We start from the raw sequence: 144179 nt of genomic DNA, 5'->3' as shown, positions 1-144179 counted from the left end.
CTGATTCCCGGGATGGCAGGACTGACATATGAGGAGAGACTGGAACAACTGGGCCTGTATTCACTGGAGTATAGAAGAATGAGAGGGGATCTCATAGAAACATATAAAATTCTGACAGGACTGGACAGGTTAAATGCAGGAAGAATGTTCCCGATGTTGGGGAAGTCCAGAACCACGGGTCACAGTCTAAGGATAAGGGGTAAGCCATTTAGGACCGAGATGAGGAGAAACTTCTTCACTCAGAGAGTTGTTAACCTGTGGAATTCTCTACTGCAGAGAGTTGTTGATGCCAGTTCGATAGATGTATTCAAAAGGGAGTTAGATATGGCCCTTACAGCTAAAGGGATCAAGGAGTATGGAGAGAAAGCAGGAAAGGGGTACTGAGGTGAATGATCAGCCATGATCTTATTGAATAGTGGTGCAGGCTCGAAGGGCCGAATGGCCTACTCCTGCACCTATTTTCTATGTTTCTATGTTTCTATATTTCTATCCACTCTATCTCGGCCCCTCATAATTTTATATACCTCAATAAGGTCTCCCCTCAGCCTCCTCTGTTCCAAGGAAAGCAAACCCAGACTATCCATTCTTTCCTCAAAGCTAAAATTCTGCAGGCCAGGCAACATCCTTGTAAACCTCCTTTGTACCCTCTCTAATGCAATCACATCTTTCCAGTAATACTCTAGCTCTGGCCTAACCAGTGTTTTATACAGTTCAAGCATAACCTCCTTGCTCTTGTATTCTATGCCTCGGCTGATAAAGGCAAGAATTCTGTATGCCTTCTACCTGGCCTGCCTTCTTCAGGGATCTGTGGACCTGCACTCCAAGGTCCCTTTGTTCCTCTACACTTCTCAGTGTCCTAGCATTTAATGTGTATTCCCTTGTCTTGTTAGCCTTCCCCAAATGCAATACCTCACACTTCTCCGGATTGAATTCCATTTGCCACCGTTCTGCCCGCCTGACCAGTTCATTGATATCTTCCTGCAGTCGAGAGTTTTCTTCTTCATTATCAATCACACAGCGGATTTTAGTTTAATCTGCAAACTTCTTAATCATACTCCCAACATTCAAGTCTAAATTGTTGATATGTACCACAAAAAGCAAGGGACCTAGTACTGAACCTTGCGGAACCCCACAGGAAACAGCCTTAAAGTCACAAAAACACCCATCAACCATTGCCTCTGAGCCAATTTTGGATCCAACTTGCCACTTTGTCTTGAATCCCGATGGACTTTTACTTTCGTGACCAGTCTGCCATGTGCAACCTTATCGAAAGCCTTGCTAAAATCCATAGACCCTACATCAGATGCACTACCCTCATCGACCCTGCTTGTTCCCGCCTCAAAAAATTCAATCAAATTAGTCAGACGCGGCTTTCCCTTAACAAGTCCACGCTGACGGTCCTTGATTAATTAGGTAATAGCAACCGACATTGGAGGCCCAGAGTAGCATGGGGGAGGGGTGGAGAGGCCTTGTGTGGTGTCTCCATTCACAGTGGGTAGGTGAGGCAGGAACTCTAGTGTAAAGACCCTTACCTCCTGGATCGAGCAGTCCTCACCTTGCATTAGCTGGTGGTTTTCACGAGGCCTGCAAAACCTGACCAGCTAAAGTTAAATTTAAGACAGAAGTTAAAGCAGAGACTTCCAGCCATATTATAATATTTAAATAGAGGGTTGGCTGCCCCCACCCCCCACCACGCCTCTGTTAAAAGCAGGTGGGTGGGTTGGAGGTGGGTTCTGGTCGGGAATTACATTTTTAACACTTTGGGCTAAAAATTCATTATAGCCCGATTTGAGGCAGTGACAATGAGAATGTGTAAAGAAGGGTTGCGAAGGTGGTAGATGGATAGAGAAGGTGGCAAAAGGATGGAGATAGGGAATCATGGGAAAATAGCTAAAGAAATGTCAAGATGCAGACAACTGCAGAATCAACAGAAAAAAAAGGGGTTGCCAAGAGTTGAAGTTGAGGTTAGACACGGGTCATGAGAAAGCCGCAAGGCAGCACAAAGAAAGAAAGCAATCCTAGATAGGAAGGGAAAAGTAATAGCTTCTACTGATAAGGAGGAAGCGAAACTAATTGGGTTCTTTACTGATAAGGGAAGACAGTGTAGCAAAGCTATAACTAACCTGACCTGACATCAACCCTAATTGGGAGACTTTCTTGCCTGCCATTGGACATACTCGGGGGAGAGGCCGAAAGGGATTGGATAGACCAAGTGCTAATCAAATGTGTTCTGTTTTGAAAATGTATATCTACTGTGCTTTTCGCGCTGAAAAGGGCTTGTCCAGGGGAAGGTAAACAGGCTCTGACTGAGAGTGTTCCTTTGTCTTGACAAGTCCCGGCCGGATAATCTTCAATAAAGGTCTTTTATAGAAAAGGCAAGAGGTGTTCGCGTGTCAGTGTATTCGCTGAAACAGATTGAGGGAAAAAGAATCCGTAGTCACATTTGGTGTCAGAAGTGGGATCTCAACGGACGGCTGCCGAAAGCTTGCGAATTAAGAGCCAGACTAGCCTTGGACGAGACGGGAGGAAAGTGGCCACTGGAGTGAGTATCCTTTAAAATACCACTTCAGTTTCCTTCAGTTCCAAAAGTCTGAGGAAAGTTTGGCCACTCGCTGGTTCTCAGGTAGCGTCTGAACGAGATCCAGGTCAATCTGGCGAATACCTTTTAACTTAGGAAATAAGTGTTCAAGTCAGGTACGACGTCGACTTTGTATATCACTTAGTCCGACTAGGCGCTGATTGGACTTAAATCGCGCGGCGACACGAACCATGCGGCGACGCGGAGGGATAGGGAAATAGACAATCGTGTGGCGACGTGAATAGGAGAACTGCGCGGCGACGCGGAGGGATAGGGAAATAGACAACCTCGCGGCAATGCGAATAGGAGAACCGCGCGGTGACACGGAGGGATAGGGAAATAGACAATCGCGGGACGACGCAAATAGGAAAACCGCGGGGCGATGCGGAAGAAAAGGGAAATTGTGTAGAACTAAATCGTGGGACAACATGAGAAATTGTGTAGAACTAAATCGCGGGGCGACGCAAGGAATTGTGTAAGGATAAAAGGAATTGTGTAAGGATAAAATATTTCTTTACTGCGGGGCAATGCGGGAATGGGCAATCATGGATCCAAAAATAGAGCTGGCCAAAGAAAAAAATTAATTAATAAGCTTTGTTGAATGAAGAGAGACTTTTGTGAATGTCTGTTTTTGAATGAGAGTACTTGTGTGATTTTTTGACTGCGGAATTAATTTTTATGTTTTCATGTTTTTTTTAAAAGCCTGTTTGGAGGAGTGGAGCAGCTGTTTGTTTATTTTAGCTCCACCCACTTCTCCAAACAGAGTGAAAGTTTTTTCAACCCTTTGTCGTGTTGTCCTGTATGTGGGAAGTTTTAAGACATTTTAAGTTAGAAACGCAGGTGTGAATTTATTCGGATGATAAGTTACGGAGCTAGGAAATGCACAAAGGATAGGTTTGTTGAGTAAAAGATAAAAAAATACATGGTCCCGGTGGTTAAAAAAAAAAGAATTTATTTGACACGCTCACTTACTTGTCGAAAGAAAACATGCAATGATAGATTACATTGATTTGAAAGACATAAATTTAGTCTCGGAATGAGATAAAGAATGCCTTTTAAAAAAAGCTTCTAGCTCAAAAAAAAAAGTTTTAAATAAAGATTGAAATTACAAAGTTTGAATTGGGATTTTGAGATATTCAGAGAAGGCACAGCAAAATACTGAGGTGGATTCAAAAAAAATTATTAAATTAAATCTGATCTCTTAAAGAAAAAAGGAGATACAAAACTAAAAGGTTTGGAAACAATCTAGAAATACCTTCAGGGATCAGGTCAAACTCCTGGGCGAGTGGCGAGCTATCTACGAAGGTATAAAAGGGACTTTTGAAAAATGTTAAAAACAGCAAGCTTTAGCAGTTTAGAAGAGACATTTTAATGACTTTGAAACTGGAGCATTTTGAGATAACGAAAAGCAGCCCTCAAAGCCTAAATGCTGGACTCCATTCTAGTTATGGAGAAAAGAAAAAGATAAAGACGCCACTTTGAAAGTAAACAAATGATTTTAAATGAACAAATTTATGGAGTCACGAGCCCTCCGTATAAAATACAAAACCTAATTTGAAGAAAGGAGATCTGAAAAAAAAGATGTAACGTACTAAATAAGTGCTGAAAAAAATGTGTTTGTGATGGAAAAAGACATAACTTACTAAATACTAGTTGATGTTTGCTGTGAAAAAGATATTGGTTTAATTAGGAAAAGGGAAAAAAAATTGGAAGAGGTAAAAGACACTCTACAGTGATAATGATTTTAAATTACGAGAAAATGTCACTGCAGTTTGAAAAGATTTCCAAAATGGACGTTGTTTATCAAGAAAAGTCCTGAACAGTCTAAACAAGCAGGAGGGTTTTGAAGATAACGAGGAAAAAAGATCTAAGCTATGCGAACTCAGCACAGAAAAAAAAACTGGGAATTAGAGAATCTTACTGAATTTTAAAATTCTTATAGAAAATGGAACTGGCACGGATGTTTAGATTTTGTGCCGAGAGAGAAATAAAACACAAGATTTGCCCAGTGAACGGGACCGTAAAATAAAACGAAATGTTAGAATGTACACAGCGTGTGTGAAAATTAGATTTCAGTAAACAAAATAGCTATTAAAAATGTGTGGGCGCGTTTTAAATCAATCAAAAAAAAAAATCTTTGGCAATTAGAAGTTAAGAAAACATTGGAGTTTACTCTAAAATGCCGTCTTCCCTGATGAGAAGACTTTTATTATGACGGCTTTACTAATGATTTCTGCTGTTTTAACGGATTCCTAATTTCTAAGCAAGTTTTGAAGGCACAAAGACTTAAAAAAAAAGAATTTTTCGGATGATTACGTGAAGTCACGTAATGACATCAGGCTTTCTTACAAACCTGTAAAGGAGTTAACCCTTTCCATTGACAGCTGTTTTATACTGGACATTATTAATTTGGATTTCTTAATAGAATAAAAAAAGACTCACCTAACAGAGGAAATGGTGCGATAGTCAGAATAAAAATAAAAACAGAACTAGCCTATGTAATAATACTCGCCTGATACAAATAAAAGAAAGATACTCAAACAAAACAAATTCAAGAGTTAAAAGCTAAGATAAATAAGCTGGAAGAGATTTTTTTTTAAAAACGGGGCCAGACGGATAGTGCAGTGCGCAGCCATAGCACCATCACCTATGGCAATAGAGCCAATGTACCCCACGGTGGGTAAGTGTAGTCTACAAACCCAACCTAACTTTACCTCCGATTTCACAGAGTGACCGCAACATGCATGGATAAAAGATGAGTAGACCAGAACTTAACACCTGGTGACGACCAGGCTATCTGTTTAAAATTTGCAGATAAAACACTCACCGAGATGGGACCGCAGCGGCTACTTCGACTCTGGAGACTCAGGATACTGGGGACCTTGAGGCCCACGCAGGCACTGGATAATACAGATGGACTACAAGAGATATAGCACACACAGGAAAAACACAACTACATGAACTATCTTTGTTTAATTTGACTGCCGAAATATGCAACCCAGCAGCCAAGGACTGGAGCAAGGACAGAACTTATTTTAGCGCATGGCTATGTATAGTGTATTAAGTAAGGTTGTAATGCAGCAGGCTGCCGAAGCCATGGGCGCCAGTAGATTCCGAGGACAGGAGCAAGTTCATAGGACCAAAAGGGGAAGGGCGCAGAAATCCAACTGGATGGAATTTCAGTTCTAGAAGCTCATGCCTGGGCGGACAAAGCTGCAAAACAAGCAGCCAAATCCACCCCGCAAGAACAAAAGGGTGGGAAGAGAACGGAGCAAAGGGGGGGGCTAGTAATAAAAGAATCTAAAGAAAGGATATAATTTGGGGTGCGTCAGCGACTACTTATCCTAAACCTAATGGATATCATTTTTCCTAGCTTCTGTGGGAATGAAACTATAAGTCTATACCAGAACCTGGCACAACAGATCCTCAAAGGCCCGGAACCCACTACCCTGAGATTTAATGTCAGAAATGGAACAGGGCAAGGTCGAAAAAAAAGGGGAATACTGGAAACACTAGGCACGGGTTATGCAGAAGGGGTTACGACGATGAATTCCATAGGCCTGTAGGCAATATACGACCGGGTTAACAACTTAATGGCGTAGTCTTGAGTGGTTTAGTGGGGAGGGACTTGGATAATCAAGCCCTACATGCGCGGTGGGGAGATGGCGCGGAAGGGGAACTGTTACTAGTGGCCCATACATTGCCGAAATGCCAAGACAATAAAATTGATCCACGCAGTGGGGAAAGATATAAGTAAATGATGACAGGCTGAGATAGTTTGCTCCGGGTATGGGGCCTGGATATTAAGTGAGGTACAACATAATTTGGAGCAACTCCAGAATGGAGACATACCAGATTGGATTCCATACTTAACAATTGGACTCGAGATAAAAAAAATGAATAACACATGCGAGGTACGAAGGAATAGTCACGCATGGGTGCCGAAATTCAGATGTATTACTGGGCGGGTGAATATGATCGGATTTGTGTTGTCCATACCATAGTATGATGTAACAAAGGGAGACCCCTTATATCAGATCGATAATATTGGTGAAGTGAGAAACCAAACTCAGTTACGTTACCATCAGCCTGCCAGACGGGTGATTAAAATTAACAATAGTACCAAAGGCATTGATATAACTGACTGCTATAAAATTAACCAAGTGGTTTTATGTCGAGTTACGCCATGAATGACGAATGATGATTGCAGATTCCACCAAACAAATGGATGCATGCTGAGTATCACTCCTCTCGAACACGATCTTGAGACCATCGCTGCCCCGCAAGGGAACGGAGAGTGATGCGTGAAGACGGGGGCAGCAAACTTAACCATTAAGACCAGGGGAGGAGTCACCCCCTGTGTCCTCATTACTCCTAACTTCTGCTTCAGACCCAAGGGAGAAATAGACATAGACGGATATCATATACATCCTGAGACAACGGAAATCAACGACGGAACAATCACGGATACCCTCCGAGAGGGGTACGAAGTGGCGGTATGGGAACCGCAAGGCAAACAGATACCGGAACTAAATGAGGAACAATTACGTTTGGTGCAAGGAATCCAGAATCAAAGACGACAGTATGTCCGGCTGATGGAAGAAATAGACAACTTACAGAGAGACACTAACGCAATGCTGGCTGATCAGTCCTGGTACTCAAAGCTGTGGGACATTGGACTTAATATTCAAATTCACCCATGGATAAGAATAATATCACATGTACTTGTAATAATACAGAGTCTGGTTCTGATGGTCATGATGAGATTAACATGTGCACGAATTAAACAGGCCAAACGATAAGTCAGGGCACGCAATATGATTAAGGCCATAAGGGATGAAAATTTAAGCAGTCCTACAGGAAGGACTTACCTTGTATAACTCTGTTGGAAGGTTTCAGCAGGTCCCGAAGCTTGAGAGATCGCCACCCAGGTGAACAAACCTATCTGGAACTTGCCTACAGGGAGATAGTTATTGGGAAATATGGCCAGCTTGGCGTATAGCCAAGGGCCAAAAGGGGGGAAATGTAAGAGAAAAATTTGGCATTAGGGGTACCAGTGAGACAAGGGTTAAAGTGCTGGTTCCTGCACTGGCCCATAAGGAGATAAAAGGCCTCTCTTCGGCCTTGTACCAAGGCTCCAGAAGTTATCAATTCAATAATATTCCGCCAGGATACGATGTGAGAACCTAAACAGACATTGATAAGACCTTGCGAAGAGGCTCGAGGTGGACTCACAGACAACAAGGAGGATCAGGAAAGAGAATGCGCACGGCTAAACGCGATACTCCTGGAATAAGCACCAGGGTTATCATGGAATGATAAAAGGGGGGAATGAGAATGTGTAAAGAAGGGTTGCAAAGGTGGTAGATGGATAGAAAAGGTGGCAAAAGGATGGAGATAGGGAATCATGGGAAAATAGCTAAAGAAATGTCAAGATGCAGACAACTGCAGAACCAACAGAAAAAAAAGGGGTTACCAAGAGTTGAAGTTGAGGTTAGACACGGGTCATGAGAAAGCCGCAAGACAGCACAAAGAAAGAAAGCAATCCTAGATAGGAAGGGAAAAGTAACAGCTTCTACTGATAAGGAGGAAAGGAAACTAATTGGGTTCTTTACTGATAAGGGAAGACAGTGTAGCAAAGCTATAACTAACCTGACCTGACACCAGCCCTAATTGGGAGACTTTCTTGTCTGCCATTGGACGTACTCGGGAGGTGAGGCAGAAAGGGATTGGATAGACCAAGTGCTAATCAAATGTGTTCTGTTTTGAAAATGTATATCTACTTGCTTTTCGCACTGAAAAGGGCTTGTCCAGGGGAAGGTAAACAGGCTCTGATTGAGAGTGTTCCTTTGTCTTGACAAGTCCCGGCCGGAGAATCTTCAATAAAGGTCTTTTACAGAAAAGGCAAGCAGGTGTTCGTGTCAGTGTATTCGCTGAAACAGATTGAGGGAAAAAGAATCCGTATTCACAACACCACCTAGTCGCTAACTTTAGTGCCGGGCGATGTTTGCCGCCTCCAACCAGGATATTCATTTTTAGTGCCTCAAGAGGGGATTGGAGCGTTCCACACCCCTCTTAGGGTGCTAACGGGGCGGCAGCGCAGGAGGGCTACTGAAGTTGAGGCGCTAGGATACTGGCATCCTAGTGCCTAAAGAGGTGGACCAGGCAAAAACTGCAGGGAAATGGAAGAAAGGTTAGCAATGGTTTTCTCGAGGTCAGAAAGGTAAATAACTGTAAATAAAATGCAATCTGAACACTTACCTGGTCAGTTCTTCAGATATCGTCCCAGGATCTTCTTTGCAGCGCCTACTCTCCCTATCAGGAGCAGCGCCGGGCGCTCCAGCAGGCGACGCAGTTAAGTTGGTGATTGCGGTGCTAAGAGGGCGTTGCACGCGTGTGACATCACCAAATGGGTGGCGCTAGAGTACACAGCGCTAAATGACCGCGCCACTGCTAAACCACCAATGAAGTTCGCGGCAGGCTGTCATAGCGCGGCACTCGGGCGGTAGGTGTTTAGCGGCCCGTTGGCGCCCCTCTCCGGCACTAACGGGTGCCACTAAGCCAACTAATTTTTAGCCCTTTAGTTTTCCACCCGACCCAAACACACTCGTTTTTTAATGTTAGAATTGCCCCCCAATGTGGTCCTCTGAAATTCCTCTCTGCAATTTTAGTGGCGGTTGTGACCTATTTATTATAATTAGGGAAACGTATCCACTAAAATGGTAAAGGAAGGAATATTGGGCAGACTTGTTGAGCATTCCTATGGTGTATTTCAGGCCTGAGTGTTGGCAGTCTAGTCAGTAATAGCAAAGGGGCATCCCAACCAAGAAAAATCCTATCATCATCCACAAGCATGTTTTCCAGCAGGAACCACTTACAGCAATGAGAAGAGGGATCCCCTCTCTAACTATTTTCACCTCCATAACCTAAAGCCTAATCCACCTCAATCAACACTCCAACTGTAATCAGCTAATTCTGCACAGACTGCAAATGAACCTTGGTTTGTCTGGCTCTGTTCGACAACGAGCTGTGCATTTGTCAATTGAGGGAGCGGTCTTTTTTAAAGATGTTAAGAAGAAAGAAAATCTATGGGGGTACGTTTTGTTCAAAGTGCTTTGCATTTTATAAGCAAGAATAGTGTAATAAGAATCTGATTAGATTTTTTTTCAAGAAAAGTGCTAATTTCTTACTTACTGGGTATTTTGCATCCAGGGCCAATTTGACAGAATGCCGTAGCTCTGGCGCTGCTCTCAGCCACTCTACCACTACAACTACAACCCTCTAGTTTCCAGTGAGACACTGGTGAGCAGAGGGATACTCCCAGTCAGTAGAAACTCAGCTGCTGAGCTGGGGAAAGATGCCCAGCCTCTCAAACCTCTAGACAAGCAAAAATATTGATGTTTGTTTAAAATTCTAATCAAATTCTGGTAAGGATATAATTTTTCTCTATTAAATGTAAGAATACTTTGCTTGACTTTTACTCCACTTCAGTCAACTGAATATTAATTGTCTTATTTAGGATTCCTTTCCACATATACACAACTTTTGAGGAAGGTGTGGGGGATTAATTCTCTTGCTTGAGGCTTGTTAAGCTCACATCCTTTTTAGGTTAACAGGGCCACGAAAAAAGCAAACCAAGCACTAGGGTTTATTTCTCGAGAGATTGAATTAAGTAGTAGAGAAGTTATGTTAAACTTGTATCGAACCTTGATTAGACCACACTTGAGAGCAGGAATGGATTAAGGGGGGGCAGATGGGGCAGTTGCCCGGGGCCCAAGCCTAGAGTGGGGCCCATACAGGGTCAGATTAAGGGTAAGGATAAACAGTATTGACATAAGTAACGTAGCAAGAGCAGAGCGAAGCCACGAGGGCTCAGGCACATGTTGTTCTCTACTTGATGTAAACAGACTCTAGATGCCCCTTTTCTAGAGGTGCATTCTACACACAAATCGGGGTGGGAGGGGGGAAGAAAGGATGCCTACTACGCAGGAGCAAAAGAGAAAAGAAGTAGCTAAACTGCTTAAACTAGATAATTTTTTCCAACTAAAAACTCAAGATCATGAAGATGTAGGCCAAGATAACGCTGTGCAGTCAATTTCAACAACGAAACCACCAGTGGCACTGGACCCGGAGTTGGCCAAGTTGGAGCTCCAAGTCCAAAAAGTTGAAGGAGATGAAAACCAACTGGCACATACTGAACTGAAAGAGGCGCAACTTACAAGTGACATTGGGCTGTGGGGAGACAATATCTCAGAAGACATGCAAAGCTATTGGATTGCAAAAGATAGTGAAGACTGCCAAAACTGTGATGAAGATTTCCAAAACTCCAGTGTGATTCATGCCAACGAAGGATGTCGCCGATACTGCTCGAAGTCCTTCCTCACACATGTGCACCTGCTGACAGGGGAAAGTATGGAGCGAATGCAGCTCTGTTATTCACCTTCAAATGGTAGCATATACTGCTTTACTTAAAGTCACAGCATGATCAAGCAGCCAAATTACTCATGGGTTTAACGACTGGAAGCATGGAGGTGAGAGGGTTTCATCTCACGAAAACAGCCACCAGCAGAGAGAAGCCATGGTTTTAATGTGCAATGGACAAGCAGGCACTGGTTGTGTGGATGGTCATATTGTTTTCCAGTTTGAAAATGAACAGCAGTACTGGCGTAAGGTGCTAGGACGGGCTGTTAACGAGGTCTTTCATTGCGAGGCAGAGATTAAATCGTTGGGTCTTCAAGTAATGATAATTATCTGGGTGTGTTAGAGGTTCTCGCAAACTACAATACATTTCTTGCTGAACACATCAAGCGGTTTGCCAACAAAGGTAAGGGTCTCCACCTCTTGTGAAGAATTGATTAGTCTGATGGGTGACAAAGTACTTGAGACAATTATCCAGGAATTGAAATCAGCGAAGTTCTATTCAATTTCTGTTGGTTCAACGGCAGATGTCACACACTCAGATCAGCTGACATTTGTCGTCCGCTATGTTCCACCGACTGGTCCTGAAGAAAGGTTCCTAAAGTTCTTGCCAATAATCGGTCATACTGGACAAGAAATAGCAGAAATAATACTGGCTTTTCTGGATGAGAACGGGATCGACATAAAAAATTGTCGTGGACAATCTTATGATAATGCTTCAAATATGAGTGGGAAATACATTGGTGTCCAAACTATCATCAAAGAGCAATGCCCATATGCGATGTTTACACCATGCGCAGCACACTCACTCAACCTTGTGGGGAAAAACAATGCCGAATGCAGCCCAGTGATCATCAGATTTTTTGATATTGTACAAAATTTGTACATTTTTCTCTCTGCCTCAACGTATCACTGGCAACTGCTTTGTGAAAAGCTAAAGCCTTTAGTGGTGTCTGCCATCAAACAGCTTTCTGCTACTCGATTGTCAGCAAGGTATGAAGCAGTGTCAGCCCTGCTCAAAGGTTACACTCCCATATGCAAAGTGTTGGAATCCCTGGCAACTGACGTGGAACAGAAAGTTGAATGCCAAAATGATCCTTGACAAACTGGGCGAACTGGATTCAGCTATTCTCATTGTTATTTGGAAAAAAAACTTGAAGTGCTTTCACCTGACCAATCTCTCGCTTCAACTGACCGGCTTGAATCTGAATGTCATGATGTCCTTACTCGAGGACCTTGTCAATTTTGTCAAGACCCAGCGGACAGAGTTTGAGGACTTCGAAGTCCTAGGGATTAAACTGTATGGCCACGAGTAAAATTCAGCTCAGAGGCACGTCTGGGTACTCAATCGCAGCTATGATGATGGAGATGCTGAAAACACTGTGTTGTCACCCAAGGAGAAACTCAAAACTGAAGTGTTCCTTGTCATCATTAATCAACTAATCATGACCTTGAAACACCACCTTGAAGCATACAAGGAAATCAACTCATGAGATCAAGCAAACCGCAGCAAATCTTGCCTGTTCCTATCCCAAAGATCTGGAACCTATGATTGAAGGTGAATTCATCCAGTTTTCTAGCTTTGTGGCATCCTCAATAGAGCTTCAAGCCTCATTTGTCTCAAACAAACTAAGTCAGCAGAGCTGAGAATGTACCAATTTCTCCATACACACGCCCTCACCCAAAACTTTTCTAACATTGAAATAGCTCTTCGGATATATCATATGAACATAAGAACATAAGAAATAGGAGCAGGAGTAGGCCCTAAGGCTCCTCGAGCCTGCTCCGCCATTCAATAAGATCATGGCTGCATCACCACTTATCCCCTTATCGTTTAAGAAACTGTCTATTTTTGTCTTAAATTTACTTAATGCCCCAGCTTCCACAGCTCTCTGAGGCAGCGAATTCCACAGATTCACAACCCCCTGAGAGAAGAAATTTCTCCTCATCTCAGTTCTAAATGGGCGGCCCCTTATTCTAAGATCATGCCCTCTAGTTCTAGTCTCCCACACCAGTGAAAACATCCTCTCTGCATCCACCTTGTCAAGCCCCCTCATAATCTTATACGTTTTGATAAGATCACTTCTCATTCTTCTGAATTCTAATGAGTAGAGGCCCAACCTACTCAACCTTTCCTCATAAGTCAACCCACTCATCCTCAGGATCAACCTAGTTGATCTTCTCTGAACTACCTCGAAAACAAGTATATTCTTTCGTAAAAATGGAAACCAAAACTGCATGCAGTATTCCAGGTGTGGCCTCACCAATACCCTGTACAGCTGTAACAAGACTTTCCTGCTTTTGTACTCCATCCCCTTTGCAATAAAGGCCAAGATTCCATTGGCCTTCCTGATCACTTGCTGTACCTGCATACTATCCTTTTGTGCTTCATGCACAAGTACCCCCAGGTCCCATTGTATTGCAGCACTTTGCAATCTTTCTCCATTTAAATAATAACTTGCTCTTTGATTTTTTTTTCTGCCAAAGTGCATGACATCACACTTTCCAACATTATACTCCATCTGCCAAATTCTTGCCCACTCACTTAGCCTGCCTACGCCCTCCTGCAGCCTCTTTATTTCCTCTTCACACATTACCCTTCCTCCCATCTTTGTATCGTCAGCAAACTTGGCTACATTACACTCAGTCACCTCTTCCAAGTCATTAATATAGATTGTAAATAGTTGGGGTCCCAGCACTGATCCCTGCGGCACCCCACTCGTTACTGATTGCCAACTAGAGAATGAACCATTTTCCTGACTCTCTGTTTTCTGTTTGTCAGCCAATCTTCTATCCATGCTAATTTATTACCCCGAGCCCCATGAAATTTTATCTTGTGCAGTAACCTTTTGTGTGGCACCTTGTCAAATGCCTTTCAGAAAGTCCAAATACACCATATCCACTGGTTCCCCTTTATCTACTCTGTTCGTTACATCCTTAAAGAATTCCAGCAAATCTGTCGATGATGGTATCAAATTGCAGTGGTGAGCGGTCCTTCTCGAAACTAAAATGCATCAAGGATGAGGTCAGGAACCAAATGGGACAATATTGACTTAATAGTCTTTCAATCATGAGCATCGAGAGTGGTGTACTGAGAGGACTTGACTTCTCGAAAATCCTTGACCAGTTTAACCAACAAAATTCTAAGAAAAGACTAATGTAATGTTATACTTGTAGTTGCCTCTGTGGAGAAAATGGAATGCAAATGACAAATGATGGTCTTCCAAAAAAAATTGCACTGTCTAGTTCTAAATTGTTGTCATTGTTGATTTAGTTTCAAAATGTAAGGATTTTTTAAAATTAAAGCGTTGTTGGTTATTGTTTATACAGGGTTTCATCAAAGTATTGGTTTGATTGTTTGGAAATACAATAAAATATTGAGTGAGTGTCGAGAGACTATCAATGATAACATAACCCGAGCTGTAGACGTGACCTGACCTGACCTTGAAATGATGCATACTTATTTTTGTATACTCAACGACAGCAAAGAATGACTAAGAAAGCAATAAAGAAAGAAAAGATAGATTACGAAGGTAAACTTGCGCAAAACATAAAAACGGATAGTAAAAGCTTTTACAGATATATAAAACGGAAAAGAGTGATTAAAGTAAATGTTGGTCCCTTAGAAGATGAGAAGGGGGATTTAATAATGGGAAATGTGGAAATGACTGAGACCTTAAACAATTATTTTGCTTCGGTCTTCACAGTGGAAGACACAGAAACCATGCCAGAAATTGCTGGTCACAGGAATGTGGGAAGGGAGGACCTTGAGACAATCACTATCACTAGGGGGGTAGTGCTGGACAGGCTAATGGGACTCAAGGTCGACACGTCCCCTGGTCATGATGAAATGCATCCCAGGGTATTAAAAGAGATGGCAGAAGTTATAGCAGATGCATTCGTTATAATCTACCAAAATTCTCTGGACTCTGGGGAGGTATTAGCGGATTGGAAAGCAGCTAATGTAACGCCTCTGTTTAAAAAAGGGGGCAGACAAAAGGCAGGTAACTATAGGCCGGTTAGTTTAACATCTGTAGTGGGGAAAATGCTTGAAACTATCATTAAGGAAGAAATAGTGGGACATCTAGATAGGAATAGTGCAATCAAGCAGACACAGCATGGATTCATGAAGGGGAAATCATGTTTAATTAATTTACTGGAATTCTTTGAGGATATAATGAGCATGGTGGATAGAGGTGTACCGATGGATGTGGTGTATTTAGATTTTCAAAAGGCATTCCATAAGGTGCCACAGAAAAGGTTACTGCAGAAGATAAAGGTATGCGGAGTCAGTGGAAATATATTAGCATGGATAGAGAATTGGCTGGCTAACAGAAAGCAGAGAGTCAGGATAAATGGTCCTTTTCGGGTTGGAAATCGGTGGTTAGTAGTGTGCCACAGGGATTGGTGCTGGGACCACAACTGTTTACAATATACATAGATGACCTGGAAGAGTGTAGTGTAACAAAATTTGCAGATGACACAAAGATTAGTGGGAAAGCGGGTTGTGTAGAGGACACAGAAAGGCTGCAAAGAGATTTAGATAGGTTAAGCGAATGGGCTAAGGTTTGGCAGATGGAATACAATGTCGGAAAGTGTGAGGTCATCCACCTTGGAAAAAAAAACAGTAAAAGGGAATATTATTTGAATGGGGAGAAATTACAACATGCTGCGGTGCAGAGGGACCTGGGGGTCCTTATTCATGAATCCCAAAAAGTTAGTTTGCAGGTGCAGCAGGTAATCAGGAAGGCGAATGGAATGTTGGCCTTCATTGCGAGAGGGATGGAGTACAAAAGCAGGGAGGTCCTTCTGCAACTGTACAGGGTATTGGTGAGGCCGCACCTGGAGTACTGCGTGCAGTTTTGGTCACCTTACTTAAGGAAGGATATACTAGCTTTGGAGTGGGTACAGAGACGATTCACTAGGCTGATTCCGGAGATGAGGGGGTTACCTTATGATGATAGATTGAGTAGACTGGGTCTTTACTCGGAGTTCAGAAGGATGAGGGGTGATCTTATAGAAACATTTAAAATAATGAATGGGATAGACAAGATAGAGACAGAGAGGCTGTTTCCACTGGTCGGGGAGACTAGAACAAGGGGGCACAGCCTCAAAATACGGGGGAGCCAATTTAAAACCGAGTTGAGAAGGAATTTCTTCTCCCAGAGGTTTGTGAATCTGTGGAATTCTCTGCCCAAGGAAGCAGTTGAGGCTAGCTCATTGAATGTATTCAAATCAGAGATAGATAGATTTTTAACCAATAAGGGAATTAAGGGTTATGGGGAGCGGGCGGGTAAGTGGAGCTGAGTCCACGGCCAGATCAGCCATGATCTTGTTGAATGGCGGAGCAGGCTCGAGGGGCTAGATGGCCTACTCCTGTTCCTAATTCTTATGTTCTTATGTTCTTATGTATAGTGCCCTGTTACTTAGCTCACTAATGTCATTTACTGCAGGATGTGAATGGGAGTCGGGGCCCCAAGGCCGTGATACTGCCCAGAGCCCGAGGCACCCTTAATCCATTCCTGCTTGAGTGCTGTGTACAATTCTGGTCGCCATATTATAAAAAGGATATAGAGACACTGGAGAGGGTGGAAAAAGATATCAAGGATGATACCAGAAATGTGAGGTTATACCTACCAGGAAAGGCTGAACAAGCTGGGTCCCTTTTCTCTTGAAGCGAATAGTATAGATGCATTTAGGTATTAGGTATTAGGTTGTCCATCATGTCAAGGGTGACCTACTTCCACACCAGAAAATGAATTCACAGGTGTTTCAATGAGCGACTTGACATTCCAGGTCCCGAAATGCATCTTGAAGGACGGAAAATGCCTGTGCGAGAATTATTTTAACGTAAAGTGGCCGTTGCACACCGGCCACCACACAACCTTGACAGAGCAAGGTCTTGGTCCAGTGGCAAAGGTTAAGCAAGACAACTGGAGACCAAGTTCTGCTGCACGGACCTAGTACACACACTGTCCTTGTCCTTGTCCTACTGTCCTTGGAATTCATTGGTTTCAGTGTGACTGCACCTTCCCTGTGCCCTGACCCCGCAGTTGTTATACGCGGCACCATTCCTAGAGTAAAGTAAAGCTCCCTCTACACTGTCCCATCAAACATGCACATTGAGAGCTCCCACCCGCTGCTGCCCAGATTGACGGCGTAAGCTGTCATTTTGCCGCCCTGCGGTACTGCCACCTCTTTTAGTGGAGTCTTTCAGGCAGCCATCAGCAGTCCTTTGGGTGGCAAATGGGCAGGCCCTGCAGCTCATGAAAACCGGGGCCTATGAGTTCATGAAGCTATCTGGTCATAAGTCAAGGAAATGATCCACGTTGTCCAGGGCCGCGCCGTGGATCTTGATGACTGGGGGGCAGTGCTGTGTGACGAGGTACGGCTGGTGGAGGACCTTTGTCTTACAGATGTTTAGCGTAAGGCCCATGCTTTCGTATGCCTTATTAAATAGGTCGACTATGTCCTGGAGTTCAGCCTCTGTATGTGCGCAGACGCAGGCGTCGTCCGCGTACTATAGCTCAATGACAGAGGTTGGGGTGGTCTTGGACCTGGCCTGGTGACGGTGAAGGTTGAACAGATTCCCACTGGTTCTGTGGTTTAGTTCCACTCCAGTGGAGTGCTTGTTGAGTGTAAGGTGGAGCATGGCAGTGAGGAAGATTGAGAAGAGGGTTGCAGCGATGATGCATCCCTGTTTGACCCCGGTCCGGATGCGGATTGGGTCTGTAATGTATCCATTGGTAAGGATCACGGCCTGCAGGTCATCGTGGAGCAGGCGGAAGATGATGACGAACTTTTGGGGGCATCCGAAACGGAGGAGGACGCTCCATAGACCCTCGCAGTTGCTGACAGGGCTGACAGTGAAAGGGGTGAGTGAGACGCCATTGCTAGAATACTGTGGCTACAATTGTATAAGAAAAAGCGGGACCAAACAACAGCAGTCCCATAAAGCTGGACAATGAATCAATGGAGCTGGAAGTGGATGATGTAGCTCAACCACGCTGAAATCTGCAGAGAGGCCAAGGAAGAATAATGCACATGGTCACAATCACAGAGAGCATAGTTCCTGACTTTGGTTCGGGCAATTGTGATCGGAGTGACAGAGACCTGATCGGAGGAATCCAAACATGGGAGTTGTGGGAGAGACGGGAGGCAACAGCACTTTGAGAGAAAAGGGAAGCTGAAGATGGGATGGTACTTAGTAAGGACAGAGAGGTGGAGGGTGTTTTTTTTTTATAGGATGGGGGGAGATGGGGTGATTGTTATATATGCAGACTAGATATACTCTCTGTGTAGTCACTGTGTAGTTGCATAAGATGGAGACTTGTTTACCTGATGTACTATCAATAAGGTTTACACTGTGTCTATACATGCTGGCACCGCTACAGAGTGCAACCGGTGGAGACCGGGGTTTCCTGCCCTGGTGGCAGGGGCTGTATATAAGGGGAGCCACCTTGCGGCTGCCTCACTCTGGATTTATGAATAAAGGATCAAGGTCATTACAGTTTGAGTACAACACGTTGCCTCATGGAGTCATTCATAGGTACATCACAGACATAATAACTGGCGATGAGAATACGGACTTTCACACGATTATGGCTACCTTTGGCACACTAAAAGACTTCTCAAAGGGTGATGATTGGGATGCCTTCACGGAAAGGCTCGAGCTATATTTCATGGCAAACAACCTGGCAGGGGAGATGGACGCATCGGCGGAGAAGCGCAAGGCTATACTGTTGACCAGTTGTGGGCTCAAGGTCTACCACCTTGTTAGGGACTTGCTGGCACCCACGAAGGCCAAGAATAAGACACATGAGTAGCTGACTGAATTAATTCGTGACCAACTAAAACCAAAAGAGAGCATCCTCATGGCCAGGCACAGATTCTACAGTCACCATAGACCTGAGGGCCAGGAGATTGCAAAATATGCTGCCGACCTCAGGAGACTTGCGGCACCGTGTGATTTTGGCACGCACCTCAATGAAGCATTATGAGACATCTTCGTTATGGGAATTGGCCACAAGGGCCTCCTGCACAAGCTATTATCTGGCGACACCACAGCCAACCTTCAGAAGGCCATCAGCATCAGTCAGGTGTTCATGACCTCGACCTGCAGCACCAAGCAAATTATTCATCCTGTGTACTCAAACCCGGAAAGTACTTTACACAGAATGGTGCCTTTCACAGGCAAGGCTGTAGAATGTGGCTCTGCCCAGGGCAGAGTGCACAGACCTCAGGGTTGCAGAACTCAGAGTCCGCCGAGGGGTGCTAATCGAGTAGCACCATGCTGGCGTTGCGGAGGAAACCATAGGGCTCACCAGTGTCGGTTTGCTGAGTATGTATGCAAAGCCTGTGACACCTCCAGCATATGTGTAAAAGAAACACGACTCACCATCTAGCAGAGGAGTCGGTAGATGACTTTGAATCCAGTGGAGAGTATGATGATTTGGCCAGAGAGGCAGCTCAGCCCCAAGAAGAAGTGTATGGCGTGTGTACCTGCACCACCGATTATCCTCCAGTGAAGATGGAAGTCAAGATAAATGACGTCCCAGTCTTCATGGAAGTGGACATGGGAGCGAACCAGTCAGTGATGAGCCAGGATGCCTTCGAGAGGCTATGGAATGAAAAACGACCCGAGCTGGTTCCAGTACAAGAAAAGTTGCGCACCTACACCAAGGAACTGATCCCAGTCCTTGATAGTGCAGATGTAAGTGTAATCCATAATGGCGTGGTGCACAAGTTACCTCTGTGGATTGTTGCAGGCGATGGTCCAACGCTACTCGGAAGGAGGTGGATGGGGAAGATCCAGTGGAACTGGGAAGACCTCTTCACTCCAGCAATCGATGTCCCCCGTGCTCAGAGGCAGAGCAAAACCTCACCTTCGCTTGGGCCAGGCACCAGAGATCAGACCAGCGCAGCACCTGAGGCACAGACCATCCATCATGACTGCGTGGCAATGATCCGACCGGAACGACCTAAAAATACCTTCCCGGCTCCAGTGACAGGGCTCCTGGGGAGGAAGATCGAATTCACAGGCACTCTTCCAGCTTTTGTGGCAGAATCGTAAGCGAGAAGGATCAAGGCAGTCGACCTCGAGGACAGAGGCAAGATGGCGTTCCTGCTGCAGTGAGGTGCAGCGTGGTGTGGCAAGGTTCTCTTAAAGGAGATTTTCAACCAACTGAACTTAAAAAGACATTGTATGCATGGCAATCAATGTAACGAATGAATTAAGAATATAAAGAACAAAATATTGTTGTGAGATGTCGGGAACAGAGTGTCCCCAAAAGTAGCAAGCGAGCGAATTCGGTAAGGTAAAGGCGCTGATCCTGATACCCTGCCCCAGGCCTTTCCCACGCTGCAGCCACCCAATGGCACTATTCGCCATGGACGTGGAAATGAAAACTGCGCCAATACACGCAGTCGGCCACTGTTGCCCACCATCTGGGTGGAGACGGTGAAGCTCCCAAACCCAGTCACTACCTCGGCCATGTCCGGGGGCAAAAGGACAGAACCAATGAGATACCCAAATGGGACCTGGAACAGCCATGTTCCCAACATCGTTAGAGAGCAGGCAGAAGAATCTGCAGCCCTCAAAGGAGGACATGGAGGCCACACACATCTGTGGCTCTGCCCACCACTAGGAAATGGCAAAGGACCTGAGTCCCGGCTAGGTGAGCGAAGCAAGCCCACCCCACTAGCAGGGGTTGCAGTGCTGCCATCAGATGATTAGGACCCCGTCCGGTTGCTCTGGAACTAGCATCCTCGCATACCTGTACTGCTATCTCAGTACTGACCATGACTGAACCATGAATGCAATCTACCCAATCCTGGCGCACGACCATAAAACATAACAAATATAAGTCACTGAATCAAGGTGTCATGATACAAACTGTAAAAAAAAAAAATGTTTTTCTTTCCTTTGTACTTGCACTGTGTCTGATCCTGTATGTTAATGTAACGGGCCAGCTGCATGATCTCGTTTTGGGGGAAAGGGGGCGGAAATGGGTGTATGTAGCCATGGACACACACATGGATCACACCCAGAACCCACTGGAACCTCCACTGCATTATCATAACCATCCAAACTGGTAACCACTACCCAACATTGTGGCAAAAGGACTTGGGGGTTAACAGGGAGCGAGCCAAGCCAAAGCACAGCCAAGGTGCAAGGGCTATTGGCACTTAAGTCTGGGGAGATCTAAGCCAGAGCACATAGTGCAAAGGTAATTGGCACAAAGGACTTGGGGGAGAGTGATGTTATATATGCAAACTATAGTTATACTCTCTGTGTAGTCACTGTATAATTGCATATGATGGAGACTTGTTTACCTAATGTACTATCAATAAGGTTTGTGTCATGTATTCAACTATCATTGTAACCCATGTATAAGCTGACCTAAGTTGTACACATTGAGAACACTGACCACAGGAGGCGAACTTGTGGGAGAAACTCCTAACCTGGACTTTCCGGTATAAAAGGGGAAGCTCCACCCACTGTCCCTCTCTTGAGGTCTTGGTAATAAAGGTAACTGGTCACAGAGTGATCTTCTCTCAATTATGGGCCTCGTGTGCATTTATACTGTACAGTAAGGACATATTATTGGCGATGAAAAACTGGGATTTAAACCATGCGAGAATGGCCACTAGCAGCATAGAAGAGAGGTACTGTGTTGGTGATGATTAGGACGACTTTATTGAGAGACTACAGCAAAGTTTTGTGACTAAGGAATGGTTGGGACAGGATTCGGCCGACAAGCGCAGGGCTCATCTGACGGTTTGTGGTTCCAGGACGTACTCCCTGATGAAGGACCTACTAGTGCCAGAGAAGCCAGCGGACAAGACGTTCGAAGACCTCAGTAAGTTGATCAGGGAACATCTTGAACTGGCGAGCAGCATGCACATGGCGAGACACCGGTTTTACAAGCACCGGCGGCGAGAAGGGCAAAGCGTTCCAGACTTCGCAGATCTCCGGCGACTGGCGAGCCTATGTAAGTTGCCAGATGCATGCAGAGTGGAGATGCTGCGAGAATTTTTTATTGAGGGCATCGGGCACGCTGGGGTTTTCAGGAAACTGATTGAGACCAAAGACTTGACCTTGGAAGTGACGGCTCTGATAGCCCAGACAATTATCTCAGGGGAGGAAAAGACCAGAATGATTTATGGCAAAAATCTTTGCTCAAATGCGGCAAACGACCAGGGAGTCAACATTGTTAATGCGGCACATAGTTCTCTAGGCAGACAAGGGCAATTAGACATGCCCCAGCATGCAGTTGAACCCAAAGGGAGAATTCAACAGAAAAAATGGCTAGCTGAACGGCGATTCATGCCATCGCAATGGACAATGCGGCCAGTAATGGGGCCATCAACACCTGTTAATGGTGCATTTAAGGACAGTTACAGAGACAGTCAGAGACGATCGACTGGTAATGGATCTTTTGTTTCCAACAATGGGGCTTCTAGCTCATGCTGGAGGTGTGGAGGCAAACAAGCAACCAGAGCTTGCAGGTATCAGCAATATACCTACAGAAACTGCAACATCAGCGGTCACTTGGCGCGTATGTGCAGGAAGCTTGCAGCCAGGTTGACATACAAGGAGGACGGGCCTGATGTAAGCCCTACGAGGCCAAATGAATATTGGGGGAAATCGCTGGAAGCTGAAGGTCAGCGAGTTCATGCAGAGCACATATACAGTTCATATACCAGGACGCCATTGATAATAATGAAAGTGCTCCTCAATGGCATCCCAGTATTAATGGAGCTGGACATGGGGGCCAGCCAGTCCCTGATGAGTATCAAACAGTTCGAAAGATTGTGGGTGTCCAAGGCCAGGAGGCCAAAATTATTGCCGATTGACGCACTGCTATGGACATATACAAAGGAGATCATTCCGGTGCTAGGCAGCGCCACGGTAGTCGTGACCCACAACGATTTGGAGAACAGGTTGCCATTCTGGATTGCACCGGGAGATGGTCCCGCACTACAGGGGAAGAGTTGGCTTGCTGTCATGAACTGGAAATGGGGCGATGTCAATGCAATTTCTTCTATGGAGCAAGTATCATGCTCACAGGTCCTGGACAAATTTGACTCATTATTTCAACCCGGCATCGGCACTTTCATGGGGACCAAAGTAGTGATTCACATAAACTCGGACGCCAGGCTAGTACACCACAAGTCCAGAGCGGTGCCGAACGTGATGCAGGAAAAGATAGAATGCGAATTGAACTGCCTGCTGAGGGAAGGCATCATCTCGCCAGTCGAATTCAGTGACTGGGCGAGCCCGATCGTGCCGGTGCTCAAGGTGGATGGGTCGGTCAGGATATGTGGCGATTACAAGGCCACCATCAATCGGGTGTCACTCCGAGACCAGTACCCGATACTGAGAGCGTAGGACCTCTTTGCAACGCTATCCGGTGGCAAACATTTTTCAAAATTGGACCTGACCTCAGCTTACATGACCCAGGAGCTTGCGAGTGAGTCGAAGAAGCTGACCACCATCACGACACACAAGGGGTTGTTTGAGTACAACAAATGTCCGTTCGGGATTCGTTCGGCCGCTGCGATCTTTCAGCGAAATATGGAAAGCCTCCTCAAGTCGATTCCAAGAACGGTGGTTTTTCCTCATCACGGGTCGCGATATTGAAGAACACCTCCACAACCTGGAGGAGGTTGCTAAGCAGACTGGACCGGGTAAGGCTGCAACTGAAAAAGGCGAAGTGCGTCTTCTTAGCTCCAGAGGTAGAATTCCTGGGGAGGAGTTTAGCAGCAGACGGCATCAGACCTACCGCGTCCAAAACGGAAGCGATCCAGAGAGCACCCAGACCTCGTAACACGACGGAGCTGCATTCGTTCCTGGAGCTCCTGAACTATTTTGTCAACTTAATTCCCAAATTGAGCACGCTGTTAGAGCCGCTACACGTGCTCCTACGCAAAGGTCCTGCGGGGACAGCCAGGAAAGGGCTTTTGATAGAGCACGCAATTTGTTGTGCTCCAACAAATTATTAACGTTATATGACGCGTGTAAGAAACTAGTTTTAACGTGTGATGCGTCGTCCTATGGGGTTGGGTGTGTGTTGCAGTATGTGAATGCCAATGGTCAGTTACAGCCGGTAGCTTATGCCTCCAGAAGTCTGTCCGGGGCAGAAAGGGGCTACGGGATGGTAGAAAAGGAAGTGCTAGCATGTGTATATGCAGCAAAAAAAATGCACCAGTACCCGATTGGCAGGAAATTTGAGCTGGAGACAGATCACAAACCCCTAACATCCCTTTTGGCCGACAACAAGGCCATAAATGCGAATGCATCGGCCCGCATACAGAGGTGGGCACTTACGTTAGCCGCCTATGACTACACAATTCGGCACAGACCGGGCACTGAAAACTTTGCCAATGCACTCAGCAGGCTACCACTAGCCACCACTGAGGGGGCAGCGGAGCATGATGCTGAGATTGTCATGGCTGTTGAAGCTTTCGAAAGCGAAGGCTCACCTGTGACAGCCTGTCAGATTAAAGTCTGGACAAATAAAGACCCGCTACTGTCTTTAGTTAAGAAATGTGTCCTGAATGGGGACAATACAGGGCATGCCCTGAGGAGTTTCATAGGCACAAGGATGAACTCTCGATTAAGGCCGATTGGGGAAACCAAGTAGTCATGCCCCAAAAGGGCAGAGAGGTGTTTATCAGAGAACTTCACAATGAGCACCCGGGCATTGTCATGATGAAGGCAATTGGCAGGTCATACGTTTGGTGGCCAAGGATAGATGCAGACCTGGAACTTTGTGTTCGCAGGTGCAACACGTATGCTCAGCTGGGCAACGCACCCAGGGAAGCCCTGCCAAGCCATGGTCATGCATCCATGTGGACTACGCAGGTCCTTTCATGGGAAAAATGTTTTTGGTTGTAGTAAACGCCTACTCCAAATGGATTGAGTGTGCCATTTTAAATTCAAGCACATCCTCTGCCATGTTCGACGGGCAATGTTCGCCGCCCATGGTCTACCGGACGTCTTGGTCAGTGACAATGGCCCGTGCTTCACAAGCACTGAATTCCAGAACTTCATGGCAGGCAATGGTATCAACCATGTCAGAACGGCACCGTTCAAGCCAGCCTCAAATGGCCAGGCGAAACGAGCAGTGCAGATAATCAAACAGGGGATGCTCAGAATCCAAAGGGGTTCCCTACAAAGCCGCTTATCATGCCTCCTGTTGGCCAATAGATCCCCACCACACTCGCTCACAAGGGTTCCACCCGCAGAGCTGCTAATGAAAAGGATGCTCAAAACCAGGTTATCCCTTATACACCCCACTATGAAAGAAATTGTTGAGAGGAGGCGTCAGTCACAATGTGACTACCATGACAGGAATGCGAGGGCGCGATGTATTGATGTCAATGACCCTGTTTTTGTCCTTAATTACGCTGCAGGGCCCAAATGGTTTGCAGGCACTGTGATTGCCAATGAGGGGAATAGGGTTTTGGTAGTTAAACTTACAATGGACAAATCTGCAGCAAACATGTGGATCAAACTAAAAGGAGGTTCAGCAACCCCATAGAAGAAGCAGAGGAAGAACATGACGTAAAGTTTAATCCACCACAGGTGACCGAACACCAGAATCAAGCGGAGGAGAGGCCAGTCACTGTGGGAAGTTCGGACAGGCCTGAGGCACCGCAAACAACAGACACTCAGGCCAGCGCCCAACAAACGGAGCCCCAACTCAGGCGCTCTTCAAGGGAGCATAAACCACCAGAGAGACTTAACCTGTGATCCCAATAAGACTTTGGGGGGGAGGTGATGTCACGTATTTAACTGTCATTGTAACCCATGTATAAGCTGACCTAAGTTGAGAACACTGACCACAGGGAGTGAACTTGTGGGAGACATTCCTAACCTGGACTTTCCAGTATAAAAGGGGAAGCTCCACCCACCGTCCCTTTCTTGATGTCTTGATAATAAAGGTAACTGTTCACAGAGTGATCTTCTCTCAAGTATGGGCCTCGTGTGCATTTATACTGTATCGCAAGGACATATTAGTTTGCACTGTGTATATACATGCTGGCACCACCAGAGGGTGCAACTGGTGGAGACCAGGGTTTCCTGCCCGAGTGGCAGGGGCTGTATAAAAGGGGAGCCACCATGCAGCTGTTTCACTCTGGAGTTATGAATAAAGGATCAAGGCCACTATAGTTTGAATGCAACGCATTGCCTTGTGGGGTCATTCATGGTGGTTTTGAAAGGGAGAGGCCAGTGCCTAAGGAATTGGAACTGTCTGCAATATTAGCTGGCATCTGTTTTTCAGTATCAGGCACCATAGGTGCCAGCAAGGTAAGTTGGGTGGTCAATAGTTTAGTGGGAATGGGATCAAGGGAGCAGAAGTAAACCTCACAGATGAGATGAGTTTCGAGAGGCTGGGGAGGAGGGCTCATGTGGATGACATTACAGAGAGAGACACTGTTGAGGACTTGAGTAGGAAGGTGTGAGAGTAGAAAGTCTGGCGTGGCAGGTGGGTAAGGGAGCACTTTATTGCTCACCTCCAAGCAAGATGCATTCATTCAAAGAGATCGATTTTTGTTTAAACCAAGAGAATACAACTTCACAGAGCTCCTATTCTTCAGACTGCAAAAGCATGCAATGTCTTGGGTTTCCTTCCCATACCAAAGCTTCCCTCCCCCCCCCAGGAAGTGCCTGCAGCAGCAGTAAGTGGTGGCTGAGGCTGGCGAGCGCAGAGTGGCTTCCCTCAGCTGTCAATCACGGCATGTTGCGGATGTTGGAACGCCACAGGCGTTCGAGTTCACCGGGCACCGTTCGAATTTGGAACGCTGGGTGAGTAACGGGCGAGCCCCGGCTTAACGATGCGCTGCCTTACTCTTAGCAACGCGCTTTTTTCAGCAAGCTTATGGGCTCCTGCATGTTTAAATTCATTTGGTGCAGATACAGAGGGAGAGAGTGCAAAAGTTGCACCGGCTCGAGGGGTGATGGCCCTGGAGATGAAGTGCTCCCCTACCCACCTCTCACGCCAGACCTTTCCCCCTCCCTACTCAAGTCCCCAACACTGTGTCTCTGTCATCCACACGAGCCCCCCTCCCCAGACTCTCGAAGCTCTTCTCACCTCTGAGGTTTACTTCTCCCTTGATCCCACTCCCATTAAACTATTCATCACCCAAGTTCCCGTGCTGGCACCTATTTTGCCTGATACTGGAAACAGTTCCCATTCCTCAGCACTGGATCACTCCATACTCTACTGCCCAAGTCACACAGCTCAAGGTGGCGAGGCAGCCTCTTGCTCTATAAACGCTGCAAAAGTCTCCAAATCTAAACTAATTTTTGGTGGGTGTTAACTTCTTAACGACTAGTTACAGAATAGGAACATAGAAAATAGGTGCAGGAGTAGGCCATTCTGCCCTTCGAGCCTGCACCACCATTCAATAAGATCATAGCTGATCATTCACCTCAGTACCCTTTTCCTGCTTTCTCTTTATATTTTTTGATCCCTTTTAGCCCTAAGGGCCATATCTAACTCCCTCTTGAATGTATCCAATGAACTGGCATCAACAACTCTCTGCGGTAGAGAATTCCACAGGTTAACAACTAACTCTCTGAGTGAAGAAATTATTCCTCATCTCAGTCCTAAATGGCTTACCCCTTATCCTTAGACTGTGTCCCCTGGTTTTGGACTTCCCCAACATTGGGAACATGAGCAGTATTTGTATCCCTAGATTTCTATCTCTAGATGACTCAGGGGAGGGTGGCATTACACTTACTTTAGAGGAGGTATGTAAGATGGCTGAGATGTTGTAGTCGACACAGCTGCGAGCTGCCAATCCAGTAAATTCAGTTTGTAAGCTCTGGAATAGAGTGGTAGGAAAATCTAGCTTTCCTGCTACCCGTATGGCCAAACCTCTGCTCCCACTGCTGCTTTGGCAGCTGCAAGAAATCTCATTACTTCTTGGTAACAGCCAAACAATCTGCTTCTTACTGGTTGATTTTTCAGATTATATCAATCACAGGAGCAGTTTCAGTGGCTGTTGGATAGCACTGACCAGAAGAGCATATTGCTGAAGCTGTCAATTCTAACAATTACCAATGCCATGGGCAGTCATCATACCCAAAGGAGAAAGCATTGTCCTATATTACATAGTAATGCTGTTACAATGTTGTTAAAGAGCAATCTTCACTCATCAGTTTCATCCTTACAATTCAGAAGTTGTAACTTTTTCAGAATCTGCCCTAACCAGAAGATTAATTATTACTGTGCCTACTACTTGCAGTAAACTGCTTACTGGATTTAACATAGTCTCATGCTGCATTCACTATGTCACTTTGGAGAGCTGGATATTAAACATAGATCAAGTTTTACAAACTACAGTAAAATAGTTATTTACAATTATATAGAAATATACAGCACAAATGTACAGTAAATATCATTATCATCATAGGCAGTCTCTCGGAATCAAGTCGTTGAGGGTAGGACAGGTTTGCCGCACACTCTTTCCGCTGCCTGCACTTGATTTCTGCATGCTCTCGGCGATGAGACTCGAGGTGCTCAGCGCCCTCCCGGATGCACTTCCTCCACTTAGGATGGTCTTTGGCCAGGATCTCCCAGGTGTCAGTGGGGATGTTGCACTTGATCAGGGAGGCTTTGAGGGTGTCCTTGTAACATTTCCTCTGTCCACCTTTGGCTCGTTTGCTGTGAAGGAGTTCCAAGTAGAGTGCTTGTTTTGGGAGTCTCGTGTCTGGCATGCGAACAATGTGGCCTGCCCAACGGAGCTGATCAAGTGTGGTCAGTGCTTCAATGCTGGATACAGCACAGAAAGAAAGACTTGCATTTATATAGTAGCTTTCACAACCACCGGCCATCTCAAAGCACTTTGCAGCCAATGAAGTACCTTTGGAGTGTAGTCACTGTTGTAATGTAGGAAACACGGCAGCCAATTTGTGCACAGCAAGCTCCCACAAACAGCAATGTGATAATGACCAGATAATCTGTTTTTTGTTATGTTGATTGAGGGATAAATATTGGCCAGGGGATAACTCCCCTGCTCTTATTTGAAATAATGCCAAGGGATCTTTACGTCTCATCCGAAAGACGGCAACTCCGACATTGCAGCGATTCCTCAGCACTGCACTGGAGTGTTGGCCTAGATTTGTTTGTGAGACCATTGGGCTCTTTGGTAAGTGCTAGTGGCCCACAGTTTGCGGTCAGCCGTGAAGCGAAGGCGTTCACCGCTGGCCCCGAAGTACGCTCCGCACAAGGATCGTGCAATTCCTGCGTTGAGAACTTCGGGTTGTCTGAATTTCAATTAAATTCAACGGAGGTTAGTGGGGCTCCCAGAGTGGAATTAAGGGATATGGGGATAGTGCAGGCAAGTGGGGTTGTGGTCGAAGATCAGCCATGATCTTATTGAATGGCGGAACAGGTTCGAGGGGCCGAATGGCCTACTCCTGCTCCTAATTCTTATATTCTTATGAACTGCTGTGACATCAACAGGCTGTATAAGCAACCAATCACACTGCAGAATTCTCACAGACAGCGAACAAGGAAGTGAGTAAGTTCCTTTGGCCCCAAGTTTCCACATGATTTGCTCCTGATTTTTAGGAGCAACTGGTGTAGAACGGAGTATCTTAGAAATCGGAATTCTCGTCATTTAGTTTGCTCCAGTTCTAGTCAGTTAGAACAGTTTCACTTTGGAACAGAATTTTTTTTTCAAAAGGGGGCGTGTCCGGCCACTTACGCCTGTTTTCAAAGTTTCGTCAGTGAAAACTTACTCCAAACTAACTTAGAATGGAGTAAGTGAAGATTTTTGTACGCTTGAAAAAACCTTGTCTACACTTTAGAAAATCAGGCGTAGGTTACAAATCAGGCGTAGGGAATGGTGGGGGGGGGGTGTTTAAAGGGAAGTTTACAAACATTAAACACTTCAGTTTTACAAATAAAGAGCCATCATCAATAATAAATGATAAATACATCAATAAATCAACCAATAAATCAATCAAAAAAATTAATAAGAAATAATTTTTTTTAAAAATCAATAAATAAAACATTTTCTACTTACCGACTGCAGCACCGGGAGCCCTCCAACAGCGTGCTGGGATGCCCCCCTCAGTGTGTCTCTGTCAGTGTCTCTATCTCTCTGTCTGTCTGTGTGTCTCTCATTCTCTGTCTGTCAGTGTCTGTGTTTCTGACAGCGAGGGGAGGGGGAGGGGGAGGGGGGGTTTAGAGGGAGAGAGGGGGGGGAGCAGAGGGAGAGAGGGGGGGGAGCAGAGGGAGAGAGGGGGGGGAGCAGAGGGAGGGAAAGGGGAGGAGGTGAGAAGGGGATAAAGGGGAGAAGGGAGATGGGGGAGGGGGAAGGAGATTGTGGGGGTGGGGAAAGGAGATTGGGGGGGGTGATGGGGGGGAAGGAGATGGGGGGAGAAGGAGATTGGGGGGAGGGAAAGGAGATTGGTGGGGGGGAGGGAAAGGAGATTGGGGGGGGAGTTGGGGGAAAGGAGAAGGGGGAGGGAGGCTGAACGAGCCGGGCCCAAGACTTCGGGCAGGGCCCGTCCCCAGCACCAGATTTACAGGTAGGTGGTGTTGGGTCGGGGGGGGTGGTGGGAGAGAGGTCGGTTCGGTTCGGGTCGGGGGGAGGGAGGAAGGGAGAGGGAGGTCAGGCCAGGGGGAGGGAGGTCAGGTCGGATCCAGTCCAGGGGCGGGGGGGGGGCATGGAGAGCGGGTGTCGGGTCCGGTCCGGGGGTGGGGGGGGGGGAGCGGGTGGGTGTTGGGTCGGGTCCAGGGGGGGCGGGGAGCGGGTGTCGGGTGTCGGGTCCGGTCCGTGGGCGGGGGGGGGGAGGGGGAGCGGGTGTCGGGTCCGGTCCGGGGGGGCGGGGGTGCGGGTGTTGGGTCCGGTCCGCAAACGGGAGTCGAGTCGGGTCGGGAGGAAGCAGGAGCTGGCCGTGGGAGGAGCCTTATTCACGCAGCCCCAGTGAGGCCATTCGGCCAGGGCTAGGGGCTGCGTGCTTCGGGCCCCTCCCACACAGATTCGGGCGCCTGGAGCTACTGCACTTGCGTGCCCACTGTAGCGCGCATGTGCAGAGGTCCCGGCACTGTTTTCGGTGCAGGGACCTGGCTCCGCCCCCTACAGCTCCTGCTGCGCTGCGTTGAGGGCCAGAGGACCTGCAGGGAGGTGGAGAATCTGGAGTTTTTTTTAGGCGCACTTTGTGGCCTGAAAAACGGGCGTCCAGGTCGGGACTGCGCCGTTCTAGGCGCGGCTCGAAACTTGGCCCCATTGATTCTAACTTTTTAAAGTAGTTAGAGAGCAATACAAAGATTGGGGCTCTCACATGGGGTAAAGGCAAACCTGAATTAAAGATGGTCAAACTTAAAATAAAATTAAAAAAAATGTTTTTAAAAAGTTGCTTAAAAGTTTTATTTTTTATTAAAATGGACAAATTTCACACTGCATAAAATTAAAATTAGTTTTTCAGGCCCATAATCTTTGTTTAGCAGTCAATATGCTGTCAAAGAGCCAGTTACACCTAACCCCTTAGGGTCTAACTTTTAATGGTGAATTTAACAGCATTATTACTGCGGAAGAACCGAAGTTTTCATCAGTTTCAATGATTTGGCTGATTACACAGATTGCCGGCTCTGTGGGCGAGGGGAGTTGGGAGCGGGGGCACATGTTGGAGCTGTCAATTACTGACCCCAACTTCAGGATTTCCGCCGGCACCATATCCCGAAGTTGCGCTCAGTCTCAAAGGCAGGATGACGGCAAACGCTGCCAGTTTACCGTCATGCTGAGCGCAAATTCCGGGCCAATACAATTAATCCCACTCCCCCGCTCTTTTCCCACAGTCCTTTATTTTTTTCCCCTTCAAGTTTCCCTTTTGTAAGTTACTATTGAATCTGGAAGGCAGTGCGTTCCAGATCACAACAATGTGTAAAAAAAACGCTTCCTCATATCGCCTTTGGTTCTTTACAAAATGCAGCAAGTAAACTGGTGGATACGGATGGCCCATAATTTGCCATTATTAGTGTGTGAGTAACCCAGCAATTTGTGGCTCAGAAGTGATACGCGGTGAGTTGAGAATCGCCACAAGTTGTTGGACGCCTTGCGAAAATGGGAGCTCGCCAGCCCAGAAAGGGAATAATTCAAACTGTGCAGTTTCATTCCGGCAGCTTGTCAATTGTTTCTAGAGGATTTTAACATTTAAAATTATTTATTTATTGCTTTTCCTTTCTGTCTCTTTTTTTCTCTCTCTCCCAATCCAATCTTCCTTTCCCTCACGTTTTTTCTCTTTCTGCATCTAATTTTCACTCGAATTCAACCTATTTCCTTCTCTGTTGGTCCCATTGTTCACCAGGGTCCTAGATGCCCTGTTCACCTAGTTATCAGCTGCACTTTCAGCACTTTGCAGCGCAAAACATTTTTGTGCTGAAGAGTGAGGAAAGAAATCTAACAAACGGTGCGAGATGCCCTGCAAATTCTGGGCCGCTATGTTTATAATCTTTGGTCTCCTGGGTGTGTATCAGAGATCGAAACGTGATCAAAGATTTGGAGACCCCCTACCCAGTAATCTTGTACATTGTAGATTTTGTCAGGCAAACCCAGGAGGAGATCCTCCAGTTTGCATGTTCTCTGCACCAGGTGACCAAATATGAACACAGATTTGAGGGATGTGGGTCATTTCCTGCAGGATATCACATGATGCATTTAACTGTGCTGTTGGATGACGAGAGGGGCCTTGGAGAAGTTACTGAGGCATACAAAGGTCCTCCACCAACCTGTCCACGTCGCTCAGCACTGCCCCCCAGTCATCAAAATCCATGGCACGGCCCTGGACAATGTGGACCATTTCCCATACCTCGGGAGCCTCTTATCAACAAGAGCAGACATTGACGACGAGATTCAACACCGTCTCCAGCAGGTTAGTGCAGCCTTCGGCCGCCTGAGGAAAAGAGTGTTCGAAGACCAGGTCCTCAAATCTATCACCAAGCTCATGGTCTACAGGGCTGTAGTAATACCCGACCTTCTGTATGGCTCAGAGACATGGACCATGTACGGTAGACACTTCAAGTCGCTGGAGAAATACCACCAATGATGTCTCCGCAAGATCCTACAAATCCCCTGGGAGGACAGATGCACCAACATTAGCGTCCTCGACCAGGCCAACATCCCCAGCATTGAAGCACTGACCACACTTGACCAGCTCCGCTGGGCAGGCCACATTGTCCGCATGCCAGACACGAGACTCCCAAAGCAAGCGCTCTATTCGGAACTCCTTTACAGCAAACGAGCCAAAGGTGGGCAGGGGAAACGTTACAAGGACACCCTCAAAGCCTCCCTGATAAAGTGCAACATCCCCACTGACACCTCGGAGTTCCTGGCCAAAGACCGCCCTAAGTGGAGGAAGTCTATCCTGGAGGGTGCTGAGCACCTCGAGTCTCATCGCCGAGAGCATGCAGAAATCAAGCGCAGGCAACGGAAAGAGCATATGACAAACCTGTCCCACCCACCCTTTCCCTCAACGACTATCTGTCCCACCTGTGACAGGGACTGTGGTTCTCGTATTGGACTGTTCAGCCACCTAAGGACTCATTTTAAGAGTGGAAGAAAGTCTTTCTCGATTCCGAGGGACTGCCTATGATGTTGGATGACGAGAGATGCCTTGACAGAATATGTACTTCCTTAATTTTATTTCTTTTAGCTCCCCATTTTCCTTCCAGCTTTCTTCCCCTTTTCTCTTTCATGTAGGTGATGGTGACTGCAGACTTTACAACCACAGAAAGCATCATAGCTGTGCTCAATCCGGTTGTTACTGATGTAGGCTATGAGAGCACTATGGATAGTGCATATTGTTTGCAAAGATTCATTTGTTCCTTGTGTTGTCTCTGACTCATGTAATTTCCCACAGTTTTTAAAAGATTATTGTTATTACAATGGCCTGTGTTTTGTTTATCCAATTCCATGCTCAAGTTTAAGTTTTTGCACCAAGCTGATAATTAGTATTGCTCACTATTTTTACCTGCTGCAGTTGTATGCTGGCAGAAGCTCTTTGTTGCAGGAGCTGGATTCTCTTGAATGTTCGGGGCCGAAATTGCCCCTTTCATTAAGGCCTCTGGCCACCGGAAAGCGGCGGCAAGGGCTTGTTGCGGAATGTCTGGCGATTTCTCGTGGAAGTTCCGTCATTCGCGCAATTGCCCTCGAGCGTTTTTTCGGCCGGTGACCATTCACAGGAAGTTAAGGGCGAGTTGCCATTTTTAAGAGGCTGACAACAAAATGACGCAAATAGCCCAGGGTATCGCTTCCTCACCACAAGTTGCTGTACGAGTCACCTTTCTAACGACATGCGCATTAAATGTGCTGTTATTTTGGTAGCAAATTCTGGACCATAGTTTCCCATTGCTAGCCTCATCCCGATGAATCTGCTTTGTATGTTCTCTATGGGTTTTAGTGCTCCTTCTGTCGAAGTTGGTGCACGGTGCTCTTAACTGTGGCTGAACCATTGTTTGATGCAAGTCTATCGTAACTTTTTTCCATTTTACATTAAAATCTGTCAGTACGTAGTTACAACAATAACATCAATTTGTATTTATATAGCACCTTCAACGTAGTAAAACATCCCAAGGCACTTCACGGGAGTATTATGAGATAAAAAATTTGACACCGAGCCGCATAAGGAGAAATTAGGGCAGGTGACCAAAAGAAGTAGGTTTTAAGGAGCGTCTTGAAGGAGGAAAGAGAGGTGGAGAGGTTGAGGGAGGGAGTTCCAGAGCTTGGGGCCTAGGCAACAGAAGGCACGGCCACCAATGGTTGAGCGATTATAATCAGGAATGCTCAGGAGGGCAGAATTAGAGGAGCGCAGACATCTCGGGAGGTTATGGGGCTGGAGGAGATTACAGAGATGGGAGGGGCGAGGCCATGGAGGGATTTGAAAACAAGGATGAAAATTTTGAAATTGAGGCTTTGCTTAATCGGGAGCCAATGTAGGTCAATGAGCACAGGGGTGATGGGTGAGTGGAACTTGGTGCATGTTAGGACACGAGCAGCTGAGTTTTGGATCACCTCTAGTTAAGGGAATAAATCCATGGTTCTAATGGGCCAGGCATATTATGCAATAAAATTCACATTTTAAATTATTCCTGCTCGGTACACAGTAGACGAGAATTTGCTGAATACACCACCTGTGTGTCTGAGACTGTTATATTGTAACTTGAAGTCAGTACAAAAACTAGAACAGCAGATTGGATTATGGCTGACCGTAGAAAGATAAGGAGTGAGATGGAAGGAGAAATTAGCACACGCGACTGCACACGAGATCGCAAAAAGATTGTAAAGGTAGAGAATAAGTTAATTGCATTAAAAATGAAGGAAAGAATGCCATGGATAAATAAAGCTTAAAAGCCAATTAAGAATAAAGAGGACTGGTAGGGAACTTAATAATCAAAAAACTAAAGGAGAACATGTGAAAATAAGAAAAGCGGTTAAGGAAAGCGAAGAGAGTATGAAGAATTAAAAAACAATTCAGTGGGAACAGTAAAATATTTCACAAGTATATGAGTAAATACATAATTGTGAAAAGTGAGGTTGGATCCTGAGAGGAGAGGGTTTTCAATTTGTAGTTAATGATCAAAAAATGACCATTAACTATTTGTATTTAAGTACTTTACATAGTTCTTTACTAAAGGGAAGGATATTGGAGCAGAGGTGCATCCTGAAGTGGCTAAGAGCGAGAGCAGCGATGTTATAAAGAAATAAATAATTTGCATTTGCATAAGTGTCTTTCATGACCTCAGGATGTCCTAAAGCACTTTACAGTCAATGAAGTACTTTTGAAATGTTGTCACTATTGTAATCTTGGAAAACGCAGCAGCCAATTTATGCACAGCAGGGTCTCACAAACCACAATGATCTAATGAGCAGATAAAGGGGCTGAAATTGCCCCTTTGCGGAGGGCCAGTTAGCGCCGGCGATAAGGGTGCATTAAAGGGTTTTCACCCGGGCGCTGTGCACAGATCACTCCACCCGGAATTGCCCCCGGGGCTCCGCTGGTGAAACAGGGAGGTGGCCACCATCTTTTTTGTGTCGGCCGACTTTTCAGTCAGCCCGACAATGGCAGTTGTTGGTTTGGCCGGGCAGCCAACAGACAGGCCCCCGCCCCCCCCCCAACCCCGGCCCCTCTTGGATGCCAGGCCACAAGCCCGTTCGACCCCTTCCCTGGTGGCACTGAAGGGGAGGGGAGGGATGTGTGGACGCGGCACCATGACGTGGCGTGCCAGCGATGCGCTGATGTGAGTAGCACGGCGCTGAGCGTTGTGCAATCAGTGATAGAGGGCATGGTAACCACCCCCACCATTTCTTTCTGTAAAAGGGGGCAAATCCGCGCCGGCTCCGTTGTTTTCAGCGCCGGCACAACTTGACCCACTAGTTCGAATTACGCGCTGCTAATCCAGTCTGGGCCAATTTCGGCCCCAATCTGTTTCAGTGATGTTTGTTGAGGGATAAATATCGACCAGGACACTGGACAGAACTCCTCTGTTCTTCTTTGAATGGTATCATGCAATCTTTTACGTCCACCTGCGAGAGCGGACGGAGCCTGGGTTTAATGTCTCATGCGAAAGACGGCGCGTCCGACAGTGCAGCACTCCCTCAGCACTGCACGGAGGTTATGTGTTCCAAGTTTCTGGAGTGGGACTTGAATCCACAATCTGCTGACTCGGAGGCGAGAGTGCTACCAATGAGCCAAGGCTGACATCTGATATTATGACTGATAAAAGGAAACATTTTAGGCTAAAGGATGACAAAGCACCAGGGCCCAATGGGGTTTGGTTGATAAATCATAAATCAGAACACTTAGATCTGTTAGTAATAGCAACTTGAGATGTAAGCAAAGTGATGTTGTCAAGAATTTAAACTTCCTATGCACCCCCGCCCCACCAAACTCCATGGTCTCTGTGGTTTGGACATTCCTGTTTTAGAGGGTGTCATTTAGCTATGAAATGATTAAAGGGAAATTAGAACACACACAGAGATAAAGACTTACTGTGCAAGGCTACAACTGGTTGAAGTAGCCTCAGTTTTATCCTTTCTGTCAGTGGTTATTTACTTCTATAATTAGCCTTCCTTGTTGTTTTATGTAAGAAAAGGGGTGGATTAATGCTTTTTACAATGCCGTCGTAGCTGGCCAGTCTGTTGAAGCACGGGTTCACAGACTGCTGCATTCCTTGTTACCTGTAGGTTTTTTAAATCAATTTTTACAAGCCTTAGAACTTTAGATTCCAGTGGGTGGTTATTCCACATTTGTGACTTGACCAAATAATTAGGTTCATTCCAGTGCAGTACTAAAGGCTGAATTGCCAAAAGTGCCATGCTTAAGATGAGTTGTTTAAACCGAAGTCCCGTCTGCATATTCAGATGGTCGTTAAAGATCACACGAGACTATTTGGCAGAACAGGGAGTTCTCCCTGAAGCAATATCAGAAAAATAAACCGTTTAACTTGTTATTCCTCTCCCTGTTCTTCGTGAGATGTTTAGTGCAGAATGGCTGCTGTGTTTACTACCTGCATAAGGATCACTGCACTTTTAACATTCAGTTATTCTGGGAAGAGTTATAGATGTTTCATTGTGATGAGGCACTGTTGTGTAAATGCAAGTATTTGGTGTTTTGCAGGACACCCATTGTATTTCCAGCTGATACACTGCCTCTCAGTGCCTCTGTTCATTCGGCTGTGGCCCGACTCCACTATATTACAAAATAGATTTACAAATTCCTCGGAAGAGAGAAGGTTGTCCCTGTCTGTTCCAAAGCTTGAACTTTTCAACTCAAAGCAGCAGTCCAGCTACGCTCAATGTTTCTCATCCTTATTTAACTCTGCCTGCGCACCCCACCTCCCCCCGCCTTCACATCTCGAAAGTCTTCTCCAGTATTACAGACAGGGCTTATTAAAGCTTCCACTCCTGAATCTGGGCTGGAATCGTCCCAGCCCTGCGAGTGCGGTTTGGAGGCGGGGCCCGCTGTCAAAATTGCCTTGATTGCCAGCACGGCGGAAGTCCGCTCTGAACCCCGCTTCATGTCATTTTCTCAATTGTCAAGTCTGCATGCGGATCCTTGCCTAAGCCCTCCTGTGCCAGGTGCTGGAGGGAGTCATGGGGAAGAGCCTGGGTGCAGCCGAGCACCTCTGTGCAGTGCTTGTCAGTGGTTGCAGCACCTCAATGCTGCAGAACACTGACAGCACAAATGTAAAAAAAATTTGGTCATGGTTCCTTTAAGGAAACTGGCTGATGATGCATCATCAGACCCGCTTCCTGTTAATTGGCCGGGAACCTCGCAGGGCAGGCTTAACAAGCCCCATCAAGGAAAGATTGTGTTGAGCGGGCATGATGGAGCCGGGAGCGCATTTCCCATATGCCACCAATGCCGGCTGCACCGGTCTCGCCACTGTTGGCGAAATCGCGGCACTGCCTTCAATGGAAGATTGATAGTTTTATTTAGACTGGATGGTTAAGAGGCTGCTCTAGCCCCTCTTCTCACCTTGGGGTGACCTTGCACCTCACCTTGCCATCCTGCCCTGGACTCCAGAGAGAGAGGTGTGCATGTGCGCGTGTGTGTGTGTGTATTTTTTTTCATAGAAACATAGAAAATAGGTGCAGGAGTAGGCCATTCAGCCGTTCAATAAGATCATGGCTGATCATTCACCTCAGTACCCGTTTCCTTCTTTCTCTCCATACCCCTTGATCCCTTTAGCAGTAAGGGCCATATCTAACTCCCTCTTGAATATATCCAACAAACTGGCATCAACAACTCTCTGCGGTAGAGAATTCCACAGGTTAACAACTCTGAGTGAAGAAGTTTCTCCTCATCTCGGTCCTAAATGGCTTACCCCTTATCCTTAGACTGTGTCCCCTGGTTCTGGACTTCCCCAACATCGGGAACATTCTTCCTGCATCTAACCTGTCCAGTCCCATCAGAATTTTATATGTTTCTATGAGATCCCCTCTCATCCTTCTAAACTCCAGTGAATACAGGCCCAGTCGATCCAGTCTCTCCTCATATGTCAGTCCTGCCATCCCAGAAATTAGTCTGGTGAACCTTCGCTACACTCCCTCAATAGCAAGAATGTCCTTCCTCAGATTAGGAGACCAAAACTGTACATAATACTCCAGGTGAGGCCTCACCAAGGCCCTGTACAACTGCAGTAAGACCTCCCTGCTCCTTTACTCAAATCCCCTAGCTATGAAGGCCAACATACCATTTGCCTTCTTCACCGACTGCTGAACCTGCATGCCTACTTTCAATGACTGATGAACCATGACACCCAGGTCTCATTGCATCTCCCCTTTTCCTAATCTGCAGCCATTCAGATTATATTCTGGTTTTGTGTTTTTGCCACCAAAGTGGATAACCTCACATTTATCCACATTATACTGCATCTGCCATGCATTTGCCCACTCAGCTAACCTGTCCAAGTCACCCTGCAGCCTTTTAACATCCTCCTCACAGCTCACACCTCTTCCCAGCTTAGTGTCATCTGCAAAACTTTGAGATATTAAGCTCAATTCCTTCATCTAAATCATTAATGCATATTGTAAATAGCTGGGGTCCCAGCACTAAGCCCTGTGACACCCCACTAGTCACTGCCTGCCATTCTGAAAAGGACCCGTTTATCCCGATTCTCTGCTTCCTGTCTGCCAACTAGTTCTCTATCCACGTCAGTACATTACCACCAATTCCATGTGCTTTAATTTTGCACACCAATCTCTTGTGTGGGACCTTGTCAAAAGCCTTTTGAAAGTCCAAATACACCACATCCACTGGTTCTCCCTTGTCCACTCTACTAATTACATCCTCAAAAAATTCAAGAAGATTTGTCAAGCATGATTTCGCTTTCATAAATCTATGCTGACTTGGACCGATCCTGTCACTGCTTTCCAAATGTGCTGCTATTTCATCTTTAATAATTGATTCCAACATTTTCCCCACTACTGATGTCAGGCTAACCAGTCTATAATTACCCGTTTTCTCTCTCCCTCCTTTATTAAAAAGTGGTGTTACATTAGCTACCCTTCAGTCCATAGGAACTGATCCAGAGTTGATAGACTGTTGGAAAATGATCACCAATGCACCCACTATTTCTAGGGCAACTTCCTTAAGTACTCTGAGATGCAGACTATCAGGCCCTGGGGATTTATCGGCCTTCCATGCCATCAATTTCCCTAACACAATTTCCCACCTAATAAGGATTTCCTTCAGTTCCTCCTCACTAGGTCCCCCAGTATTTCTGGAAGGTTATTTGTGTCTTCCTTCGTGAAGACAGATCCAAAGTATTTGTTCAACTGGTCTGCCATTTCTATGTTCCCTATTATAAATTCACCTGAATCTGACTGCAAGGGACCTAGGTTTGTCTTCACTAATCTGTTTCTCTTCACACATCGAGAGAAGCTTTTGCAGTCAGTTTTTATGTTCCCAGCAAACTTCCTCTCATACTCTATTTTCCCCCTCCTAATTAAACCCTTTGTCCTCCTCTGCTGAATTCTAAATTTCTCCCAGTGCTCAGGTTTGCTGTTATTTCTGGCCAATTTATATGCCTCTTGGATTTAACGCTATCCTAAATTTCTCTTGTTAGCCACGGTTAAGCCACCTTCCCCGTTTTATTTTTACTCCAGACAGGGATGTACAATTGTTGAAGTTTATCCACGTGATCTTTAAATGTTTGCCATTATCTATCTACCGTCAACCCTTTAAGTATCATTCGCCAGTCTATTCAAGCCAATTCACGTCTCATACCATCGAAGTTACCTTTCCTTAAGTTCAGGACCCCTAGTCTCTGAATTAACTGTGTCACTCTCCATCTTAATAAAGAATTCTACCATATTATGGTCACTTTTCCCCAAGGGGCCTCGCACAACAAGATTGCTAATTAGTCCTTTCTCATTACACATCACCCAGTTTAGTATGGCCAGCCCTCGAGTTAGTTCCTCGACATATTGGTCGAGAAAACCATCCCAAATACACTTTTGGAAATCCTCCTCCACTGTATTGCTACCAGTTTGGTTAGCCCAATCTATATTTAGTTTAAAGTCACCCATTATAAGTGCTGTACCTTTATTGCACACATCCCTAATTTCTTGTTTGATGCTGTCCCCAACCTCACTACTACTGTTTGGTGGTCTGTACACAACTCCCAATAGTGTTTTCTGCCCTTTGGTATTCCGCAGCTCCATCCATACAGATTCCACATTATCTTAGCTAATGTCCTTCCTTAATACTTATTATTGCGTTAATTTCCTCTTTAACCAATACCGCTACCCCACCTCCTTTTACTTTCTGTCTATTCTTCCTGAAGTTGAATACCCCTGGATGTTGAGTTTCCTGCCTTAGTCACCCTGGAGCCATGTCTCCATGATGCCAATTATATCATATTCATTAATTGCTGCCTGTGCAGTTAATTGATCTACCTTATTACGAATACTCCTCGCATTGAGGCACAGAGCCTTCAGGCTTGTCTTTTTAACACACTTGACCTCTTTAGGATTTTGCTGTAATGTGGCCCTTTTTGATTTTTGCCTTGGGTTTCTTTGCCCTCCACTTTTACTTTTCTTTCTATCTTTTGCTTCTGCCCCCATTCTACTTCTCTCTGTCTCCATGCTTAGGTTTCCATCCCCTGCCATATTAGTTTAACCCCTCCCCAATAGCACTAGCAAACACTCCCCCTAGGACATTGGTTCCGGTCCTGCCCAGGTGCAGACTGTGCGGTTTATACTGGTCGCACCTACCCAGAACCTGTTCCATTGTCCCAGGAATTTGAATCCCTCCCTTCTGCACCACTCCTCAAGCCATGTATTCAGCTAAGCTATCCTGCGATTCCTGTTCTGACTAGCACATGCCACTCATAGCAATCCTGAGATATGCATCACGACAACCGGCTGTTCACCCCCTTCCCCTCCAAAATGTCCTGCATCTACTCTGAGACATCCTTGACCTTTGCACCAGGGAGGCAACATACCATCCTGGAGTCTTGATTGCAACCGCAGAAATATAGTGACTATAGCTCTCCCACTGTTTTTCCTGCCTTCCTGTACAGCAGAGCCACCGAAGGTGCCATGAACTTGGCTGCTGCTGCCCTCCCCTGATGAATCATCCTCCCCAACAGTACCCAAAATGTGTATCTGTTTTGGAGGAGGATGACCGCCGGGGACCCCTGCATTATCTTCCTTCCACTGCTCTTCCAGTTGATCACTCATTCCCTATCTATCTCTGTAACCTTTACCTGCGGTATGACCAACTCATTAAACGTGCTATTCATGGCATCCTCAGCATCGTGGATGCTCCAGAGTGAATTCACCCGCAGCTCAAGTGCCGCAATGCGGTCTGTCAGGAGCTGCAGCAGGATACACTTCCCGCACATATAGTCATCAGGGACACTGGAAGCGTCCCTGAGTTCCCACATAGCACAGGAGCGGCATGACATGTATCCGAGCTCTCCTGCCATGACTTAATCCCAAGATTAACTTAATTTGGCAACAATGATAAAGGTTACCTACTGATAAAAGAAAAAGAAGAAAAGCTACTCACCAATCACCAGCCAATCACTTAACCCCTTGGCTGTGACGTCACCCTTAGATTTCTTTCTACTTTTTTGCCTTCTCTCTCTGCAGTTGCACCAGCTGGCCTCCTCCTCGACATTGCCGCTGCCCGATTGTTGGGCCTATTATAGGCCGCTCCTCCGACTCCCGCTGCGCCTCCTGACTCACCACGCTGCTCCCCAGCTGTTGGGCCATTTATAGGCCTGTGGAACTCCACGGTCAGCCCGTCCAGCCCCGGGGACTTTCCCCTCGAGAGCTGTTCGAGGGCACCGGTCAGCTCCGCCTGGCTTAGCGGAGCGTCCAGATTTTCGGCACCCTCCGGGCCCGACCTTCGGCAGGTCCTCCCACAAAACTCTACGCGCTTCCTCGCTGGACAGATCCGGAGAGAACAGAGCCCCATAATAGGTCTTGTGCCCTGTGGCTGATGCCTTCCGGATCCGAGACCAGAAATCCGTCGTCAGCCAGCAGCGTCAAGAGCTGCTTATGGACCCCCTGTCTGCTTTCCAGCGAGTAGAAGAAGCGGGAGCCGCGGTCCAGATCCCGGAGGAACCGGATCCGCGACCTCACGAATGCGCCTCGGGACCCGACAAGCTGCAGGTCCTTCAGCCCGGCCGCCTTTGCTTCGTACACCGTCCGCAAGGCCGGGTCCTCGACGACTTGACAGAGATGAAATTCCAGGTCGAGCACCTCCTTTTCCAAGCGCCCCAACCTGACTGCCCGCCTCTTGGTCGACCCCTTTGGGTACTGTTGACAGAAGAGATAGACGTGAGCCTTGCACACGTCCCACCATAACCTCAAGGAGGGGAAGCCCCCCTGCTTCCTTCTCCAGTCAGACCAGAAGCGACGGAATGAATCTCAGAACAACTCGTCCTCCAGCAGCAGTTTTGTTAAAGTGCCAATACGCGGACCCCACCCGTGCGCGGAGTAAAGTAAGCTCCGCCCACACCAGGTGGTGATCCGAGCATGGCGCCGGCCGCATGGAAGCCGCCGGAACGCAGGAGACGTACGCCCGAGACACGTAAAGGCGTTCAATTCTGGACCATTCTCTTCCAGGCCTCACCCAAGTAAAGACGCTGGAGTCGGGATGGAGATTTTGCCAAACGTCCATCAAGTCGAAGGACCCCACCAGGTACCTCATCTCTATAGCCATCATGCTCTGCGGGGCACCGGAGCGGTCCCTCGCCTTGAAGATGCAGTTAAAATCCCACCCCTCCGCTGAGGACAATGCAGTCACCGACGTCGATGGAGCCTAGAAGAAGCGCACTTGCTGTGGGCCGGGCTTTGGGACGTACACGTTCACGAGATGGAGCGGCACGTCCCCCAGGCGAACCGTGACATGGAGCAAGCAACCTGGCACGGGCTCCTCGACCCTCAAGATCTCCGGCTGAAAATGTGGGGCCAGCAAGATGGCCACCCCACAAGAAGTGGCAGTGAGGTGGCTCATGCAGAGCTCTCCTTGCCATTCCAGGAGCCACGTGGCCTTGTCTCCCGGAACGGTGTGGGCTTCTTGCAGGAAGCACACCGCATATTTCCCCTCCCGTAGGAGCGAAAAATTGTTAAATCTACGGCGTGCCTCTCTGACACCGTTGATGTTGAGGCTGGCTATGGTTAGCTTCATGGCAAAAGCATAGTGCAACCTCTACCTTAACCTATTGTGGGGGAGGGAGCGGAGTCTTTTGTTGATCTCCACTTCCTCAGTAGCCCAGCGAGGAACGTTCTGAGCCGGCGCAGCTCAAGGCTTTCCCGTTTTGATAAGGCCCCGCCCGCGCCCACGGTTTTGACGGCGGCACGGACGGGCGTGATGAGCAGCGCTGGCTCGGACCATTTGTCCAGGGCCAGACGGGCTCGGTTGCGGCGGCCAAAAAGTCCCAGAGTTCCTTTGCAGGAATGAGGGGGGACTCAGCGGCAGGCACGAGAAGATCCATCACCTCACTGGCGATGGACTCTAACTCCTCTCCCGCGCCTACCACCGAGTCCCCATCCTCCTCTGGGAGGTCGCCATCAGCAGCCGGTCCATCGACCGCACGGGATATGGCGAACGGCCCGGCCGCAACCATTTGGCCCTCCCTCTGTCACGATTCCACCCCTAGGATCGTCGGTAGAGGAGTCGCCCCTGGGCTCCCCCCAGGATGCCGGGTTGGGAATTGGCAGCGGACGGGGGTCCCCACTCCACCCCAGGCACTGGGGAACACGGAGAAACCGGGCCGAAAAACAGCTCCAGGTCCTCCAAGTCCCCCGGCTCCAATGTGAGGGACGAAGATTGGGGTTCCTCACCCTCCCTGCCACCACCCTCCGGCCCAGCGGGTGGAGGTTCCTGAAATTCATTACATTTTTGTTTTTGTTTTTCTGCTAAGTCCAGCAGATCCCGGGGGATGTTGATTTTTGATTGGGCGAGCTTGGACTTGATCTCTTCGGCCTCGCCCGCCTCAGTCCCTGGGACGCTTGACCCAGCAGCGACACATTCGTTTGGTGGCCCCGTGCCCCCCGCAACAGGCCAGTCTTTTTTCCGATCCCCAGGAGGCTCAGGCTGGGCAGCCTCGGCTGTTTTACCATCCCGAGGGACAGACTTCCCCACCCCCCCCCGCCCCCCACCTTCAGTGCGCATTTGGAGCGCTGGTGGGAGACGCGGGACACGCGGCGGGCAACAACTCCTCCACGGAGGTACGTTGTTTATCCTCCGCTTCCTTGGAGCGGTGACTCCTTTTATGTCTGGGGGGACGCGGAGGCAGGGAGACCTCCATGTCTGTCGAGGCCTCCGGCTCCGCTCCCCGCTTTGAATTGTCATGCCCGCATCCGAACCCGACCGTGGGCGGTGGCAAACTCTCCGTGGTAGCGGGTATGATCAAGGGCTCGAGCACGGGCTCGGCATACCCAGCGCTCGCTGGTGACGGGTTGGCTGAGCGCAGTGATGAGGCTGTCTGGCCCACTGAGGGGACTCGCCCGAAGGCGTTTTGTTTTCCTCCACGCCTTCCTTCTGACCGGACACTCTCCCTCCCCCCCCCCACCAGCCCCGCCGGAGGCCGTGAAGACAATGGCCCCCGGCGATGCCCGCGCATCTGCGGCTCCCGACACGAGGATGATGACGGGGAGAAGTGGCAGTGGCGCCAGCCTCGGTCGCTTTAGATGTTTTTGCGGCCTTAGCGACGGGGCAGTTCTTGCAGACGTGCCCCACCCCCCCCTACAGGCGTGGCACCGCACGCCGTTCAACATCCAGAAGACGCGGTAGGCAGTCCCCTCATGGACCACGCTAATGGTCCCTTCTGTGACCTCCTCCCACGGCAGCTGAAGGAAAAGCTGGTGGCGGAAGGAGAACACATGACGGAGGCTGGCCTCCCTGAGGCCGAGCAGTATGGGGTTTATCCCCGACCTTACCTCCCCCAGTTGACATAAGTGGGGGAGGAGGAGCTTACCGGGAACAAAGGGTGGGACGTTGGAAATAACGACTGCGCGGTGGCCCCGAGGGGATCCATGGGCAAGAAGGTCCCGCCCACCGTGAGCCCCTTTTCAAGGGCCAGGGACACCACCCGCTCTGACCACAGGAAGAACACAGACTTGTCGGACATTTTGGAGGCAGCGACAATGGCCGAGGGGTGACGACCCCAGCCTTTGCCCTCAACAATCCTCAATATTCATGTTGGGGTGAGTGTAGCTCTTGACCCCATGTTTTTTTGTCACGAATGTAAATAGAGGCAGGACAGCAGGAGCATCAGGAGGTGCCGTGGCCGTGGATACCACGCGCGCATAAGTTTTTGCTTGCCCTGCCACCGGTGAAAATGGACTCGCCATTACAGGGTCCCTTTAAGTGCTACACTCACCCCAAAGTCACAGGCCTGAAAGGTCTTAATTGGCCTCATTGGTGAGCAGAGGGAGCTCTTGATGAGGCACACTTCTCCCCTGCTTCTTTTAACAGTTGGAGAGGGGTCCTTTTCCCTCTGCTCTGATTGTTTTTATTAGATTAAAGAGCGGAGAAAGGGGCCTCTCAGAGAGAGAGAGAGTGGGGGTGGGAGTAAAGAGAGAGGCTGTGGTATCAGGGTCACTCCTCATAGCGTTGGGTGGGTGCTTGCAGGGTGAACTCCCCGGATGGAAAAACAAGACAAAGTCTTAATAGATGGTCTTCTGGTGGGGGGAGAAGATGTCTTCACCCGGGATAGCTGCAACTACCCAGGCACAGTACTCCACCAGGTCACAACGATGTTTAATTAACGAGTCTTCACCCAGGTAGCTCCAGCTAACCCGGGCCAGGCAATGGGGGAAGGGTGCTTAAGTGGTGTGTGGGGCCTAGTTTTTAGCAAGAACCCCACACACACTTCCACACACACATACCCACGCAATATTCTGGTCTTCAAATTACTCTTCTTTCCTCTCCCCACCGATAAATCAAAGTCTTTTTGGAGAGTGCACCAATACACCCACCTGTAGAATGTTGTTAATGGCTCTCCCTGCTTCCACATTAGATGGTGTCTTTTCCGAGGTTGATGTTTTGTTTTCCTTTTCCCCTCTCTCCAACTCCTTGGTAGCAGTGGTGTAGAAGCTGCTCTCCTCTCCCCTGAAGTGTTGAAGCAGTCGGCCCCTTCCTCCTCTTCCTGGGTGCACAGGTTTAAGAACATAAGAACATAAGAATTAGGAACAGGAGTAGGCCATCTAGCCCTTCGAGCCTGCTCCGCCATTCAACAAGATCATGGCTGATCTGGCCGTGGACTCAGCTCCACTTATCCTCCCGCTCCCCATAACCCTTAATTCCCTTATTGGTTAAAAATCTACCTATCTGTGATTTGAATACGTTCAATGAGCTAGCCTCAACTGCTTCCTTGGGCAGAGAATTCCACAGATTCACAACCCTCTGGGAGAAGAAATTCCTTCTCAACTTGGTTTTAAATTGGCTTCCCCGTATTTTGAGGCTGTGCCCCCTAGTTCTAGTCTTCCCGACCAGTGGAAACAACCTCTCTGCCTCTGTCTTGTCTATCCCTTTCATTATTTTAAATGTTTCTATAAGATCACCCCTCATCCTTCTGAACTCCAACGAGTAAAGACCCAGTCTAGTCAATCTATCATCATAAGGTAACCCCCTCATCTCCGGAATCAGCCTAGTGAATCGTCTCTGTACCCACTCCAAAGCTAGTATATCCTTCCTTAAGTAAGGTGACCAAAACTGCACGCAGTACTCCAGGTGCGGCCTCACCAAAACCCTGTACAGTTGCAGCAGGACCTCCCTGCTTTTGTACTCCATCCCTCTCGCAGTGAAGGCCAACATTCCATTCGCCTTCCTGGTTACCTGCTGCACCTGCAAACTAACTTTTTGGGATTCATGCACAAGGACCCCCAGGTCCCTCTGCACTGCAGTATGTTGTAATTTCTCCCCATTCAAATAATATTCCCTTTTACTGTTTTTTTCCAAGGTGGATGACCTCACATTTTCCGACATTGTATTCCATCTGCCAAGCCTTAGCCCATTCGCTTAACCTATCTAAATCTCTTTGCAGCCTCTCTGTGTCCTCTACACAACCCGCTTTCCCACTAATCTTTGTGTCATCTGCAAATTTTGTTACACTACACTCTGTCCCCTCTTCCAGGTCATCTATGTATATTGTAAAAAGTTGTGGTCCCAGCACCGATCCCTGTGGCACACCACTAACCACCGATTTCCAACACGAAAAGGACCCATTTATCCCGACTCTCTGCTTTCTGTTAGCCAGCCAATTCTCTATCTATGCTAATACATTTCCTCTGACTCCACGTACCTTTATCTTCTGCAGTAACCTTTTGTGTGGCACCTTATCGAATGCCTTTTGGAAATCTAAATACACCACATCCACCATGCTCGTTATATCCTCAAAGAATTCCAATAAATTAGTTAAACATGATTTCCCCTTCATGAATCCATGTTGCGTCTGCTTGATTGCACTATTCCTATCTAAATGTCCCACTATTTCTTCATTAATGATAGCTTCAAGCATTTTCCCCACTACAGATGTTAAACTAACCGGCCTATAGTTACCTGCCTTTTGTCTGCCCCCTTTTTTAAACAGCGGCGTTACATTAGCTGCTTTCCAATCCACTGGTACCTCCCCAGAGTCGAGAGAATTCTGGTAGATTATAACGAATGCATCTGCTATAACTTCCGCCATCTCTTTTAATATCCTGGGATGCATTTCATCAGGACCAGGGGACGTGTCTACCTTGAGTCCCATTAGCCTGTCCAGCACTACCTCCCTAGTGATAGTGATTGTCTCAAGGTCCTCCCTTCCCACATTCCCGTGACCAGCAATTTTTGGCATGGTTTTTGTGTCTACCACTGTGAAGACCGAAGCAAAATAATTGTTTAAGGTCTCAGCCATTTCCATATTTCCCATCATTAAATCCCCCTTCTCATCTTCTAAGGGACCATCATTTACTTTAGTCGCTCTTTTCCGTTTTATATATCGGTAAAAGCTTTTACTATCTGTTTTTATGTTTTGCGCAAATTTACTTTTGTAATCTATCTTTCCTTTCTTTATTGCTTTCTTCGTCATTCTTTGCTGTCGTTTAACATTTTCCCAATCTTCTAGTTTCCCACTAACCTTGGCCACCTTAAACGCATTGGTTTTTAATTTGATACTCTCCTTTATTTCCTTCGTTATCCACGGCTGGTTATCCCTTCTCTTACTGCCCTTTTTCACTGGAATATATTTTTGTTGAGCACTATGAAAGAGCTCCTTAAAAGTCCTCCATTGTTCCTCAATTGTGCCACCGTTTAGTCAGTGTTCCCAGTCTACTTCAGCCAGCTCTGCCCTCATCCCACTGTAGTCCCCTTTGTTTAAGCATAGTACGCTCGTTTGAGACACTACTTCCTCACCCTCAATCTGTATTACAAATCAAACCATACTGTGATCACTCATTCCGAGAGGATATTTTACTCGGAGATCGTTTATTATTCCTGTCTCATTACACAGGACCAGATCTAAGATAGCTTGCTCCCTTGTAGGCTCTGTAACATACTGTTCTAAGAAACAATCCTGTATGCATTCTATGAATTCCTCCTCAAGGCTACCCCGTGCGATTTGATTTGACCAATCAATATGTAGGTTAAAATCCCCCATGATTACTGCCGTTCCTTTTTCACATGCCTCCATTATTCCCTTGATTATTGTCCGCCCCACCGTGAAGTTATTATTTGGGGGCCTACAAACTACGCCCACCAGTGACTTTTTCCCCTTACTATCTCTCATCTCCACCCACAATGATTCAACATTTTGTTCATTAGAGCCAATATCATCTCTCACAATTGCCCTGATATCATCCTTTATTAACAGAGCTACCCCACCTCCTTTCCCTTCTTGTCTATCTTTCCGAATTGTCAGATACCCCTGTATGTTTAATTCCCAGTCTTGGCCACCCTGCAACCACGTTTCTGTGATGGCCACCAAATCATACCCATTTGTAATGATTTGTGCCGTCAACTCATTTACTTTATTTCGAATGCTGCGTGCGTTTAGGTAGAGTGTTTTAATACTAGTTTTTAAACCATGATTTTTAGTTTTGACCCCTCCTGCAGCCCCTTTATATTCATACATATTGTCCCTTCCTATCACCTTGTGGTTTACACTTACCCCAGTGCTCCTCTGTTCTGTTGCCTCCTGCCTTTTGCATTCTTTCTTGGGGTCCTGTTCATCTGAGCTCTCACCCACTCTAACTAGCTCAGAGCCCTCTCCTGGGTTCCGAATACTCCTCACATTGAGGCACCGAGCTTTCAGGCTTGCCTTTTTATTACACTTTGACCTTTTAGAATTTTGCTGTACAGTGGCCCTTTTTGTTTTTTGCTTTGGGTTTCTCTGCCCTCCACTTTTACTCATCTACTTTCTGTCTTTTGCTTCTGTCTCCATTTTGTTTCCCTCTGTCTCCCTGCATTGGTTCCCATCTCCCTGCCACATTAGTTTAACTCCTCCCCAACAGCACTAGCAAACACTCCCCCAAGGACATTGGTTCCGGTCCTGCCTAGGTGCAGACCGTCCGGTTTGTACTAGTCCCACCTCCCCCAGAACCGGTTCCAATGCCCCAGGAACTTGAATCCCTCCCTGCTGCACCACTGTTCAAGCCACGTATTCATCTGAGCTATCCTGCGATTCCTACTCTGACTAGCTCGTGTCACTGGTAGCAATCCCGTGATTACTACTTTTGAGGTCCTACTTTTTAATTTAGCTCCTAGCTCCTTAAATTCGTCTCGTGGGACCTCATCCCTTTTTTTATCTATACCGTTGGTACCAATGTGCACCACGACAACTTTAAAAGTTTGCAGATCTGCAGGCAGGAGCTGTTGCAGCACCTCCTTCCACCAGGCTCACAGCTCTCAAGTGGCTAAGCCACTCCCACAACAGCGCGACAAACCTGTGAGCATACTCACCGGTGCATACATTACGAGCCAACCTAATGTCAACTTTGTGAGAAGTTTGTTAGTCGGCATTAGAGTTCACTCAGTACAACCACTGGACTGCCTTAACTCGTAACTGCAATCAATGCTGCACAACACTGACAGCACAACTGTTGTGGTCAGCGGCGAAGGAGCGCCGCTTGCCACTGACCTTGAAGAAAGCTGCCCACAAAGGTTTAGCGGGCTCTGCGATGTTAATTTTCCCTATTGCGATGTCAGTTTCATTCCGACGCCATCTATAGGGGGTGTGTGGTGTCCAGGAACAGTGAACTCATCAAGCAGGCTAAGCACCAATCTGATTGAAGAATTTTCACAGACAGCAAACCAGGAAGTAAAAAGGACTGATTATCATTCACCTTTAAATCATTTTACAGAGAGTGAAATAAAGATTGGAACATACACATGGGATTAAGGTAGAAGCTAAAATATCATAAACAAACTTTTAAAAATTGTAACTATTTTAAAAATCTATGGAATTTTTATCATGGAATGGAGGGCATGACTTCTAAAATTTGTTTTTCAGGGCCAGAGAGGTTGTTCAGCAGTAATTATGGCTTAGTACGCCGTTTAAAAACTCAGTTACACCTCATTTAACAAGGTTTAACTTTGTAGTGGTTTTTACAGTGACGTTAGTGCGTAAAAAGATGAAGTTCACGTCAAATCACTGATTCTGTGTTGATTGCATCTGTGAAGGGTACAACCGCACACCCTGTGGCGGAGCAGGGTATCAATGACAGCAACTTCCGGATTTACGCATTTACTGTGCATGTGCCAAAAGTTGCTGTCAGTTTCACACAGTAATGACGGCGAACACAAACAGTTTTTGCCGTCATTACAAAGGCAAATTCCGGGCCAATGCATCTGAAACTACTTATTGTCTCTTGGTCCTCTGCACAAGGCTTTCTAATGTAAAACTTGTCTCAACTGATGGTACATAGAACATTTTAAAGAGCAGTACTGTAAATTGGTGGATTAGAGTTAGGATATGTACCTAAATGCTGCATAATTGAGCTGTGATTGAGATTGTTTAAACTTTATAACATCAGCCATTTTTTCAGCCATTGTTCAAGGAATAAAGTTCACTTTGAATCTTGCAGACTGTAAGGTTATTTTCTGCATGTACCTATTTTCCACAATCTTATCTCACTTGCTCCCTATTACAATTCCATTTTATCTAAAATCTTTTACTGGAGCAGCAGCAATTAGCTCTAGACGTCTCTGTTCAATGGTAAATTAGTGTAGATAAGAACAGCAGGATCTTGCAACCTAGTAATAAATGTAGGTGAAGTCATCATTTCACTTCTTGTATTTTTGGCCTAAACCTTTGATAGCTGTGGTCAGAAGGTCGATGCTTTTGGGAGAAAAAAATTGCAAGTAAATGATTCCAGATTTTTTAAACTTTTCTAGATTGCACCTTTGGGTAGAATTATTTATTTGGTTATACGCTGACTGATTTCCTTAAAATGTACTTTAATCTGTTTTAAGGGTTGAGCTTTTTACAAGAAGTGGGAAGCTTTGCCATCAATAAGTAACCTTTTAGCATTGTTGTTGCCAAATTAAGTTAATCTAAGGGTTAAGTCATAGCGGGAGAGCTCAGACACGTGTTATTCTCCTCTTGTGCTATGTGGGAAGTCAGGGAAGCTTCCAGTGTCCCTGACGACTACATTTGCAGGAAGTGCATCCGTCTGCAGCACCAGACAGACCGCATTGCGGCACTGGAGCTGCGAGTGGATTTACTCTGGAGCATCTGCGATGCTGAGGATGTCGTGAATAGCATGTTTAGTGAGTTGGTCACACCGCAGGTAAAGGGTACACAGCCAGATAGGAGATGGGTGACCAACAGGAAGAGCAGTGGAAGGAAGGTAGTGCAGGGGTCCCCTGTGGTCATCCCCCTGCAAAACAGATACACTGCTTGGGTACTGTTGAGGGGGATGACTCATCAGGGGAGAGCAGCAGCAGCGAAGTTCATGGCACCATGGGTGGCTCCGCTGCACAGGTGGGCAGGAAAAAGAGTGAGAAAGCTATAATGGTAGGGGATTCTATTGTAAGGGGAATAGATAGACGTTTCTGTGGTCGCAACCGAGATTTTAGGATAGTATGTTGCTTCCCTGGTGCAAGGGTCAAGGATGTCTCGGAGCGGGTGCAGGACATTTTGAAGAGGGAGGGTGAACAGCCAGTTGTCGTGGTGCATATAGGTACCCACGATATAGGTAAAAAATGTGATGAGGTCCTACAAGATGAATTTAGGGAGCTAGGAGCTAAATTAAAAAGTAGGACCTCAAAAGTAGTAATCTCAGGATTGCTATCAGTGCCACATGCTAGTCAGAGTAGGAATCGCAGGATAGCTCAGATGAATACGTGGCTTGAGGAGTGGTGCAGAAGGGAGGGATTTAAATTCCTGGGACATTAGAACTAGTTCTGGGGGAGGTGGGACCTGGGCAGGACCGGAACCAATATCCTAGGGGGAGTGTTTGCTATTGCTGTTGGGGAGGAGTTAAACTATAATGGCAAGGGGGTGTGAACCTATGCAGGGAGACAGAGGGAAGTAGAATGGGGCCACAAGCAAAAGATAGAAAGAAAAAAAGTAAAAGTGGAGGGCAGAGAAACCCAAGGCAAAAAGCAAAAAGGACCACATTACAGCAAAATTCTATAGGGGCAAAGGGTGTTAAAAATACAAGCCTGAAAGCTCTGTGCCTCAATGCGAGGAGTATTCGGAATAACGTGGATGAATTAACTGCACAGATAGCAGTTAACGGATATGATGTAATTGGCATCATGGAGACTTAACATCCAAGAGTATTCAACATTTCGGAAGGATAGACAGAAAGGAAAAGGAGGTGGGGTGGCGTTGCTGATTAAAGAGGAAATTAATGCAATAGTAATGAAGGACATTAGCTTGTATGATGTGGAATCTGTATGGGTGGAGCTACGGAATACCAAAGGGCAGGAAAAGCTAGTGGGAGTTGTGTACAGACCACCAAACAGCAGTAGTGAGGTTGGGGACAGCATCAAACAAGAAATTAGGGATGCATGCAATAAAGGTACAGCAGTTATCATGTGCGACTTTAATCTACATATTGATTGGGGTAACCAAACTGGTAGCAATGTGGTGCAGGAAGATTTCCTGGAGTGTATTAGGGATGGTTTTCTCGACCAATATGTCGAAGAACCAACTAGAGGGCTGGCCATCCGAGACTGGGTGATGTGTAATGAGAAAGGACTAATTAGCAATCTTGTTGTGCGAGGCCCCTTGGGGAAGAGTGACCATAATATGGTGGAATTCTTTATTAAGATGGAGAGTGACACAGTTAATTCAGAGACTAGGGGTCCTGAACTTAAGGAAAGATAACTTCAATGGTATGAGACATGAATTGGCTAGAATAGACTGGCGAGTGATACTTAAAGGGTTGACAGTGGATAGGCAATGGCAAACATTTAAAGATCACATGGATGAACTTCAACAATTGTACATCCCTGTCTGGAGTAAAAATAAAACAGGGAAGGTGGCTCAACCGTGGCTAACAAGGGAAATTAAGGATAGTGTTAAATCCAAGGTAGAGGCATATAAATTGGCCAGAAAAAGCAGCAAACCTGAGGACTGGGAGAATTTTGTAATACAGCAGAGGAGGACAAAGGATTGAATTAGATGGGTAAAAATAGAGTCTGGTAGGAAGCTTGCTGGGAACATAAAAACTGACAGCAAAAGCTTCTATAGATATGTGAAGAGAAAAAGATTAGTGAAAACAAATGTAGGTCTCTTGCAGTCAGATTCAGGTGAATTTATAATGGGGAACAAAGAAATGGGGGACCAGTTAAACAAATACTTTGGTTCTGTCTTCACGAAGGAAGACACAAATAACCTTCGGAAATACGAGGGGACCGAGGGTCTAGTGAGAAGGAGGAACTGAAGGAAATCCTTATTAGATGGGAAATTGTGTTCTGGAAATTGATGGGATTAAAGGCCGATAAATCCCCGGGGCCTGATTGTCTGCATCCCAGAGTATTTAAGGAAGTGGCCCTTGAAATAGTGGATGCATTGGTGATCATTTTCTAACAGTCTATCGACTCTGGATTGGTTCCTATGGACTAGAGGGTAGCTAATGTAACACCACTTTTTAAAAAAGGAGGGAGAGAGAAAACGGGTAATTATAGACCGGTTAGCCTGACATCAGTAGTGGGGAAAATGTTGGAATCAATTATTATTGATTAAATAGCAACACATTTGGAAAGCAGTGATGGGATCGGTCCAAGTCAGCATGGATTTCTGAAAAGGGAATCCTGCTTGACAAATCTTCTAGATTTTTTTGAGGATGTAACTCGTAGGGTGGACAAGGGAGAACCAGTGGATGTAGTGTATTTGAACTTTCAAAAGGCTTTTGACAAGGTCCCACACAAGAGATTGATGTGTAAAATTAAAGCACATGGCATTGGGGGTAATGTACTGACGTGGATGGAGTATTGGTTGGCAGACAGGAAGCAGAGAGTCGGGATAAACGGGTCCTTTTCAGAATGGCAGGCAGTGACAAGTGGGGTGCCGTAGGGCTCAGTGCTGGGACCCCAGCTATTTACAATGTACATTAATGATTTGGATGACGGAATTGTGTAATATCTCCAAGTTTGCAGATGACACTAAGCTGGGTGGCGGTGTGAGCTGTGAGGAGGATGCTAAAAGGCTGCAGGGTGACTTGGACAGGTTAGGTGAGTGGGCAAATGCGTGGCAGGTGCAGTATAATGTGGATAAATGTGAGGTTATCCACTTTGGTGGCAAAAACACGAAGGCAGAATATTATCTGAATTGTGGCAGATTAGGAAAAGGGGAGGTGCAGCGAGACCTGGGTGTCATGGTACATCAGTCATTGAAAGTTGGCATGCAGGTACAACAGGCGGTGAAGAAGGCAAATGGTATGTTGGCCTTCATAGCTAGGGGATTTGAGTATAGGAGCAGGGTGGTCTTACTGCAGTTGAACAGGGCCTTAGTGAGGCCTCACCTGGAATATTGTCTTGAGTTTTGGTCTCCTAATCTGAGGAAGGGCGTTCTTGCTGTTGAGGGAGTGCGGCAAAGTTTCACCAGACTGATTCCCGAAATGGCAGGACTGACATATGAGGAGAGACTGGATTGACTGGGTCTGTATTCTCTGGAGTCTAGAAGGATGAGAGGGGATCTCATAGAAACATATAAAATTCTGACGGGACTGGACAGGTTAGATGCAGGAAGATTGTTCCCGATGTTGGGGAAGTCCAAGGATAAGGGGTAAGCCATTTAGGACTGAGATGAGGAGAAACTTCTTCACTCAGAGAGTTGTTAACCTGTGGAATTCCCTACCGCAGAGTGTTGTTGATGCCAGTTCATTGGATATATTCAAGAGGGAGTTAGATATGGCCCTTACTGCTAAAGGGATCAAGGGGTATGGAGAGAAAGCAGGAAACGGTTACTGAGGGAATGATCAGCCATGATCTTATTGAATGGTGGTGCAGGCTCGAAGAGCCGAATGGCCTACTCCTGCACCTATTTTTTGTGTTTCTAAGTTTCTATGTATTGGTTCTTTAGTGGCGCTATACAGCACTCAGCCACACTCTTCCCCCCACTCCCCACCCGCATTTACACCTCCAGCTGGTCCCGTTCGCCATCAGATGCTGGGCGGAATCCTGTGGCAGGTCCTAAGTCCCACAATAGAGCTGTGTAGACCCTTTCACATTATTCCTACTGCAGACGCTGGTGCGAAGACAGCATGGCCTGGAGTTTCCGCTTGGTTGCTCTGGTGTTGTCGGCACAATTCGCATGATATCGGCGTAACCTGTGCAAAAGAACGTGGAATCTGAAGCGCAAATTACGTTCAGCACAAATCGAGTTTCCGCGATCTTTTGTGCTAGTTTAAAAAGACATAGTGGTGGAAATTGGCGCCGCATACAAAACTGTCCACTCCCCAGATGGAATTAATCACCATTGGGAGTTTCTGCTAATTGCGGACGTTTGCGGGCCTTCGAGGAGGCTCTTAAATTAAGCTTTTATTAGGCAAAAGGACAATAACAGGCATGTTTTAAAAGCTTTAAATCTAATTTTTTTCTAATTTACTAAGAAACTGACCGCTGTATGAATATAATCAGCAAATGGTTCTACATATTGTTTTAAAGTTATTTAAAATCGGGTTACTCGTGTGGTGTACTACATACTCTTATTAAAAATGCTTACTTTTTGTGATAAACCGATTTTCACCTGTATTAATCAAACTGCACCAAGTTACCACTCTTCAATATATCAAGGAATGTAAGGGGAGCTTGGGGTGTGGGTTCTAATCCACACTCCCCAGAGGTTCTGTACATGCGATTTATGAGGATGGGTGAGTAACGAGGCACCAGACACAGTGGGTAAGGGTGCAAAATGGCTAATGTTGTTTATTTAGAATAGTAAACACAAAGATAGAGGGCCTAGGAGGAGGTCGTAAATAGCAGCAATGGCACAATCTCACTCAACAACACGAAAGGGAAGGGGAAGGTAAGAGGTTGAAACATTCCACTCACACACAACCCCACCTCCTACTTCCACCCTTCTTACCAATTCCTATCCTAAATTGAGTCTGTGAGGGGGTTTGGCCTATACTCACAATCCCATCAACTCCGGGGTTCTGGGGGCACTTATTTCAGCTCGGGGTCCCTCTGGGGTGGGTTTTACGTTGCTCGTCGGTTCGGTTTTCCTCCTCGATGTTGCGCCGGTTTCTTCTATTTGCCTCTCGGTTGGCTCCTAAACAAAAAGCTGCTGGAGTTAAGCACACCTTCCCCAGAGCGAGGGCCCTGTGAAGAGCTGACTCAACTCCCCTTTAACTCAACTCAACCACAATGAAAACTGACTCCCACCTTCTTAACTCAACTCTATAACTCAATGCAAAAAGCTGACTCCAACCTCCAACCTCCAAGTCCTCCAACCTCCAACACCCTTGTGTGTTTTTGCAGCTTTTTCTTATAGTCTGTTCATCTTCGCGCCAAAACTGCATGCCATTGTCTTGGGTCTTCCTTGAATAAAATAGGGTGTAAATGGCAGTTCGATGTGTATTGATCTGTCTGGAATGGGAGATTAGCCACACCTCGCTGATGGGGTGAATTGTTCACTATCTCGACAGAGGTGCCACTTTGTCTGGGCTGGCCAAAATGATTGCATCAGACCTGTGGGCCTTTGTTTAATTATTCAAACTGACACTCTTTGTGTTGCCTTGTGTATTACTGGGGAGATTTTGCCTGGACATGTTGCCTCTTCTGTGAGGATTTTACACGAAAAGCTGGAGAAATGTCCTTTTAAAATATAAAGTTGCCTTGTATCCATTTTCCTGGAAGAACCCCATGTACACTCTTCCCCCTTACAGTAACTGGCTCATCCCCCGTCCGGTTCCGTGCCCCTGCTACACTGTCTGTTACTGTACAGGGTGGCCAGAATCCCATCATCCTCCGCTGTTTACAGGCTGTTGGCTGCAGTTGGTCATTTTAAACATGGCATCTTCCCATTCTCCCTGCCACATGTCTCCGTGGTTGGTTTTGCAGAACCTTACAGTCACCCGTTAAAACACTCTGTCTCAGGGTGTTTTCAAAATGTGAAGTAAAACCTTTTCCCTCTCACAGAGCCAATCTTCCCCAAATTTTACCAAAACCCACGATAAAACATTAAAATACACCAATGGTATTCATACATTTGGAATCAATACAATACTGAAAATGTAAAAATGCTTCTCAACCAATACCCTTCACCAAAATCATAATAGTACATAGTATCACACGTCATAGTATTACAGATAGGGAGGTACGGACCTTTTACAAGGTACTGACTTTTCTTTACAATGCAATACATTCGGCTCGTACAATCAGTCCCATCATACTGCATAGACTTTGCTAGCCCTCCCTTTTCGTTTGGCCTTTGACTTGCCCTCCCGCTCAGCTTTCTCAATTTTTAAACGACATCCCTTTCTCCTAAGTTGGCAGCGGATCGCCAGCAAATCGGCTTCGATGATCAGCTGTACCACTACCAGGGCGTGAGAGACGATGCGGTCCCAGGCTGGGACCCCTACGTCCAAACCCCAATCCCACCAGGGCCTTGAATTTAAGTCAGCTATCTGGGCTCCCAATTTTACTGTTTTTTTTGTTGTAGGGTGAAATAATGTTTCTGGGATTTTTGTGCTGCTTTGAACAGATCTGTCAGGTGCTCTGGTAAAAATGGAATGTGGTATCCGAAATGTGCTACATAATTGTCCATGCTATTAATCATTGATGCCCCGGTGTTGAATCTGGTAAAAACATCATTCCAGATCCTTCTTCTGTGTCTTTGGGTTGTAGACGGTACAGCAAAGTCTTATTCAAATAGCCAAAATCGAGCTCGTAGAATGTCCTGAACATTTCTCGAAGGACAGCCTGGTAGAGGCGTTCTGTCTCTTTTGGGCACCACTCAGGTAGGTGCACCTCGGTAAGGTTTAGGATGACGGAGGCCATGGCGTAGTGGACCCCCCGGTATAGCAGCTTATCCGTGGGAACCAAAACCAAACCTTTCACTGGTCCCTGGGTGGTGGTAGGGTATCTGTCCGTGTCAGTTGGTTCAGTCGGGGCTGTGGGCAGGGGCTGTCTGGGGTGTGCACTTGACTCGGTGGCGTGGATGGAGCTAGGGTGGCTTACTATGCATGCGACCATGCTCCGGTCCCATCCCATCCCCTCCCCTTCATCCTGCCATTGTCGGGAGAACACTATGGAGATGCCTGCCAGGCATATCTTCTCTGATCCCCACATGCACGCACACACTCCTAACTCCGTCTCCCACCATTTATCCCAACACACACTCACTCCCCCCTGGGTGCCCGTGATGGTCCGGTAAGTGCTGTTGTCCAGTCTTTCCCAATCTGCTGGCGGGTTTCCCATGTCCTTGCTCAGCTTCCTGAGCCACCACCACCTTCTCACCGGGATGTGCCCCTACAGATCAGGCGAACCCTCTTCCCAACCACTACCCCAACCCGGGATTCGGTCACCACAATGCCGGGGCAGGAGACTGATGCTTCCCCATACGTGACCCCGGGGTGGCTGGAGTATCGCGTGGAATTGGACACCAACCACCCTGGCCACCTTCCCCTGTGGGTATATATTGTGGTCCCCTCGATCCCTGGTGTCCCTTCTCCTGTGGTGACAGTCGGTGCCTGCCCCCCCGAGCATCCAAAAATAATGGCTTCTTCAGTCTCTCCCCGGTAGCCGATGCACATTCTGATGTAGTTGCACAGGAGCAGGATTTTCCTCATCTCTGGTTCCTCTTCTGAAAGACAAAACCTCATTTAGTTCAAAAACCCTGAGCCCCCTGGCTCATCCCTCCCCCATTTTCCACTCTGTCTACACCTCACAGTACCCCTGCACGGGTTTAAATTGTGTGTGCCTATCGGTCTGACCGCAAACCGCAATTTTACTGTAGAAGTCAAGGGGTTTCAACTAATAAACACTTGAAACAACAAACAAACCTCACACAAAAGAGGAAGTGAGAGAAAAAAAAGTCCAGGCTCCCTATCCTATTGGCTCAAAAGCCTCACTGTTATACTCCTGTTATTTCAAAGGCCACCTGAGCCCCACTACACTAGAGAAATCTTTATATATATATCTGTACACACCTACTGCTCTCCTTTTTAACCTGCTGTGCTAATCCCTGGTACGCTCCTTGGTTTTCCTTTTATGCGGGGGAATGTAGGGGAGAAACCACTTCTCCTTTGGCCTCTTGGGCTGGACCGACCTCTGCGGCCCCTCTGTCTCCCCTGCCAAGGTGTTCCCCGAGCTTCGGGTGGTGCTTACTGGGCTGGTACAGCCCCTGACCCCCTCCAGGGATGGCTCACTGCCCTCGGGAGCAACGAAAATTACCCCGGCAGGCTCCACACTGCCGGGGTCTCCCGTATCCTCTGGGGGCTTTGGGATGTACAAGGGTTCCACCCGAAACCACTCACAGCTGATACTCTCACAGCGTTTCCCCAGTTCTTCTAGGGACCACTCACTGCTGGAACCCGCCGCCACCCTCTCTCCTGCAGGCTCTGAGCTGTCTGCACCAGAAGCTAGGCTATCCCCGACAGGCTCCTCATTGTCGGCGGCCCCTTCCTCCGGTACAACCCCTTCCCTGTCGGGAGACTCTCGTTCTTCCAGGAACCACTCACTGCTGGGACCCGCCGCCACTATCTCGCTTGCAGGCTCTGGGCTGTCCGCACCGAAGGATAGGCTATTCCCGACAGACTCCTCATTGTCGGCGGCCCCCGTCTCCGGTACAACCCCTTCCCCGTCAGGAGAGCTTGGCTGCGGGGTCACGTTCAGTGACTGGCTGCCTGCCCTGTGCGGCCCTTTTCCCCTCGTACCTCTCGGGAAAGTAAAACATGCTGCTAGGGACGGTGGAACCCTTGGCTACGGAGTCCGAGCGGATCTCCTAATGGGTGGAGGTGAGTCCTCGTCCCATATGTAAGGTGGGAATCTCCCTTCCTGCGGGTCCCAAATCTGGGAAGTTTGTACCTGTGAAGCAACTCACTGCTCCTTGTTGTGGGATCGGTGGGGCTGCAGTGGTGGGCTGGGGATTATCCCTCCGGCTGCCCTTTCCCACGAGGTTTTGCCTTGTTGGGGTTAAACAGTTTACATTGGTTAATGTGAAACTATTTAACCCAGCGGGGCATCTTGACCGTGTATACCATGGGGCTTGCCTTGTCGACAATGTTGTAAGGCCCCATGTATAGTGGCTCAAAGACTCCCACCGTGGAAAAGTTGCGGACCATGACCTGGTTCCCCACCTGCCACTCGTGGTGTTTGCTCGGTTCCAGCAGCAATCGGCTGGTCTGATGCTGCTTCCCCATGTTAGTGGCCGCCTGCCAGTGAATCTGCTTGAGGTTCTCCAACAGACACTTGGTAAATCGATCCCTATTCACCTCGATTACCTGAGCTTCTGTCAGGACCGGGGCAAGTACATGGGTGGGGGTTCGCATGGCTCTTCCAGTCATGAGAACGTATGGGGAATACCCTGTGCTTTTCAACTGGCTGGCCCGGATCCCCATCAAACCAGGGGCAACCTCCCACCCATCCCTGCGGGGAATCCCCAGTCTCCTTCCTGAGTTTTTCTTTCAAGGTCCTATTCATACACTCCTCTAGCCCCGAGGACTGGGGGTTGTAGGCGACGTGCCACTTCCCCTCAATCCCCAGCACCTTAAGGGTTGCCTGCATGACCTGTCCCGTGAAGTGGCTCCCCCGGTCGGACTCCACGTACTGTGGAAGGCCCCACCTGGAGAACACCTCCCTAACCAATATCCTGACGGTCCCTGCTGCTGTGGCTGTTCGGCAAGGGAAGGCTTCAACCCACTTTGTGAAAGTATCCACCAAAACCAGGCAGTACCGGTACCCTCCCTTAGCCACAGGTAGGGGCCCTATGTAATCGATTTGTATCGATTGCCATGGTCCCTCTACCCTCCTTGCGTGTCCTAGAGACACCTTTCTTTTCTGGGGATCTGCATTAATGGTTGCACAGACAAGACAGTTCGCGCAAAATTCACGAGTGTCTTCCCGGAGCTGGGGCCACCACGCGACCTGTTCCACCCGTTGCCAGGTGATCTCTGGTCCGGGGTGTCCAGCTCCAGGGCCTGCGTGGGCCAGTTGAAGGAACGCCCTCTGGTGCTGCTGGGGCACTATCCACTGCTCTCCTTTAAACAACATCTTCTCCCTAACATGGATGCCTATGCCTCCGTACGGTCCTTCGACCTTTTCTCCCGCAGTCAGCTTGTCCATGACGGACTTGAGGATGGGATCTCGCGCCTGTACCTGCTGGAGGTCCGGGGTCAAAGCCACCCCTGCGCTCCCTTGTGTCCCCTGTCTGCCCCGGATAGCTGCTATGGGGCCTGCCTCGAGCGAGTTCCACTTGGTTCCCGTTCAGGCTCCCTCTTTGGCCAGTTGATCTGCCTTTTGGTTCCCTGCAACCCTGGGCTCATGTTTGTAATGGGCCTTTACTTTGTGAATGCAAATGTCTGCCCCGGTCCCTACTGCCTGCATGATGTGCTGCAGTAGGGGTTTTATGGCCAGGGGCTTACCGTCTGCAGATGTATACCCGCGACGGGACCAGATGGCTAGGTACTCCGTGCAGGCATTGCAGGTGAACATACTATCTGAACAGATGGTATAGGGCCGTGGGAATTCGTCGGGGTGGGTGACTACATACATGACTGCCGACAGTTCAGCATGCTGGGCGCTCATGGTGGTTGGGAGCTTTATGGCCCTGGCAATGCCTGCCTAGGGATCATAAATCCCACACCCTGTGAGCCTTTCCCCCGCCACCATCGTGCTGGACCCGTCAACATAGATCTCCCGGCCGTGGGGATGGATCCCCGCCTGGAGCCCTATGTCCACGTCCCAGACCCCCTCAACGGAGCAACAGTGGGCTTTCCCGGGGTACAGCATGTTGGCTGCCAGTCGGGGCTCACACATCCCTTTTACTCTCAAATCCATCTGTGAGAGTGGGAGGGTCCAGCGAGCAATGCGTGCACTGCTCACTGTCCCATCCTTAATTCTCCCATCCAGCAGCATCTGAGTGGGGATGTGATGAGTGAGGAGGGTGATTGGGGACACTCCTGTAAACAACTGTGACTGCTTCACAGCCCAGTGGGTGGCCAGCAGATGCCTTTCACAGTTTGAGTAACCCCTCTCAACCTCAGTGAGGACCCTGGAGGAGTAGACCACCGGCCTCAGCTGGCCGTGCTGCTGTTGCATCAGCACAGCCCTTAAGCTATCCCCGCTGGCTGCTACCTCCAGGAAAAATTCCTCGCCCTCATCTACCGCTCCCAGGGCCGGGGCTTTCTGCAGGTCTCCCTTGAGGTGGGTAAACGCTGCATCACAGTCCTCATCCCACTCCCATTCCACACCTTTGCACAGGAGCCGGAGTAGGGGGGCTGCAATGGCTGCGTAATCCTCAATGAAGTCCCTGCAGTAACCGGTCAGACCCAGGAACGACCTCACCCCTGTAACTGTAGTCGGAGCCAGTAACTCCTGAACTGCCCTCCTCTTAGCCTCATCAATGGCTCTCTCCCCTGCCCGCAAATTCAGCCCAGGAATTTTACCTCTGTCTGGCCGATCTGTGCTTTCTTAGGGTTTACTTTAAAACCCTCCTCGTGCAGCAGTCCCAACAGCTCTGCCAGCAGGGGACCGTGCTCTTCCTCCAAATCGGAGAATAGCAGGAGGTCGTCCACATACTGGACTAGCTGTCTGGGTCTGCTGAACTCTTTCAGGCAGTTGGCCATACACTGATGAAGAATGCCGCAGCGGGATGGACCAGAACCCGTTCGAGATGTCCAGCACCGTGAAGACGGCTGCGGACGCGGGGATGGCAGCGACTAGGTCGGCTACGGCTGCCACTGTGGGCACACAGGCAGGGATATTTTTATTGAGGACTCGGTAGTCCACCGTGGCCCTCCAAGAATTGTCCGGTTTCCTAACCGGCCAAAGTGGAGAGTTCACATGTGTGGCTATTGGTCTCAACACTCCCTGTCTGACTAGAGATCCCAATGCGACCTCTAGGTCTGCCTCAGCCTCCCTGGGAAAATTATACTGCTTCTGGGGCTTAGACATGGGGCCCCAATCTCTCTCTGACCTCGACTCATTTACCCGTCCACAGTCGTGCTTATGCCTGGCAAATGCCACCAGGTTGGCCCGCACAAAAACCTGATAGATCATCGGGGTGCCGTCTACCAGAGCGCCGAGGTCATATCCCTCCTTCGGCTTTACAGTGCAGAGTGAACCCTTCCCCTGCTTCCCCTGGATGACTGCTGTACCTTCCCCCTCCCCGGTGTCAGCTGTGCCCCACAGACAGTGGTTCCTCAGGTTGACCAGAATTTTCTGGCCACTGAGGAAATCTGCCCCAAGGATGCCTTTACCCACTCCCTCCCACGGCAGAAGGACTCACTTTCACATGGTGTGGAGGGTGCCTATGTGTATCTGCAGTGGTTTGGAGAAGAAGCCCTCGCGTTCTTCTCCAGTGAAACTGGTTAGGCAGGAGGGGATCCCACTAGATAGGGGTGAGGTGGTCGGGTCGTCTACATGAACCAGGGTGCACGAGGCCCCTGTGTCCAGCAGATACTCCCCCCGGACCCCCTCATCCCCCATCATGACACATGGTCTGCTCCACGCATCATAGGTGACCGGGCAGAGGTACATGGGTTCCTTGAGGTCTAGTCATTGGGGGGTGTTGGTCTGGGCCTGAGGGACTTCTACCCCGGTCATGGCTGCGACCTTCCCAGTCTGGGTAAAGAGTGCCTGCAGAGCCGCGAGGAGACCCTCGAGTGGGGCGGCAGGGCTGGGTACAGCTGGCTTGAGAGGGCTTGCGGCCGCAGGGACTGGGGCTGTGGTTGGGACTTGTGGACCTCTCTTTTCCTGCCTTGGATCCCGGTATTCCCTCCTCATGTGCCCTGTCTTCCCGCACCCGTAGCAAACCACCTCTCTGCCTGCCTGCCAATTCCCTTCTTGCCTCCACTCTCTCTTATCAGAGCCGGGGCGGATCTCACACACCTTCCCCTTGGTGGGTTTCTCCCCCCCAATTCTGCCATTGCGAAAAGAGAGGGTCAACTGTCTCAGCACCGTCTCCTCTTTGGCTTGAGGGTCTCTGAAATCGAACCACAGGTTGGCCTGGGCGGGCAACTCAGGTCGGCTGTTTGCCACCAGTGCACGCAGCCAGCGACCACGTCAGTGTGCATCTAGCTGGGTTCAGTCCAAATTCCCCCCACTGGCTTCCTCATACACTGGCCACAGTCGATCTGGACAGTGGCATGTACCCGGTCGAATGGACAGCCGTCGTTCAACCCCATGGCATCCAGGATATCCTCCTGGAGAGCGGCCACTGTTCGCTGACCCCTCTTGCTCTCAGCAGAGAAATCCTGACACAGGGCTGGGTCCAGTGAGAACAGGAGCAGTTTGCTCCTTTCATCCTCATTGCAGTCATTTATGTCTCCTACCTGCTCTACTTCCATAAAGTGGACAGAGGGGTCTCCTTTTCGGGTAAGTTTATTCACATGGGCCACAATCTGCCGCAGCTGGGTCGCACTGTGGGGAACCACGTACTGGTTCTGTAGGGGACCCTCAGCCTGACCCACTGCGGGTGGTCCGAATCTACTCTGCCTGATGGGACACATTGGGGCTGGCCCCAGAGGTTTAGATTCCAGCATTTCACCCTGCCTCTCCTCCGGGATCCCCAATGGGGCTGTGGGAGAAGGCCTGTAGGATTCTTCCTCCCTCTCCTCCTCCCCACAACCTGTTTCACTATGCTCCCCCTTCCGCACCTCGGCTGGGCTGATAAGGCACACCACTCCTTTACTGGGTGCCTTGCTTTCAGCCCAGCCAAGGGCTCTTGCCTCAGCCAGGGTCAGAACTTTGGTGTCGGGCCGGGTGGGGATTCGAGTCTCGGGCACTTCCAGAGCTTTTGCTCCGGCTAGAACAAGGGCTGCTTTGGCTTCAGCCAGAGCCAGGGTGAGCCGATCAATTTGTTCGTGAAAGGAACGATGATCCGCCTCTGCCCTGCTGTGGCACGCCTGAAGTGCAGCCTGTAGCTGGAGACTCTTACCCTCCCCCAACCTTCCCTGGTTCTGAGCCTGGCCAAGTTCCTCCTGCATTCCCCTGACGTAACCTTTTCTCTCCGTTACCTGGAACTGAAGGTACTCCCTGTGGTTGCGATAGCTTTCTCTATCTCTCTCTCGTTCCTGCCTCTCCCACTTTAAATCCTGATCCAGCTTTTCCCTTTCTTTGCTGGTCTTTACTAGCTCCTCTCTCTGCTCAGCTAACTCTGTCTGCAGGACATCGACCTGCCTGTCCAAGACCTGTATTTGCTTCTGAAAGCACATCAGCCACACTGCCTTTTCCACTGATCTTTTATGATCTTTACGCTGGGTCCACCTGGCGGCTGCGTCCTCAGGCCGTTCAGCCCTCAGCAGCGCCTGCACCCACTTCCTTGAGCAGTTTATCCTTGCTGTTACATACCTAGCAATCCTACCCTCCATTTTATACTCCTCTCCACCAAGACTGATTGTCTCTTCACCCTCACTCACCGCACGTCCCTTCGTGGTCGCCATTGTAAGGGGAGCTTGGGGTGTGGGTTCTAATCCACACTCCCCTTGGGTTCTGTACGTGCGATTTATGAGGATGGGTGAGTAACGAGGCACCAGACACAGTGGGTAAGATTACAAAATGGCTAATGTTGTTTATTTAGAATAGTAAACACAAAGATAGAGGGCATAGGAAGAGGTCGTAAATAGCAGTAATGGCACAATCTCACTCAACAACACAAAAAATTCTCGCAACAGGGAAGGGGAAGATAAGAGATTGAAACATACCACCCACACACAACCACACCTCCCACTTCCACCCTTCCTACCAATTCCCATCCTAAATTGAGTCTGTGAGGGGGTTTGGGCTATACTCACAATCCTATCAACTCCGGGGTTCTGGGGACACTTATTTCAGCTCGGGGTCCCTCTGGGGTGGGTTTTACGTTGTTGGTCGGTTGGGTTTTCTTCCTCGATGTTGCGTCGGTTTCTTCTATTTGCCTCTCGGTTGGCTCCTAAACAAAAAGCTGCTGGATTTAAGCACACCTTCCCCAGAGCGAGGGCCCTGTGAAGAGCTGACTCAACTCCCCTTTAACTCAACTCAGCCACAACGAAAACTGACTCCCACCTTCTTAACTCAACTCTACAACTCAGTGCAAAAAGCTGACTCCAACCTCCAACCTCCAAACTCCAACTTCCAACCTCCAACCTCCAACCTCCAAACTCCAACTTCCAACCTCCAACCTCCAACCTCCAAACTCCAACTTCCAACCTCCAACCTCCAACCTCCAAACTCCAACTTCCAACCTCCAACCTCCAACACCCTTGTGTGTTTTTGCAGCTTTTTCTTATAGTCCGTTCATCTTCGCGCCAAAACTGCATGCCATTGTCTTGGGTCTTCCTTGAATAAAATAGGGTGTAAATGGCAGTTCGATGTGTATCGATCTGTCTGGAATGGGAGATTAGCCACACCTCCTGTATCCTGTCGCTCGCTGATGGGGTGAATTGTTCACTATCTCGACAGAAGTGTCACTTTGTCTGGGCTGGCCAAAATGATTGCATCAGACCTGTAGGCCTTTGTTTAATTATTCAAACTGATACCCTTTGTGTTGCCTTGTGTATTACTGGGGAGATTTTGCCTGGACATGTTGCCTCTTCTGTGAGGGTTTTACACGAACAGCTGGAGAAATGTCCTTTTAAAATATAAAGTTGCCTTGTATCCATTTTCCTGGAAGAACCGAATGTACACTCTTCCCCCTTACGGTAGCTGGCTCATCCCCCGTCCGATTCCGTGCCCCTGCAACACTGTCTGTTACTGTACAGGGTGGCCAGAGTCCCATCATCCTCCGCGGTTTACAGGCTGTTGGCTGCAGTTGGTCATTTTAAACATGGCATCTTCCCATTCTCCCTGCCACATGTCCCGTGGTTGGTTTTGCAGAACCTTACAGGAATATTTTTTTAAACCTCAAATTATCTTTTAAATGATGTTCTAAAATGCTGCCCAATCGTGCTGGTTCATGGCAGACTACATTCTCAGATATACAAATGAGTTTGAGCGGAAAGTTGAGGGGGGATAAACCACGCATCAAAACTATCGCAATTTGTGCTCACAGTAGAAACTCGATTCCCACGTGTGCTTCTGGCCTGCAGTTTTAAAACAAAGAAGTACCTGTATTCTGAGAAGTGTAAAAGCAATGTATGCTCACTATCCCTCCAGTCTTAATTAATTCCAACCTTTTATCCCCACCATTACTTGTTAATGTAAGAGTGGTCGTACAGAGTTGTCATAAGCGGAGTCCGTCGTAAATAGGGTGTAAAGTTGAGAATTTGGTGAGAGTGGGAATGCGGGTGCAGAGGGGGTACTGCTTTTTGCCTCCAATACTTGTGGTTCGTGCCAGCTTGAGGCAGTAGCAGCAACTCCAAGTGCCCCATCCTACTGTCTCACCGACCTTCCCGTCCAGCATGCCCACTGGGGGCTAATCTCGCCAATCTCCTCCCCGTCTCAGTGCTTACCCTGTGGATGCTGGCATCCATCACCGACTCTCTTGCTATCTCCCTCCAGAATGTCTGTTCACTTGTGAACAAGGCCCTTGCCATCCATGAACTTATCGTGGATGATTGTTTCAACATCAAGGCTTCGACAGAAACCTGGCTGAGGGGTGATGACACCTTACTCTTAAATGAAGCCTCCCCTGGCCACACCTTCCACCACTTGCCCTGCCCAGACCACAATGGTGGCAGTGTGGCTCTCATCACCAAATCATACCTTGGTCTGTCCCCCTACTCCTTTGACACTTTCTCCTCCTTTGAACATCTCACCTTATTCCACCCTTCCCATCTCATTTAAAATTCTTGTTCTCCACTGCCCACCCAAGAACCATAAACATTTTCTCACCGAGATATCTTCACTATTTTCCTCCCTCAGCCTCTGCACCGGGCGACCTCTCATCTTCGGTGATTTCAATCTCCATCTCAATTCATCATGCTCTTTCCTCTGAGTTCGCGACCCTCCTATCCTGCCTTAGTCTTTCTTTCCATGTAAACTCCCCCACTCACATTCCTGGCCACCCCCTTGACCTTGCCATCTCACGTGGCCTCGCTACTCCCATTGTGTCAATTAATGATAAGGCCATCTCTGACCACTTCCTTGTATTGTATTGCACTCCATCCGCTTCCCACTCTCAGATCCCAACCCTACTTCCTCCTGTGTCTGCCCCTGAAAAAGACTCTTCCCAATTGACTTACAGCTGCACTTTCAAAATCCCGACTGTCCAGCCTTTGGCCCTCCATTCACCACAACATTTTTGCAGCTACAGATCTGCTCAACCACACCTCACCACCATCTTTGATGCCTGAGTCCCCAATTAAAACCATTACTCCCTCACCCTGGCCGTTCCCCCCGGTACGGCCCTCATCTCCGCTCCCTTATGTCCAAGGGACACAAACTTGAATGGATATGGCGAACAACTGATTCAGCCATTTACTACCAGATCTGACTGAACCAAGTAAAGCACTTTGGGACCTGCACTCCTCTGCCAAAACTGCTCACTATCCAGGATCATTCTAGAATGCAAAGATAACCCCCGGCTTCTTTTCTCTACTGTAAACCATCTTCTTAAACCCCTTTCCCCTGTCACTTCCAGCCCCACCTCCCATAACAAGTGCGAGGAGTTCATGAACTATGAACTTCTTTGCTACTAAGATTGAGACCATCCGATCAGCTGCCTCTACCACTTCCCTTCCTTCACTAGCTCACTGAGCTAAACTTCCTCTAAGGCCTCCCCACTCCACCCCCCCACCCCCACCCACCTTAGCCCTGACCTCACATCTTTCTCCAGTTTCTCTCCGATCTTCCCTCATGACCTCTCCAAGCTCATCTTGTCCATGAAACCCACTTCCTGCTCTCTTGAATCTATTCCCACCAATCTGCGGATCACCCAACTTCCTTTCCTGGCTTCCATTTTAGCTGACGTGGTTAAAGGTACTCTCTCCTCAGGTATTGTCCGCCTCTCCCGCAAATCTTCCGTCATCATCCATCTCCTCAAAAAAAACTCTTCATTCCTCCATCCTTGCAAATTAAAGCTCTATCTCCAAACTCCCTTTCCTCTCCAAACTTTCCTCCAACTAAATATTAGGAAGACACAGCCATTGTTTTCGGTCCTCACCACAAACTCTGTTCCCTAGCCACCGACTCCATCCCTCTTCCTGACAACTGTCTGAGGCTGAACCAGACTGTTCGCAACCTTGGTGACATATTTGACCCCGAGATGAGCTACCATCCACATATCCATGCCATCACCAAGACCTCGCCGGCTTCCCATAAAAGAAAAAGAAAGACCACCGTCTCAAAGCGCTTTACAGCCAGTGAAGTACTTTTGGAATGTAGTCACTGTTTTTAATATAGGAAACGCGGCAGCTAATTTGTGTGCAAGCAAACTCCCACAAAAAACTTGAGGTCATCCAAAACTCAGCTCATCATCATCATAGGCAGTCCCTCAGAATCGAGGAAGACTTGCTTCCACTCTAAAAAAAAAAAAATGGGTCCTTAGGTGGCTGAACAGCCAATACGAAAACCACTGTCCCTGTCACAGGTGGGACAGATAGTCGTTGAGGGAAAGGGTGGGTAGGACTGGTTTGCCCCAAGCCCTTTCCGCTGCCTTTCTGCATGCTCTCGGCGATGAGTCTCGAGATGCTCAGTGCCCTACTGGATGCACTTCCTCCACTTAGGGTGGTCTTTGGTCAGGGACTCCCAGGTGTCAGTGGGGATGTTGCACTTTATCAGGGAGGCTTTGAAGGTGTCCTTGTAACGCTTCCTCTGCCTCCCTTTGGCTCGGCTGCCGTGAATGAGTTCCAAGTAGAGCGCTTGCTTTTGGAGTCTCATGTCTGGCATGCGAACAATGTGGCCTGCCCAGTGGAGTTGATCAAGTTTGGTCAGTGCTTCAATGCTAGTGATTTTGGCCTGGTCGAGGACACTAACATTGGTGCGTCTGTCCTCCCAGGGGATTTGTAGGATCTTGCGGAGACATCATTGGTGATATTTCTCCAGCGACTTGAGGTGTCTACTGTACATGGTCCATGTCTCTGAGCCATACAGAAGGGCGGGTATTACTACAGTCCTGTGCTTGGTGGCAGATTTGAGGGCATGATTTTTACAGCGCAACAGCTGCAGGAAAAATGCAGGGAACAGCACCAGCCCTTATACATGGCCTTCTTCGACCTTACAAAGGCCTTTGACACTGTCAACCGTGAGGGTCTATGGAGCGTCCTCCTACATTTCGGATGCCCCCAAAAGTTCGGCACCATCCTCCGCCTGCTCCACAACGACATGCAGGCCGTGATCCTTACCAACGGATCCATTACAGACCCAATCCACGTCCGGACCGTGTCAATTAGGGCTGCGTCATCGCCCCAACCCTCTTCTCAATCTTCTTTGCTGCCATGCTCCACCTCACAGTCAGCAAGCTCCCCGCTGGAGTGGAACTAAACTACAGAACCAGTGGGAACCTGTTCAACCTGCGCTGTCTCCAGGCCAGGTCCAAGACTACTCCAACCTCTCGAGTTACATTACGCAGACGATGCCTGCGTCTGTGCACATACAAAGGCTGAACTTCAAGTCTTGGTTAACGTATTTACTGAAAGCTCAGCTGATCGTGCGCTAACTCACACCAAATCCCGTTCACCCATCACCCTGTGCTCACTGACCACATTGGCTCCCAGTTAAGCAACACCTCAATTTTAAAATTCTCATCCTTATTTTCAAATCTCTCCATGACCTTGCCCCTCCCTATCTCTTTAATCTCCTCGAGCCCTACAACCCTTCCTCTAGTTCTGGTCTCTTGAGCATCCCCGATTTTAATCGCTCTACCATTGGTGGCCTGGAATTCCCTCCCTAAACCTCTCCACCTCTCTACCTCTCTACCTCTCTTTCCTCCTTTAATACGCTCTTTGGAACTTACCTCTTTGACCAAGCTTTTGGTCATCTGCCTGAATATCTCCTGATGTGGCTCGGTGTCAAATTTTGTTTTGTAGCATTGCTGTGAAGCACCTTGGGACATTTTACTACATTAAAGGCGCTCTATAAATATAAGTTGTTCGTTGTTGTTGTATTTATTAACGAGTTAGATCATGGAATAGAAAGCATATATCCAACTTTGCCCATGACACAATGAAAGGCGGCATTGTAGGCAGTGTTGATGGAAGCATAAAAGTACAAAGATATTAATAGATTAAGCAATCGGGCAAAACTGTGGCAAATGGATTTCAGTGTATCCAAATGTGAGATCACCCACTTTGGATCTAAAAAGGATAGAACAGGGTACTTTCTAAATGGTGAAAAGCTAGAGGTCCAAAGTGACTTGGGGATCCAGGTGCATAGATCATTAAAATATGAACAGGTACAGAAAATAATCAAAAAGGCTTTATTATCTCGAGGACTAGAATACAAGTATGTAGATAGTCACAGATCAGCCATGATCTCTGAATGGCGGAGTGGGGGAGGGTTCAGGTGAGCAGAAATGTAAAAAGTCAAAGTGCGAGAAGAAGGCAATAGAGCACGGTAGCACTGGGGGAAATGATAACTAGACCGTGACAGGAAGGGACAGAATGTATAAACATAAGAGTGTATCAGAAAGTGGGGTCAAAGCAGGGAAAAATGGTAAAAAAACAAAATGAAAAGCTCTTTATCTGAATGCATGCAGCATTTGTAACAAAATAGATGAGTCGACGGCACAAATAGATATAAATGGGTATGATCTGATGGCCACTACAGAGATGTGGTTGCAAGGTGATCAAGGCCGGGAACTGAATATTCAGGGGTGTTTGACAATTCAGAAGGATAGACATAAAGGAAAAGGAGGTGGGGTAACTCTGTTAATAAAGGATGAGATCAGTGCAGTCGTGAGAAATGCTAATTGGCTCAGAAGATCAAAATGTAGAATCAGTTTGGGTGGAGATAAGAAATAAGAAGGGGAAGAAGTCACTGCTGGGCATAGTCTATAGGCCCCCTAACAGTAGTTACTCTGTTGGACGGAGTAAAAATAAAGAAATAATGGAAGTAAAAAAGGAACGGCAATAATCATGGGCAATTTTAATCTTCATATTGATTGGACAAATCAAATTGGCCAAGGTAGCCTTGAGGAAGAGTTCATAGTGTATCCGGGATGGTTTCTTTGAACAGTATGTTGCAGAACCAACCAAGGAGTAGGCTATCTTAGATCTAGTACTGTGTAATGACACAGGATTAATAAATGATCTCCTAGTAAAGGATCCTCTACAAAAGAGTGATCATTAGCATGATTGAATTTCAAAATCAGTTGGAGCGTGAGAAAATTGGATCTCAAATCAGTATCCTGAGCTTAAATAAAGGAGACTACAAAGGTATGAAGGCAGAGTTGACTAAAGTGGACTGGGAAAATAGACTAAAGAATGGGACGGTTGATGAGCAGTGGCAGACATTTAAGGAGATATTTTATAACTTGCAACATAAATATATCCCAATGAGAAGGAAAGACTGTAAGAGAAGGGAGAACCATCTGTGGCTAACAAAGGAAATAAGGGTGGTATCAAATTGAAAACAATGGCATACAAAGTGGCCAAGATTAGTGGGAGGCCAAAGGATTGGGAGCTTAAAAACCAGCAAAGGACGACTAAAAAATAAAGAGAGGGAAGATAGATTATGAGAGTAAACTAGCAAAAAATATAAAAACAGAGAGTAAGAGTTTCTACAGATATATAAAAAGGAAGAGAGTGGCTAAAGTTGGTCCCTTCGAGGATGAGACTGGGGAATAATAATGAGGAACAGGGAAATGGCAGAGACTTTGAACACATATTTTGTATCGGTCTTCACTGTAGAAGACACTAACAAACATCCCAATAATGGATAATCAAGGGGCTATAGGGAGGGAGGAACTTAAAACAATCACTATCATTAAAGAAAAAGTACTCAGTAAAATAATGGGACTAAAGATGGACATGTCTCCTGGACCTAATGGCTTGCATCCTGGGGTCTTAAAAGAAGTGGCTGCAGAGATCATGGATGCATTGGTTGTAATCTACCAAAATTCCCTGGATTCTGGGGAGGTCCCAGCGGATTGGAAAACCACAAATATAATGTCCCTATTTAAAAAAGGAGGCAGACAGAAAGCAGCAAACTATAGACCAGTTAGCCTAATATCTATCATTGGGAAAATGCTGGAGTCCATTATTAAGGAAGCAGTAGCGGGACATTTGGAAAAGCATAATATAGTCAAGCAGAGTCAGAATGGTTTTATGAAAGGGAAATCATGTTTGACAAATTTGCTGGAATTCTTTGAGGATGTAACAAGCAAGGTAGATAAGGAGGAACCAGTGGATATAGTGTATTTGGATTTCCAGAAGGTATTCGATAAGGTGCCACCTAAAAGGTTATTGTGGATAATATATTAGCTTGGATAGCGGATTGGCTAACTAACAGAAAACAGAGAGTCGGGATAAATGGGTCATTTTCCGGTTGGCAAACAGTAACTAGTGGGGTGCCACAGGGATCAGTGCTGGGGCCTCAACTATTTACAATTTATATTAATGACTTGGATGAAGGGACCGAGTGTAATGTAGCCAAGTTTGCTGATGATACAAAGATGGATGGGAAAGCAAGTTGTGAGGAGGACTCAAAAAATCTTCAAAAGGATATAGGCAGGCTGTAAGTGGCAGATGGAGTATAATGTGGGAAAATGTGAGGTTATCCACTTTGGCAAGAAACATAAAAAAGCAAATTATTATTTAAATGGAGAGAAATTACAAAAGGCTGCACTACAGAGGGACCTGGGGGTCCTTGTGCATGAAACACAAAAAGTTAGTATGCAGGTACAGCAAGTAATCAGGAAGGCAAATGGAATGTTGCTCTTTATTGTAAGGGGGATAGAGTATAAAAGCAGAGGAGTCCTGCTATAACTGTACAGAGTATTGGTGATGCCACACCTAGGGTAACTGTGCACAGTATTGGTCTCCTTATTTAAGGGAGGATATACTTGCATTGGAGGCAGTTCAGAGAAGGTTCACTAGGTTGATTCCTGAGATGAAGGGGTTGTCTTATGAAGAAAGGTTGGGCAGGTTGGGCCTATACTCATTGGAGTTTAGAAGACTGAGAGGTGATCTTATTGAAGTGTATAAGATTCTGAGGTGGGCTTGATAGGGTAGATGCAGAGAGGATGTTTCCTCTCGTGGAGGAATCTAGAACTAGAGGGCATAGTTTCAGAATAAGAGGCTGCCCATTTAAAACTGAGATAAGGAGGAATTTCATCTCTCAGAGGATTGTAAATCTATGGAATTCTCTGCCCCAGAGACCTGTGGAGGCTGGGTCATTGAATATATTTAAGGCGGAGATAGACAGATTTTTGAGTGATAAGGGAATAAAGGGTTGTAGGGAGCAGGCAGGGAAGTGGAGCTGAGTCCATGATCAGATCAGCCAAGATCTTATTGAATGGTGGAGCAGGCTCGAGGGGCCAAATGGCCGACTCCTGCTCCTATTTCTTATGTTGTTATGTTCTTATAATATATCCGAAGAGCTATTTCAATGTTAGATTGGAATAGAACCCACATTCTACCACTCCACTCATATTTATGGGCGTGAAAGCCCTCCTTCTCTGATTATAATTTCAGCGAGTCGATGGGAATCTTCTCCACCCACGCCAGACGTGAGAACACTATGGGGCCAAAATTGCCCCGCGCTGGGGCGGGGCGTTCAATTCGATTTATCGGAATTTTTTTGCGTCGGTGCGGGAAGCGTAGCCCCGGCGTGGAATTGCCCTGTTGACCGCGCTGATGATGTCTACGCAACATGGACATGCCACGTCGCGCTGACACATCACAACATCCCTCCCCTTTTAAAGGGCCAACTGAAAAGTCCGGCGACATAAAAAAGATGAGGGCCACCACATTATCACCTCCCCTTTAAGGGCAGCCTGGGCGCCCCAGCCACCACAGTTTCTCACCCTGAGAAGCTGTCAGTGGCATCACCCCACATCGACCGCGTGTCCCGCGGGACAATTTCCCCAGTGGGGCGCAATGGGGTCGGCGCGCGTGTGCAGCGCCGATGCACTAATCACGAGGAGCGACGCAAACTACTTTTTGCCGGTGGAGCCCCGGGGGCAATTCGAGGGGAGGGGGCAACGCTTTGGCTGCCGCGCCCCTGCGAAAACCCTTTATCGCTCCATTAGCATGTCCCGGAGGCACTAATGGGCCTTTCTGAGAGGGGCAAGTTCGACCTCTATAACTCTTCAAAATGGTATCACATTGAATGGAACAGAATTGAGCTCTGCAGTTTCATCCTTCATTGCAGCTGTCTGCCTTTGTTTAGAGCTTTGTGCCCCGGCAAGGAGAGAAATTCAATTATTGCTGCTGGAGATAATCATCAATCGTCGATATCATCTTCAGAAGTTAGAAAATTGTGGCTGTCTGGAGTGAGAACAGGGTGCGGGATGTGGCTGGGATCAAATGGTGGTTTACAGAAGCTTTGCAAGAAGGCTGCCTCTGGTCTAAATTATGGCATGTTTTTTTTTAAATGGAGCATTTTATATTGCTGTCACTTTTTGACTTTTTTTAAAAAGAGGTGATAAAGGTTTAATTAGTTGAACTGTTTTCTAAATTGCACCCCTTCTTAATTGAAGCCCTTGCATTGGCTGCAACTTTGGATGGGTGGAGCTTCAGGATTTCCAGACCTTTAAAAACAGGAAGTTGAGTTATATTACTCAGCATAATTCTTTCTCCTTTCAGAACTGCAGCTACTCAGCGGCGCCATGGCATACCTGCCCAAGCTTTTCAAGTACATAGATGATAATCAAGAGTTGTATGTCAAAGTAAGTGTTTACTGTTGCTCCATTTTGTAGCTGTTAACCTGTTCTCTACAGCTTTAAGTAGTTATTTTTCTTTTGCTTTTTTTTTGCATTGCATAAAAAAACATTTTTATTTTAAAAGAAAAGGAAACTTGCAGTGCTGGAATTGAAAGTTTGATCTGATGGTCATGTGGCATTTTGAGTGTGAGCTGCCCAAGAGTGTCTGATGTTTCTGCAGGTTAATGGAGAAATCCTTGCCCTTTTTTGAGGAGTTTGTTTCTGTCATAGTGGCTCAGTGCTACCTTGTGACCGATTAGGGCATGATTAAGGCACAGACCGCACCACAACAATCCTCTAATTTTAAATTAGATTTAAATTCACCTCTTGCAGGGCTCAAAATTGGTCAGGAGCTGCTCTGGTTTTTTTTGGGAGCAACTTGATTTTTCTGGAGTATCTTAAAAATCCCCGTTTTGCACATTCAATTTGCACCAGTGTAAGTGAGTTAGTTATGATTTGTTTAGTTTAGTTTAGTTTTTCTCAAGGGAGCGTTACCAGCTACCTATGCCAGTTTTGGCCATTTGGGCCACTTTGGCCAGCTAATAGTTACTCCAAATCTATTTTGGCCAGCGTATGTGGCCTCTTCAGAAAACCCTTGCGGAGAGTTAAGAAATCAGCGCAAGTAGGTACATCGGAGGTCAGCAGAATTTAATGACGACTAAAGAATGTGAATAGGATCAAACAGCTATACAGGACATCATATGACAAACTTTGCAAAGTTAATTTACAATGCAATAGAAGCATAGATGGAAGCTTAAACTACAAAAATAAAAGAAGTAAAAGATGTTTGAATTAAATTGCCCTAATCTCAACTAATTTAAACAATTATTTGTTTGCAATGATTATACTGGGCCAAAATTGAGTCCACATTATCTAAATAAAGTCTACTTCAATAAATAAGATATTATCTGTGTTCCTTCGGTCACTTATGTTCTTCTTTCATAGCCCCAGGTGTATAGGCTTGACAAATGGTCACCACTATTCACGAGACAAAACATATTTACATAATTTTTTTCAAAATATCCAAAAGTCCAGGAAAATGACAAGCTATTAAGAAAGTTCAAAAATAGCTACAGTGCATAAAATTTTAAACCTGAGGTCGATCACACCAGGAGGCCACTTGGCCACACCCACACAGCGGCTGCAGCATGCACAGAGAAAGGCTGGGGGCGAGGAGCTACTGCACATGCACGGACACTCCACTGCGCATGTGCAGACATCCTGGCACTGTTTTCTGCGCAAGACGCTGGCTCTGCCCCTGACCTGACTGGCCACGCTGCGTGAAGACCGAGGAGAGGCCGGACAGCGGCCAAAGTGGGGAGTGTTTTTTTTTCCCCGGCGCACTTATCAACGGAGAAAAGCGGCACATCTCTGGTAAGTGTGCCAAAAAAAGGGGTGGACCAAATTTGAGCCCACAGAAGGTAGATACTACAGGGAATTTAATGGCCAGAGTGATCTTCTGGACTAGTTTTAATCGCCTAGATGGGTCAGAGAAATTGCCCAGATTTTTTTTTTCCCCAAATTGGCCTCAGTTTTTTTTTTGTGTGTGTTTTTTTTTTTTTTCCCCTCCCAGGGGATCACACGGTTTGGGGTGGGGTGGAGTGTATATGTTGCGATACACAAGGTATCACAATTGTGTGGGACAGGCTTCATGGACCAAATGATCTTTACCTGTCTGTCAGTTCATAACTCAACCTCTTGGTACCTGTTGGACATATGAACATTTTTTTTAATTGGATGATCATCTGTGACGGGCAGCACACTGACTGGATGCAGTACCACGAGATTCAGTGTCTGCAAATGGGGGGAAAGGAAGGTGGGGTGGAGAGATGATTTGGCTTTGCCTTTCCAACAAGGCTATACTGACAAGTGGCAAGTGTCTGAATTGGCAATGATATAAAGCTAACCTTTAAGACAGGTAATCGCACCTGAGCCCATGTTTTGGATGTTAAATTTCAAACTGTTTTGAATGAAACCAAAACTCTGGAGATATGGGCTTAGAAATTGCGGTCGGAGGCGTACCTCTGGGGTATGCCTCCAACCCGCGAAGCATTTACGAAATGACCTGTGGCGCCCAGGCTGCAAAGTGTTGCAACCTTGAGGCGGAGGGGAGCGTAGGATCCTAGGGACGCAGGCGGTGCGGAGGCGACCCTGGGATTGTGTGGGCCCGGTCCTCCAATCACAAAGGAGAATTCCATCGCAATCATTTACAACGGAAATCCCTAAATGTAAAAATTATACGATGTACAAAATCTCAATTTTATTCATTAATTCCTCATTGCACCAATCTCCAATAAAAATTTTATTTTTTGATCATTTAAACATCATTAAGACTGCAATCTGGGTCAAAATATTTGCATAAACTCATTTAGTAAAGTGTGTGCATAATTTTGGATTTTTAAGTGTTTTTATTTCAGCCCTGTATGCACCCTTACGCTGGTGGAAGCAGGCCCTACGCCTGCTTGCATAAACTGTAAGACCTATGTGAGCAATTGGTGGCCAGGTCACTGGGCAAATATCCCAACTCTGCACCAGCAATACTCAGTTTTCAGACGGTACCTTGACAGATCGCAAGTTCTGGGTTGTGCGGAAATACGGAACTTGCATGGCTGTCACCGACACAGCACTTTCAGGGCCATGTTGTATTACTGCGTTTTTGTTTGAATTGCGCTGACTGGGGAGTATATTTAACACGTTGATTGCAATGCTGTCCTGCTCCAAACTAAAGTTTATCATTTGAGAAAAGATTCTTCAAGTAGAAGATGGGAGATTCTCAAGTCGAGGCCAGATTGTGGATTGGGCACTGAAAAATGCAATCTAATTCTGATTTGAAATTAAATCCAGCTTAAAGCTCTTCTTTTTTTTTTTAAAAAAAAAAAGCTCAACTATTGCTACACACTTCACAATAAATTTAGTATGGCTAGGAATTATTGTCAGATCCCTCCTTGTATATGTAGTAAAGTCAAATGTTTCCATAGTTCAGCAATTTAACAACACCCACCCCCATACAGTGTGATGAGACAGTTTAAGGAAGTGGATCTGAAATGTTGCAATGCTGTCTGAGGCTACTAATGTCGCTTTATTCCCCCACTAGTTTCCAGTCAGACTTTTGTTTTAAATACATGGTATTCTGGGATCACATTCTTTCTTCTTTTTTTTTCTGTTCAAAAACTGTAAACCAGCTGCCTAGGTCACTTGAGCTGTTGCTTCTGGTTTGGTATCTAATCTGTCATTTAAATGCAAGCTAGCCATGATTCTTTTCAAGCCTACATCTAGAGAGGGGAAAATTCTAAAGATATGGGGCTAGACTTTAGACTTTCCACTTGGACCTCTATCGCCCATTTTGCGCAAAAAGTGGAAACTAGGCGCAAAATATCGCCGGAAAAATAGGCCCCCAAGTTTCCACTTTGATCGCTGAGATGATCGCCCACACAAGGCCCATCCCAAGTTTCAGCACTTGGCATGCACTTCGCTGAGCTGATACAAGGCCCAAAAGAGTGCTCAAAAATAGTTGCTTTTTCAGGGCCTTAGAGAGGGAAATGGGCACTACATATGCCATTTTTAGCCTCTGAGGAAGGGCGGAGAATTGTTCAGAGTTATTTAGAGAGTAAAATTGATGCAAATTGTACTCAGAAATTTGGGACAGGGAATATAAATAAGTATTATCACCTTATTTATGTATATATTGGAATTATTTATTAAATAGCTTTTACATGGTGAAGTTATTTAATGATATTCTGTGGGGAAACAGAATAAACAAATCTGCATGAACAACTGTACATTGTAAAACTTATGTAAGTAAGAGAGGAGGTTCAAAAGTTGTAGAAACATTTTATTTTTTTATTAACAAAGAACTAATGAACAACACCCTCCCTCCAAACCCCCACCCCCTGCACCAATCCACCCTTCCCTCAAAATCCCCAAAACGTTACAAGAAGAAGAAATTAACATTTTACAGAACAGGTGGCCATTTCAGTCATGCCAACAAGTGACCATTTTGGAAAGAATGGAAAGGGAACAGTTAAGTAATGATAAGTGAACATTTAACTATTGAATACAATTGGCCAATTTAGTAACAATAACAAGAGTATAATAAATTGGTAATAACAAGTGAACATTTTAAAACAGGTGAACTATAGAGAAGCACTTTCTCCGCCCCCCCCCCCCCCCCCCCCTCTTCCTACCTGCGGCCATGTTTCCCTCCAGATCTTATCCCACCCTGTGTTCGTACACAAACCGACACCAAGACGTCGTGCAGAATGGGATGTCAAGACTTCCTGCCGTGGTGGAGGTGACGGAGAGGAAGCAGAAGCCTGAGGCTCCACTTCCGAGTCCGGAGGAACTGTGTCCTCCATGCTTGCGTGCTAGGGGTCTCGCTGCGAGCAGACACGACACCTTGGGGTGCAGCGCCGTGTCCAGCCAGCAACGCATGCTGTAGGGCATTTGTTGCGGCTGTCTGCTGCCGAATCGCCTCCAACGTCTCCCGAGCAGTCTGTGACTGCTCAGAAGACCAGTTCGAGAAGTTCTGGCAGAATTCACTCCAGGATGCTGGAAACTGGCTCCAGTTCGCAGAGAATCCTGCGAACCCCTGGATAAGGTTGCGACCAATCGTGACTGTCTCCCTGCACAGGGATATTAAGCTCTCTGTCTGGCCCTCCATGGTAGGCGATTGCTCGCCACGCTGACCGGACCTCCGTGGGGTCGGCGTTTGCAATATAACGCGCCTTGGCGTCGCCACCTGCACACCGCTTGGTCCCGGTGCTGCTTCCATCCCCACAAAAATCTCTTCCTCTTCCTCTTCCGTCTCATAAATCTCCCCCTCCTCCTGCTGATATATCACAGCAGCAGAAGTCCGCAGTGGCACCCCTTCTTCCTCAGTTTCCTGCAATCTCGGCGAAATTTCAGTGGTAGTGGATTCCACTGACTCTACAACCACTTGACCTTTAATTTGATAAACAGCATTTAACAATTCAAATCATTACATTACAATTTTTCTCCAACTGAAAACATAGCAATGCTTTCCATTACCCCATATGCACAAGTGATCACAAGGTTTAACATGACCTCATTCGAAGATCTATAGTACATCACAATTTTATATATCTGATTATATTATAATTGCATAACATTACATGCGTAACTACGATATTTTCAATATTTACTAATGATTCTCACATTGCACCTTTCTCATTACTCACATGTCTCAAAGGTGGGTTCGGCCACACCACGGAATGTGACCGAATGGCTTTCTGGCCCCATCAAGGACACCGAGAGCTCCTCGTACTGGCATAGTGTGTGCATCATGGCAGCACCCTCACCCTTCTGTAAATAATACGATAACATTGCATGGCATAAGCAAATGGATCAGGCAATTTAAGACATTGAAGACATTTAAGACTGACCGATTTAAATGCTCTATTAAAAATTAGCATTACGTTGCATATTTCGCACTACAATATTTAACTTTATGCTGGGTTGTGTAAAATTTAGTTATGTTTAAATGTAACCCAATAACATTGCAGATTCTAGTTACTATTTAGATCATTAAATAATACATGCATATAAATTTCAACTTGCACTCGCAGCTGCCAGTAGGCTGTTCCACTGTTTGCGGCACTGGTCTGGTGTGCGCGTTTCATTGAAGGCCGATGTGACTACGTCGGCTATTTCGGACCAATTCCTTCGATATGCACGGGGTGGAGGTTTCCCCTGCCCACACCGTGTCAGATCCTCCCACCTGGAGCTGAATTTACGAGGGCCTCATTTGCCTCTTCGCTGAAGGGTTTGGCCCTTCTCTTTCCTGCACCTCCCTCCATTCTTTAAATTTATCTGTAATTTGGATAAGATTTTCTGACCTGCTTCCTTTCTTCTCTCTCTCTCTCTCTCTCTCGAAAGCTTTATTTTCCCTTCACTTCCGTTTTCTTTGGGCGATCAGGCGATCGCCGAGAAATAACATTGCCCATTTGACATCGCTGGGCTAAGGCCGAGTAGAAAATCGCAAAAAAAAAAATGGGCCTTGAGCCGGTGATCAGCATAAGCAATAGGTCCCACATCGCTGGAACAAGGCCCATTTTTTTCGGGTCTCGCCCATGGGGCCTAAGTTTCAACCCGTAAAACGGCGCACCTCCAAGAGGTCCGCCGACTTTCTAGAACGAAAAGCGCGCCTAATATTTACCTCTGTCTTCTCCACGATGATCAGGCCTGCTTTGGACTTGGCACAGCGCAGCAGAAGCAGTGGGGGGGCGGAGCTACAGCCCTGCGCCAAAGAGTGTCGGCAGCTGCACGCATGTGCAGTAGCTATTGGCCCTCCCAGCACGTCCTGTCTCCAGGCAGCCCTATTCCTGGCCGAAGGGACGTCGTGATGTTCGCCATCCTTATCCTGGGCCAAGTGACCTGCCGCACAGGCCGGCTGCTGCCTTCCCACGCTCTCTGAACGGTTCCCATGGCAACACGGCAGTATGGAGCGTGTACATGGAGATTTAGGCCACTTTGTTTGCATTGCTAAGGAAATAATGTTGGCAGTCTATATAAAATACTCCAGTACATAAACTTAATTACTTTGAGCATGCATGTGACATATTTACCGAGCACTCTTTTCAAGAGGCAAGACCCTTTGTTCTTGGATTAGCAGCCCTGCCAGAACTTACCCCTTTGATGTCTATGTATCTCAAATAGTATCAGCATTTTACGTGATGACTAAGTATGCTGCAGTATGTGAGGTAGGAACTTCAAATTTTTTATTTATTGATCATTTATTATTGATGATGGTTCTTTATTTTTAAAAGTGAAGTGTTTTAATGCTTTGGAAAATCCTCTAACTTCCCTGCCCAAATTTCTGGCTACCTGCACCTGATTTCTAAAGTGTCCACAAGGTTTTTCTGAGCGTTCAAAAGTGGACACTTACTCTGGCCTAAGTTAGTTTGAAGTAACTTTTCACTGTCTAAACTTGCTTAAATGGCCAAAACAGGTGTAAGTGGCTGGTAACGCCCCCTTTTTGAAAAAGAAACTAAATTAACTGACAGAAACTGGAGCAAGTTAAATATTGAGAATTGCGTTTTTTTTTTTGGGATACTCCAAAGAAAACTAGTTGCTCCCAAAAAAATAGGAGCAACTCCTGTCGCAACTTGGGCCCTTTAGCAGGAAGCGACTCTGAGACTGAGTTGCAGTCTTCTGTTCCACACTATTGTCTGATGCAACCGATAGCTGTCTATTTCTAAATTTTACTTGCTCATAGTTCTTATCGAGAGGCATTGTAGTTTAAATATTTTCTTTGTTACAGTTTTACTATCCTGTCGTGCATCCTGCATCACAACTACTGAACAGAATAGCAAGTGGCACCTGGAGTACTGTGCACAGTTTTGGTCTCCTTATCTGAGGAAGGACATACTTGCCTTAGAGGCGGTGCAAAGAAGGTTCACTAGATTGTCCCCTGGGATGAGAGGGTTGTCCTATGAGGAGAGATTGAGTAGATGGGCCTTTATTCTCTGGCATTTAGAACAATGAGGTGATCTCGTTGAAACATTAAGATTCTGAAGGGGATTGACAGGATATGCTGAGATTGTTTCCCCTGGCTGGAGAGTCTCGAACTGGGGCGGAGGTGGTGGGGTGGGGGGGGGGGAGGTAGTCTCAGAATAAGGGATCGACCTTTTAAGGCCGAGATGAGGAGGAATTTCTTCACTTGTGCATCTTTGGAATTCTCTGCTCCCAAAGGGCTGTGGATGCTGAATCATTGAGTATATTCAAGGCTGAGATAGATAGATTTTTGGACTCTAGAAGAATAAAGGGATATGGGGATAGGGTGGGAAAATAGAGTTGAGGCCAAAGATCAGCCATGATACTGAATGGTCCGTATGGCCTACTCCTGCTCCTTGTTCTTATGGGCCCAAGTTTCGGGTGGAGTTGCTCCAATTTTCGAGCAACTAGTTTTAGTTTGGAGTATCTTAGAAATCGCAATTCTCGGCACTTAGTTTGCTCCAGTTCTAGTGAGTTAGTTTAGGTTCATTTTAGTTCAGGTATTTTTTTTCAAAAGGAGGTGTGTCCAGCCACTTAGGCCTGTTTTGCAAGTTTCGGCAGCGAAAACTTGCTCCATTCTAAGTTAGTTTGAAGTAAGTGTCCACTTTTGTAAGTTTTGAAAAAGCTTACCTAGAGTTAAGTTTAGTGCAGGCACAGCCAGAGACGTGGCGGTGGGAAGCATTAAACACAAAGGACACATCAACATCACAGTGGGGGGAAGGGAAGTTAGAGGATTTTCCACAAACACCTTCACAACAACATCAAAGAGGCAAAGTACATTTTAAGCACTAAACAAAGCAGTACATTTAAAGCACCAAGCACTAAACGAAGCACAAAAAGTAATAAGCAATTAATTAATGAAAAAAATAGAAGGAACCTTGCACCTAAAGCACCAAGACCAAAGTAACAGGCAATCAATCAATAAAAAAAATAGAAGTCTTACCTTTTATGTGAAGGGAAGGTCTCTCTCTCTCTCTCTCTCTCTCTCTCTCTCTCTCTCTCTCTCTCTCTCTCTCTCTCTCTCTCTCTCTCCACGCACCTTCGAGCCCAGGGGTCACGTAAGTCTCGGAGGTGCGCCGTTTTCACCAGAACCAGAAACTTGGGCCTAATGTTACTGAGGTGATGGTGATACTGTTGGTACAATACTTTCGTAACCACTAGGTTAACAGAGCTTTTTTACTTTGAATGCAAATGATGAGCATCAATTGTTTCTTCTGCATGATGTTAAATGTACTAGCAGGACAGCCACACCCATGAAATCTGTGCACAGCCTCTACGCTCTACCCAAGAACTAGTTAGTGTTTAAAATGTTAAGTGTGAAGAAAAAAAGCGAGAAACCTGATTGTGTAGATGCACTGTATGTGGTTGTACAAATAGAATCCATGTTGGGGACTGGTGGTTTACAGAAAACAACCCTTCTCTCAGCCACCCAAACTCTGGCTTGCCCGAGACTTCAATTTGTTTTATATAACATCGCCCATCTTTGCCTCAGCTCATCCGTTGCTGAAGCCCTCATCCATGCCTTTACCTCTAGACTTGACTATTCCAACACACTCCTGGCTGGCCTCACACATTCTACCCTACTTAAACTAGAGGTGATTCAAAACTGAGCTGCCCGTGTCCTAACTCTCGCTCACCCATCACGCCTGTGCTCGCAGTTGGCTCGCAGTTAAGCAATGCCCTGATTACAAACTTATCAACCTTATTTTCAAATCTCCCCACCCCCATGGCCTCGCCACTCCCTATCTCTGTAATCTGCAGCCCAACAACGCCCCCCCCCCCCCACCCCCCCGAGATGTCTGTGCTCCTCTAATTCTGCCCTCGGCCCTAAGCTCTGGAATTCCCTGCCCAAACTTCTCTACCTCCCTTTCAAGACGCTCCTTAAAACCTACCTCTTTGACCAAGCTTTTGGTCACTCACGCTAATTTGTACTTGTGCAACTCGCTGTCTTTTTTTTTGTAAAAAAAAAGAAATGTTGTTGTCTTCTAATACTCCTGTGAAGCACCTTGGGACGTTTCACTACATTAAAGGTGCTATATAAATAGTTGTTGTTGTTATGAACCCCTATATGACCTCTACATAATCTCAGTTGAGGAGTCATTCAACCTGTGGGGAAAATCGGTACTGTGAAGTTCAGTTACTGAGCTGTTTTGTTTCCCTAGCGTCTCGCAGAATGGGTGGCAATTCAGAGTGTGTCTGCATTGCCAGAGAAGAGAGACGAAACCAAAAGGATGGTGGAGTTCGTTGCCAAAGAGATAGAACGACTGGGTGGATCAGTGGAACTGGCCGATATTGGACAACAAACGGTGAGAACTGATAGAATATTTGCATTTGGAACATCCTTCATTCGTTTAATGATGTCTCTTCCAACTGGTCTTTCCTTTTCTCCTTTCACCTCCAAGTGTTGGAATATGGCTTCCTTGGTGCTGCTGGACTGTTTATTTCATGTAACTAGCCCTTTAGAATTGTACACCTGAAATTATATACATCTCTCGCTCTCTGCAATAAAGTTTTACAATGTGCCATTGATCTTAAATTTAATTGTTTGCAATGTACTTTTATTTTAAATAGCTTCCTGATGGAACAAAGATTCCTCTTCCTCCAATCCTGTTGGCCACGCTAGGCAATGACCCAGGAAAGAAGACTGTATGCATCTATGGGCATCTGGATGTCCAGCCTGCCCAAATTGAGGATGGATGGGATACTGAGCCCTTCACATTGGTAGAAAAAGATGGTAAGGTTGTTTTTTTTTTTTTTTTTGTTCCGGTTATTAGAATTGCACTTCTGGCCTGGGTTGTGGTACTGATTGCACCAAATGCGATTCTAGTTTGATCACTTGGGGGCAGAAATTGGTGACACCCAAGGGCCGCCCAAAGGGCCACCAAGATACCTGGCGGTACTTTGGGTGGGAGTTTCGGTAAAAAGGTACTTGAAAGGGTGCCTGGCAGCAAAAAAGGGACTTGCACCGTCAATCTGGGTGGCAGTGGGTGGGAGCTCCCAATCTGGGCGGCAAAGGCTCTTGCCACCCAAGTGCCACCGAGGATGGAGTCAGGCCCATGGAGGGTCGAAGAGCTGAAAAAGAAAAATTAATGCAAAAAAAACTGAACACCTTGCAGGTAAGTCGCTGTAAGAATTTTTTATTTTTAAATGTTCACTAACCTTTTTTTCGCAAGTCTTCATGCCTCCCTTTGGGGATAGACCAGCCTCCACGCAGCGGTCCTTCCCCGTTCTGGCGCCGACTCCTGCCCGCACCAATCTGGCATCTCGGCGGGCAGGAGGTCACTTGCGCCACTTGGTCATCCGCTGATGTCAGCGGGCGGTTAACCCCTCCCAGCCCAAGTGCAAACTGGCACTGGGCGCAATCCAAAAAGGAATGTCGGCGGTAAGGCCATCAATTTCGGTCTCTAGTCTTCCTCTTCATCTCGGGACCATGACCTTTGCCAGTCCGGTTGGAAAACTTTGAACCCCCCCTCTTTTTTTCCCCCCCCCCCCCCCAAAAAAAAATTGGTCAACTGCTCAGATTGGCACTGTTCCTGTTTAACAAATATAAATGCAATGCATTTCATGGAAAACACAACCCTTCAAACTGTTCTCCAACATGAACTGGCAATTCAGGAGAAGTATGATGACGGGGAAGAATTTATTTTTACTGTTCCTAATAGTATGTCAACATATTGTCCAATTATAGTCAACATTTCATAAGATTTGTTGACACAAATTCATCTTGGCTCTGTCAGTGGCACTCGCCGCTGAGTGAGAAGATTTTGAGCATAGACCCCACTCCAGAGATTTGAGCACCTAAACAGAAAGACTTGCATTTCTATAGTGACTTTCACGACCACCAAACGTCTCACAGCACTTTACAGCCAATGAAGTACTTTTTTTTTTTAAGTGTAGTCACTGTTGAAATCTAGGTTAACACTTCAGTGGAGCATGGAGGGAGTGCTACGTTATCAAAGGTGCTGCTTCTATGCTGTCGGGTGGATATAAAAGATCTAATGGTACTATTCAAAGAATAGTGCAGGAGGAATTCTGGCCAACATTAATCCCTCAATCAACATCACAAAAAAAAACAATTCTATCTGTCTCATTGCTATTTGTGGAACCACACTGTGTGCAAATTGGCTGTAGTGTTTGCCTACGAAACAACAGTGACTCCACTTTAAAAGTAATTCATTGGTAAAGCACTGAGACATCCCACGGATGTGAAAAGCCCTATCTATGCAAGTTTAAAAAAAATTTGTTCTTGGAATGTGAATGGCACTGGCTGCAGTATTTATCCCACGTCTCCTGAGGACACTAAAGTCAATCATATTTTTCACATGATTTGCGCCTGATTTTTAGGAGCAACTAGTAGAGAACGGACTATCTTAGAAATCGCAATTCTTCTTTTTTTTTCTGCAGTTCTAGTCAGGTAGAACAGTTCTACTTTGGAACAGAATTTTTTCTTCAAAAGGGGGCGTGTCCGGCCACTGACGCCTGATTTGAAAGTTTCCAGTGAAAATGTACTCCAAACTAACTTAGAATGGAGCAAGTGAAGATTTTTGTAGAACTGAAAAAACCTGTTCTACACATTAAAAAAAAAAAAAAAATCAGGTGCAGGTTACAAATTGGGCGTCCAGAATGAGGTGGAGGGGAGGGAGGGAGGGAGGGAGGGAGGGAGGGAGGGAGGGAGGGAGGGAGGGAGGGAGGGAGGGAGGGAGGGAGGGAGGGAGGGAGAGAAAGAAAGAAAGGGAAGTCAAGTCATTAAATTCTACAATAAATCCTTATTTATACTTCTACAAATATTATACAAATAAATCCAACCTGAATAAACATTTATAAGCAAAGAAAAGATTAAATAAACCATCTTCCTACCTGTGTGAAGGCACGGAGAATGCTGCAGTGAGCCTGAGGCGCTCATTCTTCCCCCGGGGGGGGGGGGGGGGGGGGGGAGGAGGAGGAGGAGGAGGAGGAGGAGGAGGAGGAGGAGGAGGAGGAGGAGGAGGAGGAGGAGGAGGAGGAGGAGGAGGAGGAGAGGAGGAGGAGGAGGAGGAGGAGGAGGAGGAGGAGGAGGAGGAGGAGGAGGAGGAGGAGGAGGAGGAGGAGGAGGAGGAGGAGGAGGAGGGGAGGAGGAGGAGGAGGAGGAGGAGGAGGAGGAGGAGGAGGAGGAGGAGGAGGAGGAGGAGGAGGAGGAGGAGGAGGAGGAGGAGGAGGAGGAGGAGGAGGAGGAGGAGGAGGAGGAGGAGGAGGAGGAGGAGGAGGAGGAGGAGGAGGAGGAGGAGGAGGAGGAGGAGGAGGAGGAGGAGGAGGAGGAGGAGGAGGAGGAGGAGGAGGAGGAGGAGGAGGAGGAGGAGGAGGAGGAGGAGGAGGAGGAGGAGGAGGAGGAGGAGGAGGAGGAGGAGGAGGAGGAGGAGGAGGAGGAGGAGGAGGAGGAGGAGGAGGAGGAGGAGGAGGAGGAGGAGGAGGAGGAGGAGGAGGAGGAGGAGGAGGAGGAGGAGGAGGAGGAGGAGGGGAGGAGGAGGAGGAGGAGGAGGAGGAGGAGGAGGAGGAGGAGGAGGAGGAGGAGGAGGAGGAGGAGGAGGAGGAGGAGGAGGAGGAGGAGGAGGAGGAGGAGGAGGAGGAGGAGGAGGAGGAGGAGGAGGAGGAGGAGGAGGAGGAGGAGGAGGAGAGGAGGAGGAGGAGGAGGAGGAGGAGGAGGAGGAGGAGGAGGAGGAGGAGGAGGAGGAGGAGGAGGAGGAGGAGGAGGAGGAGGAGGAGGAGGAGGAGGAGGAGGAGGAGGAGGAGGCGATCTTCTTCTTCTCGCGGGAGGGAGGGAAGGAGACAGTGAGAAGGCTGCAAGTGCTGATGGCAATGTGCTTTTATTAAAAAAATGTTCAAACATTAAACAGCTACAAAGAACTACAAAAATGGCCGAGTGCCAATGTTTTTTTCACACTGCGCAAACGTTCCAATGCGCACGCGCAGCGTTGCCGACAGGAAAAAACTAATTTAAATAGTACCCGCCCCCTCCCACTTACAAAATCGGCGCGAGTGTAGGCTCTGCCCCCCCCCCCCCCGGGCGCCGCGCCAGGCAGACAAGGAGCTGCAGAACGCTCCAGAATCGCGAGGTTTTTTTAGGCGCGAAAAACGGGCGCCCAGCTCGGAGGGTGCCTGTTTTTATCGTGTGGAAACTTGGGCCCATAGTGTGGGAGTCACGTGTTGGGTACTTCCCAGAAGCACATTGGTGAAACCAGTTGGAGTTTTGAGACGAAAAACTGCATCTTTTGTGGACTAGCCCACAATTTACTACATTTATTGCATTCAATCTTGCAACTTGCAATGGTGGAATTTGCACTCCCGACTTCTAGGTTGTTGGTTGTTAGTCCAGTTAGACAGCAAATTTTACATTAGATTTTTGTGTTTTACTATTTAATGTTTGGCATAATACATGGTGGCCAGATCCTGTTCCGAGCAACAATGTTTTGCTATCAGCAGTTTTAAAAACACGAGCAAGAAAAATGGGAAGCCATTTGCAACTGAAATCATTGAAAAAATCATGTGATGATTTGTCACTGGTGGGTTGTGGTTATCTTAATCAGCAAATTGCCAAAGAATGAGTCTCTGCACAGATCTGAACTTGTTAGTTTCCCAACCTTGCAATTACATAGGGCCTGGTGTGACCACATCTGGAGTACTGTATACAGTTTTGGTCACCTTGCCTAAGGAAGGATATACTTGCCATAGAGGGAGTGCAATGAAGGTTCACCAGACTGATTCCTGGGATGGGAGGGTTGTCCTATGTGGAGAGATTGAGCAGACTAGGCCTATACTCTAGAGTTTAGAAGAAAGAGAGGTGATCTCATTGAAACATACAAAATTCTTACTGGGCTTTAAAATACAAAATTCTTACTGTGAATCCCAATGTACAGCATTAAATTTAAACCAGATGTGCATTACAAGCCATCTCGGATGATCCCAATGGCCTCTACCACCTCCTGATCTTGGAGGGCGCTGTCTTGGCTGCATTGGTCTGGACAGGACAATGTAACAGTGCAGTTCGGAGGCTTCCCTGCAATATTTGTTACAGGTCTCCCTGGATAGAGAAGACCTGTCAAATATTAAAGGGATATTCTGATTTCAATTCCAGCTTCTAATATAAAATGGAGTTTACTCCTTGCTGTAAATCATCAGCCAGATGTTGCTCTCTTTCCCCTTCCAGCCAGGAAATGTGCTCATTGGGGATATCTACGAACCTTTGAATCGTAGAAATTTACAGCACGGAAGGAGGCCATTTCGGCCCATCTTGTCCCTGCCTAATCCCACTTTCCAGTTCTTAGTCCGTAGCCCTGTAGGTTACAGTACTTCAAGTGCACATCCAAGTACTTTTTAAATGCGAAGAGGGTTTCTCTACCAACCTTCTGGGTGAAAATAGTTCCCCTCTGCTTCCCTCTAAACCTCCTCCTGCTTGGACGAGAAGTCAGAATTAATTCAAATTGGGATTTTGATATTTCATTAAGTTATCGAAGGATGGTTACAAAGAATTGCCATAATATTTGCATATTTTGCCTTCTCTTGCATGGCCTTTGCGAGGTACTGGAAGAGTTGGAGAGTGACGTTGAGCAAACTGACCCCCTTTTCCCCTTTTTTAAACAGAGGTCAAAAATAAGTGTCTCTCCAATGAGCAGAGTTAGCAGAATCAATCTGATTAGCCATGCTTAATATGTGGACCACAGCAAATAACGCCATTGAGTTTACCCACACACCATTCCCCTAATGACTATACCAGTAATGCATTGTAAAAATTATTGATTTATTTTGATTACTTGTCTTTGTTTCTAACCTTGTGCTGTGTTCTCGAGTGACTTACTCGACTATGCAGCTAGACTAAATTGCACTGCTGGCAACAATCATGAAACAGTTCTTTGTAATTGGGTATTTCACACACATGAAAAGGGTCGGTGGGAATACCAGAACGCTCCTTCATGTACTATTTAGAGGGGAGACTCTGGTTAAAAGTTATATACTTCCTTGCTTGTCCATCATTTACCTTTTCCTGGTCTCTGCCAATTCTGCTCTCAAGCAAGGAAGATGTGTCAGAGTAAAGGGTCAGCTTGCTCTCTTTTTTTTGAAAGCAAAGCTTCAACTGTTTCCATATTATCAGTGTCAGTCTGTGGAAATGTGTGACCATGCCTTCTATCTTTAACTCCTGTACTGTAATGTTACATGCTGATCACCGTCTCAGCTGTGTGTTAACACCAGAATTACTTGAAGGAAATCATTTCTCGCATGACACAGCAGCTGTCAGGGTTATAAGGTTACAAAGAGCAATCAGTGCAGAAAGTCATGTGCTTACCACTGCACACGCTCTGTGTGGTGGAAGTTTACTGAATAGAAAGCCTGATTTTGATAAACTGAAACCAGACGATGAGCATGTAATAAAAGTTGGGATTCAATAAGATGCCTGTATATATTTTAGTAACAACATTTAAATTCATCATTTTTCTATCAAGCCCTTGTGTAAAAGTGGGATTATTTGTCCTTTGCACTGTGATTAGAGCTTGTGTGCAGTAAGATTGCAGCAACAGTGGTGTAAGTAATCAGTTTTTAATCAGAGGATCTCTGATTATTGGACCTGTTAGTATTTATGGCAGTTTCTCCATCATAGGTAGGTTGGTTATCTTAAGACTGCATTATGCAGCAAACTTTTTTCCCACGCAGTTCTCTTCGAACTTTTTTTAAATTTTGTAATAATGAGGAATCCTAGTTTAGACAAAAAGACACACAAAATCAACGGATGTAAGTTGTAATCTTTCTGAAGCATTTGAGTGTCTCAAAATGAGGGTTAAAAGCAAAATCCTGCAGCTGTTGGAAACAGTGGAGAGAGACCAAGGTAATGTCTTGGGTCGAGGACCTTGCGTCTGAACTGATGACAGGTCACCGAACTGAAACGTTAACTCTGTTTCTCACTCCACAGATGCTGCCTGACCTGCTGAGTACTTCCAGCATTTTCTGATTTTATTTCAAAATGAGGGGACTGATATGACCAGTGTTTTCAATTGTATTACTTGCAGTGACCTCCCTTCCCCCACCCCGCCATAAAAAGACTTGTAATGTTTGCAACTTTTATAGGAAAACTATATGGGAGAGGTTCCACTGATGACAAGGGACCAGTACTGGCATGGCTGAACTGTATTGAAGCTCTTCAAAAACTAAAGCAGGTAATAAAAGTTTATCTTCAGTGCTTGGTTTTTGATCTATGTGCTGTAATACATTATCTCTGTTGGAAGGCGAAGAACTGTTCAAAGATTTATGCTTACAACAGCCTTTCCTTGCCAATAGCCGAACCTACCCCTCCAGTAATTGGTGCAAAATGTAACTAAGCCGCAAGACCCAATTGGGTCTTTGACTTCACGCTTGCCTCATGGGTACACTTTGTATTATGAGCTCTCTCAAAGGAGCATTCTGAGTAGATGCTTCATTACAGAAAAGGTGTGACTTTTGTCCCTTTCACGAATGGTTTGGTGCTGTTAACACTGCATTTGTGAGTTTACTAGATCAAAATTTAGTATTTGAGCAAAGGCTTCAGTTGTTTAAATATTTTCTGGATTAAGATGGGGTGCCAGGAGGCAGTTAATTAAATCTTGGAGCATTGTTGGTCAGAGAAACTTTCTGAAGTGCAGAAATGATGTCTTCCAGTTCAAAGTTTTGAAATGTTCAATCTGAGTGCAAACAATGCAACTTTTTTTTTTTCCCCCCCTTTCCACACCCTCATCAATTTTCTTCCCCTCCTGAATCCTGCTGGGGTACAGTTTCACAGGACTTCTGAGTTTCAGGAGAAGGACTTGTTCCAGCTTTAGGGGATCACAGCTGAGTCTACTCCTGCCTCAGCCAGCATGCCTTCCAGTAGGGAGCCCCTTGAGCACAGTCACAAGCCGGTTTCCCCCCTCCCTGGCCCAGAGTGTTGAAACTAGCTGATAGCAGCTCTAAGGCTGACCTGATGAGAGCAGGTTGCACAATATAAGCTGTAGCTGAAGCCAGGAAACTTCCTAGTTTATTTGAGTAACAAAATGAGCACCAACCTTTTTGGAATCCATGGCTTACATTTAAACTGAATAGTGCTGAGGTGAAGGAAACTCCTGAAGAGGATTCAGTCTGAGGTGTGATTGGTACTACAGTATATCTGAATGCAAGATGAATCCAATGATAACTCTGGACAACCCCATCACCATGCAGCTTGCCATGAAGCCGTATGGACTATCACTCATTGATGAGTTAGCCACTGTCCCTATTTTTAAAAACATTTGTTGTGGGCTTTGCTGGCAAGGCTGGCATTTATTGCCCATCTCTAATTGCCTCTTGAGAAGGTGGTGTGTGCTGCATTCTTGAACTGCTGCAGTCCATGTGGTGAAAGTACACTCTCAGTGCTGTTAGGGAGGGAGTTCCAGGATTTTGACCCAGCGCAATGAATGAACAGCAATATATTTCCAGGTTAAGATGGTGTGTGACGTGGAGGTGCTTCCATGTGCCTGCTGCCCTTGACCTTTCTAGGTGGTAGAGGTCGTGGGTTTGGGAGGTGCTGTTGAAGAAACCTTGGTGAGTTGCTGCAGTGCACCTTGTAGATGGTACATACTGCTGCCACAGTACATCAGTGATGGAGGGAGTGAATGTTTAAGGTGGTGGATGGAGTGCCAATCAAGCGGGCTGCCTTGTCCTGGATGGCATTGAGTTTCTTGAGTGTTGTTGGAGCTGCACTCATCCAGGCAAGTGGAGAGTATTCCATCACACTCCTGACTTGTGCCTTGTAGATGATGGAAATGGGAAACATTCAATTTATATTTTGGCTTCATATTGACGACATATGATCCAAGTGGGGATGGCTTTCTTTAGCAGTGTAAGTCAGCTGTCTGAAAATTGTACAATTATTGTGCCTAGTATTAGTACACTGTGCATAGGGACCAAAGGTCTTGCTAGTTTTATTATTTATATACAGGTATGGGTTAATAAATCTTATCTATTAAATGCAATTATTGGTAAATGCAAAATATTGTGGTATTTAATTAAGCATGGTTCATATTTGGGTTTTATGAAAGATTTGTTTTGTTCAGTGTGTGAATGTGATCATTTTTGTCTTGTTTCTGTGCTGCTGACTACTGTTGACCACACCATCCTCCTCCCACACCTCACCACCGTCATCCTGCACTCGCCTGATTCCATTCTCGTCTATCTAATCATAGCCAGAGAATCGTCTGCAATGGCTTCTCTTCCCGAATCGTTGCCTCGTGTCCCCAAGGATCTATCCTTGGCCCCCTCCTATTTCTCATCTACACGCTGCCCCTTGGCGACATCATCCAAAAACACAGCATCAGTTTCTACGTGTGCGCTGATGACACCCACCTTTACCTCACCACCACTTCTCCTTTTGTGAGACTGCTTGTCCGATGAGCAGAAATTTTCTCCAGTTAAATATTAGGAAGACCGAAGACATTGATTTTTTTTGTCCCCGCCACAAACTCCGTTCCCTAGCCACCAACTCCATCCCTCTCCCCAACTTCTGTCTGAGGCTGAACCAGGCTGTTCGCAACCTTGGTGTCATATTTGGCCCTGAAATGAGCTTTCGACCACATATCTGAAGCATAACTAAGACAGCCTATTTCCTCTAATATCGCAAGTCTCCGCCCTTGCCTCAGCTAATCCTTTGCTACTTCTAGACTTGACTCTTCCTAACCCACTTCCGGCTGGCCACACACATTCTATCCTATGTAAACTAGAGGTGATCCACAACTCGGCTGCCCGTGTCCTAACGCCCACCAAGTCCCGCTCACCCATCATCCCTGTGCTTGCTGACTTACATTGGCTCCCGGTTAAGTGACGCCTCTCTTTAAAAATTCTCATCCTTGTTTTCAAATCCCTCCATGGCCTCGCCCCTCCCTATCGCTCTGTAATCTCCTCCAGACCCACAACCCTCGAGATATCCATGGTCCTCTCATTCTGCCCTCTTGAGCATAATCCCTGATTATAATTGCTCAACCATTGGTGGCTGTGCCTTTTGTTGCCTCGTCCCTAACTTCTGGAATTCCCTGCCTAAACCTCTCTACCTCTTTCCTCCTTAAAACCTACCTCTTTGATCAAACTTTTGGTCACCTGCCCTAATTTCTCCGTGTGTGACTGTCAAATGTTTTGTCTTATAATACTCCTGTGAAGTGCCTTGGGACATTTTACTAAGTTATAGGCACTATATAAATAGAGGTGGTTGTTGGTCCAGTAAATAACTAATCCTGTGATGAGGTTTTAGTGGTGGCTTGCATTTCCATTCGATAGATTTTAGGTGCCACATTGTGTAAATAAATTCTGATGCTGGAAAGCTGTGACTTGGATTCCTTGTGGCCTTTCTGTAGGAAGTTCCAGTTAATATCAAGTTCTGCTTTGAAGGAATGGAGGAGTCGGGTTCAGAAGGTCTTAATGACCTAATATATTCTCGCAAAGACACTTTCTTCAAGGGTGTGGATTTTGTCTGTATTTCCGATAATTACTGGCTTGGCAAGAAGAAACCCTGTATAACATATGGTCTCCGAGGCATCTGCTTCTTCTTTGTGCAGGTACGTTTTCACAATTTAAAAAAAAAAAAAAAATTACTTTACATATGGTCCTCGCAGTTTTATTTCATCCTTCAACTGTTTAAAGGTTTACTTATTAAATTCAGTGCTGCTTCAACTAGATCCCTGTTGCGTTTTTTGATTCTGGATCAGTGTGGTGATAGTTGAAGATCCCTGCTGGATGTAATCGCTTTAGTATGCCCTGTACTTACAGTGCTGCATTGGAGCCAGATGCCTAATCTTGTTGCATTAGATATTGCTGTACTAACCTGCTAGCAGTAAGGAATTAAAATGTGCGGTACAAGTATGAAGTGTTAACATGTCACGCATGGTTCCAATATCTAGGTTGAATGCTCTGATAAGGATCTACATTCGGGTGTCTTTGGTGGCACAGTACATGAAGCGATGACTGACCTGATTTACTTACTGGGTAAGAGCTCCTAGATTACTACAGGTGGGCTTGGAGTAATCCATCTAGTTTTGTGATTTGAAATTCAAGGGAGCATATATTCTAAATGTTGAATAAAGGATTTGCAACATGGGGAAAAATGGAGTGAGTTGTGAACTGTGGGCCAATAAACCTATTGCCCTGTAATACATTGGTCATTTAATATAGATTCTAAGATCAGATTTTTAAAGTCCTTTTTCAGTTTCCATGTAGAAATAGGATGTTGCCATCATTTCTTTAAGAGGGAGAGAGAAAATGCCCTTTAAGAAATTGATGTGGTCATGTGAACTGCTAGGCCTCATCCTGGATCATGTTTGTTTTTTCCCCTGCCATTGGCAGCAGATCTGTGCTGTCAGCAATAACAGGAATTGTTGTTTTATTATTTAATTTAAAAATAACTGCAGAGAAGAGTTTTCTCCAGTTTTCTTTTCATTAGAATCAAGTGTGCTTCACTGACAACATTTTGGGCACCATCTCACTGCTATCCACTGAGCAAATGAAACTAAAGTGTTGTTTAGTTATAAGTAACTAATTCCCTGCAATGCTGTTTCTCTGCAAAATTAACAAAACCTCCTGAGTTTAAGGCAGTGGATTTGTGGAACCCTCAGCAACTGAACCGCTCGGGTGGGACTGAAGATGTGGAACCTTTCGCACTGTGCACTTGGTCAGTGCTAGTCTGCTGGCACCGCCACCTCGGAGAGAATTCGGATCGAAGCATGGGCTTTAGTTTAGTGCTGTGTTTCACTCTCAAACCCATATCCCACATTTACTGTGTCTGAATCACCTTGGGGCTCTGATACCCCAGGAATTTTGCATATTGCAAGTTTTCATTCATGAATTGACTGTAATGCATTCAAGGAAAGATTTTGTGTGTATGTAATGTAGATTCTCCCTTGTGCTCAAAATGCTTGATGTAGAACAAACCAACTTTGTTATGGATTCCAAAGGCTCTTCAGACCCAGTTTTGGGTCATTTGCTCACTTGGCTTTGTTGTGCTGATCACACATTAGTTGATGCAGTGGTGTTGGGGCTTTGTCGGCATGTTGCCAGCAGTCTGATCAACATCCCCATTTTAAATAGGCAAGTTGGTGGACAGCAAGGGAAAGATCCTCATTCCTGGTGTTGAAGAATCCGTGGCACCGCTCACAGAGGAGGAGAAGATGTTGTACGATAAAATAGAGTTTGATATTGAAGAATACTGTAAAGATGTGGGTGCCTGTCAGCTGCTGCACAGCACTAAGGTATGTTTGTCATTAAACTTTCAATTCTGTGGATAGTTGTTTTAATGTAGGTACAAGAATTCTTTTTCTGACAATCTTCTGAATTACATCTTTGTTCTCAGAGTACACTTGATGTGAACTTGTAGAGTGGACTCTAAAGGGAACAAACTCCAATGATTAAGCAGCTTCATTTGCCTATAATTGTATTGATGAATACTATTTGTATTGGCCCGGATTTTGTGGTCAGCGGCAAATAAGCAGTGTACGCTGATCATTACGCTTACACTTGCCCACATAATCTCCGTGAGCTTTTGCGGTTATTAGTTATTTCAGTGAGGCGACCTCTACCGGGTTTTCTGGGACCTATGGGAAGAGGGGAAGCGACAGTCTCTCCTCAACCAATCGGATTGAAGAATCCTAACTGAAGCACGCAATTTAAACCAGGAAGTGTAAGCTTGAATCATTAATTCAATGTAAAATCATGTACAGAAAGTGAAATAAAGAGAGGGAAAGAAAGATGGAATTAAGAGATGAAAGAGTTTTTAAAGAAAATGGATATACACTTTTTTAAATCTCCAACAATAATTAACATCTGGAGGAATGAGACTCCACACTTGGGGGGGAAAAAGTAAATTTTCAGGACCAGAGAGTTTGTTTGGCAGGTAATTAGGACTTTTAAAACCATTAAAAATTCACTTCCATTTGAATGGACAAACCTTAACTCTTGGGTGTTTAGGGGGTAAATACCACAACTTTCCAGCCTTTGTGTTTGAATGCCGAGTCTCTCGGTGAGGTACTGGTGTAGCGAAACTTGTGGAGGAGTTTAACTGTGCATGTGTGGTTCCTAGAAGTTGCTACCTTTAAAGGTGAGCACAGAAACTCACTACTTAGTGCAAAATCCAGGCCAATAATTGTTGACTGTTTTGCACCAGAGACTTATTTATTTAGCAATTAATAGCGTGACCGTGCTTGAGGTGACATCAGATAAGGTGATCTCCCTCCCAACACCCTCTTTCCCCCCCCCCCCCCCCCCCCCTTGGAGCAATAGAAGATTCTTAACTGCAGGGACTTTTGAGAAAGTTGCCTTTTGACATTCACTGCATTTAACCAGCAATTGATGTTACATAACGTGTAATTAAATCAAATTGTTTTCATAGAGGTTAGTGTGAGCTCATTCTAGAAACACATTGGACAGTATTGAAAATAGTTTGAGGCTGAAGATTCCACTTTGTGACTGCCATCTTTCAGTCTAAACTAAGCTGTGGAATTCCCTGCCTAAACCTCTCCGCCTCTCTCCTCCTTAAGACGCTCCTTAAAACCTACCTCTTTGACCAAACTTTTGGTCACCTGCGCTAATTTGTGCTTATGCAGCTCGTCAATTTAAAAAAAAAAAAAAAAATCTCATAATACTCCTGTGAAATGCGTTGGGATGTTTCACTACGTTAAAGGCACGATACAAGGTGTTGTAAACCTGCAAAAAATAATTTTTAAAAATGATTACTGGGGTTTGCTGCAAGCATTTGAGTAGCTTTTTTGAATCCTTTGGTATGAAATGAGATATTGCAACTTGGCCCCAAATCAAATGTGATGAAATCCAGAACCAACATGTCTTAATCTCAAACATGCCTGACTTATTAGCATCAATGTTTGATTAAGTCTGTTGATCATCCTGTATGCATTGGTGTTCACTTCAGTTAAACTGTAGCACCTCTTTTGTTTTTCTTTACAGGAACAAATTCTGATGCACCGATGGAGATACCCATCCTTGTCTTTACATGGAATCGAGGGGGCTTTTGCTGGCTCAGGCGCCAAAACCGTCATTCCTAGAAAAGTTATCGGGAAGTTTTCTATTCGATTGGTGCCTGATATGGATCCAGAGGTGGTTCAGAAACAGGTATTGAGCTTTTTACTGCGAAGACAGCAAATATTTGTTTTGCCATCATACAACCTCCTCGTACACACTTGCGCACCCCCTTGCATCCGATACACCTTGCACAACCTCCTCCGACCCCTTTCACGCACTTCTTGCATCCCATACAAAGAAAGAAAGACTTGCATTTATATTGCGCCTTTCACGATCACCAGACATCCCAAAGCACTTTGCAGCCAATGAAGTACTTTTGAAATGTAGTCACTGTTGTAATGAGGGAAACGCAGCAGCCAATTTGCGCACAGCAAGATCTCACAAACAGCAAGGTGATAATGAGCAGATAATCTGTTGTTATGCTGATTGAGGGACAAATATTGGCCAGGACACTGGGGAATACTCCTCTGCTCTTCTTTGAAATAGTCCCATGGGATTTTTTACGTCCACCTGAGGGCAGACACCACCGTACAACCCCCTCAGACAGTGTACACTCTCGCAATTTCCTTAGATCCCGTACATCTTGTGCAACATCCTTGGACCCCTTATTCCCTTGTACACTCTCTACTGAGGCCTGGTACACCCTCTCAGAAGCTCTAGTATGTACTTTTAGCTCCTAAGCTGCTGGGATAAGTTTGGTCTCCTTTTTATTAAGTTGCACGGTGATGAATGCAAGAGTGTACTTTTAGCATTTCTATCAGTTTGATCACCATGCTAGGACCATGGTTATCATAGCACTTCTGGGACCTGGGGTGGCCTGCAGTGTGTTGGCAATGTGTCCGTGAACCGCGGGCGCCTAGGTTCAAAACCAGCCACTACAGATAAGATCAAAGTCCCCTCTGACATAAGAACATAAGAACATGGAACAGGATTAGGCCGTCTAGCCCCTCGAGCCTGCTCCGCCATTGAACAAGATCATGGCTGATCTGGCCGTGGACTCTGCACCACTTACCCGCCTGCTCCCCGTAACCCTTAATTCCCTTATTGGTTAAAAATCTATCTCTGTGATTTGAATACATTCAATGAGCTAGCTCAACTGCTTCCTTGGGCAGAGTATTCCACAGATTCACAACCCTCTGGAAGAAGAAATTCCTTCTCAACACTGTTTTAAATTGGCTCCCCTGTATTTTGAGGCTGTGCCCCCTAGTTCTAGTCTCCCTGACCAGTGGAAACAACCTCTCTGCCTCTATCTTGTCTATTCTTTTCATTATTTTAAATGTTTCTATAAGATCACCCCTCATCCTCTGAACTCCGAGTAAAGACCCAGTCTACTCAATCTATCATCATAAGGTAACCCCTCATCTCCGGAATCGGCCGAGTGAATCGTCTCTGTACCCCTTCCAAAGCTAGTATAGCCTTCCTTAAGTAAGGTGACCAAAACACACAGTATTCCAGGTGCGGCCTCACCAATGCCCTGTACAGTTGCAGCAGGACCTCCCTGCTTTTGTACTCCATCCCTCTCGCAATGAAGGCCAACATTCCATTCGCCTTCCTGATTACCTGCTGCACCTGCAAACTAACTTTTTGGGATTCATGCACAAGGACCCCCAGGTCCCTCTGCACTGCAGCATGTTGTAATTTCTCCCCATTCAAATAATATTCCCTTTTACTGTTTTTTTTTTTCCAAGGTGGATGACCTCACATTTTTCGACATTGTATTCCATCTGCCAAACCTTGGCCCATTCGCTTAACCTATCTAAATCTTTTTGCAGCCTCTCTGTCCTCTACACAACCTGCTTTCCCACTAATCTTTCTGTCATCTGCAAATTTTGTTACACTACACGCTGCTGACATAAAGCAAGGTTGGACAGCCTGGTGGAATGTTGCACAACAAATTGGCCATCTCACTCAGGGAAAGGGAGGCTGAGGTTTCAGTTGTGAACATAAGGCGTTTTACTCTGGATCTAGCTCTACTCTACTTGACACTGACTGACACATTGCCCAGCACTGACTGCCCTCGCCGTGATGAGTATAAATGGTCAGAAGAAAATATGACCGAGTTCTTCATTACAGTTGGAGCTTGAGCTTGGTGCTTCAAAGGCAATTTGGTGCAGAGGCTCTGACAATAGTGAAGGATTCTATGCCTGAATGAACTTGGATATTTAAGAGTTTAGAGTTGATTTACTATATTTAAAGACCAGCATTTGTAACAGATTATAGAATCATAGAAATTTACAGCACAGAAGGAGGCCTTACTGGTGAGTGATCAGGAACTGATTCACAGAATGATCAGGGATTAAAGAGTTAAAGTATGAGGACAGGTTGCATACAGTCCTTTGGTGGGGAATCCAAAACAAAGGGGCATAATCTTATAATTAGAGCCAGGCCATTTAGGAATGCAATCAAGAAGCCCATTTTTTCTCACACACCCACTAGTGGAAATCTGGGCATTCTCCCCAAAAGGCTCTGGATGCTGAGTCAATTGAAATTTTCAGGACTTGAGATCAATAGATTTTTATTAGGCAACGGTATCCAGGGATATGGAGCAGAGGCGGGTAAATGGAGTTGTTACAGATCAGCCAAGATCCAATTGAATGGAGCGACCAGGGCAGCGGGCACAAGGGAACACCATCTCCAAGTCACACACCACCCTGTCTTGGGCATATATCGCCGTTCTTTCTTCGTCGCTGAGTCAAAATCCTGGAACTCCCTTCTTAACAGCACTGGGAGTACCTTCACACAGACTGTGGCTCACCACCACCTTCTCGGACAATAAGGAATCGACAATGAATGCTGGCCTAGCTAGCAACTCCCACATCCCGAGGATGAATTTTTAAAACCTGCTCGATTGGCTGAATGACTCTTCCTGTTAAGAGTGGGTTGAATAGCAATGCTCCATTGAAGAGATTTCAGTTGATATTGTCAGCTGTGGATGGCATTCTTGCCTCCTGAGTCAGGCAGTTGTGGGTTCAAATCCTACTCCAGAGACCTGAGCGCACACAATCTAGACTGACACTCCAGAGCACTACACTTTCGGATGAGACATTAAACCGACGTCTGCTCTCTCGTGGATGTAAAAGATCCCATGGCACTTTTTTTTTTTTTTTTTTTTTTTTTGGAAGAGGAGCAGGGGCGTTATCCCCAGTGACCTGGCCAATATTTATATCTCAATCAACATAACAAAAACAAATTATCTGGTCACTATCGCATTTCTGTTTGTAGGAGCTTGTGGTGCGCATGTTGGCTGCGCATTTCCTACATTACAACAGTGATTACACTCAAAATACTTAATTGGCTGTAAAGCACTTTGAGAGGTCCGGTGGTCGTGAAAGGTGCTATATAAATGCAAGTCTTTTATTGTAAAGTGCAAGAGTGAAGGTCCAGCACCTTGTTAGTAATTTGCAACCCAAGGGTGGATTGCTGTTGGTAATTTAATCATCTTCTGATTGTGAGATAAAACCTGTAGAAGCCAATGTTCTGCTGTGACGCGGACAGTTGTTTTATGTTTGGGATCAGGAATGTTTTGTCTTCTCTCCGTACTGATGGGTAGTATCAGCATAGAGCAGACGCACCTTCATTCACCTCCCTCGCGTGGAGCCGGCCGAACTCAAACTCCAGTTTCAGGTCGTTTGCTTGTAACCCTCTGCAGCTCCAGTATCTTTTGAAAAGAATGAACTTGTATTAATATAGTGCCTTTCACATCCTTGGGACGTCCCAAAGTACATTATAACCAATGAATTACTTTTTGAAGTGCAGTCACTGTTCATTTGTCAGCAAATGAGCAAACCAGTTTATGCACTGGTAGGTCACAAACAGCACTGAGGTTAATGATCATTATTGTCTGAAGGATTAATGATTTATAGTGTTTTTTTGTGGAGGGAGTAGTGTTGGCCATATGTTAAATCTCCTGCTGAGTGATAAAATGGAAACTGATTTCTAACCATCACCTCTGCCCCTATTTTATTTTTTTGTTTTTTTTCTCTTTCCCTCAGCAGCTGTTGATAATTCTGCCATCTCCATTTACACCCAATCTAGACTCACATTTTGTTTCTTAACTTGTCCCATTACCATCTCATTCTGCCTTGCACCATCATCCCTTTTGTCTCTTAATCTACCCTGCCTTCCACCCTATCACAGGCCTTCACTTTTGTTCTTTCCTTCCCCCTGCCCCCCAACCCCTTCACTACCCTTAGACTTGCTTAAAACCTGTTACATCTCCAACTTTTCCCAGTTCTGATGAAAGGTCACAGACCTGAAACGTTAACTCTGTTTCACTTGCCACAGATGCTGCCTGACCTGCTCTGAGTATTTCCAGCATTTTCTGTTTTTATTCCTGATTGATGCCGATTTTGTTTTGGACTGTAAACCACCAGAGGGATTGGATCATTTCTGTGCAGCACGGTATGAGATCGCAGTTTTCACACCCTTGCCTACCTTTTTCTTCTTTTTTTTTGTTGTTTAGGTTGTGGATTACATCAAAAAGGTGTTTGCTGAGCATGGAAGTCCCAACAAACTGAACGTGTACATGGATCACGGTGCAAAGGCGTGGCTGTCTGACTTTAACCATCCCCACTACAGAGCTGGCAGGAATGCAATGAAAACAGGTTGGTGGAAGGAATTCAGTTGGAATACTTATTCTGTACTTGCAGCGACCATAAAATACTAATACCTGTGCAAAATTCACATCCTATAATTTAAAGTTGTACTCTTATTTGTCCATGCCCCCCCCCCCCCCCCCCACCCCCTCTCCTGGGTGCTGGTAGAAGTAGATCTAACAATTGAGGGGGAAAAAAAGCAGAGTTAATGTTTCGGGTTGTCAACCCTGTGTCAGAACTGGAATGTGTTTGAAAAGAGAACACTCTTCAGAAGGACTGAAAGGGGGAGGGGAAGAAAGAACAAAAGGGAAGGCCTGTGATAGCGAGGAAGGCAGGAGAGATTAGAGACACCAGGGATGATGGGCCGAATTGAAATGGTAATGACAGGAATTAGAAGAACATTAGTCATGATGGGGTGTGAATAACAGAATAATGATCAGCTGCCATTGGACACAGCGGAGTATGAAAGTTCCAACAAACTGAACACATACACGGTGCATGACCCGCTGAGATTTCCAGCATACTCTGTTTTTATTTCAGATTCCAGCATCTGCAGTATTTTGCTTTTGTATTAGTGTTTAATTCACTGTCACTTCTCTTCTAGGAATGCCCACCTTGAAGTTCTGCTCCTCTGAGACAGGATTTCCGTTTGTCTCTTACCTTGTTCATCTTTACTTTCTGTTTTCCTTCTCGTGTTTGATCAAGTATCTGCCAAGACCTGCTTTCACAGCCACATCGCTTTACTCGGGATCTGTCTCTGCCTCAGACTTAATCCACGTGGATTCCAACTGAAATTTCACCCTTCATGTTTTGGATCCACCCAGGATTGCAGATATCTCCCGAGATATTCTGCGTTCCTCGAACCACTGCTCACACCGCATCCTGGGATCCACACTCAACGCTATGCGCTGTTGCAATGCACACTCTCGACCTCTCTTCAGCAGCACCAACTCACTCTATCTCTAAGCTGTCCTGGTCTGCAGTTCCATTTCATCCTTTCCCCTCATCCAGCGCTTTAACCAAAAACTTTTTTCCTTCCTTTCAGGTGTCAAGGATCGTAAACTTCAACAATTCTTGGACACCAACGCCTCTCTGGAACCTTCTTTCCTCTGATCCCATCCCGTCTTCCAAACCCAGCCCCTGCCGTGTTTTCACTATCCCCTGACTCCAAACGATCAGACCTCGGCAAAGGCCTGAGCTTCATCCCCCTTATGCCCCCACCTCCAATGAATTTCAAGCTCTGCACGATGCTGAGTTTTTTTTTTAAAGTTTTCACCTCTGTGCCCACTTCTTCGGCCAGGAGTCTTTTTCCCTCCCTTCCACCACCCCCCCCACCCCCCCCCCCCCCCCCCGCCCCACACAGCAGATCCATTCTCTCATTTTCCAGAATTCTCGCTCGAACTAGATCCCTCCCTCTGGCCTCTTATCCTCTCGACCACTTCATTGCAAACTGCCAATGGGACATCGGCCGTCTAAATTTCTCTGCTCCCCTCACTCATTCCAACCTGCCTTCCTCTGAACTTGCAGCACTCTGCTCAGATCCAACCCCAACCTTGTCCTCAAACCTGCTGACAAAGGTGCCGTTGTTTGGCGAACTGACCTCTACCTTGCAGAGGCTGATCGCCAACTCTGATACCACCTCCTACCAACCCCTGCACTGAGCCCACTACTGAACATCAAGCCATTTCCCAGACTGTCACTGACCTCACCTCCTCTGAAGATCTTCTCTCCACAGCCAACAACCTCATAATCCCCCCAACCCCGCACAGCCCGCTTCTCCCTCCTTCCCACAATCCACAAACAGGACTGCCCCGGTAGATCCATCGTTTCAGCCTGTTCTTGCCCCATAGAACTTCTTTCTTCCTATCTCGACTTTTGTTTTTTCCCCTTGTCCACTCTTCTCACCTACGTCTGCAACAACTGCGACGCCCTCCATCACTAACCGTTTCCAGGCCCCAACTGTCTCCTTTTCACCATGGACGTCCGATCCCTCTCCACTTCCTCCCCCACCAGGATGGCCTGAGGCCTCTCTGCTTCTTCCTCGAGCAGAGGCCCAACCAGCCCCCATCCCCCACCACCCTCCTCCGCCTGGCTGAACTTGTTCTCACATTGAACAACTTCTCCTTTTTAACTCCACTCGCTTTCTCCAAGTTAAAGTTGTTGCAGTGGGAACCTGCATAGGTCCGAGCTATGCCTGCCTTTTCATGGGATATGTAGAACATTCTTTGTTTTAGTCCTCTCCCTCACCTCTTTTTCCGGTACATTGATGACTATATCGGTGCCATTTCCTGCTCTCCCTGAACTAGAAAATTTCATTCACTTTGCATCCAATTTCCATCCTTTCCTCACCTTCATAAGGTCCAACTCCAACTCTTCTCTTCCCTTCCTCGACTTCTCTGTCTCCATCTCTGGGGATAGGCTTTCGACCAGTTTCCACAAAAAGCCCACTGACTCCCACAGCTATCTTCCTCCTGTAAGGACTCCATTCCATTCTCCCAGTTTCTCCGTCGCATCTGCTCTGACGACGCCACCTTTCTCGCTAGTGCCTCTGATCTGTCTTCCTTTTTCCTCAATAGAGCATTCCCCACCACCATGGTTAACATGTCCCTTGACCATGTCCGTTCTATTTCCCACACCTCTGCTCTCACCCCTTCCCCTCCCCCTCAGAGCCATGACAGGGTTCCCCTTGTCCTCTCGTTTCACCCCACCAGCTTCCATGTTCAACGGATCATTTTCCGCCACGTCCAGCATGATCCCACCACCCAATCACATCTTCCCCCTCCCCTCAGCATTCTGAAGGGACCGCTCCCTCCGTGCCACCCTGGTCCATTCCGCAGTCACCCCCAGCAGCCCCTCCCCTTCCCACAGCACCTTTCCGTGCAAGCGCAGGAGATGCAACACCTGCCCTTTTACCTTCTCCCTTCCCACTGTCCAGGGCCTTAAGTACTCTTTCCAGGTAAAATAGCGATTTACTTGTTGTACTTTCAATTTAGTATATTGTATTTGCTGCTCACTGTGGTCGTCTCTAAATTGGGGAGACCAAGCGTAGATTGGGTGACCGCTTTGTGGAACACCCCCGTTCCATCTGCAAATGTGACCGAGCTTCCAGTCACTTGTCAGTTTAATTCTCCACTCCATTCCCACTCTGCCTCTCCATTCTCGGTCTCCTACACTGTTCCAATGAAGCTCAACGCAAGCTCGAGGAGCAACATGTCATCTTTCGTTTAGGCACTTTACAGCCTCCTGGATTCAACATAGAGTTCAACAATTTCGGAGCATAACCGCTGCCCATCTTTGGCCTCCTCTCCTGCCCACCCCCCCCCCCCCCCCCCGAGCCTATGTTTTTCTCCTTGTCTCTAATGGCAGTTGGTCATTACCCCACCATTCACACCCTATCTTGACTAATGTTTTTCTAACTCCTGACATTACCATTTGAATTTGGGCCATCATCCCTTTTGTCTCTTTTAATCTCTCCTGCCTTCCACCCTATCACAGACCTTCCCTTTTGTTCTGTCTTCCTCTCCCCCTTTCAGTGCTCCTTAAGAGTGTGCTCTTTTCGAACATTTGTCAGTTCTGATGAAGGGTCATCGACCCGAAACGTTAACTCTGTTTCTCTCCACAGATGCTACTTGACCCGCTGAGATTTCCAGCATCTGCAGTATTTTGCTTTTGTCTTACAATTGGGGCAGCTTGTATCTGAATGATGCAGTTACAGTAATGTATTAGTGTTCTTTAATAATTTCATTATATTTATTGCACAGATGGAGCATGTGTGCATTGTCAATGCATTGATTACTGAAATTCACAACCCAGTTTTGCCTGCAATTAACTTCAAAATCAGTTTAGATTTTGCGAACCATTCTGTTATCTTGAACCATATCCAATCCTTTGCAACGTGAATGGCTAGAGTTTCAGAACAACTCTGCACACGTTGGACCAAAGTACTAACTCAAGTGTCTCGAAAGGGAAACTAACTGAATTTTTAAATGACCGTTACCATATCCATTAAGTAACTTAAAAAAAATGATTAAGAAAGGGAAGATAGACTATGAAAGTATATAAAAAGGAAGAGTGGCTAAAGTAAATGTTGGTCCCTTTTTAGAGGACGAGACCGGGGAATTAGTAATGGGGAAACATGGAGATGGCAGAAACTCTGAACAAATATTTTGTATCAGTCTTCATGGTAGAGGACACTAACAATATCCCAACAGTGGATTGTCAAGGGGCTATAGCGGGGGAGGAACTTAACACAATCCCAATCACTAAGGAGATAGTACTCAGTAAGATACTGGGACTAAAGGCAGATAAATCCCCTGGACCTGATGGCTTGCATTCTAGGGTGTTAAGAGAAGTAGCGGCATAGATTGTGGATGCATTGGTTGTAATTTACCAAAATTCCCTGGATTCTGGGGAGGTCCCAGCAGATTGGAAAACTGCAAATGTAATGCCCCTATTTAAAAAAGGAGGCAGATAAAAAGCAGGAAACTATAGACCAGTTAGCCTAACAGCTGTGGTTGGGAAAATGTTGGAATCCATTATTAAAGAAGCAGTAGCAGGACATTTGGAAAAGCAAAATTCAGTCAAGCAGAGTCAGCATGGATTTATGAAGGGGAAGTCATGTTTGACAAATTTCCTAGAATTCTTGAGGTAACATAAACAAACGGGGTGGATAAAGGGGAACCAACGGATGTGGTGTATTTGGACTTCCAGAAGGCATTTGACAAGGTGCCACATAAAAAGTTATGGGGAGCGGACAGGGAAGTGGAGCTGAGCCCAAGATCAGATCAGCCATGATCTTGTTGAATGGTGGAGCAGGCTTGATGGACCAAATGGCCTATTCCTGCTCCTGGTTCTTGTGTTCTAATGTAACTTGTTCACCGATGCCCAGTTTGGGTTCCGCCAGGATCACTTGGCTACAGACCTCATTACAGTCTTGGTCTAACACATAGATAACAGATCTGAATTCCAGAGGTGAGCTGTGAGTGATTGCCCTTGACATCAAGACAGCAATTGACCGAATGCCACATCAAGGAGCCCTAGTAAAACTGAAGTCAATGGGAATCCGGGGGAACATTCTCTGTTGGCTAGAGTCATACTTAGCACAAAGGAAAATGGCTGTGGTTGTTCAATCATTTCAGCCCCAGGACATAGCTACAGGAGTTCCTCAGGGCGGTATCCTAGGCCCAACCATCTTCAGATGCTTCATCAATGATCTTCCCTCCATCATAAGGTCAGAACTGGGGATGTCCGCTGATTGTACATTGTTCAGTTCCATTCGCAACTCCTCAGAAAATGACCTGGATGACATTCCAGCTTGGGCTGATAAGTGGCAAGTAACATTCACACCACACAGTGCCAGGCAATGACTATCTCCGACAAGCGAGAGTCTAACCATGTCCCCATGACATTCAATGGCATTCCCATCGCCGGATCCCCCACCATCACCATTCTGGGGGTCACCATTGACCAGAAACTAAACTGAACCAGCCAGAAAAATACTGTGGCAACAAGAGCGGGCCAAAGTTTGGGTATTCTGCGGCGAGTGCCTCACCTCCTGATTCCCCAAAGCCTTTCCACCATCTGCAAGGCACAAATCAGGAGTGTGATGGAATACTCTCTGCTTTGCCTAGATGAGTGCAGCTCCAATAAGCATCCAGAACAAAGCAACCCACTTGATTGGCACCCCATCCAGCACCTTAAACATTCTCTCCCTCCACCACTGGCATACCGTATATACTGTCTATAAGTTGCACTGCAACAACTCATCAAGGCTTATTCGACAGCACCTCTTAAACCCGCGACCTCTGCCACCTGGAAGGACAAGGGTAGCAGGCGCATGGGAATACCATCACCATGTGAGGTTGACAGAAAAAAATCAAAAAGCAAGTTATTATTTTAAATGGAGAAAGATTGCAAAGTGCTGGGGGTACTTGTGCATGAAGCACAAAAGGATAGTATACAGGTACATCAAGTGATCAGGAAGGCCAATGGAATCTTGGCCTTTATTGCAAAGGGGATGGAGTATAAAAGCAGGGAAGTCTTGCTGCAGCGACACAGGGTATTGGTGAGGCCACACCTGGAATACTGCGTGCAGTTTTGGTTTCCATATTTACGAAAGGATATACTTGCTTTGGAGGCAGTTGAGAAGGTTCACTAGGTTGATTTCGGAGATGAGAGGATTGACTTGAGGAACGGTTGAGTACATTGGGCCTCTACTTATTGGAATTCAGAAGAATGAGAGATGATCTTATCGAAATGTATAAGATTGAAGGGGCTTGACAAGGTGGATGCAGAGAGGATGTGTCCACTGATGGAGGTGACTAGAACTAGAGGGCATAATCTTAGAATAAAGGGCTGTCCATTTAAAACCGAGATGAGGAGACATTTCTTCTCAGGGTTGTAAATCTCTGGAATTCGCTGCCTCAGAGCTGTGGAAGCTGGGACATTAAATAAATTTAAGACAGAAATAGACAGTTTCTTCTGATAAGTGGATCATCATTATTGTAGGCAGTCCCTTGGAATCGAGGAAGACTTGCTTCCAATCTTGGCATGAGTTCTTGGGTGGCTGTACAGTCCAATACGAGAGCCACAGTCTCTGTCGCAGGTGGGACAGACAGTGGTTGAAGGAAAGGGTGGGCGGGGAGTCTGGTTTGCCGCAAGCTCCTTCCGCTGCCTGCTTGATTTCTGCATGCTCTCGGCGACGAGGCTCAAAGAGCTCAGTGCCCTCACGGATGCACTTTCTTCACTTAGGGCAGTCTTTGGCCAGGGGCTCCCAGGTGTCAGTGGGGATGTCGCACTTTATCTGGGAGGCTCTGAGGGTGCCCTTGTAACGTTTCCGCTGCCCACCTTTGGCTCGTTTGCCGTGGACAAGCTCGCTTTGGGAGTCTCTTGTCTGGCATGCAAACTGTGGTCTGCCCAGCGGAGCTGATCAGCTGTGCTCAGTGCTTCAATGCTGGGGATGTTGGCCTGGTGGAGGACGCTAACGTTGGTGCGTCTGTCCTCCCAGGGGATTTGTAGGATCTTGCGGAGACATCATTGGTGGTATTTCTCCAGCGACTTGAGGTGTCTACTGTACATGGTCCATGTCTCTGAGCCATACAGGAGGGTGGGTATTACTACAGCCCTGTAGACCATGAGCTTGGTGGCAGTTTGGAGGGCCTGGTCTTTGAACACTTTTTATTTTTCCTCAGGCAGCCGAAAGCTGCACTAGAGGCGGTGTTGGATCCCCTCAATGCCTGCTTTTGTTGATTGGAGGCTCCCGAGATAAGGGAAGTAGTCCACGTTGTCCAGGGCCGTGCCGTGGATCTTGGTGGGGGGAGGGAGTGCTGTGGGGAGAGGACAGCCTGGTGGAGGACCTTTGTCTTACTGATGTTTAGCGTAAGGCCCATGCTTTCATACGTCTCGGTAAATATGTTGACTATGTCCTGGAGTTCAGCTTGTGTGAGCACAGACGCAAGCGTCTTCTGCGTACTGTAGCTCGACGACAGAGGTTGGGGTGGTCTTGGACCTGGCCTGGAGATGGCGAAGGTTGACAGGTTCCTACTGGTTCTGTCGTTTAGTTCCACTCTAGCGGGGAGCTTGTCAACTGTGAGGTGGAGCAAGGCAGTGAGGAAGCTTGAAGGGGGTTGGGGCGATGACGCAGCCCTGTTTGACCCCGGTCCGGATGTGGATTGGGTCTGTGATGGATCCGTTGGTAAGGATCACCAGCCTGCATGTCGTCATGGAGTAGGCGGAGAATGGTGACGTACTTGTGGGAGTATCTGAAACGGAGGAGGATACTCCATTGACCTTCGCAATGTCAAAAGCCTTTGTAAGGTCGAAGAAGGGCTGGCGCTGTTCCCTGCATTTTTCCTGCAGCTGTCGCGCTGCTAAAATCATGTCTGTTGTGCCCCGGAGTGCACAAAATCCACACTGTGACTCCAGGAGGAGCTCCTCAGCCACCGGGAGAAGACAATTGAGGAGGACTCTAGCAACAACTTTCCCAGTGGCTGATAGGGAGGTTCCTCTGTAGTTGCCGCAGTCGGACTTGTCCCCTTTTTAAAAAATGGTCATGATCTTTTCCTCTGAAATCTCCCGGCATGCTCTCCTCCCTCCAGATGAAGGAGCGGACAAGGAAGTGGAGCTGAATCCATGATCAGATCAGCCATGATCTTATTGAATGGCAGAGCAGGCTCGAGGGGCTGTATGGGCTACTCCTGCTCCTATTTCTTATGTTCTTATTAAATCTGTTGTAGTATTCCACAGGAAATGAGTGGAGCCTGAGAGGATTTATAGACTTGACACACAGCATGTCTGTTGCAAAAGTAGTTTACACAGGGGTTCTCTACCTGGAGTAGAGGGTTTCAGGGAGTCTGTCATAAATAACCTCCGGGATTGAAAAAAACAATACATGTCGTCGTGTAATGACAGCAACAAGCTGAGCAAACTGGCTGGGACCTGTTTTTCCCCCCTCGAACGTCTGCGATGGTGGCAGCTGTCGCTGAGCCCAGGCCACCACTCACTAAGAGAGAGAGAGTCGCCAGTCTCAGATTCCCCTGGCCCAAGCTCTCCACTCCGCCCTCCCCTCGCCAGGTCCTGCTGTATATTTGGGCGGGCTGGCCTGTTGACCGCACAGTTGCAATACAACCGACAGAGCGCCGCTGGAACTGTCTGCGTGTCCAACCGCATCGCCATCTAGACTCCCGTCCGGATGCACCCTTAACTTATTCCAGCATTATCGGAAACTCCCGGTTAGCCGACAGATTTTAGTGAGAGTTGACTCGTACTGTGGTATAGTTACAAGGGTGCTCACTGCCCTTTGGTGCCTAACCACACTCCTTCTTCACCTGCGAGCCTTTAGCTTGAGTGTTTGCAGTCTTGCTGTACCAAGATGGGCATCACAGGCAGACCTGATTGTTCACACCCAACGTTAGCCCCCAGCAAGGATTTCTGGAGTCACCAGGAATAAAACATTAATTTGGACACTGCTGCGAGCAATTTTGGAGAAAAATCATATGGTCATTTAAAAAAAAAAAGTGTTTCTTTCATATTCAGTGTACACTTTTTTTTTTGTTAGTTATGAAAATATTGGAGATGTTGGGTAAAGGCTGTTTGAGTGACAATCGAACGGTGACCCGGGACGGGTTGATGTGCCAGGGAGAGTCCGTGAGGGAGCCTAGGTGGGGCTTGAGGTTGCAGGGGTAAAGAGGGAAACTGGGGGTCGGGTGAATGGGGCTCACGTGGAGGGAAAGAGGGAGTGGGATAGGTGAGGGGACCAGTATTTTCTGCAGTGCCAGGATAGCAGCAGCAGTAACATGGTGAGTGAGAGCGGAGCTGAGAATTTCTATACAGAAAACATACTTTTGTTACGGGGGGATCGTGAAATTTTTATAACCCGGGACAAGGGGCCTCGGCACCTAAAATGAGAGAAACCCTGGCTTGCAACACTTCCGTTCCTTTTCAAAGCTACTGTTCCCTAGAATTGTGTGCAGAGAAATATCTGGTATCTGATTAAAAGGTTTAATGTGCATTTCCTTATTCCACATTAGCTTCCAAAGATTAAACAAAGCTTTAGTGTGAATATGAATCTGTCCTTGTCTTCCTTGCATAGCTCTATGGGCCCAAGTTTCCACACGCGCCTAGAACGGCGCAGTCCCGACCTGGACGCCCGTTTTTCGCGCCACAAAGTGCGCCTAAAAAAATCTTCCGTATTCTCCACCTCCCTGCAGGTCCTCTGGCCCTCGGCGCAGCCAGCACGAGCTGTGGGGGGGGGGGGGGCGGAGCCAGGTCCCTGCGCTGAAAACAGTGCCGGGACCTCTGCACATGCACGCAAGTGCAGTAGCTCCAGGCGCCGAACTGTGGGAGGGGCCCGAAGCACGCAGCCCCTAGCCCTGGCTGAATGGCCTCACTGGGGCTGCGTGAATAAGGCTCCTCCCACGGCCAGCTCCTGCTTTTCCTCCTCCCCCTCCCCCCCCCCCCCCCCCCCCCCGACCACACCGACACTCGCTCCCCGCCCCTGCCACCAGACCAGACCCGACTAGACCCAGCCCGACCCGCGCTCCCGACTCCCGGACTGGATCCGACCTCACCCCTCTCCACCCCTCTCCACCCCTCTCCACCCCTCTCCACCCCTCTCCACCCCTGCCTGAAGCACTTTCTCACAGGTAGGAAGATGGTTTATTTAATCTTTTCTTTGCTTATAAATGTTTATTCAGGTTGGATTTATTTGTCTAAGTATAAATAAGGATTTATTATAGAATTTAATGACTTCCCTTCCCCCCGCCCCCAACGTCGTTCTGGACGCCTAATTTGTAACCTGCGCCTGATTTTTTAAATGTGCAGAACAGGTTTTTTCAGTTCTACAAAAATCTTCACTTGCTCCATTCTACTTTAGTTTGGAGTACGTTTTCACTGTGGAAACTTTCAAATCAGGCGTCAGTGGCCGGACACGCCCCCTTTTGAAGAAAAAATTCTGTTCCAAAGTAGAACTGTTCTACCTGACTAGAACTGCAGAAAAAAAAAAGTGGAGAATTGCGATTTCTAAGATAGTCCGTTCTCCACCAGTTGCTCCTTTAATTAAAAAAAAAAAAAAAAATCAGGCGCAAATCATGTGGAAACTTGGGCCCTATAGTCCGCAGGTCGGCTCCACAACTTGACTTTGCTAAAATCCTCGCAAAAATTAACCTAAAGTAGTTCTAACGAAGCTGGTTTATTAATATAGAACAATAGCAAGCCTGTGAAAGTGAGATTGACTTACGGAATTCCGATATCCTGGGTCCATACGAAGTTTCTACGGACCCAGGAAGGCTTCAGAAAAGCCGGTTTTCAATGCGCATGCGCTGAAAACCGGCTTTTCTGATTTGTCAAATTTCTGGCTTGACAGATCCTCTGTATTTACGAATATCTTGCCCTGCAAATGTCCTTTTAAAATCTTGCGCCTGAAAAAGCAGGCGTATAGCCTACTTTTATAGGCGCAAGTGTTTAAAAATACACAAACATTTTAAAATAAAGTTATAAAAACACATTTTATTGTTTAAAAACCCTCCCCACTATGGCCAGTTTATTTTAAGGCTTAATTTAAAAAAAACTTTTTAAAGTCGGGAACATTTTTTTAATAAAAACTTTTAACATTCATTTAAATTAAACATGCAGTTTACTTGTGTTTTGGGTGTTTGCGGGGGGTTTCTCAATCATAGTAATAGGAGTTCTGGACTTATGGAACTCCTATTACTATGAGAATCTATACTACACCTGATTGGTTGCTGTCTCCAACTCCCGGCTTTTGCACGTGTTGTGACGCGCCGTCACAAGAGGCCTCTGGCTCGGAAGTTCCAACGGGCGCAGCAGTAACAGGTAAGTGCGCATCTTTTTTCTCTTTTTTTTTTCTGTCGTTTGCCTGCAAGAAGAGCTTGACTGGAATTTAAGGGCCATTGTGAATGTGAAATTTCTTGGTATGAAATGCCCCAAGCTCAGTCGTTGAAAATTAGTTCTCATCTTAGAAGATAAATAGAAATAGGAGTAGGCCATTTGGCCCCTCGAGTCTGCTCCGCCATTCAATAAGATCATGGTTGATCTGATCATGGACTCTGGTCCACTTCCCTGCCCACTCCCCATAACCCTTTACTCCCTTATCGCTCAAAAATCTGTACCTCCACCTTGAATATATTCAATGACCCAGCCTCCACAGCTCTCTGGGTAGAGAATTCCAAAGATGCATGACCATTAGAAGAAATTTCTCCTCATCTCAGTTCTAAATTGGTGACCCCTTATTCTAAAACTATGCCCCCTAGTTCTAGATTCCCCCCATGAGGGGAAACATCCTCTCTGTATCTACCCCCTCAGTATCTTTATAACGTTTCAAATAAGATCACTTCTCATTCTTAACTCCAATGAATATAGGCTAAACTTACCTTCATAAGTCAACCCCTTCATCTCTGGAATCAGCCTAGTGAACCTTCTCTGAACAGCCTCCAAAGCAAGTATATCATTCCTTAAATATGGCGACCAAAACTGTACGCAGTACTCTAGTTGTGGCCTCACCAATACCATGTGCAGTTGTAGCAGGACTTCTCTGCTCTGCTTTTATACTCTCTCCCCTTTGTAATAAAGGCCAACATTCCATTTGCCTTCCTAATTACTTGCTGTACCTGCATACTAACTTTGTGTTTCGTGCACAAGGACCCCCTCTATACTGCAGCATTTTGTAATTTCTCCATTTTGAAAAAAATTTGCTTTTTTATTTTTCCTGCCAAAATGGATAATCTACATTATACTCCATCTGCCAAGTTTTTGCCCACTCACTTAGCCTATCTATAGCCCTCTGCAGATGTTTTCGTATCCTCCTCACAATTTGCTTTCCTACCATCTTTGTATCATCAGCAAACTTGACTACATTACACTCCGACCCTTCATCTAAGTCATTAATATAGATTGTAAATAGTTGAGGCCCCAGCACTGATCCGTGCGGCACCCCACTAGTGACTGTTTGCCAACTGGAAAATGACCCATTTATCCCGACTTTCTGTTAGTCAGCCAATCCTCTATCCATGGTATTGCATATGCAATAACTCAATAGGCTTAGTACTGTGAACTCAATCAGGTGCGACCTGACTCTACTTTATTAGCTCTCAAAGTGAGGATTAAACATGGAGGCTTTCTTTATATACAAGGGCTGCACGTATGTCTGTGGCCCAATGACCTCCGACAGTCGCTCCCCCTGGTGGCAGGTAAACCCAGGCATACATATATTACATAATTTCCCTCCCCAAGATCTTGGTATCAGCCCTATTTACAAATGAGACAGTCCGGGGCTTTCCACTCCCTAGTTGATCGTCTCAGTTCAATTCCAGATCTGGGTGAGCTCTCCGAGTCATTCATAATTTGAGGTTGGGTAACCGATGTAGTGGGAGTGGAAATGTTCATGTCTGGGATTGATTGACAACAGCAAGGTCTTCTGATGGCTGAATATAAATCGGTTGGTCACTGATGGTGTCTTCTTCAAGCTGTTCCGGTTCGTCTGTGCCGCAATTTCGTCTGATCAATGTGCCTCCTGCGTGTTTGCCCATTAGTGAGCCTGACAATAAGCACCGTTACCCTCCTTGGCCATAACAGTGCCAGTAACCCACTTGGGGCCTTGACCATAATTTAGCACATTCAAAAGATCATTAATAGATGTCGCATGACACGGCAGTGCGATCATGATACGACTGCTGATATTGACGTCTGTTTTCGCCATGATCGTTAAGATCAGGGTGGACAAGCGAGAGCCTGGTCTTGAGACCTCCAACAGTTCAGCAGGGGAGACCCCGGTAAGCATGTGGGGTCTCGTCCTGTAACTAAGCAGCATGCGTGACAAGCGAGTCTGCAAAGAACTGAGTTACGCGTTTCAGGCTCTGCTTGATGGTTTGGACGGCCCGCTCCTCTTGACCATTGGACGCAGGTTTGAATGGTGCTGACCTTACGTGCTTGATACCATTGAGTCTCCAACTCTTGAAACTCCAAACTCGTGAAGCACGATCCGTTGTCGCTCACAACGATGTCGAGCAGACCATGAGTGGCCAACATGAAACAAAGGCTCTCAATGGTGGCTGTGGATGTGCTGGATGACATGATTACACATTTTATCCATTTGGAATATGCGTCCACCACCACCAAAAAAACTTTGCCCAGGAAAGGCCCCTTGACCATGGTTTGGATGGCCACGACCAAAGACTTAGCGAAGATTCCACTGGTGCATTGCTTAACTGCATGCAAGTGTTGCACTGATGCACACATGACTCCAAATCAGAGTCAATGCCAGGCCACCAAACCTGAGACCTGACAATGGCCTTCATCACAATACTGGGATGGATACTGTGTAAATCCCATACAAATATCTCCCTGCCTTTCTTGGGCATAACAATACGATTACCCCATAGCAAACAATCAGATTGAATGGATAGTTCGTCTTTGCGATGGTTGGTTGTAAGGTTTGGTCTCATCACACACTTCCCTGGGAATGGCCGACCAATCACCAATAAGGACACAACATTTTACAACCGATAAGATTGGATCCTGGCTGGTCCAGGTCCTAACTTGTTGAGCAGTGACAGGCGACCCTTCACTCTCAAAGGCATCCATGACCAACAGTAGGTCTGCGGGCTGTGGCGTTTCCAACTCCGACATGGGCAACGGTAAACGGCTCAATGCATCGGCACAATTCTCGGTGCCAGATCTATGGCGAATGACATAATCATAGGCAGATAATGTCAGCGCCCACCTCTGGATGCGGGATGACACATTGGTATTGATACCTCTATGCTCTGAAAACAAAGATATGCGCGGCTTGTGATCGATACAAAGCCCAAACAGATACTGGAGCATCTTTTTAAACCCCATATATTCAGGCTAAAGCTTATTTCTCTACCATGCCATAGGCTCTTTCTGCTTTAGACATGCTTCTCGACGCTTACGCAACGGATTGTAGTTTGCCCGACTCATTGGATTGTTGGAGCATGCAACCAACCCCATGTGATGAAGCGTCACAGGTCACTACTAAATGCTTGCATGGGTCATAACGTACCAGCAATTTGTTGGAACAAAGCAGATTTCTAGCCTTCTCAAAAGCCCTGTCTTGAGATACACCCCAAACCCAGTTGTCGCCTTTTCTGAGCAACATGTGCAGTGGCTCTAATAATGTGCTCAATTTAGGTAAGAAATTACCAAAGTAGTTGAGAAGACCAAGGACCGAACGCAGCTCCGTCACATTTTGGGGTCTGGGTGCATTTTTGATGCCTCTGTTTTCGAGTCCGTAGGCCTGATGCCATCTGCAGGAATTCGACTTCCAGTGCCATAAAGACGCACTTTGAACATTTCAGCCTGAGCCCCACTTTGTCCAGACGACACAGAACCTCTTCCAGGTTGTGCAGGTGTTCGCCAGTGTCTTGACCTGTGACCAGAATGGCATCTTGGAACACCACGGTTCTAGGGACGGACTTCAGTAAACTCCATGTTTCTCTGAAATATGGCTGTAGCCGAGCGAATTCCGAAAGGACACCTATTGTAAATGAACAGCCCTTTATGCGTATTGATGCACATAAGTTTCTTCGATGATTCGACAAGCTCCTGTGTCATATAGGCTGACATCAGATCCAATTTGGTGAACGACTTTCCCCCGGCTAGCATTGCAAACAGATCATCAGCCTTTGGTAATGGGTACTGATCCTGTTTTGAAACTTGGTTGATCGTAACCTTATAGTCTCCACAAATCCTGACCGAGCCATCACTCTTCAGCACAGGAACAATGGGACTTGCCCATTTGTTAAATTTGACCGGTGAAATGACCCCTTCATGTTGGAATCTGTCCAGTTCAATTTCGACCTTCTCCCTCATCATGTATGGGACCGCCCGGGCTTTGTGATGGACGGGTCTTGCATCAGAGTCCAGGTGGATCTGCACCTTGGCTCCCGGGAAGTTGCTGATGCCCGGTTCAAACAGCGAGGGAAATTTGCTCAGCATTTGAGCACACGAAGCGTCATCCACCGATGACAAAGCTTTAATATCGTTCCAGTTCCATTTTATTTTTTCAAGCCAACTCCTGCCGAACAGCATTGGAGCATTATCTGGAATGAGCCACAGCGATAGATCATGAAGCACCCCATCGTACGACACCTTGACTGCTACACTGCCAATCCTGGTATGAGCTCTTTGATGTAGGTACGCAATTTTGCATTTACTGGACTCCGCTTGGCTTTCACGGCCTTGGTGTTTTTCGAAAGTACTCTGGCTCATAATTGACTGACTCGCACCCGTGTCTAATTCCAAAGTTTATCTAGGGGTTAGGTCATGGCAGGAGAGCTCGGGCACGTGTTATGCTCCTCCTGTGCTGTGTGGGAAGTCCGGGACTCTTCCAGTGTCCCTGATGACTACATTTGCAGGAAGTGCATCCGCCTGCAGCACCTGACAGACCACATTGCGGCACTGGAGCTGCTGGTGGATTTACTCTGGAACATCCGCGATGCTGAGGATATCGTGAATAGCACGTTTCGCGAGTTGGACACACTGCAGGTAAAGGGTACACGGCCAGATAGGAGATGGGTGACGAACAGGAAGAGCAGTAGAAGGAAGGTAGTGCAGGGTTCCCCTGCGGTCATCACGCTGCAAAACAGATACACCGCATTGGGTACTGTTGAAGTGGATGACTCCATCAGGGGAGAGCAGCAGCAGCCAAGTCCATGGCACTGTGGGTGGCTCTGCTGCACAGGAGGGCAGGAAAAAGAGTGGGAGAGCTATAGTGGTAGGGAATCCTATTGTAAGGGGAATAGATAGACGTTTCTGCGGCCACAACCGAGACTCCAGGATGGTATGTTGCCTCCCTGGTGCAAGGGTCAAGGATGTCTGAGCAGGTGCAGGACATTTTTAAAGAGGGAGGGTGAACAGCCAGTTGTTGTGGTGCATATAGGTACCAACAATATAGTTTTTTTTTAAAAAACTGGATGAGGTCCGACAAGACGAATTTAGGGAGCTAGGAGCTAAATTTAAAAAGTAGGACCTCAAAAGTAGTAATCTCAGGATTGCTACCAGTGCCATGTGTTAATCAGTAGGCATCACAGGATAGCTCAGATGAATACATGGCTTAAGGAGTGGTGCAGAAGGGAGGGATTCAAATTCCTGGGACATTGGAACCGGTTCTGGGGAGGTGGATCAGTACAAACCGGACAGTCTGCACCTGGGCAGGACCAGAACCAATGTCCTAGGGGGAGTGTTTACTAGTGCTGTTGGGGAGGGGTTAAACTAATATGACAGGGGCTGGGAACCTATGCAAGGAGACAGGGAAGTAGAATGAGGGCAAAAGCAAAAGATAGAAAGAAGAAAAGTAAAAGTGGAGGGCAGAGAAACCCAAGGCAAAAATCAAAAAGGGCCACATTACAGCAAAATTCTAAAGGGGCAAAGTGTGTTGAAAAGCCAAGCCTGAAGGCTCTGTGCCTCAATGCGAGGAGTATTCATAATAAGGTGGATGACTTAACTGCGCAGATAGCAGTTAACGGATATGATGCCATTGGCATCACGGAGACATGGCTCCCGGGTGACCAAGGCTGGGAACTCAATATCCAGGGGTATTCAACATTTACGAAGGATGGACCGAAAGGAAAAGGAGGTGGGGTAGCGTTGCTGGTTAAAGAGGAAATTAATGCAATAGTAAGGAAGGACATTAGCTTGGATGATGTGGAATCTGTATGGGTGAAGCTACGGAATACCAAAGGGCAGAAAACACTAGTGGGAGTTGTGTACCAAACAGTAGTAGTGAGGTTGGGGACAGCTTCAAACAAGAAATTAGAGATGCGTGCAATAAAGGTACAGCAGTTATCATGGGCGACTTTAATCTACATATTGATTGGGCTAACCAAACTGGTAGCAATGCGGTGGAGGAAGATTTCCTGGAGTGTATTAGGGATGGTTTTCTAGACCAATATGTCGAGGAACCAACTGGCCATCCTAGACTGGGTGATGTGTAATGAGAAAGGACTAATCAACAACCTTGGAAGAGTGACCATAATATGGTAGAATTCTTTATTAAGAGGGAGAATGACACAGTTAATTCAGAGACTAGGGTCCTGAACTTAAGGAAAGGTAACTTCGATGGTATGAGACGTGAATTGGCTAGAATAGATTGGCGAATGATACTTAAAGGGTTGATGGTGGATAGGCAATGGCAAACATTTAAAGATCCCATGGATGAACTTCAACAATTGTATATCCCTTTCTGGAGTAAAAATAAAACGGGGAAGGTGGCTCAACCGTGGCTAACAAGAGAAATTAAGAATAGTGTTAAATCCAAGGACGAGGCATATAAATTAGCCAGAAAAAGCAGCAAACCTGAGGACTGGAAGAATTTTGTAATACAGCAGAGAAGGACAAAAGATTTAATTAGGAGTGGGAAAATAAAGTATGAGAGGAAGCTTGCTGGGAACATAATAACTGACAGCAAAAGCTTCGACAGATATGGAAAGAGAAAAAGATTAGTGAAAACAATGTAGGTCCCTTGCAGTCAGATTCAGGTGAATTTATAATGGGGAACAAAGAAATGGCAGACCAGTTAAACAAATACTTTGGTTCTGTCTTCACGAAGGAAGACACAAATAACCTTCTGGAAATACCAGGGGACTGAGAGTCTAGTGAGAAGGAGGAACTGAAGGAAATCCTTTTAGGTGGGAAATTGTGTTGGGGAAATTGATGGGATTGAAGGCCGATTAAATCCCCGGGGCCTGACAGTCTGCATCCCAGAGTACTTAATGAAGTGGCCCTAGAAATATTGGATGCATTGGTAATCATTTTCCAACAGTATCGACTCGATCGGTTCCTATGGACTGGAGGGTAGCTAATGTAACACCACTTTTTGAGAAAACTGGTATTTATATTAGCCTGACATCAGTAGTGGGGAAAATGTTGGAATCAATTATTAAAGATGAAATAGCAGTGACAGGATCAGTCCAAGTCAGCATGGATTTATGAACGGGAAATCCTGCTTAACAAATCTTCTAGAATTTTTTGAGGATGTAACTAATAGTGGACAAGGGAGAACCAGTGGATGTGGTGTATTTGGACTTTCACAAGGCTTTTGACAAGGTGCCACACAAGAGATTGGTGTGCAAAATTAAAGCACATGGTATTGGGCGTAATATACTGACATGGATAGAGAACTGGTTGGCAGACAGGAAGTAGAGAGTCGGGATAAACGGGTCCTTTTCAGAATGGCAAGCAGTGACTAGTGGGGTGCCGCAGAGCTCAGTGCTGGGACCCCAGCTATTTACAATATACATCAATTATTTGGATGAGGGAATTGAGTGTAATATCTCCAAGTTTGCAGATGACACTAACCTGGGTGGCGGTGTGAGCTGTGAGGAGGACACTAAAAGGCTGCAGGGTGACTTTGACAGGTTATGAGAGTGGGCAAACGTGTGGCAGATGCCGTATAATGTGGATAAATGTCAGGTTATCCACTTTGGTGGCAAAAACACGAAGGCAGAATATTATCTGAATGGTGGCAGATTAGGAAAAGGAGTTGCAATGAGACCTGGGTGCCATGGTATATTAGTCATTGAAAGTTGGCATGCAGGTACAGCAGGTGGTTAAGAAGGCAAATGGTATGTTGACCTTCCTAGCGAGAGGGTTTGAGTATTTTAGCAGGGAAGTCTTACTGCAATTGTACAGGGCCTTGGTGAGGCCTCACCTGGAATATTGTGTTCAGTTTTGGTCTCCTAATCTGAGGAAGGACGTTCTTGCTATTGAGGGAATGCAACGAAGGTTCACCAGACTGATTCCTGGGATAACAGGACTGACCTGTGAGGAGAGACTGGGTCTATATTCACTGGAGGTTAGAAGGATGAGAGGGGATCTCATAGAAACATATAAAATTCTGATGGGACTGGACAGGTTAGATGCGGGAAGAATGTTCCCGATGTTGGGGAAGTCCAGAACCAGGGGACATAGTCTAAGGATAAGGGGTAGGCCATTTAGAACTGAGATGAGAAATTTCTTCACTCATTTGTTAACCTGTGGAATTCCCTACCGCAGAGTTGATGCCAGTTCATTGGATATATTCAAGAGGGAGTTAGATATGGCCCTTACAGCTAAAGGGATCAAGGGGTATGGAGAGAAAGCAGGAAAGGGGTACTGAGGGAATGATCAGCCATGATCTTATTGAATGGTGGTGCAGGCTTGAAGGGCTGAATGGCCTACTCCTGCACCTATTTTCTATGTTTCATAGATACCGGCACGCCGTTCAATTTTGCTTCAATTGTTAGCGGATGGCTCTTTTGTCAGGAACGAATGTACATTATACACTTCCTCCTCCGGGTTGCATTGCCGGATGCGCTCTGGATCAGTCATCATCCACGTGGTATGTCGCAGCACGCTTGCTGAGCTGCGGACACATCCGCTGAAGGTGCCCGATTTTCGCACAGCCTCTACAAATATACTATCTAAAACAGCATTTATGAGGCCGATGATTGCCCCCACAATGCCAACAGGGTCAAATCGGATTCGTGCCCAATGGCGGACTTCGAGCAGCTACAGGTTTTGAAAACAGTCGGGTAGGCCCTGCCAGATGCAGCTCTGCCAACCGACGACACAATCTGGTGCACAGTACTTGTTGTGGAGTTCCGACACTGCGAGGATATCTGCTTTGTACCATCGACCGTGGTCAGGCAAGCCTGGGCGATCGTGATGACCCTGCTCAGATCCAGCGTCTCCGCAGCCAGCAGCTTCCGCAGGATCACCTCGTGGTTTATGCCTATTACAAAGACGTCGCGCAGCATGTCTTCCAACGCAGTTCCAAACTTACTCGGCCCAGCGAGACGTCTCAGGTTGGCAACAATTCTGCCACGTCCTGGCCCTTAGAACAAACATGCTTGTAAACTCGATATATCGAGATAATGATGCCTTCTTTAGGTTTGAGATAGTCCCGAATCAGAGCACACAATTCCTCATAGGTCTTTTCCATTTGACGTGCAGGTGAGAGCAGATTCTTTGAGGCCATAGATTTTTGGACCACAAACCGTGAGGAAAACCGCCCTGCGCCTAACTGCATCAGTGTCTTCATCCATCTTGTTGGCCATGAAGTACTGGTCGAGGCGATCTGTAAAATCCTCCCAGTCTTCTCCCTCCATGAATAGCTCCAGGATTCCAACGGTGCTCCTCTTTTTTTTTTTGTGTGTGAAAGTTCGTATTGTGCCTCGTCACCAAATGTTGCATATGCAATAACTCGGTAGGCTTAGTGAACTCAATCAGGTGCGACCTGACTACTTTACTTTATTAGCTCTCAGTGAGGATTAAACATGGAGGCTCTCTTTTTTATATACAAGGGCTGCACGTGTGTGTCTGTGGCCCAATGACCTCCGACGGTCACTTCCCCTGGTGGCAGGTAAACCCAGGCATACATATATTACACATGCTAATATATTACCCCCAACCACGTTAGCTTTTATCGTGTGCAGTAACCTTTTATGTGACACCTTATCGAATGCCTTCTGGAAGTCCAAATACACCACATCCACTGGTTTCCCCTTTATCCACCCTGCTCGTTACATCCTCCAAGAACTCCAGCAAATTTGTCAAACATGATTTCTCTTTCATAAAACCATGCTGACTCTGCTTGACTGTATTATGCTTTTCCAAATGTCCTGCTACTGCTTCCTTGATGATGGATTCCAGCATTTTCCCAACGACAGATGTTGAACTAACTGGTCTATAGTTTCCTGCTTTCTGTCTGCCTCTTTTTTTTTTAAAAAAGATTGTGGAAACGAGGACTCTTGTTGAATCTACTGCTCCTTGTGGTAACTAGGGGAGGTTCCATTTCCTCCTGCTCTAATGTGCATGTGAGGAATCTGATCCTTGTTCGGCATCCGGAGTTAATCTGCCACTTCTCTCCAGCACAAAATAACACCATATAATTGCACCTTAAATTTGTGCTTTGAAAATTAATGCACTTTCAAACTTTTGAATCTTTGTTTCGAAATGCAAAATTGTGACTGTTCTGCGTTCATTCAATCTAGCTTAGCCCAATATAGTGCAATGCTATCGCATAATCTCGTTTTTTTTTTCCCCTTTTAAACTCAACTAACCCCAGTAAGTCAGATCTTTTAATACTGAGAAAACTACAACTGCAATGGAACAAATGTAATTGAACAGTGACCTCTCTGTGGCCACTAGATATTGATTACACCAATGATCAAAATACTACAGGATGCTTCCAACTTTTTGTTATTTATTTGTTCACGGGATGTGGACGTCGCTGGCAAGGCTGCCATTTATTGCCCATCTCTAATTGCCCCTTGACAAGGTGGTGGTGAGCTGCTGCCTTGAACCACTACAGTCTGTGTGATAAAGGTACTCTGCATTGCTGACTGTCACAGCAGTTTGGTACTACTGAGTGTCTTGCTAGGCCATTTCAGAGGGCAGTCAACCACATTTGCTGTGGATCTGGAGTCTCATGTAGGCCAGACATGGTTAGAATGACATATTTCCTTCCCTAAAGGACATTAGTAGTGAACCAGATGGATTTTTCCAACAATCCAGTAGTTTTATGGTCACCATTACTGATGCTAGCTTTTAAATTCCAGATGTATTTAATTAACTGAATTTAAATTCCTCCATAAACTCTCGTCTCTGGATCATTAGTCCAGACCTCGAGTACTAGTCCTATAATATAACTACTATGCTACCATGCACATGGTCCATAATTAGAATTGTGGACATCCTGTAAATCAGTTATATTTAATACAAGAGACTGTGTGGAAGAGATTGTACAGAAATTCCCTTCTGCCCACAAAACCCTGAACTCCACAAGCGAAGTCACAGTATGAACTCTGTGGGTGGTGCTCTGGAGTGCCAATTTGTAATATTTACCCTATAGTGTTTGATGGACAAATCACTGCAAATGTACAACTGAAGTTATTACAAGGCAGCAGGTTCCCATTGTGAAGCAAGTGCTGCAGGGTAAATAGTGCTCCAGTGGACCTCTATCTGCTGTACTGGGAGAAACTCCTCCTGGGTGGGATCATGGAAACTGAGATAATCGAGAATCCCACATTTTTATACTACAGTGATACAGGAATGAAGAGTGCAAAACAAATCACAAATTGAATTTGACCTTTCTTGAACTGGGAGGTCGATAGTGGTGTTCTGGGCGATTGAGTCAACATCTTGTGCAAGGCATTGTCCAGTCAAAATTGTAACACAATGTTTTCTTTGGAACAGAGGAGGCTGGGGGAAGACTTTATTGAGGTGTATAAAAATATGAGAGGCTGAGATAAGAGTAGCTAGGAAGGATCTAGTTCCCTTAGCAGAGGGGTCAACAACCAGGAGCCGTAGATTTAAAGTAATTGGTAAGAGGTTTTGAGGTGAAATTTCTTCACCAAAGGGTGGTAGGGGTCTGGAACTCACTGCCTGAAAGAGTGGTAGCGGCTGAAACCCTCACCTCATTTTAAAAAGTGCTTGGATGTGCACCTGAAGTGCTGTAACCTACAGGGCTATGGACCAAGAGCTGGAAAGTGGAATTAGGCTTTTGGTTGGCCGGCGCGAACACAATGGACCGAAAGGCCACCTTCTGCACTAGATTTCTATGATTGGGGCACAAGTAATGGATGCTGCCATTTGTTTTTTCGCATTGTATTTTTAATCCTGTTTTTAAGTGTAAACTATCCAAACCTTTTCTTCTTGTGAAGTATTTGGAATGGAACCAGATATGACCAGAGAAGGTGGAAGCATTCCCGTTGCCCTGACATTCCAGGAAGCCACAGGAAAAAATGTTATGTTACTGCCAATTGGAGCAGCAGATGATGGCGCTCATTCTCAGAATGAGAAAATCAACCGGTAAGAGACTATATTGTCCTCGTGAGTCTGCTTGAGTTTGTTGGTTGAGTGCTCATGATAATGCATGCATTACGTTCCTGTGAAATAGTTTTAGATTCTGCCTGCCCTCAATTGTCCTCCTGAAAGCACAGAATTGTGTTGGGCTGTGGTACCATGGGCTTTGCTGTCACCTTTTTTTTGGGAAGGGGAAACTGAGGGAAGCTCAACCCTGCCTTCATGTGGTGTCCATGTCTGCCTGCATTATGAGTAGGAATCCTAGATACTTTTTCTCTCCTCTCTTGATGATTAAACAATCAATCTATATAACAAACTTCCCATATATGCAGTCATCCTCATTTGAAGGATACATTTTCATTCAGGAACTTGCTGTTATGTATATCTTTAACCTCTTCATTCCACTCTGCAGAAACAGTCAAAATACTCAGAGTAGCTAAATTGCACTAGTTGGACAAAAGGTTGAAATCGGTGTTCTCAGAATGAAAATACTGGGTCTTATAGCTGGAGCTAGGAGCATATCGGTATAATAGTGTAACATAGAATTTATAGCGGAGACTGGCTCGACTAGTCAGTGCCACTCTTTATGCCCCACACAAGCTTCCTCCCACATTTCTTCTCACCCCACCAGCATATCTATCTATTCCTTTCTCCTTTATATACTCAATTAGCTTCCCCTTAAAGACATCAATGTCCCATTAAATGTATCATTGTAACCAATCACAAACCAGCACAGAGTATTTTTAAAATAAAATGCAACTTCATAAAAAGGTTACTGTATGTATTTGCATTTTATCAATTTTAATGTGGCCATTCAGATTTTTCTAACCTGCTCCAGTACCTCCACTAATATTTTGCAGGACTAGGCCATACGGCCCCTTGAACCTGCTCTGCCATTCAATAAGTTCATGGCTGATCTGATCGTGGCCTCGACTCCACTTTCCTGCCTGTTCCCCATAACCCTTGACCCCCAATAGTTCAAGAATAGTTTGAAAGTTATACAACAATTTGCATTTATGTAGCTCCTTTTTAATGTAGAAAATGTCTGAGGAGTAATCAAAAAATAAATCCAACCCAAATTAGGAGGGGTGACAAAAGCTTGGTCAAAGAGGTGGTTTTTTGTGAGGCGGGGGGTATAAGGAGGAAATTGGAGTGTGGGGCCTGGGCGATGGAAGGCACTGCCGCCAATGGAGGAGCGAAGGCAGAGGGGACTGCATAATGGGCAGAGTCTGAGGAACAGAGCTTGGAGTGGTTTTTGAGCTGGAGGAAGTTATAGAGCTAGGGAGGGTGCAGCAATGAAGGAATCTTAAATATAGTTTTTTTTTAATGATCATTCCTCCAACAGGACAAACTACATTCAGGGAATCAAGGTGCTTGGTGCTTACTTCCATGAAATGTCGTCTTTGAAGTGACGATTGTTCTGGGTCGGTAGAATTGGGGACGTGATTTCTAAAACACTCGATCCAACAAGATTACTTCAATTGTATACTGCATTATTCGGAACAGGATGATATATTACTGAAGTAGGTATATCACTGTGCAATTAAACTATAAATATTAAAGACACTGACGGGCTTTGTTTCTTTATTCCTTACATTCAAAATCTAGTCTTTGTTATGCTGAACAACCGGTCCCCTGCTCAAGCATTCTCGTGACATTATTGTACCAGTTAAATTTCCACATTGTAAAATGGTGTGATCAAATGGCTGTAGTTTAAAAACTTAAACCTCCAAATATGTTCAAAATAATAGGATCACCAGTTTTGATCCATTAGCTATAGAATTCTCTTTGCTTTTTGTTAAAATGCCCTCAATTGCAGTGTCCTTGGTGCATACAGCTTTGCTGATGTAATTGAGTACTACGTGTACAAGAGCTGATCAAGGTGAATATTTTGTGTCCCCCTTTGTGTGCAATACTTCACATTTGTTTGCATTAAATTTCATCTGCCACAGTTCAGCCAACTCCATTTGTTTAAACTTCTATAATTTTTGGGCTTGCTTCCTTTTAATACCACTGCTATATCTAGCTTGGTATCAACTGCAAATCTAACCAATTTCCATTGAGTTTCTGAATCCAAATGTAAATTAGAAACAGTTGTGGTTCTAACACTTGCTCATTGGGGCACCCCAGTTTTGAGCTCCGCACTGTAGGAAGGTTGATGAGGTATTAGAGAGGACGCACTTGCAGATTTGCTGGGATGCTGCCTGGTATTAGGAAATGCAAATACAAAAATACTTTTTTTCATTAGAACCAAGATTATAAATCACTGGTTAGTCCCTAGCTGGAGTATTCTGGGCACCACGCTTTAGGAAGGGTGCAGAGAAGATTTATTAGAATGGTACCAGGGATGCAGGTCTTAAGTTACGTGGAGAGACTAGAGAAGCTGGGATCGGTCTCCTTAGAGCGGAGAAAGTTAAGGAGAGATTTAATAGTGGTGTTCAAACTAATGACAGTTCTGGTCGCCATAAGGATATAGAGGCACTGGAGAGGGCGCAGAGAAGATTTACAAGGATGACACCAGAAAAGAGAGGGTATACATATGATAAACAGGCTATGTCTCAGCCTTTTTTCCAAGAGAAAAAAAAGGGGTAACCTAAAAGAGTTCTTTCTCAAAATCTTTCATAATTTTAGTGGAAACAGAGATAATGTTTCCAATGGGAAAGAAGAGCATAAGTAAAGGCCATCAATATAAGATAGTTACCAAGAAATCTAATAGCGAATTCAGAAGAAAATTCTTTACCCAGTGGTGAGAATGTGGAACTTGCTACCACGGAGTGGTTGGGCTGAATGGCCAGTTTCTGTGCCATTTATCCTATGTAAATAAGTGGAAACTGTTTCCACTGGCGGAAGGGTCGATAGCCAAAGGACACAGCTTTCAAATCATTGACAAAAGAACCAGAGGCGAGATAAGAATTTTTTTTTAACACAGCGAGTTGTTGTGATCTGGCATGCATTGCCTGAAAGAGTGGTAGAAGCAGATTCGATAGTAACATTCAAAGGGGAATTGGAAAATACTTGAAAAGGAAACCTTTTACAGGACTATATGGGGAAAGAGCATGGGGATGGGACTAATTGGATATCTCTTTCAACGAGATGGGCTGAATGGCCGCCTCCTGTACTGTATCATTCTATAATTCTATAAAATGGTAATTGAATTCAATAAATCTGTTAATTGAAATCGATAAACTTGTGCGCTGGCACCAGAAGAAAACTAATCAAAGCCCCAAGATTGTTGTAAAAACCCAATTGTTCAACAAATGGCCTTTATCAGAAGGGAATCTACCACTTTTACCCAGTCTCATCATCATAGACAATCCCTCGAAATCGAAGAATGGAAGCAAGTCTTCCAAGAGTTTTCTCAGGTGACTGTACAGTCCGATACAGGAATTACAGTCGCTGTCACAGGTGGGACAGACAGTGGTTGAAGGAAAGGGTGGGTGGGGAGTCTGGCTTTCCACACGCTCCTTCCGCTCTCTGTGCTTGATTTCTGCATGCTCTCGACGATGAGACTCGAGGTGCTCAACACCCTACTGGATGCTCTTCCTCCACTTAGGACAGTCTTGGGCCAGAGATTCTCAGATGCCAGTGGGGATATTGCACTTTATCAAGGAAGCTTTGAGGGTGTCCTTGAAACATTTCCTCTGCCCACCTGGGGCTCGCTTGCCGTGTAGGAGTTCCGAGTAGAGCGCTTGCTTTGGGAGTCTCGTGAGGAACTATGGAGTGTACTCCTCCGTTTCAGCTGTCCCCAAAAGTTTGTCACCATCCTGTGCCTGCTACACGATGACATGCAAGCTGTGATCCTGACCAACGGATCTACCACAGACTCAATCCACGTCTGGACCGGGGTCAAGCAGATCTGCGTCATCACGCCAACGCTCTTCTCAACCTTCCTTGCTGCAATGCTCCATCTCACTCTCAACAAGCTTCCCCACTGGAGTGGAACTAAACTATAGAACCAATGGGAACCTGTTCAACCTTCGTCGCCTCCAGGTTGGGTCCAAGGTCGTCCCATCCTCTGTCTTCAAGATACAGTACACAGACTACGCTTGCATCTGTGCACATTCAGAGGCCGAATTCCAAGCTATCATCATCATCGACACGTACGAAAGCATAGGCCTTACACTAAACATCCGCACCCAGTCAAGCCTACACGAGTCCAACATTCCCTCTAAGCTGCTCATCCGATCAGTCTGGGACCACCAGCTTTTCCAATGTGAAATTTGGCACATGTGCGAAAGTTTGAATGGGCTATGCAGCCCGTTAAAGGGACCGCACATCCACATTTAAAATTAGGGGGAACATTGCATGTGACTCCTGTCCAACATTTCTTACTTGCCTTTTACTGCTCTCTGGAATGGCCTAACAAGCCAGTCAACAACAACAGCTTGTATTTATATAGTGCCTTTAACATAGTGAAACATCCCAAGGCGCTTCACAGGAGTATTATGAGATAAAAATTTGACACCAAGCCGCATAAGTAGAGATTAGTGCAGATAAGAGGTAGGTTTTAAGGAGGAGGTAGAGAGGCGGAGAGGTTTGGGCAGCAAGTTCCGGAGCTTTGGGGCCGAGGCAACAGAAGGCAAGGCCACCAATGGTTGAGTGATTATAATCAGGGATGCTCAAGGCGGCAGAATTAGAGGAGTGCAGGTATCTCGGGGCGGGGGGGTTGGGGGGCTGGAGAAGATTACAGAGATGGGGAGGGGTGAGGCCATGGAGGGATTTGGGTCCATTATTTTAAAAAAACATTGCTACCCGGACAACTAGGGATGGGCAATAAATGACACCTTGTCGCCGTTGGCTCCTTCTGGAGAACAAAGAATTTTTCGAAAAGTCAAGTAGCCAATCAACACCTGGACTTGAAGAGTGCCCTTGGAATGGTGTTCTGTAAGACTGCCAGTGATCAGTAAACCATACCCTAGAAAGAATCAGCATGTTTGGGGAGGAGTGGAGAAGAGAGAGAAAATTGGATTTATTTTCATAAAATGCAATTACAAAAGAAATAACTGATTGTGTGTCCCATAGGACACAAAGATTGCTGAGTCTTGCTAATCATTTCTTCTCTTTTAGCATCTAGATAATGGAACTTTCACTCATAACTATACTTTATGCAGAGGATGATAAAATGAAGGAATAGTAATTTCCTGCTGTCAATCAGATGAGATTACAGTAACCGTTAATTTTCGGTATGATCGAGAAACCGCTGCATCCTCATGCCGTGTTAGATATGGCTTTTCAGTTTATAAACCCCAGTGGAGTGAAATTGCCCATGTTTATAGCCCCGTTTGCGCCTCCGGGAGACACTTCACCTGGGGGAAGAGGCACTACCGCCTCCTGAAAAATTGCCCGGTAGTTTGCGGAGATGCTTCCACGGTAGTGCCGCACCCCGCAGTTAGCGTCCGAACTGCTGCACAACCAGTGATGATATCATCGCCATGCGCGGCGACCCCTCATCGCCCCTTGCCGATCCCTTAATGCCACATGGGAGGAATTTCCCCACGGGTCGCGAAGCTGGCTGACGTCCGCTCTCAGGGCGGTACTTAAAGGTTGATTGTAAGTGCACTTTGTACAGTGTGGATCAATAGAAACCCCATCACAATAGTCAGATTCCCCTTTTCTCTGTGGCAAGTGGTGCACTGTCGGCCTTCAGCAGAAACACAAGCACAATTGCCATGCCTGTTTGCTTCACTGTAAGGATGAGGAGCGAAGTGCCTTGTAAATTTAAACACATACACAGAGCTTTGTTCATGGGCTTCTGAGTGCAACTTAGTCTTTTTAATGGCTGAGAAAAAGCTGACAGCATTAAATTGTGAATGGTGGTACAGTGCCTGAGTTGCACTTTTAATTTTTAAAACCTAGCTTTTTTTTGATAGACATTACGCCATTACACTAAACGAGCAATGCCTCGGTTTCAAAATTCTCATCCTTGTTTTCAAATCAGTATTGCCCCCATAATTAAATTTTACTTTTGCAAGAAGCTCAAAATGGCAGGAAGGCAGGCAGGACAGGTTCTTTGTTCTCTCTCCCCAAGGTCCGTATGGATGCACCACACCCAGGCCTTGTGACTTCTCCCCTTCTCCCGCCCACCCACTCTTTCCCCCCCCCACCCTCCCCCAAACTCATTGCAGTCTTGTGCCTAGTGCAAAAGCCTTCCGATCGCCACCTCCCTCCCCAGGCTCAGTGCAGAAGCCTTCCGATCGCCATCTCCTACCCCGCCACCCCCAGGCTTGTTTTCCAGCCAAACCCCGAGCCCCTCTGTCCGGGCGCGGAGCTGATTTTGAAGGCTGATGCTACGACCCTCCAGCCCTGCTTGAAGACGTTCGGTGGTGGCATGTGAGTAAAAAAAAATGAAAACTTCAGAAATCCAAGAAACTTCCATGTACCAGTTAAAAGGCAAAAAAAAAAGTTGAACTTTATTATGGATATTTAAAGTGTTCTTGACTCCCTCCAAAACCTTTGCTGAAAAACAATGGCATCTTTCAGCGCCAATTTCTCAATATGCGTTGCTTTCTGTTAACTCACCAGAAGGTTTTTGGGAGTGGCCAGATACGCCGATCTAGGATTAAAAAATTTGGGGCAAACTGCGAAAAAGGATGAAAACTGGCGCAAACATGACGTCAAAAAAAACCTAACCTAGAAAAATCGTATCTAAAGCAGTTACGCCGGTGCAGATGCCAGGAGGAAACTTTGAATTAAATACTTAGGATGCCAGGGGGAAACTTTTGAATTAAATACGTAGGCCAGAAAAAACGGCGCGAGCCAAAAAACATGGCGCAAATGACCCAGGAAAATTGAGCCCATAGAATTAAAAAGTATGGAAGTTATGCTAAACCTGTATCGAACCTTGGTTAGACCACACTGAAGAGTACTGTTTACAGTTCTGGTCGCCATATTATAAAAAGGATATAGAAGCCCTGGAGGGGGTGTAGAGAAGATTTACAACGATGATACCAGAAATACGAGGGTATACATATCAGGAAAGGGTGAACAGACTGGGTCTCTTTTTTTTCTATTGAAAAATGAAGGCTGAGGAAATTTTAATACAGGTTTTTTAAATTATGAAAGGTTTTGATAGAGTGGATAGAGAGAGAATGTTTCCACTTGGGGAGAAGAACATAACTAGAGGCCATCAATAGAAGTTAGTCACCAAGAAATCCAACAGGGAATTCAAAAGAAACTTCTTTAGCCAAAGATTGGTGAGAATGTGGAACTCGCTACCACAGGGAGTTGTTGAAGTGAATAGTATAGATGCATTAAAGGGGAGGCTAGACAAGCATATGAGGGAGAAGGGAATAGAGGGTGATGCTGACAGATTTAGATGAGGGAGGAGGCTCGAGTGGAGCATAAACACCGGCATGGACTGGTTGGGCTGAATGGCCTGTTTCTGTGCCGTATATCCAATGTAAAGGCGCTATATAAATACAAGTTGTTGCTGTTGTTCTTCTATATTGTGTATGTGGGGGACTATGGATGGTTGAGTCCAGCAGTCATTGCTGCTGTCCTGTGAGATGTATGTTTTTCTCTTTTTCTCCTTTTGCGATTCCATGTGGCTGGCACTGGCAGCTGAACTGAGATGACACCATAGCCTATGTAATCCTATGTAATCCCTCCCCATTCTCTGGAGTTTGGAGGAAGCTTCAGCAGTCCTTCTGCAGCTGCAAAGGAATGGGGATGAAAGTAGTGGCGGTGACATCTGGCATTAATAAAATAAAAACTGGTTTTATTACAGTCAAGGTAATACAGGCTTATTACTCGAGTAAGAAAATACAAGGCCAAACTTACAATCACTCCAATAAAGGACAATACAAGGAAAGGTACAAGGTCAAACTTATAGTCACTCTAATAAAGTACCATACACTACACATTCAAAGGGGGTTACAGTAAATTATACCTCCCACCTCCTAATACCTAATTCTAGCTAGGTTAGACTCCAGGGCAGGCAGGGACTATGCTTACCAATCCTTTTGATAGTTAATGGTAGTTAACTGCGAGGTTGTTTTTCCCTTGATACCACATTGACGGTGGTCGGTCACTGCTGCGATGGTGATGTTCTTCCTTCCTTCAGGACTTCGAGGCTGGAGAAGTTAGTTGACAACTGTCGTGTTGGTTTCTCTCCTTTTGCAGATTATTTGTGTTCTCACACATTGCTTTTCCTCCCATCTTTGTATTGTCAGCAAACTTGGCTACGTTACACTCGGTCCCTTCCACCAAGTCGTTAATATAGATTGTAAATAGTTGGGGTCCCAGCACTGATCCCTGCGGCACCCACTGATTACTGATTGGCAACCCAAGAATGATCCATTTATCCCTAGTCTCTGTTTTCTGTTCGCTAGCCAATCCTCTATTCTTGCTAATATATTACCCCCAAGCCCGTGAACCTTTATCTTGTGCAGTAACCTTTTATGTGACACCTTGTGAAATGCCTTCTGGAAGTCCAAATACACCACATCCACTGGTTCCCCTTTATCCATCCTATTCGTTACATCCTCAAATAATTCTAACAAATTTGTCAATCATGACTTCCCCTTCATAAATCCATGCTGACTCTGACCGAATTTTGCTTTTCCAAATGTCCTGCTACTGCTTCTATAATAATGGACTCCAACATTTTCCCAACCACAGACGTTAGGCCAACTGGTCTATAGTTTCCTGCTTTTTGTCTGCCTCCTTTTTTAAATAGGGGCGTTACATTTGCAGTTTTCCAATCTGCTGGGACCTTCCCAGAATCCAGGGAACTTTGGTAAATTGCAACCAATGCATCCATTATCCCTGCAGCTACTTCTCTTAAGACCCTAGGATGCAAGCCATCAGGTCCAGGGGATTTATTCGCCATCAGTCCCATTATCTTACTGAGTACCACCTCCTTAATGATTGTGATTGTGTTAAGTTCCTCCCCCCCTATAGCCCCTTGACTATCCACTGTTGGAATATTATTAGTGTCCTCTATCGTAAAGACTGATACAAAATATTTGTTCAGAGTTTCTGCCATCTCCATGTTCCCCATTACTAATTCCCCAGTCTCGTCCTCTAAGGGACCAACATTTATTCTAGCCACTCTTTTCCTTTTTATATACCTATAGAAACTCTTGCTATCTGTTTTTATATTTCGTGTTAGTTTACTTTCATAGTCTATCTTCCGTTTCTTAATCATTTTTTAGTCATTCTTTTAGTCATTCTTTGTTGGCTTTTAAGTGCTTCCCAATCTTCTGACCCCCACTAGTTCTGGCCACATTGTATGCCCTTGGTTTTAATTGGATACCGTCCTTTATTTCCTTAGTTAGCCACGGATGGCTATCTTTTCTTTTACGCCCTTTCCTCCTCATTGGAATATATTTTTCTTGAGAGTTGTGAAATATCTCCTTAAATGTACACCGCTGTTCATCAACCATCGTACACTTTAATCTATTTACCCAGTGCACTTTAGCCAATTCATCCCTCATACTTTCATAGTCTCCTTTATTTAAGCTTAATACCTTGGTTAGAGATCCAACTTTCTCACCCTCCATCTGAATTTGAAACATAGAAACATAGAAAATAGGTGCAGGAGTAGGCCATTCGGCCCTTCTAGCCTGCACCGCCATTCAATGAGTTCATGGCTGAACATGCAACTTCAGTACCCCATTCCTGCTTTCTCACCATACCCCTTGATTCCCCTAGTAGTAAGGACTTCATCTAACTCCTTTTTGAATATATTTAGTGAATTGGCCTCAACAACTTTCTGTGGTAGAGAATTCCACAGGTTCACCACTCTCTGGGTGAAGAAATTCCTCCTCATCTCGGTCCTAAATGGCTTCCCCCTTATCCTTAGACTGTGTCCCCTGGTTCTGGACTTCCCCAACATTGGGAACATTCTTCCTGCATCTAACCTGTCTAACCCCGTCAGAATTTTAAACGTTTCTATGAGGTCCCCTCTCATTCTTCTGAACTCCAGTGAATACAAGCCCAGTTGATCCAGTCTTTCTTGATAGGTCAGTCCCGCCATCCCGGGAATCAGTCTGGTGAACCTTCGCTGCACTCCCTCAATAGCAAGAATGTCCTTCCTCAGGTTAGGAGACCAAAACTGTACACAATACTCCAGGTGTGGCCTCACCAAGGCCCTGTACAATTGTAGCAACACCTCCCTGCCCTTGTACTCAAATCCCCTCGCTATGAAGGTCAACATGCCATTTGCTTTCTTAACCGCCTGCTGTACCTGCATGCCAACCTTCAATGACTGATGTACCATGACACCCAGGTCTCTTTGCACCTGCCCTTTTCCTAATCTGTCACCATTCAGATAATAGTCTGTCTCTCTGTTTTTACCACCAAAGTGGATAACCTCACATTTATCCACATTATACTTCATCTGCCATGCATTTGCCCACTCACCTAAACTATCCAAGTCGCTCTGCAGCCTCATAGAATCCTCCTTGCAGCTCACACTGCCACCCAACTTAGTGTCATCCGCAAATTTGGAGATACTACATTTAATCCCCTCGTCTAAATCATTAATGTACAGTGTAAACAGCTGGGGCCCCAGCACAGAACCTTGCGGTACCCCACTAGTCACTGCCTGCCATTCTGAAAAGTCCCCATTTACTCCTACTCTTTGCTTCCTGTCTGACAACCAGTTCTCAATCCATGTCAGCACACTACCTCCAATCCCATGTGCTTTAACTTTGCACATTAATCTCTTGTGTGGGACCTTGTCGAAAGCCTTCTGAAAGTCCAAATATACCACATCAACTGGTTCTCCCTTGTCCACTCTACTGGAAACATCCTCAAAAAATTCCAGAAGATTTGTCAAACATGATTTCCCTTTCACAAATCCATGCTGACTTGGACCTATCATATTATCTCTTTCCAAATGCACTGCGATGACATCCTTAATAATTGATTCCATCATTTTACCCACTACCGATGTCAGGCTGACCGGTCTGTAATTCCCTGTTTTCTCTCTCCCTCCTTTTTTAAAAAGTGGGGTTACATTGGCTACCCTCCACTCCATAGGAACTGATCCAGAGTCAATGGAATGTTGGAAAATGACTGTCAATGCATCCACTATTTCCAAGGCCACCTCCTTAAGTACTCTGGGATGCAGTCCATCAGGCCCTGGGGATTTATCGGCCTTCAATCCCATCAATTTCCCCAACACAATTTCCCGACTAATAAGGATTTCCCTCAGTTCCTCCTCATTACTAGACCCTCCGACCCCTTTTATATCCGGAAGGTTGTTTGTGTCCTCCTCAGTGAATACCGAACCAAAGTACTTGTTCAATTGGTCCGCCATTTCTTTGTTCCCCGTTATGACTTCCCCTGATTCTGACTGCAGGGGACCTACGTTTGTCTTTACTAACCTTTTTCTCTTTACATATCTATAGAAACTTTTGCAATCCGTTTTAATGTTCCCTGCAAGCTTCTTCTCGTACTCCATTTTCCCTGCCCTAATCAAACCCTTTGTCCTCCTCTGCTGAGTTCTAAATTTCTCCCAGTCCCCGGGTTCTCTGCTATTTCTGGCCAATTTGTATGCCACTTCCTTGGCTTTAATGCTATCCCTGATTTCCCTTGATAGCCACGGTTGAGCCACCTTCCCTTTTTTATTTTTACGACAGACAGGAATGTACAATTGTTGTAGTTCATCCATGCGGTCTCTAAATGTCTGCCATTGCCCATCCACAGTCAACCCCTTCAGTATCATTCGCCAATCTATCCTAGCCAATTCACGCCTCATACCTTCAAAGTTACCCTTCTTTAAGTTCTGGACCATGGTCTCTGAATTAACTGTTTCATTCTCCATCCTAATGCAGAATTCCACCATATTATGGTCACTCTTCCCCAAGGGGCTTCGCACAACGAGATTGCTAATTAATCCTCTCTCTGGGCAGAGCCACGTTCTGCAGTTTTGTCCGTGGTGGGCGCTATCCTGTGGACCGTGCCTGCCGGGTTCGAGATTGTGTGGATCATTTGCTTGGTGCTGCAAGTCGATGTCATATATGCTCGGCTGATGGCGATGGCCTTTGTCAGTGTGACTGTGGGTTCCGTGGCCAGCAGCTTGTGAAGGAGGCCCTCGTGGCCAATCCCCATAACAAAAACGTCCCGCAAAGCCTCGTCAAGGTGTGCCCCAAAATCACACGGCGCCGCGAGTCTCCTGAGGTCCGCAGCATATTTGGTGACATCCTGGCCCTCGGGTCTGCAGTGATGGTAAAATTTGTATCTGGCCGTGAGGATGCTCTCCTTCGGTTTCAACTGGTCACGAATGAGTTCAGTCAGCTCCTCGTATGACTTGTCCCTGGCGGTCTCGGGTGCCAGAAAATCCCTGACGAGACAGTAAACCTCATCTCCACAACTGGAGAGCAATATCGCCTTACGCTTCTCTCTCATTGCGTATGTGTCGTCCGTCAGGTCATTTGCTGTGAAGGAGTACTCGAGCCTTTCCGTGAAGGCCTCCCAATCATTGCCCACGGTAAAATCCTTTAGCGAGCCCAGAGTAGCCATGGTTGCGTGGAGTTCGTCCGCTTCCTAGTCGCCAATGTGGTGTATGTAGCACACAAATCACTGACTCCACACGGTCTGGTGTAAGTCTAACTGCTGTGACCCTCGTCCTTTATTGTTCAGCTCCAGAGTGCCTCCCAGGTGTGGTGGTCAGCCTTTTATAGTCCTTGTTGCAGGCACTACCAGGGTTTCCCACCGCAGCACCCTCTGTGGTGTGGCATAGTACTTACATTACATTTAAGGTACTGGGACGATACACACATCATTACATAACAATGGTGAAATACATGACACCTGGAATCAGTCTGGTGAACCTTTGCTGCATGCCCTCAATAGCAAGAACTTCCTCCCTCCGATTAGGTGACCAAAACTGAACACAATATTCCAGGTGAGGCCTCACTAAGGCCCGTACACTGGAGTAAGACCTCCCTGCACCTATACTCAAACCCTCTCGCTATGAAGGCCAACAATCTATTTGTCTTTTTCTCCAACTGCTGTACCTGCATGCCAACTTCAATGACTGATGTACCATGACACCCAGGTCTCGTTGCACCACCCCTTTTCCTAATCTGCCGCCATTCAGATAATCTGCCTTTGTGTTTCTACCACCAAAGTGAATAACCTCACATTTATCCACATTATACTGCATCTGCCATGCATTTGCCCACTCACCTAACCTGTCCAAGTCATCCTGCAGCCTCTTAGCATCCTCTAACAGCTCACACCACCACCCTGCTTAGTGTCATCTGTAAACCTGGAGATATTATATTTAATTCCTTCATCCAAATCATTGATGTATATTGTAAATAGCTGGGGTCCCAGCACTGAGCCCTGCGGCACCCCACTAGTCACTGCCTGCCATTCTGAAAAGGACACGTTTATCCCAACTGTCTGCTTCCTGTCTGCCAACCAGTTCTCTATCCACGTCAGTACATTATCTCCAATACCATGTGCTTTAATTTTGCATACCAATCTCTTGTGTGGGACTTTGTCAAAAGCCTTTTGAAAGTCCAAATACACCACATCCACTGGTTATCCTGTGTCCACTCTACTAGTTACATCCTCAAAAAATTCTAGAAGATTTGTCAAGCATGATTTCCCTTTCATAAATCCATGCTAACTTGGACCGATCATGTCACTGCTTTCCAAATGCCCTGCTATTTCATCTTTAAGAATTGATTCCAACATTTTCCCCACTTCTGATGTCAGGCTAACCGGTCTATAATTACCCGTTTTCTCTCTCCCTCCTTTTTTAAACAGTGGTGTTACATTAGCTACCCTCCAATCCATAGGAACTGATCCAGAGTCAATAGACTGTTGGAAAATGATCACCAATGCATCCACTATTTCGAGGGTCATTTCCTTAAGTACTCTGTGATGCAGACTATCAGGCCCCGTGGATTTATCGACCTTCAATCCCATCAATTTCCCTAACACAGTTTCCCGTCTAATAAGGATTTCCTTCAGTTCCTCCTTCTCTCTAGACCCTCGGTCCCCTAGTATTTCCGTCTTCCTTCGTGAAGACAGAACCAAAGTATTTGTTCAACTGGCCTGCCATTTCTTTGTTCCCCATTATAAATGTACCTGAATCTGACTGCAAGGGACCTACGTTTGTCTTCACTAATCTTTTTCTCTTCACATATATATAGAAGCTTTTGCAGTCAGTTTTTGTGTTCCCAGCAAGCTTCCTCTCATACTCTATTTTCCCCCTCCTAATTAAACTCTTTGTCCTCCTCTGCTGAATTCTAAATTTCTCCTCGTCCTGAGGTTTGCTGCTTTTTCTGGCCAATTTATATGCCTCTTCCTTGGATTTAACATTATCCTTAATTTCTCTTGTTCGCCATCTTCCCCATTTTATTTTTACTCCAGACAGGGATGTACAATTGTTGAAGTTCATCCATCTCATCTGAGATGAAAACCAACACCTCCAACAGTGCAGAACTCCCTCAGCACTGCACTGGAGTATCAGCCTAGATTTTCATGCTCAAGTGTCTGAAGTGAGATTTGAATCGACAACCTTCATGATTCAGAAGTGAGGGTGCTAGCCACAGTGCCATTGATGACCTTTGCTACAGTGATACTGTCACTCCTGATAACAATAGAAGCACAGTGATTTCACTGGAGCTTTTCAAGGTATGTCTGAGTCCTTCAGATTGGTGTCTTCTATGAAATACTCAAGAAGTGTAGTGTTGAGTTAACTTGTTGCATGGCTCTGGAAAACAGGATATTTCTATTACTTTCAGTGAGGGAGTATGCATCGAAAGGCTGTTGTAATGATGTACTGAACTACTTGAACATCGTTCCTTTTTTTAAAAATAACCTTTATTATTTGTATAATATTTGATCTCTGGTAATGAGGAGCAGGCACATGATGACGTGTGCTGCTCATTTAATTATCATGGTTCTTTTAGCTGCTTCATTAATGTCGGCGCTCCTCAAATTCTGGCTTCTTGAACATCCCTCATTATAACTGTTATGTATTGATGTGTGTATCGTCCTGGTCCCTTAAATGTAATGTAAGCACAATGCTACACCACAGAGGGCGCTGTGGTGGGAAACCTGGAAGTGCCTGCAACAGGCAGTATAAAAGGCTGACCACCACACCTGGGAGGCACTCTGGAGCTGAACAATAAAGGACGAGGGTCACAGCAGTTAGACTTACACCAGACCGTGTGGAGTCAGTGATTTGTGTGCTACATACACCACATTGGCAACGAGGAAGCGGACGAACTCCACGCAACCATGGCTACTCTGGGCTCGCTAAAGGATTTTACCGTGGGCAATGATTGGGAGGCCTTCACGAGCACTACTTCACAGCAAACGACCTGACGGAGGACACAGATGCAATGAGAGAGAAGCGTAAGGTGATATTGCTCTCCAGTTGTGGAGATG

At 46.3% G+C, this 144179-nt stretch overlaps 1 protein-coding gene across 1 annotated transcript; it reads left to right on the top strand.

Annotated features, from left to right (window-relative positions):
- Window positions 1-26734: 26734 nt before the first annotated feature.
- Window positions 26735-130385, top strand: cndp2 (carnosine dipeptidase 2). The gene is made up of 12 exons (XM_070888464.1): window positions 26735-26813; window positions 77249-77331; window positions 87039-87182; window positions 87448-87610; window positions 93967-94055; window positions 97233-97433; window positions 97776-97860; window positions 98959-99119; window positions 100828-100992; window positions 105365-105506; window positions 128678-128825; window positions 130165-130385. Exons 2-12 carry the CDS (start codon window positions 77272-77274, stop codon window positions 130229-130231), a joined length of 1425 nt encoding a protein of 474 aa, XP_070744565.1. The 5' UTR covers window positions 26735-26813; window positions 77249-77271; the 3' UTR covers window positions 130232-130385.
- The last annotated feature ends 13794 nt before the right edge of the window (window positions 130386-144179 follow it).

Source organism: Pristiophorus japonicus, chromosome 1, assembly GCF_044704955.1.
Source record: "Pristiophorus japonicus isolate sPriJap1 chromosome 1, sPriJap1.hap1, whole genome shotgun sequence".
NCBI classification, from domain to species: domain Eukaryota; kingdom Metazoa; phylum Chordata; class Chondrichthyes; family Pristiophoridae; genus Pristiophorus; species Pristiophorus japonicus.
This window is presented reverse-complemented; position numbering and strand designations above follow the sequence as displayed.

What these genes read in the sequence shown, in the direction of transcription:
- cndp2 (XM_070888464.1), top strand. Translation starts at nt 77,272, where the DNA reads ATGGCATACCTGCCCAAGCTTTTCAAGTACATAGATGATAATCAAGAG. An exon ending in CCGATATTGGACAACAAACG is followed by an intron (nt 87,183 to 87,447) that starts GTGAGAACTGAT and finishes TATTTTAAATAG; the next exon opens with CTTCCTGATGGAACAAAGAT. An exon ending in TGACCTGATTTACTTACTGG is followed by an intron (nt 97,861 to 98,958) that starts GTAAGAGCTCCT and finishes CATTTTAAATAG; the next exon opens with GCAAGTTGGTGGACAGCAAG.